At 49.3% G+C, this 142,489-nt stretch overlaps 3 protein-coding genes across 8 annotated transcripts; 1 reads left to right on the top strand and 2 right to left on the bottom strand.

Moving 5' to 3' along the window:
- Nucleotides 1-7,396: 7,396 nt before the first annotated feature.
- On the bottom strand, nucleotides 7,397-23,499 carry MIS18A (MIS18 kinetochore protein A). Of its 4 annotated transcripts, XR_008685294.2 has the most exons (6): nucleotides 23,137-23,499; nucleotides 20,319-20,385; nucleotides 17,291-17,413; nucleotides 14,472-14,568; nucleotides 13,649-13,907; nucleotides 7,397-7,963 (listed from the first exon to the last, which is right to left on the bottom strand). XR_008685294.2 is itself a non-coding variant. In XM_055421378.2 (5 exons), the coding sequence occupies exons 1-5, from the start codon at nucleotides 23,474-23,476 to the stop codon at nucleotides 13,827-13,829; spliced, it is 708 nt and encodes a 235-aa protein (XP_055277353.1). In that variant the 5' UTR covers nucleotides 23,477-23,499; the 3' UTR covers nucleotides 11,047-13,826. The 4 variants fall into 4 exon arrangements, 3 of the variants coding, with proteins under 3 accessions (XP_088691980.1, XP_055277353.1, XP_088691976.1); XM_055421378.2 differs by lacking the exon at nucleotides 7,397-7,963 and having other exon boundaries at nucleotides 11,047-13,907; XM_088835854.1 differs by lacking the exons at nucleotides 13,649-13,907; nucleotides 14,472-14,568.
- A 19,442-nt stretch (nucleotides 23,500-42,941) lies between these two features.
- Nucleotides 42,942-61,555, top strand: MRAP (melanocortin 2 receptor accessory protein). The gene is made up of 3 exons (XM_055417579.2): nucleotides 42,942-43,382; nucleotides 58,166-58,265; nucleotides 61,000-61,555. The coding sequence occupies exons 1-3, from the start codon at nucleotides 43,277-43,279 to the stop codon at nucleotides 61,349-61,351; spliced, it is 558 nt and encodes a 185-aa protein (XP_055273554.2). The 5' UTR covers nucleotides 42,942-43,276; the 3' UTR covers nucleotides 61,352-61,555.
- A 2,851-nt stretch (nucleotides 61,556-64,406) lies between these two features.
- URB1 (URB1 ribosome biogenesis factor) lies at nucleotides 64,407-141,895 on the bottom strand. 3 transcript variants are annotated; one of them, XM_088835839.1, is made up of 40 exons: nucleotides 141,661-141,895; nucleotides 139,242-139,381; nucleotides 138,172-138,323; nucleotides 137,140-137,272; nucleotides 127,423-127,519; nucleotides 125,610-125,695; nucleotides 123,917-124,042; nucleotides 121,062-121,186; nucleotides 116,500-116,695; nucleotides 114,593-114,730; nucleotides 111,696-111,869; nucleotides 110,867-110,996; nucleotides 110,085-110,201; nucleotides 108,667-108,779; nucleotides 106,766-106,885; nucleotides 105,144-105,260; nucleotides 104,334-104,472; nucleotides 103,363-103,533; nucleotides 101,993-102,186; nucleotides 99,919-100,161; nucleotides 98,886-99,065; nucleotides 96,608-97,466; nucleotides 95,567-95,768; nucleotides 94,732-94,915; nucleotides 91,461-91,519; nucleotides 89,731-89,924; nucleotides 88,346-88,456; nucleotides 88,039-88,102; nucleotides 85,947-86,118; nucleotides 85,458-85,560; nucleotides 76,281-76,441; nucleotides 75,733-75,844; nucleotides 73,767-73,873; nucleotides 72,884-73,027; nucleotides 71,657-71,766; nucleotides 68,899-69,096; nucleotides 67,240-67,481; nucleotides 66,742-66,866; nucleotides 66,309-66,484; nucleotides 64,976-65,160 (listed from the first exon to the last, which is right to left on the bottom strand). In XM_088835839.1, exons 1-40 carry the CDS (start codon nucleotides 141,800-141,802, stop codon nucleotides 65,127-65,129), a joined length of 6,390 nt encoding a protein of 2,129 aa, XP_088691965.1. In that variant the 5' UTR covers nucleotides 141,803-141,895; the 3' UTR covers nucleotides 64,976-65,126. The 3 variants fall into 3 exon arrangements, with proteins under 3 accessions (XP_088691958.1, XP_088691960.1, XP_088691965.1); XM_088835832.1 differs by having other exon boundaries at nucleotides 64,407-65,160; nucleotides 66,309-66,866; XM_088835834.1 differs by having other exon boundaries at nucleotides 64,407-65,160; nucleotides 66,309-66,866; nucleotides 72,884-73,024.
- Between the last annotated feature and the right edge of the window lie 594 nt (nucleotides 141,896-142,489).

Below are 142,489 nucleotides of genomic sequence, written 5' to 3'. Positions count from 1 at the left end.
AAATAAAATACATAACCATTAAAAAAAAAGATTATTCCATCAGGAAACCTCATCTGAATAAAGAACAAACATATGTTTACACCTGAGCTAAGTATACTTAACACTATAAAAGGACTGCTGCTTTTTCAGCTTATCTTATCATTAGCTCACAATATGTGGCAAACTCAGTTTATTTCTTTGAGGATAGCAATAACCATTTTTCATAAGCTTATTGATGTCCACTTTGAGTGAATTTCTTTACGGAAAACAGGATTAATCATAAACACAAACTGTTTTCATGTTTATTGTGTTGGGATTTTCTCCCCCAGAAACCCTCTCAAAGGTAAACCATAATTACTATAGTCTTACTGGATTAAGTCACAAATCTGCTGACCGTGGTCACCCAAAGCAGTGCTCGCTTAGCGACAATCAAGACCTCCAAGCCTTTTCTGTTCGTTTCTGTTTGATTCCCTGTCACGTCTCCCTGAGTGGCTGTTCAAACCCGCCCGTGTTTCTCCATTTTTCTCCTCCACTCCCACTCGAACAGATCTCATCAGATGAACCAGAATCTTCACCACTTGAGCCTAGCAGTTTTCAAACTGCATTAGCTGAGGGGGTCTTTGTTCCAAAGCCTTCTTACCACACAGCACAAAAGGCAGGTGATATACACGCGGGCTTGTCTGGGAAGGTTTATGTCTGTCATCCTGACCCAGCGTTTAATTATTGAATCTCCCTTTCACCCTCTCATGTGCCTTGGTTTGGAAAATAAATGTTATAGTCTCATTAACAAGGTGGAAAACTTGAAGGTGGGAGCTTGAAGGTGTTCTGGTTGGGGACTGTTCTCTGCCCTTTTTTTTTTTCTTGGCCCATGCTAATCTTACTCTCATTTAAGGGTAAAATTTCTTTTTCCTGTGAGAATTCTGACTCTGTCCCTTCTTTATCATTGGAAGATCAGTGATTCTCAGAACTGTAGTCCGTGTATATTTTAAACATGCTTTTAATTGCCCATCCACAAGTAGTTCGATTCAAACCCTCATTTCAGAGCTAGAGAAAATAAATGTGAATACGACCTTTCCTTACAGCAACAAAACAAACACCAGGCTGGAACCAAAGTCCCTCATTCACAGATTGTTTCACCCCATGCTGGTTCTTTTCAGAGCGACGTCAGGACCAGACTCTCCCAGGTTTCCCCTCAGAGTGAAGACAGACAACAGCAGTTGCCTTGGAAACCCTGCCCGGTGAGCTGGCATCACGGGATTTTGCTCGCCTTACTCTGCGTCTGACATGCAACCCTGATTAATTTAAGTTCTGGCTGGCTAAAGGCTTTGCCAAGGGAACACAGTGATGGGGGAAAGTGAACAGGAGGACAAGCCAAAGTGAAATTACGGTAGCAGGACATATATTTTTTTTCATTGAAAGCAACTGAAGTAGTGACAAAAGAAACCAGTGATACGTTTTAATAACTAAAATTCTCGATCAAATGTTGGTGACCAGAGTTGTGGTTACATGTTCACGTGCCCATGTGTTAATTCTATTTAGGATTCTGTGAGCCGATTCGAGAATATCTTCAAGCCGTGCCACCTGCCAGCCACCGACAACTGTTACTTAAGCAGCAGCAGCCAATGTGGGCTGTACTTCCCTTTAGTCTCTTTTGTGGTCCTGGATCTCTAAATGGCAGGATGTCATCAATGTCCATCAGATTATAGATGCTTTGTACAATCCTATATCAGCTATTGACCCAATTTTCCATTTCGAGTCAATGTTTAATTAAAACAACACGACTTCTGATTGCTTTTACTAGATTAATTAAAGGAAGAAGTTTATAGATCATTCTTCTGCAGTGTAGATCAGGCTTCCCTGGTAGCTCAGTTGGTAGAGAATCTGCCTGCAATGTGGGAGACCCAGGATAAACCCCTGGGTTGGGAAGATTCCTCTGGAGAAGAAAATGGCAACCCACTCCAGTATTCTTGCCTACAGAATTCCATGGACAGAGGAGCCTGGTGGGCTATAGTCCATGGGGTCACAAAGAGTCAGGCACGACTGAGCAACCAACACTTTCACTATAGATCATTCTAGTACAGCCTCCTCATTATATAGATGAGGAAAACAAAGCTGAGAGATAGGAAGCCAAAGACGCAAACTGCTCTGTTAGATAGAGGCACAGCAGGACCCAGACTCCAAGGCTCCAGGCTTCCCAGACTGGTCCAACCCCACAGCACTATTCCTTGGCCTCAGTTACATTCCATTGAACAAAATAATTTAATGCACGAGTATTTTAAAAAAAAGAATTTCTGCTTCAGTAAATGAAATTCTGACATAAAATGGGATTATCTAAATTTAAGATTCTGGAAAATGTTTTAACCTGAATAAAATGCTTTTGATGCCTCCTGCTATAAAGAAATAACCGTTCTTGTCGTTTAGTTGCCAAGTCAGTCTAGTTCACTCATTCAGTCGTGTCCCACTCTTTGTGGCCCCATGGACTGCAGCGCACCAGGCCTCCCTGTCCATCACCAACTCCCAGAGTTTACTCAAACTCATGTCCATTGAGCCAGTGATGCCAAGTCGCTAAGTCAAGTCCGACTCTTTTCCACCCAATGGACTGTGGCCCGCCAGGCTCCTCTATCCATGGGATTTCCTAGGCAAGAGTACTGGAGTGGTTTCCACTTCCTCCTCCGGAGGCTCCTCCTGACCCAGGGATCAAATCCGCATTTCCTGCACTGCCAGGGGGAAGCTTTACCATCTGAGCCACCAGGCGGTAACAGTGCTCCTTAGTATTTCCCAAGGAACAAACGGCAGTGATCCAGGCAAGGATTCCGGGGAAGCCCTGTGAGTCAGACGCTCGAGCCAGGTGATGGGAAACGTGCTTCCTCGGGGGAGGCTGACGCCCCTCTTGGCAAGTTTGAAGGGAGCTGGCAAACGCCGCCTTAAGGACTGGAGGAGGGGACTTAGTAATGAACCTGAGTCCTGGAAACATCAGAAATGACTGCAAGAGAAAACATAATTCACTTCCCCGTGTAAAAATGTAAATCTCTTGGGGAAGGCTTGTGGGCATGTAGGTATAGACAATTTCAGAGTGAATGCTGAGTAACCCAAGCCCTTGGCACTGGTTGGGGGCAGGGGCTGGCGGGGAGAGACCTTGATCTTATTTTAATTAAAGAGCTTGGTTACAAGCGCGGAGACGGGACACTCCCCTCCGCGTCGAGGCGGAGCAGCCTATGTCTGCGAGGGGGCTTCGGCCGCAGCTCTTCTTGACTCCATGGTTGTGACCGGGCTGGATGCGGGAAGTATTTACACGGCGAAATGCGCCCCCTTGTGGTCTGATTAAGAAAAATCCAACTCAAAAGCAGGAGAGGAGTACTACTAACCTACCCACCTCACAAGTGTTAGAGGAGATGTTGAGAACACGACGGTGGTGTTCAGGGTCACTAATGGTGACCCTGATCGTAATCAAACAGACGAGCGCAGGAAAGGGGTGCTCACTAACCCCGCCCTCTAAGCAGCACATCTGCATTGTCAACGTGCGTGCAGATCACCGGGGTCTTGTTAAACTGAGAGCAGACCTGGCAGGACCTAGGAGGTAACGCCCATGCTGTGAGTGCCAGGGTCTGGTGGGAAGGCCCTGCCCTCGGGTGAGCCAGGGAGGTTCCATCAGAGCCCGGCACCGCAGGGCCCACAGGCACCCTGGGGAGCAACCCCAGGGGTTAAGGTTCCCCCCCTCCAAACACTAGGAACAACCACTTTCCTTCTGCTTCTTCAAGCTCAAAAGCCTCCCTCCTCAAGCTCTGAGAGATCCTTTCCTCCCCGCAAAACAGTTTCTTAAGAAGGCAAATCCACTGACACCTTCCTACTATCAAATACCTTCTTGTCAAAGGAAGCAGCAATCTCAGGCTGCCTGTGCTTCGTGGATTTCAACATTTTAAGAGTTGCGCTTTTCACAGCTTTCCTGATGGCTGGAAGCAGCAAGATGTTTCCGATGCCATTTATTTCCACATCCTCTTGCATAGTTGAGCATAGCTTATGTTTATCTGCTCGGCTTCCCCCCAACACCGACTGCACACGTGGCCCATTTGCATCTTGCTTCAAGTGGTCGAGTTAAATCCACATCCCACTCCCAATTCCAAGAATTCATTGTATTTGGTTAGAAAGAAAAAAATTGATGCAAAGTATTTTTAACTTGATGTAGGAGGAGGAAAATGCAATAGATAAGACAGTAGAATGATCACAGGTAATTACACATGTAAATGAGTTGAGTTTGGTAATTCTCCCTTGAATTCTTATTTACACTGGTTAACATTGAATTCTAACCCTACCCCACCACTGCATTTTGGGATAGTTTCTTTTTTAGTCTTATATGTCAATTCTGAAATATTAAAAGCAATTGAGAATGCTTGGGTATAAATTTTTCTCTAGCTTAGACGTTTTTCACGCTTTTCCATTTATCATCGTAATTATGCAAGGTTCAGTTCAGTTCAATTCAGTTGCTCAGTCCTGTCCGACTCTCCACGACCCCATGAATCACAGCACGCCAGGCCTCCCTGTCCATCACCAACTCCCGGAGTTCACTCAAACTCATGTCCACAGAGTCGGTGATGCCATCCAGCCATCTCATTCTCTGTCGTCCCCTTCTCCTCCCGCCCCCAACCTTTCCTAGCATCAGAGTCTTTTCCAGTGAGTCAACTTGTTGACGCTGATTGCAGCCATGAGATTAAAAGACGCTTACTCCTTGAAAGGAAAGTTATGACCAACCTTGATAGTATATTAAAAAGCAGAGACATTACTTTGCCAACAAAGGTCCGTCTAGTCAAGGCTATGGTTTTTCCTGTGGTCATGTACGGATGTGAGAGTTGGACTGTGAAGAAAGCTGATCGCCGAAGAACTGATGCTTTTGAACTGTGGTGCTGGAGAAGACTCTTGAGTCCCTTGTACTGCAAGGAGATCCAACCAATCCATTCTAAAGATCAATCCTGGGTGTTCATTGGAAGGACTTATGCAAGGTAGACAAGGTTAAAATGACAGACTAAAATTCTGTCCTTATTTGACAAGTATTAATTACCTCCAGCATATAAGGTCTCACAACATGTTGGGTCTTTGGCGGGGGGGGGGGGGGGGGGGGCGGGGGGGACACTCTAGTTTTGCAGGAAAGGTTCCTACAAAAATTATTACATGAAATGAGGCAAGAACATCCTGAAGTAATTTAGGAATGATGACGTGGAAGCAGTTACCTCTGGCTGAGAAATCAGCAAGGTCTTCCTGGAAGAAGTGGCATTTGAGCAGGCCCTTGAAAGGCAGTTCAGTTCAGTTCAGTTCAGTTGCTCAGTCGTGTCCGACTCTCTGCGACCCCATGAATCACAGCACGCCAGGCCTCCCTGTCCATCACCAACTCCCGGAGTTCACTCAAACTCATGTCCAGAGTCGGTGATGCCATCCAGCCATCTCATTCTCTGTCGTCCCCGCCTCCTCCCGCCCCCAACCCTTCCCAGCATCAGAGTCTTTTCCAGTGAGTCAACTCGTCGCATGAGGTGGCCAAAGTACTGCAGTTTCAGCTTTAGCATCAGTCCTTCCAATGAACACCCAGGACCGATCTCCCTTAGAATGGAATGGTTGGATCTCCTTGCGGTACAAGGGACTCTCGAGTCTTCTCCAACACCACAGTTCAAAAGCATCAATTCTTCGGCGATCAGCTTTCTTCACAGTCCAACTCTCACATCCATACATGACCACGGGAAAAACCATAGCCTTGACTAGACGAACCTTTGTTGGCAAGAACTGTATATATAGAAAAGGCCTGGGGTGAGATACAGAGTGTTGACAAAAGCTCAGAGTCCTGGGTAGGAAACGTGGGAACTACAGCTGGGAAGTCACATCTGGGGCCAGATCAGGGGACGTGGAGTCTCAGGTTGAGAGCTGTGTTCCGCTTGTGTTTGGGGGAAATGCGGAACAGAAGATTCATTTTACAATGGTGTGTTCTTTGGCTCGAGGAGTAAGAATTAAAGTAGGAAGACCAACTGAGCAATAACTCGGGCAAGAAATCAGGAAGCCTGAACAAGGATAAATGGGCAGGGAGGAGAAAAGAAGAGGCTTTGGGAAGGAAGACAGGGGATCTGACGATTGGTAGCGGGGCAAAGAACGGCGTTTCGCGGCCAGGACACAAGAAGGACAATGTCACTGAGAACTCAGGAGGCACAGGCAGGGGACAGGGGTGTGCAGGGGGGCCTTGAGAGGAAACCATCCGCATCCATTAGAGGGGACACTCGGCATGCACCTAGAGGACATAAGCGGGGGCCACAGGGCTGCAGGTGGTCGGGAATTCAGAACTGGGTGTGTCTGGGGAGACGGCTTAGGGCCGCGGAAGTCAGAGACCCAGCGCTGGTCACTGAAGTCATGGCAGTCTGGGAAACAACCGAGGGAGGCGGGAAAGAAACAAGGTCACGGGCAGAAGGAGGGGAGGCGGGAGGAAGGAGAGCCGCCAGGAAGGGCAGCAGGGAGGAGGGTCAGATGCCATTAAGGATGTAGGCTTGGTTTTTGGTCTGACAAAAACATACACACACACACACACACACACCCAAATAAAGACATAATGAAGCCCAATACCCACTCAATGCACATATTCCTTGGTGGCTCAGCTGGTAAATAATCTGCTTGCAATGCGGGAGACCGTGGTTCAGCCCCTCAGTTGCGAAGATCCCTGGAGGAGGGCATGGCAACCCACTCCAGCCTTCTTGCCTGGAGAATCCCATGGACAGAGGAGCCTGGTGGGCTACAGCCCAGAGTCGCAAAGTGATGGTCGAGACTGAGCAACTAACACACACAGTAACCACGGTTCAAAGGTGATCAGTAATCAAGCTATGCCCACGTGCCCTCTTGCTGTATAGTTACCTTACTGAAATATTTTACAGCAAATCCCTCATGGCACCGCACCCCTGCCTCTTTCATCAACTGAAAAGAGAACTTTAAAGGGGAGCACAGTTTTAAATTATTGGAAGCCTTAGGGGTTTCAGACAGACAGTGACACTTCGATGGAACTCCTCGGTGGCCTTCAAGAGCAGATTCAATAACGGCCAGAGTGGAAGACCACAGCGGGTGGAGTGGATACGGTTCCAGGTAGGTCAGGTCCAGGGATGACCTGATCAGCAAGAAGAGACCTAAGCATGCGCGCAGGGTGAGACTCAGGAATCCAGAGGATGAACAAAGGTTGAGGCTGTGGGGAAACAGCTGCGTGATGCAGCAGCATTCACTCACTCCATTGACTTGTCAAATGAGCACTTACCATGAGTCTGCATTCCTGCAGGACAAGGTGAAAGATGGTAAGACTGCTGCCTTCATGGAGCTCACACTCCAATGGAGACAGCCATTAAACACACAAGGGTAAAACACATTCATTGTAGTAAGTGCAGGAAAGTAGAATGGCACACGGGAGGTGGCTGCAAGGCAGACTCAGAATTACCTGGAGAGCTGAGAGCTTCAAACAGGTCAGCCAGCAGCTCTGGGCTGAGGAGGGAAGAGGCTGGGAGATACGGAAGCCAGAGGATCTCAAAGCAGGGATGAAGAAAGGGAAGGGAACTCATGTCAAGGGGGCTCAATCAACTTTAATTATAGAAAAAAAAATTTAAAAATTCGGGGTGGGGAGCTCGTGACTTTTTAAAAACGTATTTATTTGGCTGCACTGAGCAGCATCTGGGATCTAGTTCCGCGGCCAGGGATCAAACCTGTGTCCCCTGCATTGGAAGTGCGGAGTCCTAATCACTGGACCACCAAGCAAGTCCGGAGAAGCTCAACTCCTCAACATCTCTGGACACTAGAACTTTTTAGTACCACAGCTTCCTTTCACGTGTTTTTCTGCTAAGAAGCAAGGAAGCACCCCCTCAAATGCACTCAGTGTAGAGAGGAGGCAGCAGTGCGCAGAAGGAAAACCCTTGGCTCCATTCACCAGCTGAGCAGGACTTCAGGCAATCCATTTAACTTCCGCGAGTCTCAGCTTCTGCATCTATAAAAGGGGAAGAAGGCTTTCCATGAGAGATCGTTTTCTGAGGATGGAGTGAGACAAGCTAGGTGGAGCTCTGAGCATAGCAAATGATTACACAGTAAATGAGTATTCGACGCTAAGAACGAAAAGGTTACCCAGCCCCAGTGAGGCCAATGTGCCCGTCAAAAGTAAGCTTCTGTCCCCTTCAGGGAATACCGTTTGATGGCTTCATAAGATTTCTCTTCAAAATTATAATATTCTTGCATTTGCTTTGGAAAATGTTATTCAATCAGACACACATCTTGTAGTTGTTCAGTCGCTGAGTCGTGTCTGACTCTTTGCAACCCCATGAACCGCAGCCCACCAGGCTCCTCTGTCCATGGGATTCTCCAGGCAAGAATACTGGAGTGGGTTGCCATGCCCTTCTCCAGGGGATCTTCCTGACCCAGGGATCAAACCCTCATCTCCTGCATTGGCAGGTGGGTTCTTTACAGCCGAGCCACCAGGGAATCCCATTTACTTTTCCGCAATTTCTATGATTCTCAAGTCTTCAAAACTACAAGCTTGCAGCTCCCGAGACAGGAAGGTGAAAGTGTTAAAAAGAAAACTAAATTATCCTCAAGTCTTCCAAGTCGGCGCCTGGATTCTCATTTCCCTCCTTTATTTCTGACTTCCTTTCAGCTTACATGAGTTATAAGGTTGAAAGGACCCTTGAGAGATTCCTTTGTCCATCTCTCTGCCATAAAATTAAATAGAAGATCTAGAAACCATGGTAGTAATTGTTTAGGGGGAAAAAGTTACAGACTTAATTTAATTCTGTCAAGCTCGCAGAGGTCAGCAGGAGCTAATTCTGAATGAAATGAGGCCAGTTCTCTTCGAAATCACATTTGGGCCAATGAAACTCCAGACTCCAATACATCACATCCTCAGATCCCCTCACTTCACGCTGCCTCCCAGATTATTATAACAAGATTTTAGACAAGTGCAAACACTCCAAAGAGACTAGTTATGTAGATAGGCCTTGACTGAATTTGGACCATCGTGAACAGAGGCCTGGGTAATAAAACATCCTATAGATGGGGCCTGGCGTGCTGTGATTCACGGGGTCGCAAAGAGTCGGTCACAACTGAGCGACTTAACTGAACTGATAGACGGAACTTTGCTCTCACTAAACAAAATTAACCATTTGTATCCAGAACATGTCTGGGCTAAAGAGTAAATGTTGTCCCTCAGTTCAAAAGTGATTGCAGATGAACTTTCTCTGCTTGTTCACAGGCAACCAACCATCCAGTTATTTATCTTAATTCAGGAAGAACAAAAAAAGATGTAACAGTCACTATTTATATGTAATATTAAGTCGCTTAAAGTATTTTGCTTTTTTCCTCAGAAGAGGTGAAGGCCTTAACAGTCCAATCACTAAAGCCCAAAAGATAGTGTTTCATTTGATATTTATTAGATGAAAAGATCTCAGGACTTGATCTTCTGAGTGTTGAATACAGAAGTCAATTTCTCTTCTCAAACTGTAAGTCAACCAGTAGAGAGGGAGATTCAAAATATACAGTAATATTCCGGGAAAGCAGCTCTCTGGAAGTTATCCTGCCTTTTAGCAACTGCAGATTTCTCTGGTATAAATACTCCTACATGCACGCTAAGTCACTTCAGTATTGTCTGAGTCTTTGTGACCCCACGGACTGTGGCCTGCCAGGCTCCTCTCTCCGTGGGCTTCTCCAGGCAGTACTGGAGTGGGTGGCCATTTCCTTCTCCAGGGTATCTTCCCCACCCAGGGACTGAACCCACATCTCCAACTCTCTTCCATTGGCAGGAGGGTTCTTTACAATTAGCGCCACCTGGCTGCATGGAACCAAAACCAGTCAGGGGCCTGGATTTATCTGGGTTTGCTGTCTACACCACCAATGCTCTACTCTCCTCTGGCAGTGCAGACCTGAGTCAAGACTAAGAAGTCAGGATCTTGGAGCGAAAGTCCCCATGACGGTGTGTGTTTTGATTTCATCGCTAATTCTCAAAGGCTAAATTTTAGGGATCTTGTCACATCTGGTCCTGCTCATTCCCAATACTTGGAACGTTCCTCTTGCTTGCGTCTGTGCTCCTAATCCTGGCCAATTTGAAGTTACCAAGGATTGAACAGCCAGTTCACAAATTCCTGAAATTTTAACCATTGGCTGTCTGCTCAGGAGCACAATTGCACCCTGCAGTTAGACAAAGAAGCGGCTGGTTGAAGACTTCTTTCATGCCCTCTCTCCTATTTGAAAAGCAAACTAAGTTGTTAAGCCACTAAAAAGTAAAAATTTCATACCAAAGGATCACATTTAAAACAAGATTGAAAACAGATGCTTCATCTTAGGTAGTCATTAAAAATCGAGGTACAAAAGAACGTTTAATGATGCAGAAATGTTTACGAAATATTTTTAGTAAAAACAGTATGTCCAGAACAATTCTAAATCTGTATATAAAATGACAACAGGAATATAACTCCAGAAAGTAGTTGTGAGATTGTGTGTGGGTTTTATGTTGTTCTTTGTGCTATGTTTTACTTTTCAAATTTTCTACAGTGTTCATGTATTTGTAATTAGAGAATGAACTTAATCCAGTGTCACTGTATTTAAATATGGTGTTTCAGATTTTTTTTTCTTTTGGATTAGTTGCTCAGTTGTGTCTAACTCTTTCTGATCCCATGGACTGTAACCTGCCAGGCTCCTCTGTCCGTGGACTTCTCCAGGCAAGAATACTGGAGTGGGTAGACATTCCCTTCTCCAGGGGATCCTCCCGACCCAGGGATCAAACTTAGATCTCCTACACTGCAGGCAGATTCTTTGCCTTTGAGCCACTAGGACATCCAAACAATCCGACTACAAGTCAGACTGACGAGAAGACTGAATCAGATCAAATTAAACTAGGCTACACCTTTGTCATTTATTTTTGTGATGCTTTACTGTTTTCAAAGTACCACCATAAGCACTAATTTTTCTGTGATGCAAGAAAAGCAGGTTATCATAGCTCATTCTACAGATAAGAAAAGAGGCTCAAAATGGGTAAAAGATTTGCCCAAGGTCACAACGCTAATAGAGCAGTTGAAGGCGGGGGGGGGGGGGGGGGGGGGCTCTGGCCGGGGGTTGACTACCCCCAAAGCTCATCACGTTGCTCATCACAGCTCCTCTCAAGTAGCTTCTACTGAACACCTAGACCCAACTCTGCAAGGAGGCAGTCTCATTTTGCCATTTTTAATGCCCGAAGCCTGACTAGAATCACCCAGGTAGGACATACTCCGTCCAGACATCGATCCTACACAAGCAATACCCATCACAGCCTCATAAGCTTGGAAACTTGTGAACGTAACAGGAGAGCTTGCTGAGAACAGCAGAACCCACTCTCTGGGGTGAAAACCATGTACAGTGTTCTCTGTGCATGCATTTGCAACAGTCTGTAAATACGTCCTGATACTAGTTCCCAGAGGCTCTCCCTAAAGAACTGGGGAGAACCCTTTCACAGGGACTGGCTCAAGAAACAAATTCTGGTGAGATCCTATCTGAAGCCTCTCTGTTGGGGTCCTGTGCAATTCAGCTTGGAATGTCCGTTTCTTGCTCCAGGATCCTTACTCCTGTTCATGGGCAGTGATAACCAAAAACAAGAGCACATAGTCACAAGGCGTAGAAACCAGTCCTGATTGTCCATTTTAGTATGTGGCTACGTAGGGCAAGTCAAACAAACAAGCGCACACCAATGAGCCATCAGGCAAAGCCTAAAAAGTCACTAAGCCTGGAGTCACTAGGCTTCAGGGACACGGGTGGTTTCAGCAGAGGCTGACCCAGAACGTGAGGACGGGCCCTCTCCTCCAAAGTGCCACAGGGCAGCCTGCAGAGGACGAAGCTATCCCACGTGGACCCGCTGAGTAAGCAGCGTGGGCGTCTCAGAGCTCTCTTCCCCATGGTGACAGTAAGCCCACCCTTGCAGCAACATCACAGAGGCCAAAGACATGGACTGTGCCTTATGCAGAGACACGACTGTTTCCGGGGATTTGCTTTCAGACGCTTCAACAAAGACTGTGTGATAAATGTGTGTGAGCTCTCCACCTGCATGGTTTAAGCTAACTTTGTCCGAAGGACCCTCACTGGAAATAAAACTCCAAGCACGGAGAGTGTACAGGGAAATGCTAATCAAAGGCCGAAACTGCCACAAAGGCACTTGGGCTGTTTATTTCCTGAACCACAAGAGAGACTTGGTTAGCACTGCTGGATATCAGAAATTACTTTGCATTGGTGAACTGAGTCATTTTCAAGGTATATGGATTGGCTAGAAATTGTAGCCCAGGATGAACAGGGTAAAAGGAATTAAGGAGCCAAACTGGAATGGCCCTGAAAGTGACTGGAGAACTCTGTCACCCGTGCGACTAGAAAGTCAGCTGGATCTCTCCGTTAAAATAACTCTCCCATCTGTTCTAAATGAACTTTCACGCAAGTGCCACCAAAACACCTACAATGACAGACCCTAGGGGCCTCATCAAGCTCACTGAGGCAGGGTGACTGTTGCCAGCAGGTGTTGAGAAGAGACCTAGACAGCTCACCAACTTCAAATGACCAGAGGCTGCGGACGATCTCTCAAAAAGAACTTAGTAATTGTGAATGATCAATGACCAAGTCAATGTGACTTAGGACCTTTTCCCATGACAACTTGAGGTAGTCTCAGAAATAATTAGGGAGGTTCTGAGCAGAAATGGAGTTAAGTTACTCAAATATGCTAAGTACTAATGTTAGGTGGCCTCATTTATACTCAGAGTGGAGGCTGGGGAAATTTGGGGTTACCTTTAGAGTCCTGAGCAGGACCCCTTACACTGCCATGCCCAGTAAATGTGTGGTATTTATGACAGCAGGATTTCTGAGCTCAAACAACTGTTTCATAAAAATCAATTGTAAAGCACTTTGCTTTAATCTTTATTTTCTCCCTCATTATAAAACTAACAAGTTCTTACTAGAAATGTTACATTATGAAAACTGAAAATTCTCCCAGAATCCCACCCTTGGGAATGATTACTACTCTCTTTGGTAACTATGCTGCCAGATTATGGGGCATACGGTAGTAAATAAGGGCTTCCCTGATGGCTCAGCAGGTAAAGAATACCCCTGCAATGCAGGAGTCACAGGTTCGATTCCTGGAGAAGGAAACGGCAACCCACTCCAGCAATCTTGCCTGTAAAACCCCATGGACAGAGTAGCCTGGAGGGCTACAAGGAGTCCAACACGACTGAGCGACTAAGCAAGCACACAGGAGTAAATAAACAGGACCAAACGGAATCCAACCACCAACAGAATACATGCTAATCTACTCCTGTGCAAGGTTTCAGAGTTTTGACAAATAATTCAACTGACCAGTTTCTCCAGAAAGCTGTATTCATTAGTTTTCAAAGAAGATTCAACCACACAGTGGACGGAAAAACCACTAAGATTTTCTAAGCACTCAATATTAAACAGTTCTCAAACTATTAAAAGTGAAATATAGATAAAAAGTAGGAAATTAAAATAACAAATCTGGTACAGAGAATAAAGTTAAAAAATAGGAATAAAAAATAACGAATTTGGTACAGAGGAAAAAACCATTCAAAAAATTATAGCAGTTTGTTATCAAAACAACGCTTAAATTCCAGCAATTATCATGACTTTAAAACTGCAGTTTAGGAAGCAATCACCTCTTTACCATGAAACACAGCCAGAAAAGTTCTACAGTTCTTCTCATGTGACCAGCTGATCAGTATAAGAGGATACAATGTTTCCAGTTCTTTCAGTTCTGAGTGAAGTAAATTATAACAGAATTGCTACATATGAAAGAACTCTCCACCAGCAGAGGATTGCAGAATGTGGGCCTTGGAACCAATTCAGCTTTTATAACTGGTAAAGGACAGTTTTGATTCCACCTCCCAAAGCTTAGTTTGCAAGGCTTTCAAAACATCTTCCATCTATCGAATGGAAAAAAGAATAGAAAAAAATACATATGATTAAAATCATACATGGTTAAATGATTTAAATGTTGATCATTAATAATTCTGCTATGTCATACATTATACATATCTGTGTTTATTTAATGGAATTCTGTTTAAATAAGACACAAGCCTATTAATAGTAGTTCTCAACCTGTGACCCATAGCTCTTACATTATTCACCACTATCTTGCCTGTGACAGGATGTTAACATTCAAAAACAAGGCTGTTTTCACCATGAAAATCAAATCAAATCAAATATTGAATTAAAGATATATTTCTATTTTAATAGTTTTAGAATACATACTGCTTTGATTTAGCGTGGAATGTCTTTATAATTTTTTCCATAAAGTTTTGGCTTAATTTGTAGTTTGGTTCCCAGTAAATCAACTTTACTAACAACTGAAATAAAATAAGCACTCTCTCACCATGAATGCTAAGATCAAAAGAGAAGACACAATTAAGGATCATTCGTGGAGCAGCACTTGGTCACTGACTGGAAGTTGTTTATACGAAGACACAAACAGTGCAAAACAAAATTACCTGCTTTAGAGATTTTTCTATTTCAACTCTACTTTCAAGATTAAAAAGCTCTTTGTCTTCTGACACAATTTGCTTTTCAGACGACCCTAAAACATAACTGAAGTATAGTACAGTACAAAGTTAAAATATGAGAAGGGAGTAAATATAAAGTTTATATCGATAGCTTTAAAACTCAAAGTATACTGAAGTATGTATTAGTACCGAGTAAACACATAAAACAATTACTTTTGTTAATAGCAACCTACAGAGGAAGTGGAACTACATGAAATCATGTTTTTCTCCATAACAGCTTTGTCCAAGAGCTCTACATATTTCTCAATGCTACAAATATTTCGTTACTGGAAATAAAACTGGCTCTTTAGTAAGCTGCGTGGTACAACAGTAACATTTTGAAGTTTTAAAAGATCCTGAAGAAGTCACTGTTTTACATAACTTTTCAAGAACATGAGCATTTTCAAGTTTTGACTTTTAGTATGTAACCTGTAGCGTCAATTGTTGATTAGCGAGATGTCGGCAACTCCAGCAGCTTTTCTATAACTCACGTGTTGCCCACTTTCTGAGGTAAAGACATGCTACAATTTGAAAATGCCACTGGCCTGGCAATGGAAGAAAACAAGCCCAGTTCTGGCAACCAAATAAATCTAAACAGTAGAGAAGGTGATGTTATTTCTCCAAAACAATCAAACCAAAAAAACCTTCATTCGTTTGCATTTCTTTAGAAGTCTTTCATCACATGTAACAACTTCAGTATGTCACTTCTGTTAAATATAAACAGTCTTCTGTTGGAAACCCAAGATTAATTGATTAAATTTCTAAAAAATGTCATTGAAGGAAAAATTACAGAAGGCAGTTAATATCTTGTTTAGAAAACAAAAATGAGATGGAGGAAAATTAAATGGCACTGATTAATTTATAATGCTGTAAATAAACATTACAGAAGGCATCCATTTCTAAAACACACCTGGTTCCCTGTCATTTAAATTCTGTCCTATGAGGTAACTTTTCCTTAAATTCAACTGTTGTGGAAAGAACAGCTTTGATACTAGGATCCTCTATGCAGAAATCTTCCACATATTTTCTTTTATAGAGATATGGATCGCTTTTAAAGTTCCATACTAACCATACTGGTTTAAGATTTCATGTAGTTTATACTTGTACTCTCCCCCACATAATTTTCACAAATCTTGCTAAAATGCCCTTGGAGGTTATGGGAGCAGTAGTTTGGGCATGCGTCTTCTATTTACATATTAAAACCAAAGCAGGCCTGATCTCTCTCCAGGTGGGCCTGCATGCTTTACATCAAAGAGCAGTACTTGCTACATTCTTCTCCTGTGCTAAAGGCTGGAAAAAGTTTGCAGATTTCACAATTTTGATCCAAACTTGTCTAGTTTCAAAGATGGTGGTAAAACTGGAGTAATCAAAAAATAATTAAATGAAAAATTATGATTAAAAGAACACTATTCTAAATTTTTTTAAAGAGAAAATCTAAGAAATTCAACAGAGTGACAACATACTTCAAGTAATGAAAGTGTAGGCACTTTCTTTTCTTCTTAAATTGTTCTTCTTTCTTGATATTTAAGGTTTCCTAGGCATCTCTGGTAGGCTGCAGTCCATGGGGTCCCTAAGGGTCGGACATGACTGAGCGACTTCACTTTCACACATTGGGGAAGGAAATGGCAACCCACTCCAGTGTTCTTGCCTGGAGAATCCCAGGGAAGGGGGAGCCTGGTGGGCTTCCATCTATGGGATCACACAGAGTTGGACACAACTGAAGTGACTTAGCAGCAGCAGCAGCAGGCATCTCTAAGAAAACCTCTCTAACTGGTGGCTCAGCGGTAAGAAACCACCCACCAATGCAGGAGATATGGGTTTGATCCCTGGGTCAGGAAGATCCCCTGGAGAAGGAAATAGCAACCCACTCCAGTATTCTTGCTTGGAGAATCCCATGGACAAAAGAGCCTGGTAGGCTACAGTCTATGGGGTAACAAAGAGTCGGAAACGACTGAGCTACTAAGCAACAACAACCTCTAAAGTCGTGAATTACATCTTTTCCAGGATAAGTGAAAAGACATTGGGGTCAATTAATTTTGTTTCCAATTTTAAAAGGTTAATGAACTAAAGGGTCATTAAGATATATGTCATCAGACCCTAATTCATCTTGTCTCCAAACACCTTTTAGAAGTCTTGAAAACTGAGGGTACTTCCTTGTATCTCTCAAAACAGCAGACAGTTATTTACAATCCTCTAGGAAAATGGCAACCCACTCCAGAGTTCTTGCCTGGAGAATCCCAGGGACGGGGGAGCCTGGTGGGCTTCCGTCTATGGGGTCACACAGAGTCGGACACGACTGAAGTGACTTAGCAGCAGCAGCAGCAGGAAATAACTAGACTTTGCATTTCTACTTTTCCAGAACATCAAAGGGACTTCTTTCCCGACCATTTCTGAAATTCCTATTTCTTCAAGTTATTCTACTAGACTAAAAGCTAGAGGGAAAAATAAAATGGACAAAATATATTGATACACACAACTGCTTTAAAAAAATCCTATTAAACTAAATTTAATTAAGAAAAATAGCAAATTTTTACTCTGAAAAATGTTCTCACAGTGCTTTCTTCTACAATTTAGCATGACAGACTTTTCCAACAGCAAATAAATTAGGTCCAAACAACAAAAAATCACTTGCTTTAGGGTCATAAATTATTATTTAACAGTATTTTTTAACCAAACAATGTTTAGTCCCCAAGTTTTCATACCAATTTGTCTGCAAACAACTTTCTGAGAATTCAGTTATGAGCTATTCATTTATGCCTCAAACATACCTTTCAATGGCTTCAACACTGAGGCAGAACAAGTCCCTCTTGTAGTCTAGATCCTTGGGTGTGCACCTGTACAGGTAGCCGAGGTTGAGCGAACATCCTGTGCAGTACAAAGTCTCCAGGATGCTGCAACAGAAAACATCACCCTTTAGAAACTGGTTACCACAAAAATCCCATTGTTGAGATCCATAAACACCTAAACGTTTAAGTTGCTAGAGTATGTTTTCCTGACCCTACTAGGTCCTATGTATAAAAAGGAAGAAAAAATGATAGTAAGATGCTTGCATCTGAAATGTAGCCAAGTCACCTCCAGGTCACACTGCCTTCAGTATCTAGTGACAGACGGCATGCACACAAGTGACAAAGCAGAGTACGCTGGATTTCCTTGGTGGCACAGTGGATAAGAATCCATCTGCCAATGCAGGGGACAACGGTTCGATCCCTGGCCCAGGAAGACTCAACACGCCATGCAGCAACTAAGCCTGCGCACCACAACTACTGAAGCCCGAGCTCCTAGGGCCCGCGCTCCACAACGAGCCACCGCAAGGAGAGGCTCAAACACCGCCAGCTAGAGAGCAGCCCCTGCTCACCAGGACCAGAGAAAGCCCGTGCACAGCAATGAAGACGGAGCACAGACAAAAATAAACGAAAATTCAGAAAAACAAAAAGGAAGAAGAGAATATACTAAGAAGATGGTGCTTTTCTAGAACGTAAATGCCTCAATCTGGTATTAAAAATTAACTAAAATTCTGAAATAAGGCAAAAAGATTGTACATGTTCTTTAAATGTTACACTGTCCACCAAGGATCATTAATGCTCTGGGGCCGGGATAGGCAAATTTTTTTCTGTGATGAGTCAGAGAACAAATATTTTAGGCTTGCCATGCGGAGTCTACTACAACTACTTGTCTCTACCACTGTAACATGGAAGCCACCACAGATAATACATAACTGAATGAGCTGTGTCCCAATAAAAACATATTTACAAAAACAGGCTCTTGGCCCATGAGCCATAGTTTGGCATAAAGGATGGGGTTCAGGTGATACAAGCAAGCAGAACTCAGCAACACTGGTTCAGAGCAAGAGTCAATTCCCTTTTCAGTTCTCTAGAAATCTTGATTATGAAGAATAGAAAAGTCTCAGCCTGGTGCTAGAAGGTCTTTATTGTGTATCTCACAGCTGCAATCTTTTAACTGTAAGAGGACAGACCTCAGGCTCAGAACCAGCCAGCCAGGGGTATCTCAGCTAGAATTTAATAACATTTGTTTCCACTGTAATTATGGTCACAGTTACAGCAATTGATACATTCACGGCAGTCATACAGATTCCTTTTAAAATAAACTTAAATAAAAACTCAATGTAATGAAAAATATCTAGTACGCAACAGCAAAGCTGTAAGCTGACATCAGAATGACTGGAATTGGTAAGTAGAGGACACTCTGCAGGAAGCAAAGGGATAGCAAAGCACCATCATTAGCTCCTGCGAATATCCCATGTCCTTGGTGAGGCTGTAAACCTCCCCAGGCCTCATTTTCTTCATCAATAAAGTGAAAAATGATCCAAGGCTGGGTTTTCCAAATTGTTATCACCAGCATGCCAGCGGTACAATTTCTGTTACATTCGCATGCCACCTGCCATAATATGACTTTAAATTCTCCTTAAAGAGAGTAATTTTTAAAGTGAAAATATACTTTATTTGAATAGGACACTCTAACATTACTAAAAATGAAAAACTAATGTTTTAAAATACAAAAACATAGGGACTTCCCTGGTGGTCCAGTGGCTGGGACTCTGAGCTCCCCGAGGCAGGGGGCCCAGGTTTGATCCCTGGGGATCAGGGAACTAGATCCCACATGCCACAACTAAGAGTTTGCACACTAAAGAGTCCACAACCAAAGGTCAAAGATCCCAAGTGCCACCATGAAGACCGTGTGCAGCCAAGTAGATAAATATTAAAATAAATAAAAAATAATAAAATTTTAATATATGATTATTAACTTCTATTGAATTGTTTGTGTACCACTTATTCATATGCATCAGTAAGACAACTTTCGGGCAACAATTCTCCAAAGCAGAGCTTCCCATTCAGTTTGCTGAGGATGCTGCTTGCAGCAGACGGTGGCAGGTAGAGCAGGACGCTGACCCCTTCAACACTTGAGGAGATAAAACAGGGCCTGGGACAGCTGGAGCCCCTGTGCCACCATGTATGCAGCCTTGTCTGTTCGCCTCAATGGGCCCTCCATGTCTGTATGTGCAACATTATCATTATCTATGGGTGCCACAGCGTGAAAGTGGGGCGCATTTATCTAAAGCATTCTTTGGCTCAGAGATTCCACGATGAAGATACTTTCTTTTTCTGTTTTTATTTTCAATGTCCTTCAGGACCAAGCCAAACACCCAAAATGGAAGTGTTGGAACGGGCCTTGAGAAGTTTAGAAACTCTTCCATCTTAAATCTAAAGGCACCCACTGTCACTCAGGAAACCACCTGCCAATGCAGGAGATGTAAGAGACGTGGGCCCGACCCCTGGGTCAGGAAGACCCCCTGGAGGAGGACACAGCAGCCCACAGCAGTACTCTTGCCTGGAGAATCCCATGGACAGAGGACCCCGGCAGGCCACAGTCCACAGGGCTGCAAAGAGTCAGACACGACCGAGGTGACTAAGCAGGCACAATGACTGATTTTATATTGATCACCATGAAAAAGGGCTTCCCCGGTGGCCAAGACTGTAAAGAATCCACCTGAAATGCGGGAGACCTGGGTTCGATTCCTGGGTTGGGAAGATCCTCTGAAGGAGGGCATGGCAACCCACTCTAGTCCTGTTGCCTGGAGAATCCCCACAGAATCCTCCTCCAGAGGAGCCTGGAGGGCTATAGTCCATGGGGTTGCAAAGAGTCAGACACGACTGAGCAACTAAGCACACACACACACCGTGAAAAAAGTTTTATCCCAAATTTTACTGCTGATGATTTAAAGATTTTTATTTAAAAAAATAAAAACATACATACTCATACAGATATAGCTTTACTCACCAACCATTTTCATTTTTACGTTTGGATAGTATCTGCTCCTCATTCACAGAAACATTACAGGTAACACCTGGAAAGAAGTAACAACAGCGTTTAATATGGTTTGATATAATACACGTGCAGGTATTTAGAGACCTTCTAATTCAACTTTAATATCAGAACTCAGAAAGCCACAAAAAAAATAAAGGCCCCAAAGTCACTCTCTCACACACACACAGTGGTTTAAAACTACGTGTATAGGGTCTTCCGGAAAAACACAGCAAAATAAGAGTTATTTCCTTCCCTTCCCAGAAAACACTGAAATTAACAAAATGAATAAAATTAGGAAGAAAAAATTCAATTGATGGTAAAACTTAAAACAATCAGGGAAGAAAAACTTCAACTGACGGTGAAACTTGGAACAATCAGAACCTCAAATCACAGACTATCAAGTATACCTGCCAAACAGTAAAACAGGGATTAACACAAAGAAGAGGGTAAAAGTCTGTGCCTACATCTCCAAGTCTCAAACACAGAGCTCATTTCCCTAAAAGTAGCAGAGAGGGTCCACAGGAACCCAGCCCCAAATCTTTTAGACCACAACTTGAACAGGGGTCACAGCTGAACCCTAGAAGCAACCGGAAACATTCCCAGAGCATCCAAATTCAGGACACATTAAAGGTGGAGGGACATGAAGAAAGGACATCAGAACAGACTCTTGAGTTAACCTCCCCTACAGTCTACCTTGACTCAGTAAACTCCACTCCTATTTGCCCATCGCTCAGATCAGAAATCGGTGTCACCCTACATTTATCATCTCCTTACCCTGCTCCCCTTCAGACACTCCTCTGAGAAGTCCCGTCCGTTCTACCTCATGACCCTCACTCCAGCCCCACAGCACCACCTCCTCTCCCTGAGCAGCTGTACTAGCCCCTGACTGACCTCCCCACTTCCATGCTTATTCTTCTCTTCAGTGCATCCTCCAAAGAAAAACCTGAGTCCTATCACTCTCCAGTTGAAACACCACATTCACTAGAACAGACTCTCGTTTTCATTAGTAGAATAAAGAGTAAGATTCTCAGTTATAACAGCCTACAAAGGCCCTCGTACTGTAGCAAAATCTCAACCCAAATACATACATGTGGTTCTAAAGCAGCAACCCTGGGAAAAAACCTAGACCTCTATCAACAGGGGCAGACTGGGAGGATGAACAGCATCTCCATTAAGAATGTCACTTAAGTGGCACTTCCTATTTTTTCTGAGCACAGGACACACACTAACTCGCTTAGTCCTCCTAATTACTGCATGTAAGTATTATCCTCAAGTCTACAACAGAGAAAACTGAAGCACAGAGACACTATGTAGCTTGCCCCAAGACACAGCTAGTAAGTGGATGACCAGGATTCAAACCCAAGCAATTGAGGGCCATCACCTTCTTTGGTGAGGTGCAAGAGGCAGCTGCTAAAACTGTGAATTATGCCTATATACACTAATATGGAAAAATACTCAGAATATAGGTGTAGAATAAAAAGGTAAGAATGCTTAACAGTACAAACATTATCCCAGGGGTGTTTTTGAAAATTTATATGTTTAGACAATTCAAAAAAATGTACGTTTAAACATGCTCATATATGCATAGAGTATCTGGAAGCATGAATGAGAATAAAGCATGTTGAACTCTGGGCCTTGACAGTGTCAGGATCAGGGGATAAGATTTGGGGACAAGTCCTTTTTACTTTCACACCCTTCTGCGTTGTTTGCTTTTAATAGGCGTGAAGAATTAATCTCAATGAATTACTATGGGAAATGTATGTTCTTAGGCTTATGTTTAACAACCGAAAAGGATTCAGCAATTATTAAGTGCATCCTTAAGGAAAACAGACTTCAAAAATTTCAGGTAACAGGTGGACACTGCTCTCCTTTCTTCACAATACATCCCAGGAAGGAAAACCTTTCACAAATGTCAATAAATCGGTGATGAATTTCTGCCATTAAAAATATTTACAGAATTCAAATAGAACAGAAATTTAATCTTGAAAACCACAAGTCCAAAAAGAACAGTCATTTTTACATTAACTAAGAAAACCACTCAGTGGTAACTTAGAAAACTTACTAATTCAGAAAACTTACTCAGTGGTCGCTCAGTGAACCACTTCCCTAAATAAGTACCATGAAAACAACAAAACAAAGAAACGTTGGGGAAACATACAGGTAGAATCAGTATTAAAAGCTAGAACTCTGACCTTCTTCACCCTTTTACCACATCCTCCTTCCTCTCCAATTTTGTGAGTGTTGTTAGGGCTTTTATTGCAAATCTTCAATCTTTATAATAGCATTATGATTAGTCAACTCTGAAGTTGTAACACTTTAGACTAAAGGCGTCCGCTGATACAACTATTAGGATCTGAGAAATCAATCCTGACATCCCCTGCAGGAAGCAGGCCGCTGAAAAGCTTAATTTCCTAAATAAAGTTAACGATATTACCTACCGATTAACAGAGCCCACTAATTTCTATGAGGAATAACACAGAGCAGCTACACCTTAAATGCTTACAACCTGGTTGGCTGACTTCTTTTTTTTCCCCCTAAGTCATGTTCACGACGTTAATTCATCCATTGCTCTTCTGGGATGGGGGACCCCAGAAAAGGACTTCCACGCGTAAGCCCCAGATGCAGGGATGACTCTCCTCCTGCCGCTTTTCTGGATTTTTCTCAGGCTTTTCTGCTTTTAAAGACCCCGAGTTGCTCCCAAACACCCCCGCCTCTTCCGGGGCCGCCCAGGTGCCGCCCACCAGGGAAGCAGGCACCCTTAGTCCTAAGTCCCGCCCCACCCCGCACTGACTGCGCAGCAAGATGCAGTTGGCGTCTTCCTGGCTCGCCACCCAGCTCAGCGAGTCCCCGAGCGGCCGCCGGCAGCGCGAGCACAGAAACACCAGCGGCCTGTCCTCCTCCGCCGGCTCCGCAGCCTCCTCGCGCGGCGTCCTTTCAGGGCAGGCCACCGACGCGTCTCCGCTCACGGAGCTCCACATGCTCGCCCACTTCTGCAGCAGCTGGTGGCGACTCGAGTCTTCCGAGAGCCGCTTGCCTAGCAGAGAGGAGTCGCCCCACTTGGCCTTGTGGCCACATGTACAGCTAGTAGCGGAACATCCTTCACAAGAACGCGGGTACCAAGCGCCCGCCATTAGCTACAAATCGCCCGCGCCGCGGAGCATCACGGGAGGAAAACACCCTCCTCTGCGCGTGCGCGGGGCGGGGCGAGGCGAGGCGGTGGAGGACCAGAAGGGCGGGGCCTGGGGAGGCGGGGTCGGAGGGCAGCCTGATAGCGCGCATGCTAGCAGTGGAGGTAGGGACTAGCTACGGTGTCCAGGCACCTGGGTCGGGTTTTCACCTTCAAGAAATTGAAAGGCTATAGAAGATCTGCTCGCTGGACTACCTGGGAAGGAGAGTTCAGCCTCTTGCAAAGGAGGTTAGGGGCGTGTTTGAGAAAGTTATGCCCACCAAACTAAATTACAAAACCCTTAGAGCGACCTTCTCCTCCCACCTTCAATCTTTCCCAGCATCAGGGTCTTTTCAAATGAGTCAGTTCTCATCAGGTGGCCAAAGGATTGGAGTTTCAGCTTCAACATCAGTCCTTCAAATGAATATTCAGGACTGATTTCTTTTAGAATGGACTGGTTGGATCTCCTTGCAGTCCAAGGGACTCTGAAGAGTCTTCTCTAACACCACAGTTCAAAAGTATCAATTCTTCGGCGCTTCCCCTTACGCGAAGGGGACGTCAGAGGATAAGATGGTTGGATGGCATCACTGACTCAGTGGACATGAGTTTGAGCAAACTTTGGGAGTTGGTGGTGGACAGGGAGGCCTGACAGGCCTGGAGAATTCCCTGGAGAGAGGAGCCTGGTGGGCTACAGCCCATGGGGTCGCAAAGAGTCAGACACGACTGAGCAACTGAACTAGAGCGACCTTGGCAATGGTTGCTAAAGACTATGCTGCCCATACACCCCCAGAGATGGGGGAGCTGGGGCATAGCCCTCCTTTCGAAGGCCTTCTTCCCTCCCGAGAGGATACAGCCCTTCACATTTAGTGTGTTTAAAAGTCACCTGAAAGAAAGTGAAAGCGTTAGTTGCTCAGTCGTGGTCGACTGTTTGTAACTCCATGGACTGTAGCCCACCAGGCTCCTCTGTCCAGGGAATTCTCCAGGCAAGAATACTGGAGTGGGTTGCAATTCGCTTCTCCAGGGGATCTTCCTGACCCAGGGATTGAACCCAGGTCTCTTGCATCTTTAACAGATGCAGATTCTGCCTCCTGCAGATTCTTTAACATCTGAGCAAAGAATCACCTGGGAGCTGGTTAAAACACAGACTTTTGAGTCACACCGTTTACTGAAAAAAGAGCACAACTGAAAAGTTGAGGATATGTTTTATTTGGCGAACTTAGTGAGGACTTAAGCCAAGGAGGTAGCCGCTCAGATAGTTGCGAGGGACTGTACTGAAGAGGTAAGGGAGGAGCCAGGATATCTGGGAGATTTTGGAGGAAAACAAAACAGGTAGTTGGACCATCAACAGTTAAGTTGAAGGAGGAAACAGACAAAGCTGGACTCCATCCTTGGTCAGGCTGCGAACATTAGGCTACATGCATGGTCACCCTCCCAATGGACTCTGAACTTTGTGCCCGGTGACTATAGAAATGGCATACCAATGGAAAATCAGACCCCCAGGATAAGAGAGCCTCATGACTAGATCTTGGACTCTCCATGGCCTAAAAGAATATGCTAATTATCTCTGTAACAGAACAAAGTGGTAAATTCCATTATGTTTATCGGGATATGACCACAGGCCTATTGATAAATATCCACTGTTTATCTAGTCTTGTGACACATGAATCATGGGTTAACTATGATCGTATCTCTCTTTTACCTTGTCCAGACTAGTTTCAAGGAATTTGGGGAGGTGGGTTTGAGCAAGCACACTTAGGATATATAAGGTTTTCACAAAAACTAGTTGGGGTCCTTGGCTAAGAGGAGACTCTGCCTTGGGCCCGCCAGTATAATAAACTGCACTCCACTATCTGCATTGTCCTTCTGAGTTTGTTTCCCAGAACACATGGCTACAACAACGTAAAGAAAACCATGGCTTCTCAGGTGGCTCTAGTGGTAAAGAACCTGCTTGCCCGTGTAGTAGATGTAAGAGACACAGATTCAATCCCTGGGTGGGGAAGATCCTCTGGAGGAGGGCATGGCAACACACTCCAGTATTCTTGCCTACAGAATCCCATGGACAGAAGAGCCTGGCAGCCTACAGCCCATAGGATGGCAAAGAGTCTGACACGACTGAAGTGATTTATTTAGCTCACGCGCAGACATCTCAAGTTAATGAGTTTACTGCTTTTTCAGTGGACTCATTGAAATCAGGGAGGCCATTGATGGCTTGATGGTCAAAACATCCTTTGTTTCCTGATGCTGGCAGGCAGCATTCTTTGCTCACACCACCTTCACAGACTCTTAATCAGTAGGTGAGGATGGGCTGAGGATTTGCTTAACAAGCTCCTGGGCGATGCAGATGCTGCCAGTAGAGGTGCCTGCCCTTTTGCAGGGGTTTAGTTTGTCTGCCTGATTTCCTGGACGTGGAGAAAGCAGGGGTTGCTGGGGAAGCACCCCAATGCTTGTTTCTTTTGTGGATTGTTATTGCTCTAACATACCCTGGAAAGGGCCCCAGATCACTCAGACTAGCACTGCAAGGACAGGCTAGAGAGGCAGTGTGGACAGCAGCGGTAATGCTGAAAAGCATGGAAGTGCCTCTGCTGTCTGGATCTGGGCCCTGGCGGCCCCATGCATTGAACAAGCCTCCCTTGTGGGTGGTTAGCCTTCCTCTGCTGCCCCAGGAAGCCGGCCTCTGACCTTAAAGCACAACAGATTAGGACAGGAAAGCCTGGTGGGGAATGGTCCTGCATCATGGACAACCCTGAAGCACATCTGGGAGGAAAGGTACCCCCAAGGCCCTGGTCTGCTCTGAGAACTCTTTGGGTGTGCCCGAAGTCACTGCCCACTTTGCATGGTCAGATCAACTACTTTCCAAAAAAAACTGACTTCCAATTTTATTGCCTCTGAGCAATAGCAGTAAGGCAAAAGCTTTGGAGTCAAAAGCCTTGAGCTGACCTACCCTTCCTGGAGGTATAATTGTGTAGGAAACCGGAAGGTTACTTGCCTTCCCTGAGTTTAATTCTTCGTGGATTAAGTGAGTTGGGTTGTTATGGGCATCATGATATAACATGCATGAAAATATGTTAGCAGACTGTGCCTTCATTAGACTCCAAGTAGAAGAAAATGCTTCGAATACTTTAAGTTTTTATCTCACCCATAGAATGAGTTGCCTTACCCCCTCTGCTGCTTCTGTGGAGGCAGGCCTGACTCCCCGGGACTGCTGTTTTCAAATTTGATATCTCTGGTACAAGTACATGGGTAGTAACCTTGGAGTTCAAAGAGTAATCTCTGATTCAGACTTTGAGTTCCTATTCAGTTCAGTTCAGTTCAATCTCTCAGTCATGTCCGACTCTGCGACCCCATGGACTGCAGCATGCCAGGCTTCCATGTCCATCACCAGCTCCCGGAGTCCGCCCAAACCCATGTCCATTGCGTCGGTGATGCCATCCAACCATCTCATCCTCTGTTGTCCCCTTCTCCTCCTGCCTTCAATCTTTCCCAGCATCAGGGTCTTTTCCAGTGAGTCAGTTTTTCCCATCAGGTGGCCAAATTATTGGAGCTTTAGCTTCAGCATCAGTCCTTCCAATGAATATTCAGAACTGATTTCCTTTAGGATGGACTAGTTTGACCTCCTTGCAGTCCAAGGGATTCTCAAGAGTTTTCTCCAAACCACAGTTCAAAAGCATCCATTCTTCTGCACTCAGCTTTCTTTATAGTCCAACTCTCACATCCATACATGACCACTGGAAAAACCATAGCTTTGACTAGACGGACCTTTATTGGCGAAGTATTACCTCTGCTTTTTAATGTGCTGTCTAGGTTTGTCATAGCTTTTCTTCCAAGGGGCAAGTGTCTTTTAATTTCATGGCTGCAGTTCCTATTAGCAACACTAAATACTGTGGTGGGATATCCCAGTAAAGAAGGAATGCCGAGCAGGGCTGCCTGATGACTTTGACGGGTCCTAGGAACTTGTCTACCTTGTTCTTTGTCCTAGGGACACCAGTCCATGTGTCTTGCTGGACCCATGCCTCCATTTAAATTTTCCAAAACTTTTAAAAAGTAAATAACAATAATAATATTTTACAACTGTATTGCTATAAAAATACACATATAAATATATTAAAAAAAATTTTTTGACCTAAAAGTTTAAAACATTTTTGTGGGGCATTAAAAATATAATGGACCATGTCTAGTGGCAAAGTCATCCCAAAGCAAAGTGTTAGTCGCTCAGTCTTGTCCAACTCTTTGCAACCCCATTGACTATAGCCCACTCTAGGCTCCTCTGTCCATGGGATTCACCAGCAGAAACACTGGAGTGGATAGCCATCCCTTCTCCAGGGAAAAGCAGAATGAATGCCTCGTGACTTTAAAGTCATGAGTATGTTTGTATTATGAATATAAAATATTTAGATACCCACAAAAATCATATTTTATGCAGGGACCAAAGAGATACTTGAGTAGGATGACCTTGGGACAAAAGAGTTGCTTGAGTGAAATGACCTTGGACTGGGTGGTTGTAGTTGCTTCCCACCCTTCTCTTAGTCACACAACTAGGACATGTGGGTAAGGCTGAGTCTAAGACTCATCACCTCCACTACCTTCATCACCAACTCCAGGAATGGGACCCCAGAGGTTTAACCCAATCAGGATGACCCATCTCTCTCCCATAGAGATTGAGCTGGGACGGCTTCTACCCTAGGCTTAAGCCAATCAGCACATCGAACCCCCCACCCCCCGCGGGTGGTAGGATTGACTTGGGATAAGAACCTAGCCTATGTAGTCAAATTTCGTCCAATCAGAGTGAATCTCAAGACTTGTTCAGTGGTTGAGGGAAGAGAGATCCTTTTTGTTCCCTGGATATGAACAAGGAAGCACACACCAGGGCTGCAGAGCAGCCACCTTAGAACTACTGAGATGGACAGAACTGAGAGAATTACAGAGAAACAGAGCACCTGATTTCTGGACTTTTTTGATTATGCAAACCAATAAATTCTCTTACTATGGAAGCCAATTTGAACTGTTTTGTTTTGTTTCTTTTTATTAGCAGTTCAAAACTTACATTCCCAGGTGGCTCAGTGCTAAAGAATCTGCCTGCAATGCAGGAAACCCAGGTTCAATCCCTGGGTCTGGAAGCTCCCCTGGAGAAGGGAATGGCAACCCCCTCCAGTCTTCTTGCTTGGAGAGTCGCCATGGACAGAGGAGCTTGGCGGGTTACAGTCCATGGGATTGCAAAAGAGTTGGATACAACTTAGCGACTAAACAACAAGAGCATGTGCAACAGTCTGTTACAGTAAGTTAAAACTGAGCCTCCAAGATGAGGTAAAGATGACCTGCCCGAGTGTGTGACCAATTGCTTCTCTCACCCCACACCCCACCGCCACCCCACACTCCAGAGGCATCTTCAGAGAGGCTATTGGAGAACTAATTCCCTCCTTCCCTTAAACCTCCTCCTGCATCCGGGGAATATCAGAGACTGGAGAAAGTGGTAACAAGCGTGACTCCATGGGTGTTTCTTTGGAGACTGGCTGGGTTGTGAGTTCCAGTCCTCTCCCCCAACAGAGGTGGTGGAGGGTATCTGTTTCAGTTGGTTGAGAGAAGACTTCAGGGAACTGTTCCCAGAGCCTGTGGGTCCCCTGGGGGGTTTGCAGACGCAGTGGTCGGCAGGACGCTCCAGCCTTTGAGCTGTTTGAAGGAGCACAGCAAAGTGAGCCAGCTCACTAGACATGAACATTACCGACGGGAGGGTCACCCAGAATTTCAGTGCTGCCCAGAATATAACCTGAAAGGCTGAGAGGAGGCCCCTGGAGAACCAGACTGAGGGCCGCGCCAGCCGGAGGGGACACCTGCCCAGCCACAGGCTGTGCAGCTGGGGACCAGGGTGCTGGCAGCCGCGAGGGGCCAGGAGAGAAGATGGGCTCTAACCATGCCGGGCCAGACAGTGCAGAACCCGGTTACAACAGAATCAGTTCAGGTGAGACTGGTCTGTCCTCTCTGTCCCCCATTTCAGTCTAGGAATGGAGTCAACAGGCTGCGGACGAGGGGTAAGAGAGAGGCGCTGGTCCCGTGCCCTCCCCAACTAGAGGCAGGACCCCCTGCACATCCCCCTTTGGGGGAGGAGGGTGACTCTCATCCGAAGTGAAGATTGCAGCGCTGGTTAGTATCTTGGACTGAATACGGTCCGTTCAGCATTGAGATTCTGTTTTCAGCTAAGGTTGGCCGCAAAATTGTCTACTCCCTAAGGGAGCAGCACTCAAATTCCAAAAATATGGGGAGGGTTTCTTTATAAAGGGTCAGCTAACAAAGATGGAGCGTGCACACAGGAGAAAACCTCCAGAGGCAGAAGGAACCCAGGTTAATAGCCTCGGAACGGACACCACATCTCCCTCAACCCACAAGGATGCAGGAGAGGAAACAGAGTTGGGAAAAACAGACCACCTTGAGAGGGTCACCCATTCATCAGGGGAGGCGGCCAGTTGAGCTGGCCTCCCAGGGAGGGAGGCTGCAATTTAAACTCCTTGACCACATTCTCCTTCCCTCCAGTCCCCTGCTGGAGCTCCCCATTGCCCAGGTCCAGCTGGAACAGAGAAAGGGCAAAGCATATTGAGGTGATCCATCCACATCAGGGTGGAGAGTGGATCTTGAGGGACAAAGGGAAAGAAGCCCACCCACAGACCACCTTTGTCCCTACCTAGGGGCTTGGGAGGGCCATCCTCACCAAATATGTTCTAAGGGCATAGTAGGAAGCAAAATTCAGAATAAGGTTCTATCCTTGTGTGTGTGTGGTGGGCGGGAGGGCAGCTAAGTTCCCCAGTTCCCTGGCCAGGGATTGAACCCATGCCCCCTGTATTGGGAGCATGGAGTCCTAACCACTGGACCATCAGGGAAGTTCCAGTAAGGTTTTCTCTTGATTCTATCCTTGAGTCCACCTCTCTCCACATACCAGTTACTTGGGACTATCTGATTCAACCCTCATTTCTGGCTGAGTTCAAAAGTCTTGGTGTAATTAACAGAAAAAAATACTAGTCTAATTGAATATCTATGGCTCACACTAGGAAAGAGAGAGAGACAAATCATGACTCAGGGAAAGAAGGGACAGGAAAAATGGGAGAAGAAATGCATGAGACCCTGATAGTCCCCCCCTGCCGCCGCTTTTTTTTCTCCTCCTCCTACCTAGACCCTGATAGTTTTGATGGAAAAAATTTATGACTCTAGCAATTGGGAAAATCAGAAATTAATGGCATCCACTTACAATCAAGGACTAGATGTTAATTGCGTGCACTTCTTTACACTCAGAGTGACAACAAGGAGTGATTACAGGTCCTTGGAGTCACCCAGCTGGCCCCTTTAGTATATAGAGAGCTGGTTGCAGCTGCATTTCAAGGGTGTTTGGTCCAACTGCTATCGGTAGAGAGACGTCTGGGAGCCAAATGTCACTTGCATTGCCCTCCCTGACCAGCTGGCACTGAGAGAAAGCCATACTCCGCACTCAGCCCCCAGGGACCTTCTGCCACAATCAGAGCCTCCTTAGGGAGATAAAATACGCCGTGGGAAAAGGGTGGATAGATATTTATATCTGTGTTCCGGGGGTGAAACAGTAACTGCAGGGATATGTTGCACCTTCTAAAAAGTCCTCAGAGGCAACACATTCTTTAAATAGTTCTGTTTCCCTCTCCTAGTTAATATGTGGAATCACGATTTCCCGGTCTTTAACAGAGATGTTTCATTCTCATGCAAGTTAAAAAAGAATAAGGAGACGGACTTGTGATTTTTCAGCAAAAGCATGTGTTTGAGCTGGAAAAGAACCACAGAGATGCTTCATCTGCACGTCTTACTCTGCAAATAGATGAGCTGAGATTCAGTTTGGATCAGAAGTCACGGCTCAGGTTAGTGGAAGAGATTGGCCGACATCAGGCTATTGCACGTCCAGCATTGTTCCCCTTTTCTTGAGAAAGCTGTTTCCCCTCCCCCTCTCCAACAGTGTGGCTGCAGTGGGGCTCCCCATCTTGAAGTTCTCACCCCATTCCTGACCTGTCCCAGAGGTGGGCTCATCAGTCTTAGCCACCACCTTCCTGGCCACAGAGACTGGTTCGAGGTGAGCCAGGCGTCCGAAGGAGAGCCTGTCCAAGTCCACCCCAGGAATGTTTCAGGTCAAAGCTTGGGAGAAAATCTGCCCACCCCTTCCTCTTGAATCATGAACCCAGAACTGTCATCAGTCAGGTATCCAGCCCTGTGGAATAGCCTGCAAGACTCTGATCCTCAAGGAGAAGCAAGACGTGAGGCAGAGATCGAGAGGGACAGCAGGACCTCAGTCACCCCTGTTCCCAGTTCTGCGACACCCCTCTCAACGTGCTCCCAGTAACCCCGCTGGTGTTTAAGCTAGTTAGAATCAGATGTCTGTCACTAACTCCCAAGGGTCCAAAAGCACAGATTGCAATCTAGAACCTCAGTTTCTTGCTCCTAAATACAGTGGTCATACCACTACACCAAATTGTTGAAATATAACACCATACATTTGATAAAGTCTACCCACTCTAGTATTCTGGCCTGGAGAATTCCATGGACTGTACAGTCCCCGGAGTCGCAAAGAGTCAGACACAATTGAGTGACTTTCACTTTCTTTTCCCTTTTCACATTTGATAATGCCTTGAGGCATTTAAACTGTAATCTCTCAAGGGAGCTAACTCTGGAGAATGACAAAATAAAGGAAGAATATATTTCCAGTATACAATTCTAAAGTCAGTCTCTGGCTTTATTTCCAAGCACTCCTTTATTTCCCCCAGTTCTTTTCATCACTTTTGTGTGTGTGGATAGCCAGAGGAAGATCTTGGGGAATAGTTTTTATTATAAACTGCATCAAGCATCCCAAGCATCTAAACGCAACACAGACGGATCCAAAAGTGAAGACTGTTGCTCCTGGATCTGGAGTAACACGGCAGGGTCCTGAAGGGTCTCAGTACGGCCTATGTCTCTTTCAAGAGACTTGAGGCGATGTTGCATCTATGGTAGAAGGACTGGAGGGCAACGTTAAAGAAAATTCACATTGAAGAAAATATAGCAAAATAACAGAAATATAAAAAGTGAGGGAAAAATAAGAGGCATAAGCAATCAATGCAAGAGACCCAAAGGCGGTCCAAACAGACAGGAAAGACAAAATAAAGGAGAACAAATAACCAAAGGAACAGGGGACGTGACAACCCACTCCAGTACTCTTGCCAGGAGAATCCCATTGAGAGGAGCCTGGTGGGCTACAGTCCATAGGGTCACAAACAGTTGACCACGACCGAAACGACTTAACACACACTCACACACAATAATACAATTTCTCACCTAAACATATGACTGTTTAGATGGAAAGGATATACCAACTGCCCAGCCAAAGAACGAAATAATCTCACACTATGAATTAGCATTGTAAAATATCCGAACTTCAACCTTCAGAAAAGATTCCAAAGTTTCAAAGAAAAGAAAAAGGTGCAAGAATCAGAATGTCTTTAGACTCCTCATCAACAACTCAATTTCAGAAGCTAGAAAAGTTTAAAATTTAGAGGGCAAGTAATTTTCAGGCTGGAATCACTTATCCACTAGAATCTTGTCCATGTATAGTGGACATTTTTAGACATAACTGAACTTTTATTGACCATCTGGTGATGTCCATGTGTAGAGACTCCTCTTGTGTTGTTGGAAGAGGGTGCTTGCTATGACCAGTGCGTTCTCCTGGCAAAACTCTATTAGCCTTTGCCCTGCTTCATTCTGTGCTCCAAGGCCAAATTTGCCTGCTACTCCAGGTGTTTCTTGACTTCCTACTTTCACATTCCGGTCCCCTATAATGAAAAGGACATCTTTTTTGGGTGTTAGTTCTAAAAGATCTTGTAGGTCTTCATAGAACCGTTCAACTTTGGCTTCTTCAGCATTACTGGTTGGGGCATAGGCTTGGATTACTGTAATACTGAATGGTTTGCCTTGGAAACGAACAGAAATCATTCTGTCATTTTTGAGATTGCATCCAAGTACAGCATTTCAGACTCTTTTGTTGACCATGATGGCTATTCCATTTCTTCTAAGGGATTCCTGCCCACAGTAGTAGATATAATGGTCATCTGAGTTAAATTCACCCATTCCAGTCCATTTTAGTTCACTGATTCCTAGAATGTCTGCATTCACTCTTACCATCTCCTGTTTGACCACTTCCAATTTGCCTTGATTCATGGACCTAACATTCCAGGTTCCTATGCAATATTGCTCTTTACAGCACCGGACCTTGCTTCTATCACCGGTCACATCCACAACTGGGTATTGTTTTTGCTTTGGCTCCATCCCTTCATTCTTTCTGGAGTTATTTCTCCACTGATCTCCAGTAGCATATTGGGCACCTACCAACCTGGGGAGCCTTTGACTGTGTGGATCACAATAAATTGTGGAAAATTCTGAAAGAGATGGGAATACCAGACCACCTGACCTGCCTCTTGAGAAACCTGTATGCAAGTCAGGAAGCAATAGTCAGAACTGGACATGGAACAACAGACTGGTTCCAAATAGGAAAAGGAGTACGTCAAGGCTGTATATTGTCACCCTGCTTATTTAACTTATATGCAGAGTACATCATGAGAAACGCTGGGCTGGAAGAAGCACAAGCTGGAATCAAGATTGCCGGGAGAAATATCAATAACCTCAGATACGCAGATGACACCACCCTTATGGCAGAAAGTGAAAAGGAACTAAAAAGCCTCTTGATGAAAGTGAAAGAGGAGCGTGAAAAAGTTGGCTTGAAGCTCAACTTTCAGAAAACAAAGATCATGGCATCTGGTCCCATCACTGCATGGGAAATAGATGGGGAAACAGTGGAAACAGTGTCAGACTTTATTTTTTTGGGCTCCAAAATGACTGTGGATGCTGTTTGCAGCCATGAAATTAAAAGATGCTTACTCCTTGGAAGGAAAGTTATGACCAATCTAGATAGTATATTAAAAAGCAGAGACATTACTTTGCCAACAAAGGTCCATCTAGTCAAGGCTATGGTTTTTCCAGTGGTCATATATGGATGTGAGAGTTGGACTGTGAAGAAAGCTGATCGCTGAAGAATTGATGCTTTAGAACTGTGGTGTTGGAGAAGACTCTTGAGAGTCCCTTGGACTGCAAGGAGATCCAACCAGTCCATTCTAGAGGAGATCAATCCTGGGTGTTCATTGGAAGAACTGATGCTGAAGCTAAAACTCCAATACTTTGGCAACCTCATGCGAAGAGTTGACTCACTGGAAAAGACTCTGATGCTGGGAGGGATTGGGGGCAGGAGGAGACGGGGACAACAGAGAATGAGATGGCTGGATGGCATCACCGACTTGATGGAGGTGAGTTTGAGTGAACTCCGGGAGTTGGTGATGGACAGGGAGGCCTGGCGTGCTGCGATTCATGGGGTCGCTCAGACATGACTGAGCGACTGAACTGAACTTTTATTATCTTTTAATAATTTTTATTTACTTATTTTCTATTTTTGGCTGCACTGGATCTTCATTACTTTGCACGGGCTTTCTCTAGTTTCTACGAGTGTGAGCTACTCTTCTTTGCAGTGTGTGGTCTTCTTGCTGAAATGGGTTCTCTTATCGTGGAGCAGAAGCTCTGGAGTGAGCAGGCTTCGGTAGCTGCGGCTCGCAGTCTCTGGAGTGTGGACTCAGGAGTGGTGGCACAGGGTTTAGTTTCTCCATGGCACATGGGATCTTCTGGACCAGGGATGGAACCCAAGTCCCCTGCATTGGCAGGTGGATTCTTATCCACTGCACCACCAGGCAAGCCCAACTGAACTTTTAAAATGTATCTTGAGCATATCTTTTCTTATTCAAATATGTGCCGCAACAAGGAATGTGGCATGCATAGTCACAGTTAAAGAGAAGCAAATATTTAATATTTTTAATATATTCTCTACCACACTCATTTTTGGACTGCACTGAAAACAAATAGCTCAGCTATCAGATTGATAAAATTCAAAAGTTTGACACCATAATCTGTTGCCCAGACTATTGTGCAGGAAAGCAGATAGTTTCCTACCCAGTAAGAATACAGACTGTTATAAGCTCTGTAGAAAGGAATTTGTCTACAAATATACCTTATTTTGTAATATTTTATTTTGGAATCATGTAAATATAATAATAAATATTACATAATCATTAAACAAAATAAATATTTTTAAAGTGATCTCTACATATTGAAATATCTAATATATTTAATGGTGGCATAACTTCATAGGTAGAACTATTTTAAGTAACTTTAAAACATGAAGTTGAGGGAATTCCCTGATGACCCAGTGGTCAGGACTTGGCACTTGAATGCTGGGGTCCCTGGCTTAATCTCTGTTTGGGGAATTGAAATCCTGAAAGCCACTCAGTATGACCTAAATAAATAAATAAATTTGACGATATATATTTTGTTGGAGATACTCTAAGGACAAAAAAAAAAAAATCCCAAAACAAGAAGCAAAAACAAATAAAACAAAAAATCCCTGCCTCATCACAAAAGAACTTAAATTATTTTCAGCAATCATGTTCTTGTTGATATTGATATTATTATTCTGAGGGCTTCCCTTATAGTTTAGTTGGTCAAGAGTCTGCCTGCAATGCAATTCCTGGATCAGGAAGATTCCCTGGAGAAGGAAATGGCAACCCATTCCAGTCTTCTTGCCTGGAGAATCCCATGGACAGAGGAGCTTGGCGGGCTACAGTCCATGGAGTCGCAAGAGTCGGACACGACTGAGTGACTAAGCACACATTATTCTGAGACTGTGTATGCATTGTATATTGAGTAAGTATTACTTGGGGAGAATAGGATTTTAAAGTTTTGGGAAAAAGAGATGCAGCTGCGGAAGTTAAGCTTAAGGAAAGCCTCTGTGGTGATGATTTTGATTTTAAAATTATCAGTATGAGAAAAGGGCTTCCCAGGTGGCACTAGTGGTAAAGAACCCACCTGCCAATGCAGGAGCCATAAGAAATGCAAGTTTGATCCCTGGGTTGGGAAGATCCCCTGGAGGAGGGCATGGCAACTCACTTGAGTATTCTTTCCTGGAGAAGCCCATGGACAGGGGAACCTGGCAGGCTATGGTCCATACGGTCACAAAGAGTCGGACACAACTAAAGTGACTTCGCACATATGAGAAAAAGGGGGGAAAATTTAAAATAGAAAAAAAAGTATCAGTATGAACTCATGATTTTTTTTCTTTTAAAGAGTAAATATTTCCCAGCTCTCTAGGTTGAATAGGCCTGAACACTGTAACCAGCTCAGAAGCAATGAGCGCCTTTAACATCCAGATCATGATAATTGAATATTTCCCACTAAAAACCAGTCGTCCTTGGAGAAACGGCTGAATCTTCCATCTGAGACGAGAAATCTACAAAATGAGCTGGGAACATCTTGTCTTCCAGAAAGCAAAAATGCGGTAAAAACCCAAACAAAGCAAATTCCTAATGTAACCAACATGAGGAGGCCCTCACTCTCCAAATATGAGATAAACTGCATAGGTAAAGACAATAGCTGTAATGGATGGGACACACAAGAAGTTTTAATTGCACAAGCTCAAAACAAACAAGCGAAAAAATCCTCTCACTGTTCACGGCTGAAAGATGCTAGAAAGCCTAACTATTATTTTGAAAACTGGCAAAAAGAAGAAGTAAATCAAACATTTATCCCATCTTGATATGAACTGTGTCTGAGGTAACCAGATAGTTCATAAACAAAGATATTTTTCCTTTTTTGGTTTGTTTATTTAGAAGGATGGTAGCTAATAAATGAAAAAGAAATGATGGAATAAGGAAATCATGATTTTTATTTTTCAGAGGGCATAGGTTTGATCCCTGGTTGGGAAACTAAAATCCTGTAAGCCTTGTGGGCAAAAAAAAAAAAAAATCATCATTTTTACGATTTTTAATGGATCTTCCCTGGTGGCTCAGATGGTAAAGCATCTGCCTACAATGCAGGAGACCTGGTTCAATCGCTGGGTCGCAAAGATCTCTTGGAGAGAAAATGCCACTCACTCCAGTATTCTTGCCAGGAAAATCCCATGGACGGAGGAACTTGGTGGGCCACAGTCCATGGGGTTGCAAAGAGTCGGACACGACTGAGCGACTTCACTTTCACTTTTCCATGGATCTCAACAATGAATATCACTGGTTGATAATATTGCACAGAGAAGACACAACCAGACATTATGTGTCTCCTGACGGTAGGACACCACACCACTGATGAGGTATTCTTGTCAATAAAAAATTGAACCTAAATCTGATCCAGCCTCTAGGTCTAACTTCACTTTCCAGGAAATACAGGGAATGGGGAACATGACTAACACAACGTGGGCTCTAACTGGCAGACTCTTCAGAGTCGATAACTCTTTTCCCCAACAAAGAAATTCAAAATTAAAAAAAAAAGGAGGAGGAAGACGGAGCCTACCAATTTAACAAGACTTGAGAGGCATTTCAGCCAACTGCAACGCATGCAACTCATTTCCTCCTGATTTGAACAAAAGAAATTATGAGGCAAACTGGAAAAATTATAGTATTGACTGGATGTTTGATGCAATTAACTATTTTTAGGTGGGATAACAGTACCACAGTTTTACTTTTAAAAAATGTTTTCCTTTAGAGATATGTACTGAAATATTTACAGATAAAATGATGTATTAAAATTTGCTACACAATAGTCCAGAATGAGGTGAGTGAATGGTGCTACAGATGCTAAGTTACTTAGGACCTGATGGTTGTTGAAGTTGTGATGATTCCATGGAGTTTTAAAATACTATTCTTGGTGCTTTTGCAAAAGTTTGAAATTGCCTATGATAAAAAAAATTTTAAGTCGTGAAAAATTTTAATTTTCTCTGTTATATACCCATGTTTGTTCAATATTAAAAAGTAACTTTTTACCAAAAATCTTTGACAACAACAGATATCCCAGAGAGAGGCACTGTGTTTAAGGATTTGTAAACCCACAACACTGTTTGCTCCATGTGGCAGGCTGAATAATATTCCCCACCTCCAAATAGCGACATCTAATCCCTGGAACCCGTGAATATGACTTCATACGGCAAAAGAGACTTTGTAGATATAACTGAGCTGTGGATTCTGGATGGAGAGATTTCCTGGATTGTCTGGGTGGTCAAAATATCGTGGGCACCTTCCTAGGTAGGAAGAGAGAGAGTTGATGCCGAAAAAGAAGGTGAAGTGACAACGGAATCAAGAGGAGAAAGGTCTGATGGAGGCACGTGTCAAGGAGTGAGGACAGGGCTCCTCGGGCGGTCCAGAGGCTACGTTTCCACACGCCCAGTGCAGGGGCCAGGTCTGACCCCACACGCCGCACCCGAGAGTTAGGCACGCCACAGGGCGCTGCGACTAAGCGTTGGCGCAGCCAAATAAACAGATTTAAAATTTTTTTTTTAAAGGAAAGAGGACAGCCTCCAGAAGCTGCAAAAGGCAAGGACACAGATTGCTCCATAGGGTTACCAGAAGGAAACTATCGGGGACCAGCCTCGATATGACCCAGGGTATCCTCGGGATGAACGGCGTCGGCGTCAGCGAGAGAGAGACAGGGGCTGATGATTCCTTGGTTTACGCTGGAAGCCAATAAAACCCCAGCACGGGGTTTGCTCTGTTTACGTAGGCCGCAGGCGCCCTCTCGAATCACTGGAGGCACCCCACCAGGGCACCCCCTCGAGTGGGTCTTAGAAGCCCAGGCAGATAAGTAAACTCAGAGGGCCCAGCGCTCCAAGGATCTCAACCAGAAAAAGGAGAATAGAGAAAAGGATTGAAAAAGAGAAAGAACGACACGGGGAGACCAAGCTTCAGTGGCAAGGCCCAAAACTTTATTTTCCAGTGTTGCTTTTATACCCTAAGTTATGCGCATAAGAAACAGAGAAAGGGAGGTATAGAGTCACGCCAAAATCGCGTGGGGTCAGCAGTCTTGACCCTTATCAGGATCAGGGCTTATTTTTGTGTGTCTTGTGATAAAAGTTTTAGGTGGTTTACATCCTCTTCTGGCCAGGGGGCCTGCTAACAGTTTATGGCCCTCTCTCCTAACAATAGGTTAGTTAGCAAGTAAAAGGCTTATATTCTTTTAAGGTGACTTTCCTAGAGTCAGGTGCTAGACACATAACAAAGTTACATTCCTATAAGGCACCGGTGTAGTGAGCTACAAGAAAGGAATTTATTAACTTAAGATCTGATGTGGTTAAATCAAAGGCTACTACTTATATTCTCTATATGTGATTAATATATTTCCAAGGATACAATGGATAGAGGAAACTTTGCAGCAAGCATTGATTCAACAATGAAATCTTTTTTAGTACTACTCTAATGATTTTAACTTCTTCAACAGATTCCTGTATTTTAGAATATTAGGCTTTCTGTCCTTGCATGGCTGGGAGGCTATAAACAGTCACACTCATAGTTGTAAGAGCCCGGACAAACTTGTCATGCAAGTTAGAAAGCTATCAGAGGGGCTTGGATTGGAACACTCCTATTAAGCCGAGGAGAACTTTTAAACTACAGCTCTGAATTAATGTTTTCAGAGAAAGGTGGTTGGGGGTAAGCCCCTGTAAGTATTAGAGGACTTGGTAAGAGGCATAAGATAGTAAAGCAGTCAGACTCCAGTTTTCTTTGGGGTAGATGCTCAGGTAAGTCCAGGGTTCCTCGAGCCCTGATTAGCCTTTGCCCGTCAGGCCTCTTCCCCAATTGACCTTTGCCATGGGTAGGATTTCCCTCGCTGGCTCCCGGCAGGAAACAGTCTTGGCCACATCTTGATTTTAGCCCCAGAACTCATTTTGAATTTCTGACTTCCAGGAGTGTAAGATAATTGCTATTATTGTTCAGTTGCTAAGTCATGCCTGACTCTGGTACCACATGGACTGCAGCACGCCAGGCCCCTCTGTCCTTCACCATCTCCTGGAATTTGTTCAAACTCATGTCCATCGAGTCGGTGATGCCATCCAACCATCTCATCCTCTGTCGTCCCCTTCTCCTCCCGCCTTCAATCTCTGCCAGCATCAGGGTCTTTTCTAATGAGTTGGCTCTTCGCATTAGGTGGCCAAAGTATTGGAGTTTCAGCCTCAGCATCAGTCCTTCCAATGAATATTCAGGACTGATTTCCTTTACGATGGACTGGTTGGATCTCCTTGCAGTCCAAGGGACTCTCAACAGTCTTCTCCAGCACCACAGTACAGCCCCAGAACTCATTTTGAATTTCTGACTTCCAGGACTGTGAGATAGTAAATCTGTGCTATTTTAAGCCACTAAGTCTGTGGCAATTTGTCATGGCAACCGTATAACATGACTGAATACCAGTCTGCAAGTTCCAGGTGTCCTGGGCAGAGCATGAAGGCTGTCCTACCTGGCTGTTATCCCCTGAAGAAGGCTTCCAGCCCCTGAGCAGAGTATTGTGAGACTTGCAGGAAACACAGGGCAGAGTAGCCAGCTCAGGCGCTGCTCAGCCAGGGTTTCCTCTCCCCTTTCTTCCCTTTACCGTCTCCCTTGAACTCAGTCTTCGGCTGCAAGGCCAGCTAACAAGTGTGCGCATCTCCTGTAAAAGAAAACACGGAAGGGGAAACAACTTCGCCTTCGAGTGTTGGTTCATAAATTAAAGTGAGAGGAAAAGCAAGGCCAACTGTCAAGGTCTTGGAGGCCTTTGTTAATATGAAACGTCATTGTTATCTCAGAGAGCTGACCTTGATGGCAGTATTAGTTCTTACTTATGTCAAAGGGGGAAACACATTTTAAATCTGTGTTCCTAGCAGGGAAATTCCATGGGGTTTTTAAAAGTCAAGATTATTACCAGAGCAATCAATGAATTCATTTGAACAATCGGTGTTTTGTCTGAAGTGAAAATTTCAAGCTGATGAAATTACAGTCTGTTCAATTGGAACATGTATCAGGGAAGGGAGGGAGGGAGGGAAGGAGCGGGGAGAGAGCAGGGAAGGAGGGAGGGCTGATGCTGCTATGCGTCAAGGTGATCGCATCACCAGAAGCCCAGATATCTCATTAAACAGTGTCTCTGGGTGTGTCTGTGAGAGCTTTTCATGTTGATGCCAAAAACCAACACAATATTGTAAAGCAATTATCCTTTAATTCAGTTCAGTTCAGTGCAGTCGCTCAGTTGTGTCTGACTCTTTGTGACCCCATGAACAGCAACACACCAGGCCTCCCTGTCCATCACCAGCTCCCGGAGTCCGCCCAAACCCATGTCCATTGCGTCGGTAATGCCATCCAACCATCTCATCCTCTGTTGTCCCCTTCTCCTCCTGCCTTCAATCTTTCCCAGCATCAGGGTCTTTTCCAATGAGCCAGTTCTTCCCATCAGGTGGCCAAAGTATTGGAGTTCCAGCTTTAGCATCAGTCCTTCCAATGAACACCCAGGACTGATCTCCTTTAGGATGGACTGGTTGGATCTCCTTGCAGTCCAAGGGACTCTCAAGAGTCTTCTCCAGCACCACAGTTCAAAAGCATCCATTCTTCTGCACTCAGCTTTCTTTATAGTCCAACTCTCACATCCATACATGACCACGGGAAAAACCGTAGCTTTGACTAGACGGACCTTTGTGGGTGGCCTGAATTCATCTGGGCTCACTGTCTACACTATCAATGCCCAGCTTTCCTCTGGCAGTGCAGACCTGAGTCCAGAAGACTAGAAAGTCAGGATCTTGGAGGGAAAGTCCCCGTGATGCTGTGTGTTTTGACTTTATCACTAATTCTCAAAAGCTAAATTTTAGGGAGCTTCTCACATTTAGTCCTGCTCATTTCCAGTACTTGGAATGCTCCTCTTGCTTGTATCTCTGCTCTTAGAAAAGTGAGTGTACAGCCTGGAGTCAGGCTCTGACCAGATGAATCCTTGTCACGTTTGTCATCAGCCAAGGACTGGTGAACCCTGGGGCCCTGTTTCCCAAGAACACAATCCGTGCGGGTTCCTGACCTGGAAAACAACCTCCTCAGTCTGAACAGAGGCAGCTGACTGCTTGGTTCTTGGGAGCGCACATGAAAGCTGGGACGTGCACTCGGTTGGAGCAGGGTGTTCTTTGGGTTTAATGAAGTGGTGATGTGTCCATGAGAGAGGTCGCAAGTTCAAGGCTGACCTCACGCAGGTTCCACCCTCAGATAAGGAATCTAGGTTCCCTGGTGGCTCAGAGGTTAAAGCGTCTGCCTCCAATGCGGGAGACCCGGGTTCGATCCCTGGGTCGGGAAGATCCCCTGGAGAAGGAAACGGTAACCCACTCCAGTATTCTTGCCTGGAGAATCCCATGGACGGAGAAGCCTGGTAGGCTACAGTCCACGGGGTCGCAAAGAGTCGGACACGACTGAGCGACGGAACTGAACTGAACTAACAGCACCAAGAGGGGCCTTAATGCAAGTCAAGCCTGGCAGTACCAGGCTCTTGATTTGGTTCGATCAATTATTTAGGGCCCAAAGTAGTTGTCCTTTCTAGTCCTAGTCCACACCTTGTCTTTCGAAGGTTCTGGGGGGAATCTGTTTTCTTGTCCGGATGCTGATGGCCAACCAGCACTTGCACAGGGACCTCAGGCTCCTGCCTCGTAGCTGTTTGTTTTGGAGCTGCGTCAAGCTAGGCAGGATGGATTGCTCTACTTGAACTCTAAAGATGTCAGGCACACCCCCCGGCCTTCCTCCCAGCCCCACGGCTCTGATAAGTGAGCAGGCCTTGAGCCCAGAGACCCACAGACATACTTGGATGATTTTACACAAATCAGCAGGGCCATCTCCTGAGCAAGCTCGGAGCAGCTCCGGAAGGGCCACCAGCCAGCGACGCAGGCATGGCCAACAAAACTAACACCTCTGCCCCATACTACAGCTACGAATACTACCTGGACTACTTGGACCTCATGCCCGTGGATGAGAAGAAGCTGAGAGCCAACAAACGTGAGTCCTGAACTGGGGAAGCCAGTCGATCGGAGGCCGGGGGTTGGCGCAAATGACTTTTCTTCATTCACCTATGAATCCCAACAGATATCATGGGAAAGCCAGAATGGGAATCTGAACTCATAGACAGAAGGGAATGGAGGGTGTATCTATTATCTTCTGTAATAAGTTGGAAACTAGCCTCCTGAGAAACTAAGACACTTTGGGAGCAGACTACACTGGTAAGACAGATTTCTCGATAGTTATATTTAACTCTAGGGGTCCAATAAGCTAGATGAGTTTCTTCAAACCGTAGATTTTGAGTTTTCTGTTGTCTCCATGTAGATGTGGGAGAGAGCTACCGTGTTCACTTCTAAGATGTGTGACTTACTAATTCTTATTAAAAATACCGAGCGGTGCTTCATCTTCATGGTCTCAGGAAGGACCACCAGACAAGTTAACACCCTTTTCCTCATCTTAACCTGCCCAGTCTTTATCTCTGAAGTAACTCGGTAGTTTGTCAATACCCTTCTCTGATTATTCCAGGTACTCAGACCAGATAACAAGTCAGATGAGGAAATGAGCATAAAAAGCAAAACAAGGACAAAGTTCCAGGAACCCACCCTTTCTGCCTGTCCTGAAGTCCCTCAGGTTTCAGGGACTTCGCTGCAATCACACACTATGTCAAAAATAAATGCAGTCCTTAGAAAGAACACAATGCTTCCCATATGAAAAGAAACATAGTCGGTTACAAACCAGCTCAAAACTGAAATTCATTTGGGTGGTATTATTTTAAAAAAGGAGGCAGATCCCTGGCAGGGTCCTTGGGGAAAGTCCTATAGAATGTCTGGTTAGGAAGTGTTCTGTTTCCTGTGTCATATCCACCTTCCAGAAGTGAAGGACTTCTGTTTTATGTTTGCTGAGGACTTCCTGTATTCCTGACACTATAGCAAAACTTTTGTGGGAGCAATAGATTTGGTATGTTTTCTGAGACAAGCTATATACCCATGAAATGAAAATGCAGTTTTTTCACAAGCAACTCACGAAATGGAAGACAGAGAGTAATAGGGAGAAAGTGGCAGATTTGAAATAAAAGCCCACTCACAGATATTACCAAAAGTTCAGAACTTCAAGATCCATGCTGACCTGGACAACATGTACATGTGCATTCAGGAGGGACTTTTTATTATTTTATTTTATTTACTTTTAAAATGTTTATTAGCTTTATTTTCATTTCTTTTTTTTAAATTTATTTTATTGGAGGCAAATTACCTTACATAATATATTGGTTGGTTTTCCATACATTGACACGAATCCGCCCCGGGTGTACATGTGTTCCCTTTCTTGAACCCCCCTCCCACCTCCCTCTTCCCATATCCTCCCTCCAGGTCATCCTCGTGCACCAGCCCCAAGCATCCTGTATCATGCGTCGAACCTGGACTGGTGATTCATTTCACATATGATAATATACATGCTACAATGCCGTTCTCCCCAATCATCCCACCTTCACCCTCTCCCACAGAGTCCCAAAGACTGTTCTATATACCTATGTCTCTTTTGCAGTCTCGTAAAATGGCAACTCACTCCAGTGTTCTTGCCTGGAGAATCCCAGGGATGGGGGAGCCTGGTGGGCTGCCATCTATGGGGTCGCACAGAGTCGGACACGACTGAAGTGACTTAGCAGCATACAGGGTTAAGGTTACCATCTTTCTAAATTCCATATATATGCGTTAGTATACTGTATTGGTGTTTTTCTTTCTGGCTTACTTCACTCTGTATAATTGGCTCCAATTTCACCCACCTCATTAGAACTGATTCAAATGCATTCTTTTTAATGGCTGAAAAATACTCCATTGTGTATATGTACCAAAGCTTTCTTATCCATTCATCTGCAGATGGACATCTAGGTTGCTTCCGTGTCCTGGCTATTATAAACAGTGCTGCGATGAACATTGGAGTACATGTGTCTCTTTCAATTCTGGTTTCCTCGGTGTGTATTCCCAGGAGTGCGATTGCTGGATCATATGGCAGTTCTATTTCCAGTTTTTTGAGGAATCTCCACACTGTTCTCCATAGTGGCTGTACTAGTTTGCATTCCCACCAACAGTGTAAGAGGGTTCCCTTCTCTCCACACCCTCTCCAGCATTTATTGCATGTAGACTTTTGGATAGCAGTCATTCTGACTGGTGTGAAATGGTATCTCATTGTGGTTTTGATTTGCATTTCTCTGATTATGAGGGATGTTGAGCTTTTTTTCATGTGTTTGTTAGCCATCTTTATGTCTTCTTTGGAGAAATGTCTGTTTAGTTCTTTGGCCCATTTTTTGATTGGGTCACTTATTTTTCTAGAATTGAGCTGCAGGAGCTGCTTGTGTATTTTGAAGATTAATCCTTTATTAGTTGCTTCATTTGCTATTATTTTCTCCCATTCTGAAGGCTGTCTTTTCACCTCACTTATAGTTTCCTTTGCTGTGCAGAAGCTTTTGATTTTAATTAGGTCCCATTTGTTTATTTTTGCTTTTATTTCCAATATTCTGGGAGGTGGGTCTTGGAGGATCCTGCTGTGATTTATGTCGGAGTGTTTTGCCTACGTTCTCCTCTAGGAGTTAGGACTTTTTAAAATGAACACAAATTAAATAAAATTCTAGCTCAGCTTCTGACAGCTCAATCATCACCTGGGCTGTAAAGTTGATCCCGGCTGCTTTGTGTTGGGGGGTTGTTTGTAACTTTAGGAGCTTAGAACACATGATCCCAATCTCTGCCCCTGCCTGTTACCACAGACAACTCACACTTCTGGGGAAAAGGGCTGGTATTCATTAAATTGTGTGTGAGGTTTGAGATGTTCTTTTTTTTGCACTTTGAACTAGAGTCGGACATTTACGACCTGGGAGCTAGATATGCGGTCAGATAAGTTCTTCCTCAAATTCCCAAACCCAGTAACAATTATTTCAGTAAGGAATCTTGCCAGAGAGACTAGTCACTGTCCCCACCCTGGACAACCTAGATGTTGAGGGCTTTGGACACTCACAGGGAGAGGCCAGGCTCTGTGTCCCTGTGAAAAGTAAGTATCGGTTAGTATTTTTATAGAAAGTATTCAAGTTATACATCTTAGGGGACTGGCTAAATAACTCTCCCATATCTGCATACAGACTATAGGAAACATGATATCTACAATTTGAAGAAACCCACCCAGCTTACTGGAACTCCAAACAAATACATTAAACTCTATTAAGAAATACATTTTAAGGGAAATCCCTGGTGGTCCAATGGTTGGAACTGGGTGCTTTCACTGCCCGGGGTCCAGGGTTCAATTCCTGGTCAGGGATATAATAAGATCCCACAAGATATGTGGTATGGCCAAAAATAAATAAACAAACAAACAAAGTTTTAACGCTCATTTATTAAGAAAAAAGGAAATCCATCTTAAAAGAACATTCTGTCTCAAAAGTATCTTAGAAAGATACAGTGTATCTTAGAAAGACACACTGTCACAAAAGTGTCTTAGAAAGTTAATTCTAAATTTATCACAAAGGCAGCCAAGTACCATTTTATACCCAAGTCCTAGATATCAGGAATCTTTGATATCCACAGAGAGAGGTGCTTTTTCTGGGCTCCTTTATTCCTGTTTGTGTCTCACATATCCCAGGCTTCATGTCCTATCTGATTTTAATTTCTATTGTCTCTGGGAAAGAAATTTGGGGCTAGGCAAAACTGCCTCCCCCACTGGGGTGTTTGCACCTTGAATAGGTTAATTGTCCTGTTTTTGTTGTTGTTTTTTTCTGGGTGACCAGCCATGGGCCAGTGACTCTATTGAGTCTAGGTACATGGACTCTAAGCCTGTTGGCTGTAATTCTCATCTGAACTCTGCCACATACTAGCTCTGTGTCTTGGGCAAGTAAGCTAGTGAGGCCAGGCCAGATTCAGGAGGAGGGAATTAGATGGGTTCTAGTGCAAGAAGAGTGAAAAATTGGAGGCAGAGGACTTCCCTGGAGGTCCAGTGGTTCAGACCTTGTGCTCCCAGGGCAGGGGGCAGGGGTTCACTCCCTGGGGAACTCAGATCCTGCATGCCTTGTGGCATAGCCAAATATAAGCAAAACAAAAAATTGGAGGCAGTCTTTTCAGGTCACCATAAACAAGAAAAATATGGCAGATGGCAAGATGTGCTCCAAAGAAAAGTCAAATGGGCAAGGTGGCTAGGAGAGCGGGGACCCAAGGGTGGAGGAAGGCCGGTGAAGGCCTCACCTGTGGCCTATGAAGAGGTGAGAGATTAAGTCTTGACGATGTCTTGGGAAGGAACCTTTTAGGAACACCAAGGGCAAAGGCTCTGAAGCAGAGGAGTGCCTAGTATATTCCAGGAATGACAAAGAGACTGCAGCGACTATTCCTTATATTTGGGGGAGCTACTTTTGAAAACTAAGTTTTTCTCTTAAAATGGAAACCACTTTATTATTTCATAAGTCAACACAACATATCCATCAACAGGGGAAAAAAAATAGAAATACGAGCTGCTGCTGCTGCTGCTGCTAAGTTGCTTCAGTTGTGTCCGACTCTGTGCGACCCCATAGACGGCAGCCCACCAGGATCCCCCGTCCCTGGGATTCTCCAAGCAAGAACACTGGAGTGGGTTGCCATTTCCTTCTCCAATGCATGAAAGTGAAAAGAAAGTGAAGTCGCTCAGTCGTGTCCAACTCTTCTATCAGGCTCCTCTGTCCATGGGATTTTCCAGGCAAGAGTACTGGAGTGGGTTGTCATTGCCTTCTCCGAGAAATACGAGCAATTGATATGAAAAGACAGTAACAGAAGAAGCTCAAAGGGCCAAGGAACAGGAGAAAATGCTCAGTGTCATCAGGGAAATGCACTGGGAAAGAACAAATAGGTACCACTTCACAACCACTCAATCAGTGAGAGCTAAATGGCTGATATATGAAGAATTAGGGTAGGAAGGATAGAAATTAATACTGTTAAATGCAGCTGATGGGATGAAACTTGAGTTCACCATTTGGGAGAGCAGCTTGGCAAGAACCAAAAAATGTTACAGATGTTCACAAGGCATCACACAGAATCCCCTTCCTGGGTGTCCGCCTAGGGAAGTGCTTATATGTGTCCACCAGAATGCATGTATTTCAGTGTTCACTGCAGCACTGTCTGAGAGTCAGAAAGTGGAAATGGCCTAATATCCATCAACAGGAGACGGGATAAAGGAATGACGGCTGTGTTGCTACAGGCATGCTTAGTCACTCAGTCAAGTCCGACTCTTGTGACCCTGTGTACTATAGCCTGCCAGGTTCCTCTGTCCACGGGATTTTTCAGGCAAAAATACTGGAGTGGGTTCCCATTTCCTCCTCCAGGGGATCTTCCCAACCAAGGGATTGAACCTGAGTCTCCTGTGTCTCCTGCAGGAGACCTTCTTTTCATTGTTCTCTATTTAATCTTTTGAATAATTTATTTTATACTTAATAGCTTAGAGAGCCATTTTATGGGAACATTTTATTACACAAGAAAGGAAATGTAATGTTTACACATACGATTCATTCATCCCAATATTTCAATCAGCAAGGTCAATTAGCAGGCAGATGCTTTACCTGAATATGTTATCACACCATGTTTAAAAATATATATAAAATATATTTTTATTTCTTTGTTTCCAGTTTTTTATTCATCTTATTTCTTTTACTTTTTTTTTTTTGGCCTCATCATGCAACATGTGGGATCTTAGTTCCCCAAGTAGGGATTGAACCCGGGCCCCCTGCTGTGGAAGCTTGGAGTCCCAACCATTGGACCACCTTGCAAGATGTTAAAATACCTTTTCTAAAGTTGGATATGCTCCTCAGTAGATGACTTCACTCTGCCTCTCAGTGGAGGACAGAGGAGGCTGGCAGGCTGCAGCCCCTGGGGTTGCACAGAGTCAGCTGAACAATAGCAACTACTCAGAAGAATATCGGTGTTAACATTTTGGTGCCTCGCCAACTAGGGTGGTTCTGTGTCCGTATCCTCATATGCACACAGGCATGCACACTCATGCGTTCAAGCACACACACAAACACGCCCATACAGCCACATGCAATTGGACTCCTGTTCTGTGTGCTGTTTGTAACAGCTCCTGCCTGGAGCTGCTGAGGGGAAACAGAACTAGAGCAGGACAGAGAACAGTTCCATTCCTGTATATAAAAGAGGTGCTTCCCGGAGGTGTTTTGGGAAGAGGAATAGAGAAGGAGCTCCAGACCCCCCAGGGGCCAGGTTCTTGCAGGCCAGCCTCGGAGGATCCCCATAAGCTGTGGGAAGTCATGTAAAACAGTAAGCAGGGAAGATAGAAAGTCCAATTTGCTTGCTAAAAATATGGCTCTGGTGGATATATATACGTGAGGGTCGGTAGGGTGATGGTCACGTGTGGGCAGGAAACGGCCATGCGCTGAGGCTGGAGGCATAAAGTTGAAAAGGTCCTTGGGACTCCCCTGGCGGTCCAGTGACCAAGACTACACGCTCTGAGTTTGATCCCTGGTCGGGGACTAGGTCCCAAATGCCACAATTGAGACCTGGTGCACCCAAATAAATACATATTTTTAAAAATAAATAGATATTTTTTTAAGAAAAGATAAGCTCTCTACCCTTCAGCGTTGACAGTCAAGGCAGGAGCAGTTGCATACGTGAATAAGAATGCCCTGGTATTAAAGAATACCATATGGAAATAGACGTATGTGGGGCTCATAGGAGCTGATAACTTAATGTCCCCCAGCTGGACAGTCACAGATCCTGGACCTCAGTTCCAGCTCCCACGCCTCAGGACTCTTCCCAGGACACTTGTCATGATTAGGGGGCAGGTTCTCATCAGGATGTGGGATCCACCAGAGCAGAAAGGTTTGTCCACCTGTTTGTCTGTCTCTCTCCCCACAGTTCAGAATAATGCCAAGCACACAGTAGGCGCACACATCTGGTGAAGATTTCTTCTTGGCTTGTCCATGGCCACCGTCCTGTCATATGCTCACAGGGCTCTTCCTTGGTGTAAACGAAGAAAGAGGGAGTGTGGTTTCTTTCTCTCTTTTATAAAGGCACCAATCCCATCATGAGGGCCCCACCCTCATGAGCTCTTCTAAACCTAATTAGCTCTCAAGGCCCCACCTGCAAATACTATCACCCTGGGGATTAGGGCTTCCACATGTCGGGGGTGGTAGGGACTCGAGCATTCAGTCTATGGTGGCACCTTTGTCTTGGCCATCAGCTGAAGCAGATACAGACAATTCACCGTACACATTCTGTTTCCTAGATATATTTCAAATAAGATCTGGATGTATATGCTATTTTGTACCCTGCTCTTATTGACCTCACTATCTTTTGTTTCCCCATGTTGTGAAACATTATGTCACAAAAACTTTGTAAGTAGCTGCCTGGTGTTCTAGAAATTGGTGTCTTTGAATATGTAGAACGCTTCCAGGATTTTGGTCTTATAAGCAGTGGCCCCAGGGAGAGGACTTCTTCCACTGCTGTGTGTTAAGCAAAGATGTCTTGCCTACTTTTGTCCACAGTACTTGAATTCAAATAAGTTTATTTAAAAAAAGATAAAAAGAAAAATCTAGGAACTTCCCTTGTGGTCCCGGGGTTGAGACTCTGCCTGCCAAAGCAAAGGACACAGGTTTGATCCCTGGTCCGGGAAGATCCCACATGCCCTGGGGCAACTACGCCCGTGTGCCACAACTACTGAGCCTCTGCTCTGCAACAAGAGAAGCCACTGCAATGCCTGAGTATCCCAACTAGAGTAGCCCCTTGCTTGCCGCAACTAGAGAAATCCCACACCCAGCAGCGAAGACCCAGCGCAGACATAAATAAATACATTTAAAAGAGCCTAAAAATGCAAAACCAGAAATCTCCCTCATCTAAAGTCGGTGCTCCCATATCACTGTATCGCTTTTGTCTCTTGTGATGATCAGGCTGTCTCCCGGATGCTCTGTTACCTGGCTTTGAAGGTAGAGGAAGGTCAGTGCAAGTCCAGGTGAGCTTGGACAGAGGTCAGCCACAGAAAGCAGGTGGCCTCCGTTGCTGACAAACGCAGCTTTCTCTCCTTGCCAGTTTCTCTGGGTTGGATCTCCACCCCAGTCAAACAGATCACAAACCATCACGCCCAGGTTTGTGCACGTGAAAGACAGAAAGATGCCAGGAATGCTTCAGGGGGAGACAGAGAGGCAAAGCCCTCCCTCAGACCGCGCCACTGGAAGATCACCTGGGGCAGTGGGGTGACACGGTGAAGGCCAGACTGGGCTCGACTTATGTCAAGTAGAGAAAAAGACAAAAAAAGAAGAAGAAAATACCCGAGTTCATGTGTTAACCTAACAAGCAGAAACGATTTTAAGATTTTTATATTCATGCCCAGACGGTGGAATTTATTCCATCATGGTTGGACGGATAATTGGAAAGATCTCGGGAGGCAGACACATTTTTATGAGCCTTCAATGCTGAGTTGAAGGCTGTGGGTTGCCCTTCCTCAGGGAAGCCTTGAAATCTGGTGTGTGATTCTGTTACAGGGACTTCACAAAGACTGTCACCCCCGTGATTTTCAGACACGGCTTCTGTTTCATGGAAATGTTAAGAATCTCCCCAATACTGTCAAAAAGGTGGAAAACAGAAATCTATCTCCTGAGACCCTGCCTGAACAAACTGATTCCACATTTGATTCTGTTCCCTTTTCAGAGGCTAAGTTCTGGAGGAAAAAAAAGACAATCTCATATTCCCATCTTACAGTGACAATACAGATAATGTTAATACGATGAGTCTCCAAATACTGGTTGAATGCTCCCTTACAGGGAGTATCGAGGCGGATTGATTTCCGTTGGATAGTGCCTAGCCTTACTGCTGTATTATTTACCTCTTAGGTCAGTATGTCTTCTTCCTTTAATTACCAGTTAGAAAGAATATGTCATAGCCCACACCGACTTCTGCTGAGGCACTGCCTCTGGCAACTTCAATAATAAGGCAGTCTGTTCATCTGTTTCTCCAACAGCTGGGAGAAGAAGAACAAAAACACATCGCTAACGAATCTCTTCTGAACAATCACTAACCAATTTCTTCTGAACACAGTGACTAGACTTTAGTGTGAAGACTGAATGAAGGATATATTTATAGATAAATATAGATAAATCTCTTCTGATCAGAGTGATCAAGTTCAGGTTGTTGTTGCTGTTCAGTCACTCAGTCGTGTCCAACTCTTTGCGACCGCATGGACTTCAGCATGCCAGGTTTCCCTGTCCTTCACTATTTCCCAGAGTCTGCTCAAACTCACGTCCATTGAGTCGATGATGCTATTCATCTCTCTCAGTCACAGCAAACAAGGCAGGTCATAACTTTTTCTTTTCTTTTTTTGGTTGTGCTGGGTCTTCGTTGTGGCACTTAGTTGCAGCATGCAGCTGGGCTTCTCTTGTTGAGGATTACGGGCTCTAGAGCGCCAGGCTCTAGTTTCAGTGGGCTTAGTTGCCCTGCAAGTATGTGGGATCTTAGCTCCCCAACCAGGGATCCAGTGCACATCCCTTGCATTGAAAGGTCGATCCTTAACCACTGGACCACCAGGGAAGTCCCACAACTTTTATTATGATGTCTAAGCCTTCTGCAGATGGTCAGTCCCATGGGTATGATGTAAGCAGAGAAAGTGATTTTTAAACAAAGATTGAGAATATAATCTTGGAACAAATTTCCCATCAAGCTAGCCTCATGTGGAGCTGCCGTACTTGAGTGAGTCAGTCATTCCTCAAAACCTGCTTGGGACTCCTTCTTTGGAACTGACTTTGGTGGCCCTGACACTTTCCATGAAATGTCCACAGTGATACATTATGTACTTCTTTGGAAGGTAGATTTGCATCTGGGAAACAGTTTAGAATCACCCATGAACGAATCAGGTGAATGAAATTAAGTGATTGGTACCATGTGGGTATTGAAAACAAGATATGATCTCATAAAGTAGCAAAAGTGGTGTGTGTGTGTGTGTGTGTGTGTGTGTGAGTGTATCCTTGAAGGTAATTCCAAAAGAAGAATTTATGAATGTTTGATACACATAGGTCTTTTAGAAAATTTACATGACTCTGCAGTAGAGAGGGCTTCCCTTGTGGCTCAGTCAGTAGAGAATCCGCCTGCACTGTAGGAGACCTGGGTTCAATCCCTGGGTCGGGAAGATGCCCTGGAGAAGGAAATGGGAACCCACTCCAGTGTTCTTGCCTGGAGAATTCCATGGACAGAGGAGCCCGGCAGGCTCCAGTCCATGGGTCGCAAGAGTCAGACATGACTTAGCGACCAAACCACCACCACAGTAGAGACAGGATGATTATTTTGAAGGTCAGCATTTATTTGGAACTGTCAGTTTTGGTATGTTCATTTAAGAACTCATTTATTGATTTTTGTCCAGATTCAATGGAGAAAATTGGTTACATTAATGGAGTACCAGATAAAACAGACTTTGATTTCTCTCTCATGTAAAAATTTGCAGGGCAGGGTGGTAGATCAGTTCCATGAAGTCTTCAAGGACTGGCTTTGTTTCAGCTCACACCTCTGCCATCCCTGGGATGTGTCCTCACCATCATGTTCCAATCCTGGCTATAGCCATCACATCCATGTTCTGGGCAGCAAAATGGAGTAAGGGAATACAAAGGGACGCATGTGTTAGAAATCTAGCCATCTCTGCAGGACTCCTAGTCCTGCAAATGCTCCATTCACAGCTCATTGGCCAGAACCTTGTCACATGACCATACTAACTGAAAGGGAGGCTGGGAAATATAGTCTTTATCTCAGGCAGCCATGTGCCTAGCTACAGGAGGGGTTCTATTACTATGGAAGCATGAAGGATTGACAAGAACAATTACCTTTACTCGTAGCTTATGTTTTAGGGCACTTGAAGGAAGCAGCAATATCACTTGCCACAAAACTCTCTTAACAGAAATAATGATTTTAATTCTATGTACAGATCATTTCACAACTATTGAATGAGGAAATCCTGCATGGGCATTGCATATGCATATTATTTTATTTAATTTGCATAACAGCCTATATAGCACACGATATTATCCCCATTTAACCGATGAGGAAACAGATTTAGAGATGAAAAAATCTCAGATTGCTTGAGATCACAAAGCTAGGAAATAGTCAAGTCAGAATTTGAACTCAAAGTTGACCTCCTCCAAGGTCTAGGCTCTTAACCCCATTATTATCCCCCAGGAAGGGAAAAATCTTGCTGTTAACTTTCTCCTGGGACTCTAGAGAAGAGGGAAGGGAAGGGGAGTTTTCCATGACTGAACCAGTTTAATTGTCAAGCCAGTCTGGTTCTCCTTGTTGTAAAGACAAGCTCACGGTTGTTTAAACATTTCCAACCCTGGAGAATGACAGCTCTTGCCCTTGTAACAAAATGTTCTTTCCAAGCACTTAGGCTGACCCTTCAGGAGGAAGAGGAAAAAACCCTATTTTCTTGGCTGCTTTTTTCAAAAGCACATGATGAAAGAGAACGCCGTGCAGGAAACGGCTGGTGTCTGCTGTTCGCTCTTTTGGTCTGACAAAATTAAAATTTCACTTCTCTGAAGACTCTGTGTTCTGGAAGAGGTATCATCTCATTTCCTGCTCAGCATCTAGAGATAATGACCAAGGGCTAGGACGGACAGAGTGAGCCTGGTAGAGGGGAAAGGGCATCTCAACTGCTCAATTTTTGATGCTGTTTTCTTCGAGGCGCTGATGGAACTTATCTAGGTACCAAAGTCCTCAAATCCTGCGTTGTGTTTTTTTTTTTTTAATGAAAGAAAAAGAGCGTTAGTGTCTGCAGAAATCCAAAACTCCCTTAAACAACAGAACTCCCAAACCAAATTTTCTGAGAACATATATATACTCTTATACTTTGAGGGTTAGACAATAAATTGTGACTCTTTAGGACAGAGTTGAATTAAAGCAGGTTCTGGGGAATAATACACAGTGAACAGGCAAGGAATACTTGGAAAGTCAGAGGCTTCTTTTGATTGACATATACACACTGCTGCTGCTGCTATACATAAAATAGAAAACTAATAAGGATCTATTGTATAGCACAGGGAAATCTACTCAATACTCTGTAATGGCCTATACAGGAAAAGAATTTAAGAAAGAGTGTATATCATGTCTGACTCTTTGCGACCCCATGGACTGTAGCCCGCTTGGCTCCTCTGTCCTTGGAATTCTCCAGGCCAGAATACTGGAGTGCGTAGCCGTTCCTTTCTCCAAGGGATCTTCCCAACCCAGGGATGGAACCCAGGTCTCCTGCAGTGCAGGCGGATTCTTTACCACTGAGCCATCATATGTATGTATGTATCTAAGTGTGTATATATATATATAGAGAGAGAGGGCGAGAGAGGGATGATTCACTCTGCTGCGCACCTGAAATGAACACATTTGGCTAAGTTAGGAGTATGCATTCTTTGGTTTTTATAGCTTTTTTGCTTTCTGGAAGACAAGATGTTTCCGGCTCATTTTATAGATTTCTTATCCCAGATCGTGGATTTTTAAAAACTAAAAAAAAAGAAGTTTAGTACAGACAGCAGCAACCTCATTTCCTGTTTCCCAGGAGCCCGTGCATCCCCTTTAACAGTGAGATGCTGCAGGGCAGGCCAGCCATTTCTCAGGTCAGGGACAGAAAGCAGAGAGGCTGTGAGTCAGCCTGGGGGGCTCTGCTGTCCTTTCCTCTCTGCAATCTGAGTGCCAACTTACTGGTACATTTCAAGGTGGTGGAGTCCATGAGGCCTCTTGCCAACACTGCCTCTTCTTGTTACCTGTTTTCGACACGTTTAGGATTTAAAATCAACCCTTATAAGGTTTCAATTTCTCCCTCCAGCTGTCTTGGGTCATGGAGGGCAGAGGTGATAATTTTACTCAATAGCTACTATTTACCCCACACAACTCTGATCCTTCATCCGGTCAGTTATTTGTTCATTTACTTGTCCATTTATTAGCACTGTTTAACCTGAATACACCGCAGAAATCTCTTTTGTTTGAATAGAACCCAACAGAAAGCAGGGCAGGATGAGTGCTGGTGGCGTAGCGGGAGTGTCGAGAAGGATGCTGCTGGACAGATGCAGAACCTAGAGGGGGTCAGCAACTTCTGGTGGGCGAGGTTGGCCTCCTCGGGATCCTTAACAGCCCCCAGCAAAGCCTGACTTGCATAGGCGCTTACTACATGCCTGTTGATTACCATCCTTCAGTGGCTTCCTTGGGTCATACACATAGGTGCCTAGCATATCCCAGTCTGGGGCATCTTGTCCTGGGGGCAAGAGTGTGTCTGGGATAAGATACTTGCAGACACTAATTATGAACCCAGTATGCTTCCCTGGTGGCTCAATGGTAAAGAATCTGCCCGCAATGCAGGAGATATGGGCTTGATCCCTGGGTCAGGAAGATCCCCTGAAGAAGGAAATGGCAACCCACTCCAATATTCTTAACTGGGAAATCCCATGGACAGAGGAGCCTTGTGGGCTGCAGTCCATGGGGTCACACAGAGTTGGACGCAACTTAACTACTAAAACAGCAATAACTCTGTGCCCAGAGCCATAGAAACAAACAAGAGAAACAAAGACATTCCTACAGTTCCCTAGCAACTTGCTGAGTGTTTTGACCCGGAGCCCTGGATAAAGGTACCTCCCAAACTGCCAGGTTCCACCAGGTTCTCCCAGGGACCAGAAGAGGCTGAGCATCCTTCCTGTTTTTCCTGTATGTTTTCACATCCAGCCACTGATGCAGCCAGAGTGGTGGCTGCAATGGTGCTTTTTCCTCCTGCCACAGCTCCCCAGCTGGCCCTGTGCCCCCAAAAGAGAGGGACCATCTCTTTTCAGCTCCAGCAGCCTGGCCGGGGCAGCCTTGGGTAACATCTCCACAGCCTGGCCCTTCCCGGAGCAGGTTAGCAGCATTGTCTGGTGCATATCATTTTTCTGAGTCTCTGATCTTGGGGTCTTTGAAGCGGTTCCCAACTGGGCTGATCTCAGAAGGCTCCTGGTAGGGGCTGCAGTCCTCACAGGAGAGGGGAGGCTGTCCTGCCACATGAAGTTGCTCACAGCACTTTCTTCTCCTTCCTGGGAGGAAGGAAGAAGGGAAAAGCCACTCTCTGAGCAACAGAAGCAGCCAAAAAATCAAGTCCAGGGTCGGGGGTGGTGGTGGCGAGGGAACCCAGTTTCATTTGCTGGTTTTCCCTCAGTCATCTCCCGAAACTGATCCAGTGACTGGTAGCTCTGGGAAAAAGCCAGGTCCCTGCTGCCGCTTTCCTTCCCAAGGTTATCATTATTATTTAATTGTTATTATTATTTTGGCTGTGCTGGGTCTTCACTGTGGCGCAATGCTCTCTACTTCTGGAGCAGGCTTGCAGCACGTGGGATCTTAGTTTCCTGACCAGGGATTGTACCCATGTAACCTGCATTGGGTGTTGCTAGTGGTGAAGAACTGCCCGCCAAGGCAGGAGATGTATGAAACGCGGGTTCGATCCCTGGGTTGGGAAGATCCCCTGGAGGAGGGCATGGCACCCCACTCCAGCATCCTTGCCTGGAGAATCCCCACGGACAAAGCAGCCAGAAGGGCTGCAGTCCATGGGGTCACACAGAGTCAGACACGACTGAAGCAACTCAGCACACGGGCAGGCACACGGTGCACTGGAAGGCAGATTCTTAACCACTGGGCCACCAGGGAAGTCCCTCAAGGTGATTATCGACGGGAAAAGCTTCTCACTGGCCGCTTACTGAGAAGGCTCTCTCCCAGAGTCCCAGTTCCGCAGCACATGGTGACCGTGGGGCACGTGAGATCACACTGACGTCGACATGTATGTCCCCCCAACAGATTCGATCGTCATCGCCTTCTGGGTGAGCCTGGCAGCTTTCGTGGTTTTTCTCTTCCTCATCCTTCTCTACATGTCCTGGTCAGGCTCTCCACAGACGAGGTAAGGACGGGGGTGTGTGGCTAAACAGGGGGCCACTATGTCTGAGGTAGAATACTCTTTGGCTATGAAAAGGAATGAAGCCTTTTAATTCACACCACCTGGATAAACCTCAGAAACATTGTGCAACATGAAAAAAGCCCGACACGAAAGGCCACACACTGTGTGACTCTGTGGATGTGAAATGTGGCAGAGGAGACAAACACATAGAGACAGAAGGTTTAGTGGTTGCCCAGGGCTGAGGAGAAGCAAAGGAAGGTGACTGCTCAGGGGTAGGGGTTTCTTTCAACAATCGTAGTAAAGGTCTCACTACTCAGGGAACATACTAAAGACGGCTGGATTTTACATTTTAGCTTGGTTGTGTATAGAACATACCTCTGTTAAGCTGCTGCAGATAATGAAGCCAAGTTGACCCTTGGCCAGTCAGGTCACCAGTTCACCAGGAAAGCGAAGGCCCTCATCTACGGCCACCTTCTGTTGTCAGATGCCTACTGTGTACCTCCGTGGTTCAATGGAGGCAATCCACACGTTCCAAGCAGTAATTAGAGCCGAGCTCATTAGACGTTCACTCTCCCGTGTTCATGCAGTTGGCCTCCCACACTCAATTTTCCTCTGGCTTAACCCATCCAAGACAGCCACAGCTGTCCTAAGAACGAGTCTCCCTGCCATAGCTGATGGGACCAGGGATGGGCAACTAACCTAGAGAGGGTGACTGAGGGCTAGCCATGGCCCTTGGAAATGTGTGGCCTGGCAGGATAATAGCTGGGTTCGGGAGGCACTGACGCGTCCAGAGGAAGACCCATGGGGCGGGGAGGGGCGGAGGGCTGGGCCTCTATTAGGGACCAAGTCGTGGGGAGTGGGAACCAGGAGTCCGCACAGGAAGCTGGGGGCAGGGAGAGGTGAGCAGAGCTGTTCTGAGAGGAAGGGAAGAGGAGCCTCCAAGCCTCTGAGAACCAGAGGGCAGCCCCTGTGCCTGCGGGTGGGGTGGGCTCACGACCAGGCCCCTGAGGATCTGAAGATGCATAGGCTTGCCTATGGGGCAGGGGGGTGGTCCTATTTCTTCTAGCCCCTACCCCACCCACCCCGTCCACAGCGTCTCACCCACCAGGTCATTCAGGGCCCCTCGGCCACATGTCGGAGGCAGGGACCAGATTTGGAGCAGCGAGGAAACCTAGTCCTTTAGTTCTCAGAGCTCACATTGAAGCTAAGCAGGTTCTCACCCTCAAGAGACATCCTGATGGACCAAACGAGGAAATCGCCTCTGTCTTCTAATCTTCTGAGGTGACCTGGAGCCAACCCTGTGCTGAGGTCCAGTGGGCACATGGGGGTCTCTCCCATCTCCTGAGCTACGATTTGACAACAGGGCAAAACGGGGATGCTGTTTCCCCCTGCCCCCCCGCCCCCCTGCCCGGCCACGTGGATCGCTAAACAAAACACTCTCCAGGGACTTCGTGACAGACAAGGAATGCTCCTGTTGTAGCCATGCGTCCCCGGAAACAAACTCACTCAGAAGGACAACGCAGACAGTGGAGTGCAGTTTATCACACAAGGCAGTCTCCTCTTAGCCGAGGACCCTGACCAGCATTTGTGAAAACCTTATACACCCTAAGTGTACATGCCCAATCCACCTCCCCAAATTCCCTGGAACTAGTCTGAATGAAGGAAAAGAAAGAAAAAATCAAAGTTAACCCGTGATTCATATGCCTTAAGCCTAGATAGTTAACAGTGGACAACTATCAATAGGCCTGTCCTCACACCCCAATAAGCACAATAGAATGTATGATTCTATTCGGTACACAGATGATTAGGGTATTCTTTTAGGCCACGGAGAGCCCTGGGGCTGTTCCTTCCATGGGCCTTGTTTCCCAGCTGGCAAGTCCTTTCCATAGATACTGGGCATATAGCTCAAAGTCCACAGTCAGGCCCAAGACGGGAGTCCCGCTTTCAAGATGGAACCTGTTCTGTTTCCTCCTTCACTCAGGGAGGGCTAATGGGTCCTAAGTTAGATTTGGGAAAGAGAATACTGAGTTGCTTCCCAAAGAGGCATTCTTCCCATGCTGAAACAAAACAAAAAACATTTAACAGAAAAGGTTGTGCCAGCACCGTCTGAGTCCCTCTGGAAGGCGGGCCTGCTTCCCTGCGCCCCTTCCTGCGCCTCTTCACTCACGCTACAGTTGTAACCGCATGTGGCCTCGTCCTCTAGCTGAGACACCTATCGATTCTCGGTCTCTCAGCCTGATGCTGAGGCGGTTGTCACTGTCATCCCATTTCACTGATGAGACCGGAGGCAGGCGGACGTGCCCACTGCCACGGCACCTCAAGGGCAGGAGGGTCCATCCAGGGAGAGCGCGTCTCTGGCTGAGACATGAGTTGGCTTGAAGCACGGAGCGAGACGAGCTGCACTCAGCCACGTGGGTGGACGCAAGGTCGACCAGATCCCCCTCCGTCCCCCCGCCCCCCCAGCTGTGGATGGACACACCGGGTCAGAGGGAAGGCCCCGAGGTCAAGGTCACCATGGAGCACTTCCTCGTCTCTTCTATTTCTCCACCGTGGTGCCCTCAGTGAGCCAAGCTGACCCCCATCCCACCCCCGGCCTGCTCCCCTGGCAGAGGGGCTCTGGCCTGGGGAGCACCTGCTCCTTAGGCTTTGGCCAGGCAGGAGGGTGCAGCAGGAGGTCCCCAGGAAGGACTCTTCCCTTGGTGGATTAGACATCTTCTCCCATCTGCTCTGTTCGCAGGAACAACGCCACCCAGTGGCCCCCAACATGTCCCTGGAGTCTTGGCCTCAACCTCCAGCTCTGCATCTGGAGGCAGCCCCAGCACCCCAGGGCCCCCCAGGGGGACCCTGCAGCCTCCACTGAGCTCGGTCGAGGAACCAGGCGCCGGGACATCCCAGCCTGTCCAGCAGCTGCAACAGCAGAGCCCCTCCACCTTGGCTCCCCCAGGACCACCCTGCTCTCCTCTGGGAACCGGCCCTCGGTGGGGACCCACAGGGTCCCAGCTGACGTCAGCAACACGCCCAGTGAGCCTCCCCTGCAGACAGAACCTCTTGATGGGAGAACCAACACTCCAAACCCACGCGCACTCTGAAAACCTATTTACATGGCGGGACAGGCAAGTGGGTCAACAGTGACTCCACCAGGAGGCACGTGTATGCATTTATCCCGGGCTGGCAGCCAGGCCCAGCCAAGTGAGGGAAGGAGGCACAGATACCGCTTTTTATTTAGTGTGCTCACTGCTTATGCCTGCGCTAAGGACAGAAAAATAAAGTACATATGAATGAAGATGAAAATATATTCACTAGTCTTCACTATGTCACCTTTCAGTTTCAGCTACTACTTCTGCAATATTCTTTTTATAATTGACTCTCAGTCCACATGGCTGATCTGTACCTTTTTTAGGGCACCCATGAAGGGCCTGCCAGGTTCCCCTCCACCCCCCACAGCGCCCGCCTGGCCAGGCTCGCTGACTGTGGTCAAGGGACCCAAGCCACACCTTCCATGCAGCCGGGTCCAGCAGGGATGGCCTGAGCCCAAGTGGCAGGAGGGTCCTGTGCTGTGTGTGACTTCATGTGACCTGAGACCCCCGAAGGACCTAGTTCTCTAGGGCCTGAGTTTCCACCAGTCAAATTGTCCGGAGCCAGCATCACACCATGAAGCCCACAAACCCCACCCCACCCCATCCCACATGACTGAAAAATAATTCTGCCAGCTGAGGGCCAGGCTTGGCCTGCCAGACCCAGGGGCAGTGGGTTAGAAGGGCATATGGGGGAAGGGACACTGATGGGCTCCAGAGATGCACAAAGGGAGAAAGGACCACATGGCCTTTCCAACTTGAATCTAACATAGCACTCTGGCTTCAGGGTATTCTAAGAACACCACTGTGGGTATTGTGCAGGGGAAGGAACAGGAGAAGTGAACACTCCTTGCCTTCCAGATGATCAGCCCAACTTGTAGGAAGGGGATAAATGCAGAGCATTACTGCTGTCTTGGTAAGAACCTTCAGTCAGTCAGTTAGTTCACTCGTTCAGTCATGTCCAACTATTTGTGACCCCATGAACCGCAGCACGCCAGGCCCCCCTGTCCATCACCAACTCCCGGAGTTCACTCAAACTCATGTCCATTGAGTCGGTGATGCCATCCAGCCATCTCATCCTCTGTCATCCCCTTCTCCTGCCCTCAATCTTTCCCAGCATCAGGATCTTTTCCAATGAGTCAGCTCTTCGCATGAGGTGGCCAAGGTATCGGAGTTTCAGCTTCAAATCAGTCCTTCCAATGAACACCCAGGATCGATCTCCTTTAGGATGGACTGGTTGGATCTCCTTGCAGTCCAAGGGACTCTCAAGAGTCTTCTCCAGCACCACAGTTCAAAAGCATCAATTCTTTGGCGATCAGCTTTCTTCACAGTCCAACTCTCACATCCATACATGACCACAGGAAAAACAATAGCCTTCACTAGATGGACCTTTGTTGACAAAGTAATGTCTCTGCTTTTCAATATGCTGTCTAGGTTGGTCATAACTTTCCTTCCAAGGAGTGCCTTTTAATTTCATGGCTGCAATCACCATCTGCAGTGATTTTGGAGCCCAGAAAAATAAAGTCAGCCACCGTTTCCACTGTTTCCCCATCTATTTCCCATGAAGTGATGGGACTGGATGTCATTATCTGTTTTTCTGAATGTTGAGCTTTAAGACAACTTTTTCACTCTCCTCTTTCACTTTCATCAAGAGGCTCTTTAGTTCTTCATTTTCTGCCATAAGGGTGGTGTCATCAGCAAATCTAAGGTTATTGATATTTCTCCCGGCAATCTTGATTCCAGCTTGTGCTTCCTCCAGCCCAGCGTTTCTCATGATGTACTCTGAAATAAGTTAAATAAGCAGGGTGACAATATACAGCCTTGACGCAGTCCTTTTCCTATTTGGAACCAGTCTGTTGTTCCATGTCCAGTTCTAACTGTTGCTTCCTGACCTGTATACAGGTCTCTCAAGGGGCAGGTCAGATGGTCTGGTATTCCCATCTCTTTCATAATTTTCCACAGTTTATTGTGATCCATACAATCAAAGGCTTTGGCATAGTCAAAAGCAGATATAGATGTTTTTCTGGAACTCTCTTGCTTTTTCCATGATCCAGCGGATGCTGGCAATTTGACCTCTGGTTCCTCTGCCTTTTCTAAAACCAGCTTGAACATCTGGAAGTTCACGGTTCACGTATTGCTGAAGCCTGGCTTGGAGAATTTTGAGCATGACTTAACTAGCGTGTGAGATGAGTGCAACGGTGCAGTAGTTTGAGCATTCTTTGGCATTGCCTTTCTTTGGAATTGGAATGAATACTGACCTTTTCCAGTCCCATGGCCACTGTTGAGTTTTCCAAATTTGCTGGCATATTGAGTGCAGCACTTTCACAGCATCATCTTTCAGGATTTGAAATAGCTCAGCTGGAATTCCATCACTGCCCCTAGCTTTGTTCGTAGTGATGCTCCCTAAGGCCCACTTGACTTCACATTCCAGGATGTCTGGCTCTAGGTGAGTTTTCACACCATCGTGATTATCTTGGTGGTGAAGATCTTTTTTGTACAGTTCTTCTGTGTATTCTTGCCACCTCTTCTTACTATCTTCTGCTTCTGTTAGGTAAGAACCTTAAGTCATTATAAAAAAAAAAACAGCAAAGAGTCTAAACAACACCGGAGGGAAACAAAGGTATAAATGCTTAAGCTGGAACCAAGCCATTCCCAGTGCTATACACGTCATATGGTTAGTTGCTCAGTTGTGTTCGACTCTTTGCGACCCCATAGACTATAGCCCACTGGGCTCCTCTGTCTGTGGCGATTCTCCAGGCAAGAATACTAGAGTGGGTTGCCGTGACCTCCTTCAGGGAATAAATGCCGTAAGGGTAATAAACAGCCACCTACCCGGTGATGGACTGGGAATGTTGTGTGCCGATGTGGCACGAGGGTATGTGCAGAGCTTCAAATGAACAGGACTGAATTTTACCTGGCATGAAATTCATGAAATTTCATATTCAATGTTTGTCAGCTACAATACCAATTTATATAGGAATCTTAAGTCAAATCCTGACCTCTAAAATGCAAGTTTCTGTAGAATAAAAATAGTCTGTGATTCAGTCAATAAAAACGAAACACCAAACCTTACAAAAATAGACATTTATTAACAAGTTATAAAATTCAAAGTCCTTGCTTTCAAACGGAGTTTTTAAAAATATAAGGCTTTCTTTTGCAAGCAGAAGTCAAAATAGTTTTATACTTTTAATTTCATGGCTGCAATCACCATCTGTGATTTAAAGTAAAATAACTTTAAACACAATACTGGAAGGGTTTATTTATTCAAAAAGTTACACCAAGCTTTGCTGTGACTTCTTATGAAGAGGAAACTTGAAACATCTCTCTTCATGCTCCTGTGTCTCCTATACTTTTAGACATTTCAAGTTTAGTGTTACCTCAGTTTGAGGTATTTCTCTGAGAAACAATGAGCCCCTCAGAGGAAGGATCTTCCCTGACTAGGGCTTGTGGGCCCAGGGCCGCCCAGGCCCACTGTAACCCTGGCCTCTCTGCTTCTTATGTGTCAGTCACCTAAAGGAAGCCAACATTTCCTATCAGAACAGCGGGTCGACACGCACAGCCTGCGTCTCACAGGCCTTCCATGGAAACCCCCGACTCAACCCGACTCCTGGAACTTGGAGCCAGAGGTGCCAGCCGCAGGGGTCAGGGGTCGGGGACCGTGGCTGCAATGTCCCTGCAGAGCCGGACGATGGCCTCCTCCTCGCCCCCTCCCGAGTCCTCTGCGGCGTCGAGGACCATCCGGACGTGGCTCAGGAGGGTGTCTGGCCGCTGGGCCCCCAGCCAGATGTCCTTAATGTACAGAGACACCAGGAACGCGGCGGTGGCTGAGAAAGGGACAACGAGGCTGTTAGGAGCAAGTCGGCCAGCTGGGAACGAGCCGCCCACCCCACGCACGGTGACCCGGGGCTCGCTCGGCCCCAGGTGGCAGCCTGCGGTGAGCGTGCAGATTCGTTAGTCCTGCCTGTACTTAACTGCTGGGTTCACCTTTCCTGTTCGTTTTAACACTGCTCTTTCCTCACGTGATGACGGTGTGGTGAATGTAAGCCTCTTCCTTGATGCTGACCCACCCAGGCCAAGAACCACAACTGAAGTTTGCGAGGGGTGGCCTGCGGGCCCTGGGTACAGGCGAGAAGGATTGCAGGCCAGGGGAGACAGCAGGGCCCACCTGCGACCTGGTGAGCTCACCTGCTGGGCTGTGGCCCCGCCCAGTCCCCACCCCCCTCCACCCCACCCTGAAGGGCCTACCCTCCTGGACAGCGGAGGAGCGCCCTGCACATGCGCACAGCCTCCCGGCTGTCCTCCTACCGTCTTTGCCATTGCCTCATCCATGCAGGCACACCTTTATCCTGTGCTAGGTCGCTCAGTAGTGTCCGACTCTTTGCAACCCCATGGACTGTCACCCCCGGGGCTCCTCTGTCTGTAGGGATTCCCCAGGCGAGAATGCTGGGGCGGGTTGCCCTGCCCACCTCCAGGGGATGCTCCCCACTCAGGGATTGAACCTGCATCTCTCACGTCGCCAGCACTGGCAGGCAGGGTCTTCACCGCTAACACCGCTGGGGAAGCCCCCACACCTTTATCAAGCACCCACTAAACGCCACGCAGATGGACTACAACTTCGGTGCCTGTATGAGCACGTGCGTGTGCTTGTGACCACGAGGTGCAACCTAATTCTCTGCGTGAATGGTAACAGCAGAGAGTTACAAAGCCACGCAGCGTCCCCAGGGGTACACAAGGCCATTGGAGGGCTTCTCCACTGTTTCCCCATCGATCAAGGTCTCACCTGAAGGCAGAGGCGGGGCCTCCCTTTCCCCCACAACACTCAGGACCCAGGAACTGACTCTCTGTGCTCCACAGACCCGTGCTGAGGACCATCCTCCCCCAAGGCTTCACTGACAGTGCCCTTAGGCTGTGAGAATGGGAAGTGCTCTTGGCCCCAAGCCCACCCCGCGCGGTCTGCAGCCCCCCACGTTACCTCGTGTTTCTGCATCCTCCTTGGCGTCCAGGGAGGAGAGGTGGATGGCCTCGAGCACCGGCTGGAGGGGGCTCCCTGCGGCGCCCCGGGCCACCACCAGTTGCAGCAGGACGGTGTTGAAGAGGCCGGCCAAGCGGTCCTCCGGCCCCGCAGGCTCCGTGGCGTTGCAGAACCGACTGTACAGATGGAACAGGCCGCTCATCACTGCGCCGTCGCGGAGGAGCTCAGCCACCACCGCTGGTCGTGGCAGGACGTGGCTCTTGAGCCAGCCAAGGAAACCCGCTGCGTCCGCCCGGCCAAGCGGGCTCCCGGCTGCGGAGCGCAGCACCCAGCCGGCCACCAGGGAGGCGACAGCACCCACGGGGCCCGGGTCTTCGCCGGGGAACTCGGGCCCCCAGTGGGTCAGGATGGACCTCAGGAGGCCCCTGCACACCTCCAGGGTGGACGCCGGCAGCTCGGAGTTGGCCGCCTCCTCCGCCTCGCCGGGTCTCCGCTTCCGGGCCCGCGGGCCTTTGGCTCGGGCTGGCGCGACAGGCTTGTTCTTCTCCTTGAGCATCTCTGTTACCCGCACACAGAGAGGAAAAGAGAAAAGGCACGAGACTGCTGTTTCCCCCTTCTCTGTCCCCACAGAGATGCAGAGGGTGGGGCATCCATGCAGGGGAGGGCACAGCTCAGAGCTGGGTTCCCACAAGATGCACGCGGCCTGGAGCTCGGGCAGGGCTCAGTGTTTCCCTATGTCGTCATCACCGCTATTGTAACAGCTGAGCACCCGGGAGCGGCAGAGCCAGGGCCCCATCTCCCTTGCGCGATATGAAGAGGCACAGGCCCTGTCTCTAAGCCGGCAGCTGTGGACATGCTGCTAGGAGGTGGGGAGGGCAGCAAGCACTCCTGGGAGTGAGAGATGAGACAGAACCACGCGGCCGACACTCACTCAGCAGCTCCCGGACTTGGCACTTCTCCGCGGCGGCCCTCAGGTCCTCCTGGAGCCGGACGTCTCTCTCCACGAGGCTCCACTTGTGCAGGAGCACGAGGACATCCCGGGTGGACAGCACCGTGGCATTCACGGTCAGACGGTTCATGGCCTTGAAGGTCTGCAGCACTGTGGCCCGGTACCTCAGGACCGAGTCAAGTGCCCCGAAGAAGCCAGTCAGCTGGGTGGAAGCCAAGGTGGGCCTGTGGGGGTAGTCCATTACCCCAGGCTGGGCGAGAGCCGCCTCTTCGCCTGCAGCCCAGGACCTGGGCAGCGGGGCAGCAGACAAGCCACAGACCCAAGGTGCTGACAGTCCACCCACAGCTCAGGCAGCCTTTTCCAACAGACCAGGGCATGGAGCCCAGCACCTCCCTAGGGGAGGTAGACAGGGGACCAGGGTCCGACCTCCACCCTGGAGGCACAGAAAGTTCTCTGGAAACTGGAAGAGGGTCAGGGTGCCAGCTGCCCCGCTAACAACTCCAGGACCACTGGATCCTCTCCAACTCAGGAACTAAAGGCCAAGAAAAGCCCTAGGATAGCACAACCGATGGCCAAGCCTGAAAGAGGCCACTGAAGGACATATATTCCTCCAAATTCTAAGGAATTTAAAATTCAAAACTGTCTGCTCTAACCATTTTCACATTTATTGATACAATTGTTATTCTGAATTACAACCAGTTCTCAGAGACCAATGTGTCTTTGGTGGTGGTTTGGTCTCAAGGTCGTGTCCGATTCTTTGTGACCCCCATGGACTGTAGCCTGCCAGGCTCCTCTGTCCATGGAATTTCCCAGGAAAGAATGCTAGAGTGGGCTGCCACGCATCTTTGGACAACTCCAAAATAAAGACCCTGATGCTGTGAAAGATTGAAGGCAGGACAAGAGGATGAGATGGTCGGATGGCATCACTGACTCAACAGACATGAGTTTGAGTAAACTCTGGGAGTTGGTGATGGACAGGGAGGCCTGGCTTGCTGCAGTCCATGGGGTCGCAAAGAGTCAGACACGACTGAGAGACTGAACTGAACTGAAAATAAGAAACATGGCTACCCAGCATGGATTCAACAGCTGATTTCAGAACAACAAACGAAATGCCCTATTCTTTATCAAGGTTTTCACTCTGAGACGACAATCCATTCGCTATCCATCATCTGGTTTCAATCAGCACACTTCTGTTCCCATATCAGAAATGAGGACATGGTGTATTTTCTCTAACACAGTAGAATCTGACAAGCACTGAATTCTCCTGAGGAAACCAAGCATGTAATTCCAAGGGGTTTTTCCAGGAAATTCTTGGCTGAAAGGGAGCCTGTGCAGGCTAATACAGGTAGAGGTGAGTTTGGGAATAGCTTAACTTTCTTAGGTTTAAAATCACAGAAAACATGCTCATCATTTTGAGTGCTTGAATCCAAATATCCAGGTAGATGGTTTGCCTGCTAAAAATGATCTGGCATGACAGGCTGCAGGTTTTCTGAGTGTGTTAAGTACTCATGGTCTGGAAAAGAACCTCAAAAGCCTAACTGTTAAAGAGGAGCAGGGGAAATGCGTGTCCTGACATCCACAAGGACCACAGCCCCGGCCCAGAGCCCGCCTGTGGATCCGGGACCAAGGGGCGGGGTTCACCTCAGGTGCTTCGTGAGCACAAGGAGAACGTAGAAGAATTCGTCCACCAGGTGCAGCGCCAGCAGCTTCGGGGGCTCCTGGGCCCCAGACTTGCAGGGAGGCTGTGCCCCGGCCTCCACTTCTCTGGTGCCCAGTGTGGTCACCCACAGCGTGTGCAGCAGGGAGATGAGGCTGGAGAGCAGCTCGGTCTCCAGAAACCTGAAGCCAAACATGGGGAGAGTCAGCTCTCTGTCACACCCTCTCCTGGAGGGGTGGGTGGGAACCAGGGCGGAGACAGTGATGGTGGTGGCCACCCCAAGGGGCCGGCTTCTCCCCTAGCCCCCAACCCTTTTATGTGTTCTCTCAGCCACTGCAGCCCCCGACAGGCACAGCACCTAAGGAAAGACAGGGTGTCTGCTACAAAACACAGCTCCATCCCAGGGCGAGGCCACAACCCTCTTTTCTCATCAGAAACTTTCTGGTGAAAGAAACTTTCTCACCAACCCTCTTTCTCCCCTCAGTCCCATCTAAGACATACTCCAGAGCCTCTGTGGCACGGAAGGGAAAGCCTCCCTGCCCATGAGAACAACCCACTCTAAAGAACAGAGGTAACAGCCAGGAGCAGACAATCAGCCAGTGCGGCCTTCAGAGAGAAAACACTACTTTCTTTAGGAGAAAAAATTTTACATTCTTTTAAAAAATGCACAAAAGAAGAAAGAAAAAAAAAAAGGGGGGGAGGGGGCAAAGAGCCTGGATATTCCCAGAATTATTATCACAGACACCTGTCTGAAGGAAAGATTCCCACCATTAAGGGGCTGTCTGCTGAGACAAGAGTCTTCCTCTTTTCACACAGCCTCGAAGGTAATCAAAACGCATCACGTTACGGACTGAACTGTGTGCCCTTCCTCCCCGCCCCACCATTTACAGGTTGAAGCCCCACCATTCACAGGTTGAAGCCCCACCATTCACAGGTTGAAGCCCCACCATTCACAGATAGAAGCCCCAACCCCTGCTGTGACTGTATTTGGAGGTGAGGCCTTTGGGAGATCATTAGGTTTAGATGAGGTAGTGAGGATGGAGCTCTATGACTGGATTAGCACCCTGTAAGAAGCTTAGGAGGGATTCGGGGCAGGAGGAGAAGGGGACAACAGAGAATGAGATGGCTGGATGGCATCACCGACTCGATGGACATGAGTTTGAGTGAACTCCGGGAGTTGGTGATGAACAGGGAGGCCTAGCGTGCTGTAATTCATGGGGTCGCGGAGAGTCAGACACGACTGAGCGACTGAACTGAACTGAAGAAGCTTGTGGCTCGGCTGGTAAAGAATTCGCCTGCGATGCAGGAGACCTGGGTTGGGAAGATTCTCTGGAAAAGGGAAAGGCTACCCACTCCAGTATTCTGGCCTTGAGAATTAATGAACTGTGTTGGTGATGGACAGGGAGGCCTGGCGTGCTGTGATTCATGGGGTCGCGGAGAGTCGGACACGACTGAGCGACTGAACTGAACTGAACTGATAGTCCATTGGGTCACAAAGAGTCGGACAGGGCTGCGCGACTTTCACTGTCACGCAGAAGAAGCAGAAGAGACCAGAGCGCTCTCGTTCTCTCTCCCTGCCAGGACACGGTCGGCAGTGCGGACACCGGGAAGAGCGCTCCCACCAAGGCCGACCACGCCGGCCCTCGGGAGGTGAGAAAACGAATCCGTGTCGTTTGAGCTACCCAGTGACAGCAGCCCTAGCCACAAGACAAGATACCCACGCCAGCCCTTGATGTGGCTCCGGTACGGGCCCTTAGCAGGGCACCTCGACACTGGGTGAGAGTGGAGTGCTGAACCCACATCACCGCATGAGCAAGCGCTCCTGAAACCCGAGGCTCCCCGTTTCTGCCTCAGGGAGGGCAGCGGCCTCGAAACCTCGGAGAGAACCCCACTCCCCGAGAGCAGCCTGGGCCGCACAGGAGAGACAGAAAAGTGGTGTAGAGGACGCTGTTTTGGGGAACACGGATTCTCCTGGACTCTCCCAGCTGACACTGGAGCTGCAGGAGCTACCATGATCTCATGGTCTCCCCTCACTACCCTTTGCATGATGCCCAGCACGCATACATGCATTCTGCTATACCCGCCCCGTGCCCAGCGTGCATGCGGTGCCCCACCCCGCCCCACCCCTGCCCCGATGCCCAGTGCGCATGCACTTTCCCCCCCTCCATGCCCAGCGCGCATGCGGTGCCCCACCCCGCCCCACCCCACGCCCCGATGCCCAGTGCGCATGCACTTTCCCCCCCGCCTCCATGCCCAGCGCGCATGCGGTGCCCCACCCCGCCCCACGCCCCGATGCCCAGTGCGCATGCACTTCCCCCCCTCCATGCCCAGCGCGCATGCGGTGCCCCGCCCCGCCCCACCCCACGCCCCGATGCCCAGTGCGCATGCACTTCCCCCCATGCCCAGCATGCATGCGTGCTCTCCCCCACGCCCAGCATGCATGTGCTCGCTCTTCCTAATGCCCATGCACTCCCCTGCCCCACCCCATGGCCAGCACGCATGCGCGCTCTCCCCCAATGCCCAGTGTGCACGTGGCCCCCCCCGCCCCATGCCCAGCACACTTTCGTGCTCTCCCCCTCGCCCCAAGCGCATGCGCTCCCCCAACCCCATTCCCCAGCACGCATGCGTGCTCTACCCCACGCCCAGCACGCATGAGCACTGCCCCCGCGCCATGCCCAGTGTGCATGCGCTCCTCCGCCCCACTCCCGCCCAACCTGTCTTCCCAGGACACAAGGTGCTTACTTGCTCTCCAGGATGTTTAGGACCCACGTCAGGAGGCTGTAGTCTCGCAGCATCTCATAGGCAGACCTGGCATCCCGGGCGGCATTCTGCAGAATCTCCAGAATCCAGTTCTGTCAACCCCAAGCAAAAAGTCATTGGTCTTCCGTGGGAATAACCTGACTTATCCAAACCAGGGAAGGCCTTAAAAAAACAGAACGGTGTGTCCCCACTACACAGGCGGTCGCTGCACGTGACATCTGCCAGGTCTGTGAGAATGGTGGCCGTGGGGGACCACCCGCCCCACCGTAACAGCCAGAGGACACAGACGGCTGCAGGGAGAGCGCCAGCCTGGGGACACCCACCCGCTAATCCATCACACGGGGAGACGTGGCGCAGAAACCACACGGCCCCGTATCCCGGCAGCCTGAGCCGGGACAGTGAAGACTCATTGCTAGTCCAGCCATGAACTGCTGGCGGCTCATTTCATCGTCTCCATTTTACCATGTGGAGAGGACAGCGAGATGGGACTCTCGCTGGAACTGTTAACGGGGTGCTTCCCCCCCCACACGTACTTTTTATTGGCAAACCACATGGCATATGGGAATCTTAGTTCCTTGACCAGGGATTGAACCCATGCCCCCTGCAGTGGAAGCAGGAAGTCCTAACCACTGGAGCACCACGGAAGTCCCTAATTGGGTGCATTAGAGTTCTCACATGCCATAAAAACTAGAAATCTACCGTACTCAAATTCTGCTTATACAGACTCACTCCTCTTTACCCACATTTTAGGTGATGCCAGAGACAGACACTGATCAAGCGAGAAACTCATCAAAGGCCCCACAGGCCTTTCCTAGTTAACGTTTCACTCCACACGATTTCTTGCTCCAGAGACAGAACTCACGTGCGGACTCCCTGTCAGCTGTGAGGCAGGCGGTTTCAAAGCCCGACTCCTTTCCCAGCCAAGGTCCAACGACCTGCAGTTTCTGTGTGTTATGTGACACGCTGGCGGCTCACGCGTGTCTGGAAGCACCTCAGTCGTGTGTGGGGTGACGTGTTTCAGAGCTCTCGGCCGCCCAGAGCCTCCTGGTTCCTCACTACCTGCCTCCCTCCCCGCCGGCCCTGGACCCAGGTCGGGGCCGGGAAGCTAATGTTGAAGCAGGCAGTCAGGTGAGGGTCCAGGGGGCGGGCCTTGCAGGTGGTGGAACCCCGAGCGAAGGCCCCCCAGCCCTCAGCCCCTGGGGCACCTACCTGGGCCACCTCGTCACACAGCGGGCTGCTGAAGAAGGACAGGACGATGTGGAGGACGCCCCGCCTGGCGCACAGCTCGAAGCAGTGCTTGTCCCGCATTCCCTGGCAGAGGAGCCCCAACACCCACTCCCGCTCCGTCTTCTGCTGTAAAGCCCCGCAAACAAGAGACCGTCATTAAATACGTGAAGGCTCTTTTCTTTCTCTTCCAGCACCACTATTTTCAAGGGGTGGTGAAGACTGCAGCATGGTAGCCCCCGATCCTCCGTTTCTGGGTCTGTTATTAAAAACCCTCCCTCTCTCCTCTGATTCCATTTGTCTGGGTTAGGAATAAAGGTCAGGTCACATTTACATGCTCAACTGTGCTCAGTATAGCGTTAGTTGCTCAGTTGTGTCCGACTCTTTGCGACCCCATGGACTGTAGCCCACCAGACTCCTCTGTCCATGGGATTGTCCAGGCAAGAATACTAGAGTGGATTGCCATTCCCTTCTCCAGAGGCTCTTCCCGACCCAGGGATCGAACCCTGGTCTCCTGCACTGCAGGAGAACTCTACCATTTGAGCCACAGGGAAGACCTCAACTGTGCTCATGTATTCCGTAAAAGCACATCAACAGTCAACCCTGTGATTCGCCCAGAGAATAACCGTGAGGAGGCTGTGACTCGAGGCCTCTGGAGTCTGTGAGGTCTGAGAGGTCACCCGAGAATCACAGTGTGGACTGGGAAGAGTTTTCACAGGCAGGCCTGCCTGCCCCCCACCCGACCCCCACACTCCATCCCAGCCTGTGCTCTGCAGCCGACAAGTCTCCACAGGGACGCACTGGTGCGGTGGCTGAGCATCCCACTCAGGAGACTGGGGGCCCCGCGGACCTCAGGGCAGGGTGCTACCTCAAAGTCCGAGCTGTAGAAGAACTGGTAGAAGCCTGGAACTTTGCTCATGTTCAGGTACTCGTGGGACAGCAGGAACCTGTTGATCTTCATGTACATATGCTCCTCTGTGAACCCAAGCAGACTGTCACTCAAAGGGAAAGTGAAGTCACTCGGTCATGTCTGACTCTTTGCGACCCCATGGACTGTAAGCCCACCAGGCTCCTCTGTCCATGGGATTTTCCAGGCAAGAACCCACTGGAGTGGGTTGCCATTTCCTTCTCCAGGGGATCTTTCCAACCCAGGGATCGAACCCAGGTCTCCTGCATTGTAGGGAGACGCTTTACCATCTGAGCCACCAGGGAAGCCCGACTGTCACTCAGGATGGTGCCAAAAGGACACCCCATGACAGGTGGAGTCGGGGAGTGGGGTCCTGCGGGGGCGGGGATCAGACAGAAATCCGTGCCCCCACGGGCCTTTCTAATTCTCATCCAGCTGATCAGTTCTCAAGAATTAAAATGCAGTAAGACACCTTAGGTGTACATGGCTCAGGAACCACTTGGGGATGTCCAATCCTTTGCTGATGCCACTCCCTCCGAGGCATCAGCCTAAGCTTCAGTCAGCTGGTGGGCAGAGTGCGGCTGCCACATGGAAGACAGCACAGGGCGAATACCAGCTCATCAGCCCCCCACTGAGGGAGCTTCCACAGCAAAGGAGCTTCCACAGCAACAGGGGCTCAGACCTGCCCTGGGTCACTTGGCTCTGGGGTGCGATAGGGCTGACACCTCCTCCCCTGGTCTCACCCTTGGACCATCGCCTCCTATTTATCCAAAGCACCTGCAGCCTCACAGTCCATCCAAGACCGCTTCCCTGAGCCCTGGCACCAACATGAGGTCTGATGTGGGACAGCTCACCTTGGGGGGCACAGACTGGATGGGAGGCCAAGACTATTCCTCGTGACCTCGGCTAGGATATTTTCTCTGAAGAGCCTGTTTCTTTAGAGTCTAAATGGCTAATTATGTTCTTCCCTCCCATAATTTCTAAGATTAAAAAAAAAAGGTAATAAAAATGATACAGGAGCAGATGAAAATCTGATCTGAATTCCAACAGCAACTTGACGGCAGACTAATTGCCAGGCCTTGGACAAACTATCTGGGATCCTGGGTGGCGCTAGTGGTAAAGAACCCACCTGCCGATGCAGGAGACCTAAGAGATGTGGGTTCTATCCCTGGGTCAGGAAGATGCCCTGGAGGAGGAAATGGAAACCCACTCCAGTATTCTTGCCTGGAGAATCCCATGGTCAGAGGAGCCTGGCGGGCTACAGTCCATAGGGTCGCAAAGGGACAGACATGACTGAAGCGACTTAGCAGGCGTGCACAGACAAGCTACTTAACCTTGGGGTTAACCTTCAGCTGGAAAGGTTGTTTCCTCGTCTGAAAACAATCACGTTACCTGCAGGGCCCTGTGGTCCCTAACGGCATCAACATTCTGTAACTTTTCACTAGTGACAAAAAGAAAAGGTCCCATGATAGACTGACTCGTGCTCAGACCACCCCGACAGTGGGCGGCTGTGAGGACCAAGCGGAGCCATGTTCTGCACCCTGGTGATGCGGGCACAGGGACCCACAGGCCGCTTGTTGTCTCACCGGTGAGCTACACTGACACCTGAGCTCAGAGCATGGCTGCCAGCACCGCTGGGGCCTCTGTGTCAGGCCCCCTCCAGGTGCGCACAGGCACATCTGTGACTCCCTCAACAGGCCCTCTGGTGGAGCTGTGATGTGCCTTCACTGCAGCTTTACGCGCCTGCAGGCAGATAGGAACACACACTTGTCCCCCACCACACTCACACACACTCTCCTGCACCGTGCACTTATGACCCTCACACACACGCTGTGAATCGGTTATGCTAGTGGGCTTAATACCACCAAGTGGGCTCGCTCAGCCTCAGAATTTCCACCTCGCCCTGACCTGATTCTAGCAGTGGTACCTGGCTTCAAAATCTGCAAGGCTGCCTTGGCAATGAAGAGAGTCAGGGTGAAGGTGAGTCTCATGTTCTTGGTTCGGATCCCGTTCCGGACCACGTCCAACAGGTACAGTACCTTAAAAGCAGGAAAAAGGGTGGGGTCGGGGGTAGAATTTGCAGAACAGCTGTGACCAGCCTTCTCTCGTGCAGCCTAATCCATGGCTTTGCAGGGTGGCCCGCTCCTCACATCCAGGGGCTCACACCGCCCCCCTCCCCACCACCACCTCAGGGCACAGCTTCTGAGGCTCTGTGTATGCTGGGTGACAGCTGCTGTAACCTGAGTTCAGATCAAGGAACCAGTCGACAGAAATGAGAACTGCTCTGCCCTCCATGACACAGGAAGAGTTCTTTTAAGGGGAGACCTCTCTCTACCACCCAGGGCTGAGGACCCAAGATGACTTCTGGCACCATCCCCTGCCCCGCCAGGAGGAGACAAGACTTCGGTTCTGTATCAGAGTCTCTGGGCAACGCCTCAGGAAATCTTCCCACCAGGCCCCCTCAGGCCTGCTCACCTGGGGCTGCTCCCGGAAGCGCGCCCCCTCCAGCTGCGAGTAGTAGGCCGCCAGCACTGCGTAGGCCGCAGCGCGCATCTGTGGGTCGTAGCTGCTGAGGGCCGCGACAGTCAGGCCCAGAGCATTTGAATCCACGAATTTTCTACAATCCACCACAAATTCTGAGGGAGATAAAACACAGTGTTAACTACACACACACACAATGATTCCATGACACGCGTGCAACACGGAGAGTTCCATTTCCTTTTGCATTTTACCATCATCAGCAACATGTGTGCATGCCAGACACAGAAATGCAAGTTCCCCCCACCCCGCTCCCTCAGGTTCTGCTGTGGCTGTCTAAAAGACTGTCTCCCTCCTGTGGCAACAATCACATGTCTTCAGTCTCTGAGACACTTGTAAATCCCAACGAGCACTCCTTCATCACTTCTCACAAATACCTGAGAAGTCAGAGAACATCAGAGATGTTCAGAGGTGTCAGAGGTGACATCAGGACCCACCACTGAGGTCCCAGCATGAAGAAGCCTGAGGGGACATAACTGGGAGGGGGCGGGTAGGGGGAAGGGACTCAGCAGGAAAAGCCAGCGTAGTCAGTCGGATGAGTGATCTTGGAATGTACTATCAATAAAAGATAAACCAAAAAATATATATATACCACTGATAATATTTTCTACAAGTCAAACTCTTTTTTCTTTTCTCTCACCAAAGTTTAAGACTAAAAAGATAATGTCCACAATTTAAACAAAAAAAAAGGCTAAAAATAAATCAAGAAGAATGATAATAGCTACTTTTCCTTAGTCCAAACAGTATACAGATATACAACGGTCCTTAAACGGGTAGCTATCCAAAAGTGTAGGAACCACAAGGTGGAGGGCCTGTGGACATTCCTGCAGTCTCTGCCTTGGGGGACAGGGCTGAGAGGGGCTCAGTCACGCCAGCGACAGGGGCCCGCGCATCACGCGAGCTCTCTTCCTCCTCAGAAGCAGCAGGAGCTCCTGGAAGCTGCTTACACGCGGGTCCTCTCCCCTTTCTCAGCTCTCACACCATATCGCAGAAGGACCAGCACTTCCACTTCCAGCCAGGAGAGAGACTGGAAAGAGACTCATCTGTCCAACTGAGAAAACAACTGTAGGCATGAACTAGGGATTTTCAAGACACTGGACGTGGCGCAACAGAGGACAGTGATGCCTGAGACGGGAGACCAGGTGACCCTCCGATCGTTCCAGCTCACACCTGGAGAGTTCCCAGGCCATGCATGGGGGCAAACCGAGGCAGAGCCCGGGCAGCTCGGAGTTGAGGACACAGAGCTGGGGGGAGGAGGCCTAGTGGCCAGAGTTCACGAGGCCGAGCCCGAGCCCAAGAGAAGAGCGCTCCACTGAGAGGGCGCCCGTCAGCAAGAGCACGTGAGCAAGCCACCCCAGGCTGGGGGAGAACCACCCAGGGGGTGAGCAGAGCCAGCCCCAGGCTCCCACCTGCCAGGGCCAAGTCCCCACAGCACCCAGGAACAGGGCAGAGGGCTCAGGGCATGTCACCTCACTTGTGCAGCAAAGGTCCTTCCAGACTAAAGGTTGCTCTGGTCCCACTCTACAGAGCTTATATATAAGCAACACTGGAAAGGATCAAACCATTTCTAAGAAAATTGAATGTGTACTAGAACAAAGCTGAACAACATCACAAGAATACCCAGCCCCAAAGAAGGTAAAACTCACAGTGCCTGGCTTCCAATAAAAATTGCCAGACAGTCAAACAAGCAGGAACATGGCCCATTATGAAAAGAAGAACTTATATTTGGAAATGACTTGTAATTGACACAGATAACAGAATTAGTAGACAGACATTTATAAAGTTAGCAGCACTGAATCCTACATGCTCGGGAAACTAGAGGATGGACTCCCTGGTGGTTCAGTGGTAAAGACTCTGCCTGTCAATGCAGGAGGTGCAGGTTTAATCCCTGGTCTGGGAAAATCCCACCTGCCTTGGAGCAGCTAAGTCTGTGGGCCACAGCGATGGAGCCTGTGCTCTGGAGCCCGGGGCCACAACTACCGAGCCTGCACGCCACAACTACCCAGCACAGCTAAAAATAAACAAGTAAATAAAAAGAGGCTAGAGGAGAGACCTGGAAGATAAGAAAATCCTAATCAAGCTTCTAGAGATGAAAATTTTAAATTTCTGAAATGAAAAATGCACTGGATGAACTGCTGACAATGTAAACTGTGCAGTCACTAAGAAGAACAGAATGGAGGTTTCTTTAAAAAATTAAAACTAGAGCTAACATATGATTCAGTAATCCCACCCCTGGGCAATATCTGGAGACAGCCTTAATCGGAAAAGATACATGCACCCCAATGTTCACTGCAGCACTACTCACAGTAACTAAGACATGGAAGCACCTAAACGCCCATCAACAGAGGAACGCATAAAGAAGATGCGGGGCATTTATACAACGGAATATTACTCAGCCGTAAAAAACAAAATGCCACTTGCAGCAACATGGAGACAAACTTAGAGATTATCATACTAACTGAAGTAAGCCCAAGAGAGAGAGAGAAAAAACATGATGTTGCCTATATGTGGAATCTTTAAAAAAAAATGAACTTCTTTATGGTAACCAAAGGACCAGGGAGGAGAAATAAATTAGGAGTATGGAATTAACATACATGCACTACTATGTAAGAGGGAAAAAAGGCCTACCTTATAGCCCAAAGAACTATGCTCAATATTTTATAATAACCTATAAGGGAAAAGAATAGATACATTTTTGTATAACTGAATCATTTTGAGGTATACCTGAAGCTAACAGAACATTGTAAATTAACTATACTTCAACAAAACAAACAAAAAAAGAAAAATGTAGTAGAGATCAGAAGATTAGACACTGCAGAAAAAAAGATCTGTGAACTTGAAGACACAACAGAATTTAACCAAACTGAAACACAGGGAAACACAGAGAGAAAAAAGAATTCTAAAAACATGAGCATCTGTGGGACAATTTCAAGCAGGCTAATACATGTGGAAGTGGAGTCCCTGAAAATGAAGAAATAATGGCCAAAACTATTCCAAATTTGAAAAACTACAAACCTACAGGGCCAAGACAGTCACTGAACACCCCAAACACACGCACACACAAATAAAATTATACCCAAGTTTATCATAATCAAAATGCTTGAAACCAGTGATTAAAAAATCTTAAAAGTGGTCGCAAAACACAGAGAGGAGCAAAGATAAGAATGGCAGCAGATTTCCTGTTAGAAACAATGCAATCTAGAATCAAGGAGTCAACGTCTTTAACATACAATAAAAAAAAAAACTTCCGACCTAGAACTTCATACCCCATGAAAATCTTTCAGAAGTTAAGACATTTTAAAAGCTCAAAGAATGGATCACCAACAGCCATGAACTTCAAGAATTCTTAAAAGAAGTGTTTTGGGAAGAAGGAAAATGATAGAAGACGGAAATCTGGATCTACAGAAAAGAATGAAGAGAACAAGAAATGATGACCATGGGGTAAACATAGAATCTTTAGATCCCTCTGAAAGGTAACTGACAGTGTGAGACAGGAAAAACCACATACTGTGCGATCTTTAACATACGGACGGGACACTTATGAAACTCACAGCATGAAAGCTAGGAGGGGAGACAGATACTATTGAAAGGTGCTTCTACTATCCATGAAGTGGTATAATGTCACTTGAAGGTAAACCACAATAAAGGGAATATGTATAAACCCTAAAGCAACCAACACACACACGTACATACACTCACAAGCACACAAACGAATTACTAAAAGTCAATAAATAAAGTGGAATCAGATCAATAATCAACATTAAATGGTATATACATCCCAATTAAAAAGCATTACTTCATGGCAAATAGATGGGGAAGAAAATGGAAACAGTGACAGACTATTTCTTGGGCTCCGAAATCACTGTGAATGGTGACTCAGCCAGGAAATTAAAAGACGTGACTGAGGCTGCATAACAGTGACACGGTCAGGCAGGACGAGAAGACGAAGCCCAGTGTCCGCTGTCTGTAAGAAACCACGTTTAATCTCAAGACGCAGACTCTAAGTAAAAGGATGCAGCGGCGGCCGTTTTGAAATGTACAGAAACATCAAATCATCATGTTACGCACCAGGAACTAATAATGCTGTAGGTCAACTGTAGTTGAAAAACAACAAACAAACCGACCCAGCGGAAAAGAGATCATATTGGTATCCCCCAGACGCAAGGGACCGGAGGAGGGAAAAGTAAGAAGAAGTCAAAACATACAGACTCCCAATTATAAAATAAGTGAGAACTAGGATTATGATGTACAGCACAATACATGTAATTAGTGCTATCGTGTGCTACATGCGAAAGTCGCCAAGAGTGCAAATGCTGACCATTCAGCACAAGGAAGACAGCTTTTAACATTCCTTTAATTTTACTGTATATGAGTTGTTAGATAACCACTCAACTGACTGCCATAATCATTTCATGATGTGTGTTAAGTCAAATCACTATATTGAATATCTTAAATTTATACAGTGCTGATGTCAATTATATCTCAGTAAAACTCGAAGGAAAAAAAAAGTAAAAGGAAAAAGAAATAATTAGAAGACTCTTCTGCTCTTAACAGCTTACAGACTAAATTTTGTCATTTCTAACAAGTGACTACTTCTGATGGGAGGGGGGAAAATTTCCAAAAACTTTACAAAGCATCAAACTGAGGGATAAAATTATACTATTTTGGGGAACATGAGATATATTTAAGATACACCTACATACCTATTGATACATAATAAAAACACATAAATAGAGTAAGTTGGGGAAAGCGAACATTCTAAACATTTAATATTACACTCACTAAAAATAGCCAGTATTTAGCAGTAATCACGGACACTTCAAAGACAAGGATTTTCCACATGTCCATGAAGAAAAGTCAATTTCATGTTCCATGGGATCTGCTATTCTCTGTAAGTCTTGGCTTTGTAAAACATATGGAAAAGAGCTGCCCCTTGAGAGTTGAAAATATAAAAGGTGATCAAAAAACAGTTAGAAATACCAGTCGTTTTGTTTAAGAACCTCAATAATAGCAATTTCCTCTCGTGACAACAAATTTGTCCTGACTCAACCAGGACAATTATCAAGGATTAAAATGCAAAGCAGTCCACATTTTAAGGGGTTCAGGGGCAGCGCAGCGGTGCTGTCAGAGCCTCAGGAGCTTTCCTCACAGCTTCTCTCGCACCATCTCCTAGCTGTGGCCTGGCCAGGAAGGCACGTCCCAGTGAGGGTCCACCAAGGCCACATCCAGGGCCCTAAAGGGAACCGCACAGAGGCCTCCCTGTTCTGTGAAACAGTGACTGAAGGGCTCGGTCTGGTTCTCCTGAGGACAAGCATCTGCTGTACGAGCATTTGTCACTGCCATTGCTAACAGCCTTGGCTGGCCCTGCTTCTCAGCCAAGGACTCAAAGGAGAGAAGCAGCAAGGTTAAGGAAACAGGTTCCCATTTTCAGCAAAGGGTTGACACGCAACGCTGAGACTGGTTCTCTCAAGCCTGGCCACCATACCAAAAGCCAGTCACACACCCAATTTAGGATTACAAAACGTTCGGCAACACCTGGACCCCAGTGCCACCTCGGGAAACAAAAACATGCGTGAAAAGCTTCTGCCACACACGTCATGGATGAACCTCATAAATACAACGTGGATAAATGGAGCTTCTAGAAAAGAGAGTGTTTAATGTCATTTAGATAAACTGCAAACATAGGACACTGGCCCCTACTGAGGGGGAAGGGGTACTGGCCAGCAAGGGGCCTGGGGGCTGTTGACTATGTTCTGTTCCTTGATCTGACTGGTGGTTTTCCCCCAACTCATACACACATAATACGACCTGTATGGGTTTCTATATATCACACTTCAACAAAAGTTTACTTAGAACATTGCTCATGCTCACTTATCCACCAGGGCAAAAGTAAATGGAATAATAACTTAAAGAAAAAACCAATATGAACAAAAGATTCATGACTTAATTCAACCACAATAAGCCTTTGGCCATATAAACGCTGTTCACAGACTTGTTTTATTCAACTTGTCCCTTTACTGCTAGTTTTCCCCTCCTGATGAATTCGTATGCTTCCCTTTATCAGATGATGAAAATTTGTTTAAAATATCCTGCTTCCATTTTGTTGCTGTTGCTGTTCTGGATCATAAGCAAGCAGCCCAGAGCAAAATTTAATGACCTAGTTTTTCCTGGTGTGCTTGTTGTGCATGTCTATTTGCCTGTCTATTTCTACATGTTTTAAAATATTCTACTTTAATGTGAGCGATTGTAATGTAACCAGTATTTTACGCTAGCGCAAATCCCTTCTGGTAGACATGATCTGCAAATGTTATAACAATAAAATGTAAAACGGGCTGTATTTCCCTAACTTGAAAGAGCATTTACTAGCTACCTCTCTTCACAAAAGGCCTTTCAGATCCTGTCCTTCCCCTACCCTCCTTTGCCCCAAAAGGGCAATATTCAAGATCCTGAGAACAGTCCTGATTTTACTATTTCTCTATTAAAGTGTTTTCCAAGCCTCTGCCTTATTGCCTCCTAAACACTCTACTGAAAGGCAGGGCAACAGACTAAATGACTTGCAGTAATTCACTGAAGTTGCATCATATTTTTAGACTGTGGAAAATCTATTTTCATATTTGATGAGAAACAGACTTAGCCGGCAGAGCCAAGGCATGGGGGAATCAAGAAGCATAGCAGACGTGGCTTCACCAGGCGCTGGTAATGGTCACCGCTGGCCATCGCCATCACCTGACACTCGCACTTGCTCTCTTGCAAAGAAGATTCGGCTCAGCCACAGAACCCAGTGTCCAAGGCAGGGGGTTTGCTCTGAGAACACAGCCCTCTCATTCTTCTGTCAGGAACTGAAGGGCAGTGGTGGAGGATCAGCAAATCTGGTCACAAGGAGCAACATTTGAGTATAAAAAGATGTCAGGTTTAGAGAATTCCCCAGTGGTCCAGTGGTTATAGACTCAGAGCTTTCACTGCGTGGGCCCAGGCTTCAAACAATAGGCAGGGAACTAAGATCCCACAAGCTGCATGGCCGGGGGAAAAAAAGATCAAATTTAAAAAAGGAGAACACAAGAGTGATCAGTGAGGAATGGTCTCCCAGGGCACCTAGTCTACGCGGCCATGGCAACCAGGAGGTCGATGTCAGGGACCCTCTCAGGCAGGTCCCCACGATGGGGACCAGTCCCCTGACTGGTCCCCACGATGCACCAGAGGGGGCCTAACACAGCAGAATGAATGAGGCTCCCGCCTGGGGCCACGCAAGGAGTGGTAACGACCACTCCTGCCGTCCCAGCCAGGAAGTGCCAGTGCAGGGGAGCTGGGACTGCCCTGGCTGGTGGTCACTGGGAGAGGGGATGAGGAGGAGAGATGGTGGAGTGACAAACAGGGGGCTGGATCAGAGCATCCCCAGGCAAACAAATGCTGCTGGACCTACACTCCACACCTTATACAAAAATTACCTCAAAAGAGGCCAGACTTAAATGCAAAGGCTACAACGATGAAACTTTCAGAAATAAACGTGGAGAAGTTCTTTGGGATGGAGGGATGGGCAAAGAGTTCTTAAGACTTGACACCAAAAGCTTGACCCATAAAAGGGAAAACTGATAAACTGGACTTCATCAAAACTGAAAACTTCTGCTCTTTGAAGAAGGGTGTTACGAAGGTGACAAGATAAGCTTACACACTGGGAGAAAATATTTGCAAACCACATATCAAATGAAGGACTCATATCTACCATATATAAAGAACCCTCAAAACCCAACAGTAAAAACAAATAAAACCCACCAGAATAAATGGGTAAAGGACATGAAGTGACATTTCACCAAAAAGGATTATAGCTAGTTATGACCAACCTAGATAAGTCTATTAAAAAGCAGAGACATTACTTTGCCAACAAAGGTTCGTCTAGTCAAGGCTATGGTTTTTCCAGTGGTCATGTATGGATGTGAGAGTTGGACTGTGAAGAAAGCTGAGCGCCGAAGAATTGATGCTTTTGAACTGCGGTGCTGGAGAAGACTCTTGAGAGTCCCTTGGACGGCAAGGAGATCCAACCAGTCCATTCTAAAGGAGATCAATCCTGGGTGTTCATTGGAAGGACTGATGCTAAAGCTGAAACTCCAATACTTTGGCCACCTCATGCGACGAGTTGACTCACTGGAAAAGATTCTGATGCTGGGAAGGATTGGGGGCGGGAGGAGAAAGGGACGACAGAGAATGAGATGGCTGGATGGCATCACCGACTCGATGGACATGAGTTTGAGTGAACTCCGGGAGTTGGTGATGGACAGGGAGGCCTGGCGTGCTGTGATTCATGGGGTCGCAAAGAGTCGGACACGACTGAGCAACTGAACTGAGCTGAACTGAAGTCACAAGATGTTCAACATCATCAGCTATTAGGAAAATGCAAATACATACAACACTGAGATAGCATTATGCACCGATTGTTGACAAAATGCCCCACACCAGCAGACCCGACCAGCCTGGGGATCAGACCCCGGTCTTCACCAGTGTGTACCTGTACATGTTTCTGTTCTTCCTTTCTCCCCGGCCCATTCACCTGAGAAGATTCCCACCCTCAGGGTAGCAGACACAAAATGCCATTTCAAAAATATACTTAAACCAAGAGAAAGCCAACCTTAGCAGGCTCTCACTCATTGTCAAAGACAAAATCTCTCATTTCAGTGAGAACTCAGAAAATGCTCTTGCCATTATAATTAGGAAAACATCAAAGACACACCCAGATTTTTAACTGCTACTTTGCTGAAAATTACTGGAAGGACAAGGTGAGAAGGCAGTTGAAGATCCTTCAAGAATTATTTTCAAGATTAAGGTCCTAATCTGGTAATTATGCGGGATTCCCAGGTGGCACAAAGTAAAGAATTTGCCGGCCAATGAGGGAGACACAGGAGACGCAGGTTCAATCCCTGGATCAGGAAGATGCCCTGGAGGAGGAAATGGCAACCCACTCTAGTCTTCTTGGCTGGGGAATCCCATGGACAGAGGAGCCTGGTGGGTTACAGTCGACGGGGTTGCCAAGAATCAGACACGACTGAGCGACTAAGCACACAGGCACTGGTAATTATGGTGAAGATTATGACCCCTCCACCCACGCTGGAAGACTGCGGTTACCTGGCCTGGTCAGCTCACTGAAGAGATGGAGGAGGAAGCAGGGGTCGTAAAGGTCACCGAGATCCACCGTGCTCCTGTCTTTAAATATTGGCTCCTGTGCATCCTGAAACAGCCCGGGACAGACAGAGACGTGCAGGTCAGCCTCACAAACACGATACCACGTGGGTGTTTGCCCACGATCACCTAGAGTTCAAATTATTCTGAACATTCAAGTGCACTAAAAAAAATGTTTCTATATGAAAAACAAACAGGGCTTGTGCATGAAATGATACCTTTGATATTTTCTTTGTGGAAAGAAGTTACAAAGGAAGTTAAGTGTGGCCAGTGCTGACAACTGATGAAGCTGGCTGATGGGTATATGGGTTCTGACCCTATACATTTGCAAATGGTTACAGTTTTACTTATAAAAAGTGAACAAATCACAAGCAAAACAGCGCTCATATTTCACACAGTTAAAGCCAGACGGCTCTGCCCCGGAGCCCCCCACACCTCAGGGGGCAGCAGCCTCCGGTTCTGGGGGAAGTGGAGGATGGTCTTCATCATGCGGTCGCGATCCAGCAGGCGGAGGATGTCCCCGACGCTCGGCTGCTGCCATAGTGATTTGCCCAGGCTCCGGCACGTCTTCTGATGCTCCACGGCCGCTGGGCCCCACAGCAGCACCCTAGAGCCGGCAGTCACAGAGGTGATGATGGTGGAGACCACTGTAGGCAGCTCTGTTGGGCAGCTGACATGCCAGGTGTAAGGTGTTCTATCCCCATCATAACATAGGGGGAGGTGGGGGTGATGGAGAGGCTGACGACAATAAGGGTGGGGGTGACACAGTTGGGGATGACGGAGGCCAACGCTTGTGGAGGGTCCACGATGTGCCAGGCCCTAGTCTAAGTCTGTGTATTAATCCACTTAATCTGCACACAAGTCCCATAGGTGAAAGTCGCTCAGTCGTGTCCAACTCTGTGCGACCCCATGGACTATACAGTCCATTGAATTCTCCAGGCCAGAATACCGGAGTGGGTAGCCGTTCCCTTCTCCAGAGGATCTTCCCAACTCAGGGATCAAACCAGGTCTCCTGCATTGCAGGTGGATTCTTTACTAGCTGAGCCAAAAGGGAAGTCCAAGAATATTGGAGTGGGTAGCCTATCCCTTCTCCAGTGGATCTTTCCCACCCAGGAATCGAACCTGGGTCTCCTGCCTTGCAAGCAGATTCTTTACCAACTGAGCTATGAGGGAGGCCCAAGAATCCCATGAGGTAGGTACTATTATCATCCATACTGGGGGAAAAGAGACACAGAGAAGATCTGGGAAGTTGGTCAGCTGGTCCCCTGCCCAGCTGATAAGTGGCAGAGCAGGAATTCAAACCTGGAGAGTCCGAGCTGGACATAGCGGCAGAATCCTGGAAGTTTGATGATGCTCTACTTATATAAACCCGTCCCCATTCCCACATAGCCGTAAGCAGACCAGGTGCGCCCACACAGCCTGTGAGCATCCCCACCTCTAGGGTCCCCATCTCCACTTTTCACACCACTGATTGCGATGGAAACTGCCCAGTGAGGTCACCTTGCCTTCTTCCTGGAAAGCGACTGAACCCATTTGCACCCCAGGGCACCCTTGTGGACTTTGTGACCCAAGAGGGGTTTTCTGAAGCCGAGGGGTGGATGGGTGGGCAGCTTGCTTGTAACCGTGAGTGAAACCGCTCCTGTTTTCTCTCCTCTCCCTCACGTACCCAGGGGCTATTTATTCCAGAAAGAATACAACTGATATAGCACCAACTGCAAGGCCAGCAAGAGGGTGAGGCCGTGGGGTGGGGGGAGGGAGAGAGAGTGTTTATTCACGACCTGGGTGCTCTGAGGATGCAGAAAAGGGTTGTTTCTTTTTACTGTTTGTTGTCTTTTGGGGGGGGGGATGGGCAGTAGGGGTGGTTAATACATCTTTAATCTTCAAAAACAAAAGTATTCTACAAGGGAAGTATTTTTTCCCTTTCCCTGCAGAGTTCTCCTGAACTATTTTTCTTGGCCCAGTCAGTTAACTTCCTGTCTCAGTACACAGAGCTCTTCCTTTGTACTGGGCAGAGGCTGGGGTGCTGGTCTCACACTAAGGAGACAAGAAACCAGGGCCGCGAAAGAGGACCTGCTCAGACGCTGCCTACGAACAGCTGAGCCCCGGGCCCTGGGGAGCTGGGCTCAAAGCTGTGCTGGCCGAGGAGCAAGCAGCCCCTGGGAACCCGGGAGAGACAGACAGAGAGGCCGACAGACAGACAGACACAGGGAAAGAGTGACAGAAAGGAGACAGAGCCCGCACACGTGCGCACACGGACGGGGAGAGAGCAATGAACACCCAGCCAGCACGCCCCGCTCCTTCCCCACACCCATGCCCAAGGCCACCCACCTAAGGGCTGGCAGAGGCCACGGCTGACCCGCAGGGGGGCGGGGGCGTCCGCGCGGCCGAGGGCAGAGCAGGCCCGCCGGCGCTGCAGTGCGAGTGGAGGGCCCCCGCCCGCGTTCACCCCCGAGGCCGGCCTGGGTGTGCAGCGCCCTGTGCAGGGCCTTCGGGGTCTGCTGCTTGAAATCGCCAGCGCGGCACCCACCTGAAGCTGACGAGGCTGTGGTTGTTCTGTTCGTAGGCCCGGAGGAGAAGTAAGATCTTCTGGTCTGAAGGCAGCTGAGGGTCAGTTTAGAAAGCCTCCTGGTGGCTCCCCTCAAGGCCCCCCATATACTTCTGGCCACAGTGGTTGGTTCCCATACCCCGGAGCCACACCCCCTGGTCCCCACATTCCTGGGTCCCAACCCCCGATCCCCAAACTCTCCTGAGTCACAGCACCCTGTCCCACACCCCCCGGTCCCACTCCTGGTCCCCACTCTCTCCTGGGTCCCACAGCCCGTCCCCAAACTCACCCAGGATGCTAAGTGAGGCACCATAGGCCCCAAGGAGCACCGCGAAGTGGCTGCTCGCACAGACAGAGGGGCACAGCCGCACCAGCACCGCCATCAGGTCCACCAGCGCTTCTGGAAGAAAACACCACCGAGCTGCCCAGCAGTGCAGGGCTGAGCAGGCGCAGAGTCCCAGCAGAGGAGGAAGTGTTTCTGGGAACATAAATGCTTGAGATACCCTTCTCTGGACAACACTGGGCTGAGAACTGCACCTGGTCCTTCTCTACGTTTTCGTTTTTTTTTTTTTTAATAAAAGCACCCTGACAACCATCTCTCTCCCTGGGTCTTTGGTACCAGCCTCTCCTCAGTCTCCTCCTAAACTTTGAGCCAACAGATTTAAAAACCTAAACCTTTTTCTCCATGATCATGTTACCGAAATCTCTACTATTTCTACTCTTGCTGGAAAAGGGGGAGAGCCTTTTTACTTTTTTCTACTGACTATATTAGGAACTTGGGTAATGGTTCTCTCCAATTCAGCATTTTATTATAGTTGACTCTGCAGCGCTCTCTCACACTTTGGAGATGTCAACTTGTCTCTAAACAGCAGGATATGACTTCAGGAGGGCAGAACCCTTCAGACTTCTGCTGTCTCCCACAGCCGTCACCATGCAAAGTAGGCGCTCAGTGAGCTGGAGAGGAAGCAGCCAAAGCCGGGGCTCTAAGAGGCCCCAGTGGGGACCCAGCAATGGAGACCTTGGAGCGCTTCGCCCCTGGTCAACGTTTCAGTCACCACATTAAGATATCTCACACAGCTGAACAATTTCTCCCAGGTCAGACACCCCCTCCTAACTTTCCGTAACTCCCAGGTTTTAACACTTGCTCATGATATGGCAGAAGACCTTAAACCTGACTCCTGTAAGCCAGAATAGGCTCTAAAAAGAGGTGTACGCTTGCTATGTGACCTGAAGTCAGAGGAAACGCTTCTAGAGCTTGAATCTGACGGAAACGAAATGTTCAGATTATTGTTGTTTAGTTGCTCAGTCGTGTCTGACTCTTTGCGACCTCATGGCCTGTAGCCCACCAGGCTCCTCTGTCCACGGGACTCTCCAGGCATGAACACTGGAGTGGGGTGCCAGTCCCTCCTCCAGGGGGTCTTCCTCCTGCATCGGCAGGCGGATCCGTCACCACTGAGCCACTGGGGAAGCCTTCCATGGGCTCTTCCAGGTCCAGGGACAGAACTCGCATCTCCTGCATTGGCAGGTGGATCTTTTATCACTGAGCCACCCGGGAAGCCCACGGGAAATGTTCAGCTACTGCTTCCTCAGCTCTGAGAACACGTGGGCGCTAAGCTCCAGTGCACAGCTAGCTTGATGGATTGTGTCTGGAGCGGGGAGCGGGTGGGGAGGCACCTCTCCCGGGTCTGTCTGTGGGCTCCTCCTCCGCGGCCCTCAGCAGGGTGGGAAGGAACAGGGAGTGCTGGGTGAGCATCATGTGGATCACTGGGAGCTGTGTGAGCTGCGAGCGCGCGGGGCTTTCCGGGAGGTACAAGAGCTGCACGGCGGCACCCAGGGCTTCCAAAAATGCGCGGTCCTGATACCGAAACCTAGGGTGCAAGAACGGAAGGGGAGCCACAAACAGGAAGAAAACCTATTATTCCTCAGCATTTTATTAAGGAGATCATCCCGCGTGCCTCAGAGGTGAGAATTCCAGAGCGCACAGTCATTCACCCCTACCCCGACTACCCATCGGACACCGAGCCGGCGCGCATCACAGGGAGCGCTTCTGAAAGCAATGGCAGGATGGAGCTTGCTTCCCTTCTCGACGGTGCAAACTCCCAGTGAACTTCCTGCTTAGCTGCAATGCCAGGAGGCAGCCTGAATAAAGCTGACCCTCAGCCCACCCGCCAGGGCAGCCTCCTTCCTTCCTTCCAGCTCTCAAAACACCCCTCTGATGGCTCAGAAGTTCTCATCTTAAATCCCTTCAGAACCAATGAAGGAAATGACAGCATCTTGCTCTGGGAAAGAAGGTTTCAGCCATACGTGAATATTGTTAAGAAGCACTGGGCACTCCGTGAGCACTCTAGAAACACAAAGTAACCAAAGACTCAAAGAAATGTCGCCAGGTCACGAAGGCAAGCCTCGGTTACCATTAACCTCTGACCTGCCTTCACTTATTTTCTTCTTAGTGTTTTTCCGTTTCAGGTGGATGGATATAATTAGGGAAATGAAAATTAGAGCCACAGTGAGACACTGTTTCATGACTACCTGAGTGCCAAAAAGAAAGTCTGACCGCACGAACTGCTGGTGAGGATGTGAGGACAACATGAACTTCTACTCCATGTTATGACAGCAAGAAAGTCTTGGGGAACAAATGGACAAATCTAGTAAAACTGAAGCTGTGCCCACACTAAGAGCCAGTGAGTGCTCCCCTGCCCAGAAAAATCTGGCATCGGGCACACGGAGACATGAGACACTCACTGTCAGGACGCGAGGGAGGCGGGAAGGAGAGAGGGGCGGCTCCGTCCATCAGCAAGCGACCAGCTAAATGAGCGGGGCACAGTCTGAAGACAGAATGACCCCGGGCAGTGGGAAGGAATGACCAGGACCATCTCCATGTACCGAAGAGGGTCTCAACAAGGGTCACCCAAAAACTTCTGAGTGCACCAAAGGGACGGTAAATTGATAGATCTGTGCACAATGTCAAACACAAAAAATACTGGGGTTTATTGTCTAGAGGTACACTGACATGCAAAGAAGTGTTAAAAACACACACAGAGCCATGACAAAGTCAACCTCAGAGGAACGACACTTGGACGAGGGAGGGAAGAGAGTCCATGTGGACAGACAGAGAAAACTGTCAGTCTTTATTAAGTCTGGGTGCTACTATATTACTCTCTCCACACCTCTGGCTTTTACAAAAATACTTCGTTGTTTAAAGGCCGCTTCTCTCATCCTTGTTAGAAGCACATGCGTAACACGCAGCAGGTCATTTCCCTCCCCAGCACTGCTGTCTCGTCTGCCCAAAACGAGGGCAGCACCAGCTCCACCACCTCCTTTCTGCAATAACAGCTCCGACCCCACCCCCAGCAAGGACATTCACTGCCTTACTGAGCTGCACCAAGAAAACAAATTCCACTTACTTGAGTCCGGTCTTCACAAATTTCTGCCAATCACCAGGGTCAACTTCATTAAGTGAATTCTAGGAATAAAGTAAGTGAGAAATATGTGTAGAACATCTGAATTAACTTAAAATAGAGGACATGGGATTTAAACTATAGCCCTTCAGTAAATATAGAATATGTTTACCGAAGCAATTCACAAGAGCAAGCAGTCCTTTCTTCTTTGATTTTTTAAAAATTGTTATTTCCACTAGTACTTCTATCATTTTATTAGATACCTATGGTCACCAGTGACCGAAAAGAAATTCCTGAACAGTCCTGTAACTTCCCTGTTGTCCACCACTCCGAACAGCACTGATTGATTCGCAACACACACGCAAGTGCAGCCACATATGACTGCTTAAACACAAGAGCGAACATCCACCCAGGGCAAGACCACTGCGCACTAACAGGCCCATCAGAGGCCCACAGTCCCTGCCGTGGAGACAGTCTCCAAACACGCTCTGCTATGTCACACCACAAGAGTGGCTGCTCTGGGGGGGAGGGGACAGACCAGGAAAAAGCACCAGAGAGCTTTCTGGAATGATGAAAACCTGGGGAGGACTCTGGGGCATAGGGGTGTGTACTTGCCAACGGTAAACTACACACTTACGATCTTACATTGCACACGATGGAAGTCACACTTCGATTACAAGCAAAGGTCTATGGGGATGCTGTTGATAGTGGGGTGGCTGTGCATGTGTGGGGCTGGGGGCACCTAGGAACTCTGTACTTCCTGCTCAATGGTGCTGTGAACCTAAATCTGCTCTAAAAAATTTTAGTCTGCTAAAAAGGAGGAGTGGGGGACAGCAAAGTGGGGGAGGGAGGGAGGCGTGCCCCGAGAACACAAATCTCTACACAGCACAGCCCCGCACCCCCGCCTCCCCAGCACAGCTCCTTCCAGGTCTCGGGGTGCTCCTCCTCGCCCCGAGTTCTGCTGTGCTGGGTTCTTATGTGCCGTAAGTTCAGTCCTGTAACACAACGCGGTAAGTCTGAAACGCAGGTTATAAACGCCAATACTTTGGCCACCTGATGCGAAGAGCTGACTCATTGGAAAAGACCCTGATGCTGGGAAAGATTGAGGGTGGGAGAAGGGGACGACAGAGGATGAGATACTTGGATGGCATCACCAACTCAGTGGACACGAGTTTGAGTAAACTCCGGGAGTTGGAGATAGACAGGAAGGCCTGGCGTGCTGCAGTCCATGAGGTCACAAAGAGTCGGACACGACTGAGGTGAATTCAAAGTTCTTTAACAGAACTGCTCAGGCACTGCAGCTTGATCTACAACCTATGAACATATTTATCACACTTAAAACCTTCCAGCTGGGGCTCTTCTCCTGAGGATTCCCTTTTAAGTCTTGGGTTCAGTGGTGACACACAAGTCAAAGGCTCTACTTTTAATACAACTTTACACCATTCAGTTCAGTCACTCAGTCGTGTCCGATTCTCTGCGACCCCATGCCAGGCCTCCCTGTCCATCACCTACTCCCGGAGTTCACCCAAACTCATGTCCATTGAGTCGGTGATGCCATCCAACCATCTCATCCTCTGTCATCCCCTTCTCCTCTTGCCCTCAATCTTTCCCAGCATCAGGGCCTTTTCCAATGAGTCAGTTCTTCACATCAGGTGGCCAAAGTATTTGAGCTTCAGCTTCAGCCTCAGTCCTTCTAGTGAATACTCAGGACTGATTTCCCTTAGGATTGACTAGTTGGATTTCCTTGCAGTCCAAGGGACTCTCAAGAATCTTATACAATGCTACAGTTCAAAAGCATCAATTCTTTGGTGCTCAGCTTTCTTCACAGTCCAACTCTCACATCCATACATGACCACTGAAATAACCATAGCTTTGACTAGACGGACCTTTGTTTACACCATGGGTTGAGGAAAAACTCACACACTAGCCTTCGGGATGTTAATTATTTCTGTGCAAAAATGTAACACTAAAAATGACAGAGTGAAGGCCTGAAACAGCTAAATAGTTCCAAATTTTATGAAAACTCTAAGCTCACTGAACCCAAAGCACTGAAAACCTGAAGAAAATGACACTAAGGCACATCGTCATCAAATTGTTTAAGAGATATAAGAGAAAAAAAATCCTCGAAGAAGCTGGGGGGGAAAGTTGTCATGTACAGCGAAACAGAGACAATAAGGAAAGATCTTTGGGCTTCCCTGATAGTCCAGTGGATAAGAATCCGCCTGCCCCTGCAGGGATCACGGGTTCGATCCCTGGTCTGGGGAGATACACGTGCTGCAAGGCCTGTGCACCGCAGCGACTGAGGCTGCAAGTCGAGACTTCTGAGCCCTCGTGCCCTCGAGCCCACGCTCTGCAACAAGAAAAGCCACTGCAGCAAGAAGCTTGTGACCCGCGACTAAAGAGCGACCCCCACTCACTGCCACTACAGAAAAAAACCTGTGCGCAGCAACAAAGATCCAGTGCAGCCAATAAATAATTAATTTTTTTAAATGAGAGGCTTCTTGTCAGAAATAAAGCACACCAGAAGACAGTAAAGCAATGCCTTCAAAATGCCTGAAGAAAATAAAAAACTGTTAACCTGGAACCTTGTACCCAGGGAGACTCTTCCTAACTCATTCTGAGGCCACTATTGCGCTGGGTCGCTCGGTTGTGTCTGACTCTTTGTGACCCCATGGACTGCAGCCCACTAGGCTCCTTTGTCCATGGGATTCTCCAGGCAAGAATACTGGAGTGGGTTGCCATGCCCTCCTCCAGGGGCTCTTCCCACCCCAGGGATTGAACCCAAGTCTCTCACATTGCAGGCCGCTATTGTCTGATCTCAAAGCCAGACAAGGATGTTACAAGAAAATAAAATTTTAAGCTTATACCCTTATGGACAGATATACAAAAATTCTTAATAAAATATCACCAAGTCAAATCCAAGAGTACATAAAAATGGTAATATGTCATGACTCAGTAGGTTTAACCTAGGAATGCAAAGTTGGTTTAATGTTCAAAAATCAATTAATATAATTCATCTTATTAACAGTCTACCACAAAACCAGATAACCATCTCAGGAGGTGCAACAAAAAAGCGTTTTGACAAATCTCTACATCCATTTCTGACAAAAGATGGCTCATCATTTCAGAGTTTGCCCTCTACCTGCCTTTCGCCTCTAAGACATGGCCCCTCTTATTCCCTGCTAGGTTGAACTCATGCCCCCAGCTTAAATGTATCTGTAAACCTCAGTTTGTCTATCTCCCTCCTTCCCTTATGAATCTAACCAGAGGCACCTACCAACAGTTCGTTTAACCTCAGTAGCATTTGCTTCTCCTGATCCTGGGTACCATCCTCCTGCTGGCCACCACTGAAGGAAGCAATTAGCCACTGTATACAGGCCTTCAGTAGAGTCTTTTTCCAGGCTTGCAGCTCTTCTGCCGACCCTTCCAGGGCGGCTGAGACGGCGTCAGCCACGACCCAGCTGCAGCAGGAGACAAAAGTCCAGGGTTCGAGGCTTTCGGTATAATCCAACATCACAATGGGCCACAAACACCCTGAGTCCTGGTCCCTACAACTCCCCAAACTCAGAAATCAGAGGCTTCGCCTGCCCTTTACTCAAATTTCAAAGATGTACCAGAACTTTATGACGAGGAGAAACACTATGAACACACCAGAGAAAGGATATACTGTCCAGACTCTGTCTAATCAAGCTACCTCAACCTCAACACTATTGACATTCAGGGCCAGATAATTCTTTCTTTGGGGGGAAGGGCCTGTCCTATGCATTACAAGATATATAGCTGTACCCTTGGCCTCTATCCTCTGGAAGCCAGAAGCTAGACTCTCCAGTCCCATATCGTGACAATAAAAAAATGTGAGACAATGCCAACTGTCCCCTGGAGTGGGCAAAATCACCCCTGACTGAGGACCACGGCTCTAAGGGACTCAGAACAATCCACTTATGGACATGGACTCGCTCCCGCCAGGATGCTGTTAAGATGGGTTCTCAGAGGAACTGCCTCCTCACTGGCTGACACAACCGCAGGGCAGCAACTTTCACAGTTTCTTAAGCACTACAGGGAAGGGGAAGCTGGGACGGGAAGGGCCATCAGATAGGTCTGAGCTTTCATACCTTGAGTGACTGGCTAGAGTCTGCAGCAAGCTGGGCAAGCAGTCCATGAGGGAACGCAGGTCCCTGGCTCTGGCAAACGGGACCAGTTGGGCCAGGATCTGCTGCAGCAGCCCGGACTCTGGGGGCCCGTCAGTGCTGAGAAGCCTGGTCTGCAGTGGCATCCACAGGGCCTTCCACAAGACAGGAATGACAGTGGAGGAAGCTGGGGAGGAGATGAACAGGAGAGGGGGTTCGGATGCCATGGAGCACCAGAGCCAACTTGGTGCTTTAGGAACCCTGTGACCTGGGTGAGGTTGCACTGGTGGCTCAAGGTGGGATCCCGGCGAGTTTTGATGCCATGGAAATTGACAAATGCTACACATCAGTCTCCCCTGAGAGCTGGATGTTAAAACATTCAGCAGCACGCCACTGGCCACCTGTCAACACTCAACCCTCGCAAGGACCGTTCAGCCCTGTGGGCCCCAGCTCAGAGGTCATGATGAGACGGTGAGCACTCAAGTGCTGAACTCACGCAGGAACAGGAGATGGGCAGGGAGAACCACAGGCCGTACGAGTGGAGGGCCTCTTACTTTGTAAGAACATATTTTTGTCATCGATGACATCAAGCCATGCAGCACAGAGGCAGAGCAGTGAGCTAAATGCCATTCACACATACTGGTAAAAAGGAATTAAACTGGGGTGATCAGAAAGTGCCTTGAATCTGAGACCCAGTGGGGGAAGAGAGAGAGCTGGGTGCGGCTGAATGGCTCCGTTCAGCAAGCTCAACCAACGTGCTGGACAATGGGGAAAGGGGCAAAGGACCCTCACCCGAGTGATCCCCTCTTCCCCTAGCGAGACCCAGATGGAGCTGCTCCTTCCTCGGCCCCCAGTGGCCACAGCTACTGCCCCAGCCTCCTCTGGGTAACTTGGAGTAGACTCGGGAGCTGAGGCAGACACCAGTGGTGAAAGAGAGCTAAATCGAACCCTGGAACGTGAGGCTCCAGGGCTTAAGGGTGGACACACAGGGCCCTCCCAGCTGCCCCCAGCCACCCCTTCCCATACCTTCTGCAGGGCGTGTGAAGCGCCCCTGCGTCCTGCCCTGCAGGTACACGTGGACGATGGGGAGGAAGTCATCCGGGGCCTCCCGCAGGCGGAGTCCGGAGCCGGCCTGCCGGCACCAGTGCTCGAAGCGCAGCTGGTGGGGCCAGCTGTGCTGCAGGAGCAGGGCCGCCGTGGCCAGGGCCGCCGACGTCCGCCGCGCCAGGCAGTCATCGAGCAGGGCCAGCCCGACCGCAGGGACCAGCGCCGGCTCTCTCTGCAGAGCCCCGAGGAGCACGGCGTCCAGCTCGGCCACGGCCAGCGCGGGCAGCAGAGCCGCCAGGCCCCGCACATGCTCGGAGGCCCAGAGGAGCTCCCCACTCCGCGGCTGCTCCTGGGCACGGCCGCTCAGCAGCTGGACCAGGGTCCTCCCGAGGGCAGTCAGCGGTCGCTCATTCCGGGGGTGCTGGGTGGGTCGCTGGGCCGCCAGGCGGGCATCGGGCAGACTCAGCAGGGCCAGGGTGACCTCCCGGAGCGGGGCGTCCTCCATGTAGGGGTGAAGCCCCCGCAGGGCCTCGAGCGGAGGGAGGAGGGTCTTCGGCGTCGGTGTGGCCGAGCCGGCCCTCGGGCTGCGCAGCTCGCGGAGGACGCTCTGGGTGACAGCCTCCGTGTACCTGGCCAGCAGGCCCAGCTGACCGAGGCTCCGCAGGGCCGGGGCACTGGCCACCAGCAGCGGAAGGATCCCCGAGCTGAGGCTGGCCGCCAGGAGCTTCACAAGGACTGGGCTGAGGGCATGCGGCGGGAGGGCCTGCCGCTCCAGGGCCAGGAACCAGCCCTCCAGTGTGGGGTGTCTGAGGACGGCCACCAGCACCTCCTCCAGCGTCTGGAACAGAGCCACAGGGCAGAGGCGTCAGCCACCGCCCTGCCAGCGGCTGCCCTCGAGCCGGACAGACAGCGGAGGGCACCTTTCCTCAGCTACCCCTGGCCTCAAGCTCAAGCTCCCCTGCCCTTCTTGGGGGGTGCCCACAGCACCCCAACCCAGACCCACTCAGAGCTGTGACCCCACTGGAACGCACCTCCTCCCGGATGAGACCAAGGGGCCTGGATTGTAACTCAGTTGGCGCCCCTCTGCCTGAGACCAGCAGGAATCTGATGAATGGAGGCTGAATGAACTAACTGTGCAGAGAAACTGCTCTCCAGGGTCACTCAGGCAGGCTGGGGCCACGCGGAGATGCCGACACGCGATTACAATCCGTCGTCTTCTGGTCTCTCCCTAGCAGCCCTGCCCTCGTAAGTAAATCTGGGCGAGGCGCGTGGGTACCACCTGACCACAGGGGCAGGGTGGCCCCCACTGAGAAGAGACTCTCTGGCTGAGGGAGCTGGGCAGGGCTTACACGGGCCAGAACTGAAGGTGAGCCTGCGTCCAGTCTCAGAAGGAGACCAGGCCCTCAGGGAACGAACTCTGGCCCCGAGACCAGTGGAAACCACTGAGCAGAGAGCAGCCGCGCACGCTTTGCTGCATCAGAGAGGGGGCTGATTCAGCCGTGCGCACACGGTTCCCAGACAAGGAGGCCGCCCAGCCCCTGGGGACAGAAATCTATTTTTCTCTTTATTTACTCTTCAGGGAATGGAAGAGGAGCCTATGAATTTGCCAACTGAGCTTTCCCAAGTGAAAACAGAAAGCCACAGATCAGGAGTGCTGTGCCTGACGACTGGCAAACAGGTGGTCCTGCACCAACACCCCACCCCCGCCCCGCCCCCAAAGCCCCCTTGGAGACCAGAGCAAGGGAGCCTGACATTTGATTATGAAATGAGGAACACGCCTGCTTCCTGAACCCCACATAACATCTCAAACGACAAAGGATGAGAAAGACTTGGTCGGGCCTTAGATAAGCAGCTGAAAGCTGAGCCACCAAGAGAAGGAGGCTCACTTTTCTCAGGCAGAGTGGTCGCTGGAAGTGTTCACGATGGAGGGCCGCACCCCTGCCCAGCCTTTACTCAATACAGGCCGCAACCCTTTACAAGGAAAAGATGCAGGCTGAGTTGTCAGTCTGCTCGGGGTGCACAGTGGGAAGGAACAGTGTTCGTAGAAGGGGAGTGTGAGCACCCAAAGTGAACGAGCTTCCCTCGGGATGGGGGTGGGGGTGCGGGTGGTGTTTAGTGTCTCCTCTAGTGGCCTCTGCTCTTCCCTGCTTCCCTGCAGTGAACAGGTACTAGCTTCCAACCAGAATGGAGGGAAAACCAGTGTCCATAACCTCCCAGGAGAAAGGCCAACAGGAAGGGGGAAGAAGGGTGGCCGTACCTTGTCGCTGGCCAGCTCCAGCGAGGCCACGGACTCCATGTCCACAAAGAGGTCGGACTCGGCCTGGGCGGCCTGGCACTTTTGCTGGTTCTGGGCGTCCAGCTGCTGGCAGTGGATGACCAGGCGCCGGAGGAGATCCAGGAGGAGCTGCAGCAGGGGCGGCCCCGCACTCCGGCCCAGCTGTGAGGAAGCCACACGACCCTCAGGCCTGGAAGGGTCAACACTCACCGCCAGGTGCCCCGGGGCAGAGCGGGCGACGCTGCCAGAAACCAGGATCAAAGAGGGACAAGGGGCTCAAAGGCCAACACCAGCAACACTGAAGTCATGTCTCAGTAAGACATGCGTGCTGAGTCGCTTCACTTGTGCCCACCTCTTTGCGGCCCTCTGGACTGTGGCCCGCCAGGCTCCTCTGTCCACGGGACTCTCCAGGCAAGAGTACCAGAGTGGGTTGCCATTTCCTCCTCCAGGGGATCTCTTCCCGACCCAGGGACCGAACCTGCGTCTCCTGCACTGGCAGGTGGTTCCTGACCACTAGCGCCACCTGAGAAGCCGTCTTAATTAAGACGTGTTCTCCTAAATCTTGATGATACACTGAGGTTTGTTTTGTCCAAGATGAAGGGGAAAGGCCCCCCTCAAAACCTAAACTAAAACTTTGGTAAGCCACCTCAGGGACTGAGCCACCAAATTTAAACTCATGAAGGAAGATGGGAGGCCTGGCCATGATGCTGACCTGGTCGGCCGTGGGCAGGGTCCCATCCTGACCGATCGCTGCCTGGGTGACCAAGTTCAGCTATGCTGGGCTCCCCATCTGGGATCTAGACCTCTGCTCCAGGGAGAATGGAGAAGGGTGCCTGAATTACAGGCCTGCCCAGGGCCCTGCGCACTGGCCACCACCCTCCCCATGTGCAGAATAAGCAGGGTGACAGCAGGGCCCTGGGATGCTCCAATCCACACTACCACTCAGTTCGGACCCGATCGGCAGAAGCCACACTCGCTGTGGGCGGTGATGCGGGGGACCAGGGGCAGCGCTGACCTGGGCGAAGTTCTCCACAGCACTCCTGATGTACAGCAGCAGGTGTTTGGCGGTGCGCAGGGCCTGGTGCACGGGGAGGCGCAGGAGGGCAGCCCGCAGCTGCGCCTGAACCCCCTCGTCCAGGAGCGGGAGCCCGCCCGGGCCCTGGCCTTGGTCCTGACTGGCGTAGGCCGTCTGCAGCAGGGAGGAGAAGGACGGGGCTGCGGGGCCCGGCGGGGCAGGGCTGCCCGAAGTCTGCAGCGGCTGGAGGGTAGCAGAGGCAAGATGGGAAGACGGATCAGCCCAGAGGGCCAAGGGCACGGAGTGTGGCGACAAGGACGGGTGACGCGCACGACAGGGGGGCGCTTCACAGAAAGTCACCCACTGATGCTGAAAACCACACGAGCCCGTCCAGTCCAACGCGCTCGGCCATACGTGTTTTACCCTAGTGTGCGTTCACGTGAGGGCGCCGGGTCGGGGAGGTTATTCACACGCCCCGGAGAACCGGAGCCGCCCGGGACAAAGATAGGACTTCACTCGAGTGGGAGTGACTGTGATCGATCCCTGCAGACTGGGAAGTCCTGCCCCGGGAAGGGGCAGCTCAGTGAGCTGCAGACCTTTCGAAGGCCTCCCCCAGGAGGATGGGATGACAGGGGCTGCACGGAAGACAGATTCCTGCAACTAGCCTGTCTCAAAGGGGTTCATCTCTTCTAACTTCATTCCCAACTGCCATCTTTATTCATCCCACGTGGCTTGTACTGTTATACCTCCAAACACTCCGCTTCCTAAGGCCAACACAACTAGGCTACGTGAGCCCTGAAACTCAGCGGGGCTGGAGGTGGGGCCAGCAGCAGCCATCAACCGGGAACCTGCTAGAGATGCAGACTCCTGGGCCGCACAGACCTGCTGAACAGACTCGCCCAGTGACTGAGTATCTGGGGATCCGGACGTACCCTCGTGGGTGGGAACGGCCTGTGCCCAAGCTCTACAGGGTGGACGCCGACCCTGGGAGCACCATGGCACAGACCGACTGCTGATCCACAGGAGCTGCTGTGAGGCTCTGACCAGCTCCTGACCACGGCCTGGCAGGCGGGAAGGCGGGGACGGCCGTGATGGGCCTGGGCTCTGGCACCCGGCTGCCTGGCGAGACCCTGAGTCCGCCACTGACTGGTGGTGGAGTCGCTCTGCACCTCCGTTTCCCCATGTGTGCGACAAGGGCAGGAAGTCCTGACCTTCTCTGAGTTGTGAGGGTTAAGTGGCGGAAAAGACACATGCTGCCCTTAGGGGGAGGCTCTGACAAACAGCCAACACGCCATCAACATGAGCTACTGCTACCAAGTCCATGAGGCAAGGAGTCCTGGGCTGCCTGCTTTTTTAAGCGCAGCCACAACTAAATGAAAACACAAAAATGCACACGCCAAGTGACCTTCCTGCCCCACTCAGCAATCCCCAGGCCTCTGCATTAGAGCCAGACCTGCAGCACCCCTTTTAACAACTTACTGACCACCAACATATTAATTCTTCTTTCACTGCCCGAATGTTATTGAGTGGAGTTATCTCAATGTTCACTTACATAACAAATGGCCAGCCACACCTGTTAACTTCTGCAAAAAGCTCCTAGTCAACAATGTGCTAAGAACACAGTCCTCACCAAGAGAAAATGGGTTTCCTTCTTTCCCTTTTTGCTTTTCCAATTTTAGCAGAATGTAGCTGGCTGGCGGCCTTCAGGGGCCAGGTCTGACTGCTGGGCACGCCTGGTCTAGGCGGTGCTGCGGTGCCTGGACGAGGGCCACAAGGCCAGCGTGTATAGACCGTGTAGAAAGGGAGAAGAAGGGAGCCTCTCCCCCGAGTCATGCAGCCAGTGGGGATTTCAATTCTGCCCCATCAGTGAGCCCCTTTGAATCTTGACATGTCAGCGGACCACCACTGCACTTCCTCTTCTAACCAAGGAAAATGAGAAGGTGAAGAAAGTTCACCCCGTGAGCTGAGAAAAGCTACGCAGCTGGGGTACAGGCTGCTGCGGCCCATGGGCAGGAGCCTCCGGGGTTTCCCAGGGAAAGGAAGGCCAGGTTTCCGCAGGGTCACCGTGGCTTACCAGGGCCTCACGGGCTGCCTCTGGGATCCAGAGGCTGTAGTATCTGTTGAACCAGGACAGCTGGCGGCGGCAAGGCAGGCTCGGAGGCTTCAACTGGTCATAAGACTGAAGCAGAAGACACAGGGCCAGCGGCTCTCTCTGGGTGTGGAGCAGGTCTGTAAGAACCCCGGTCAGATACTCCACGATGCTCTCTCCTGCGTGGGAGGAAGGAGTTTGCTGGGACCATCAGTCACCCCAACTCCCGCACGAACTCGAGACCCGGAAAGATTCATCCTGACTCTAAGGGATCACACGACCGCAATGGAAGGCAGAGGCTACCACTGCAGACCACACCAGACTTTTACTTAAACATACAGCACACAGTCAGACTGCAGGTGCGGACGCCCAGAAGTGGGAGACCCAGGCCCGGAAGAGGTGAGGCCAAGGCCTCCGGGATCTGCTTGATGCAAACCAAGCCGTGTCCTCTCTTCCTCAGCACACGGCCTCCCTGTAGTCAGCGGGGACCCCACAGACGGCTTAGCCGCTTCCGGGACTGGCCAGAGCACCCTGCGGGACTGTCCCCTCTCCCTTCCCTGTCTACAGGCATTCTGGGTGCTGTATGTTGAGACAGCAGATAATAAGATGGGAGCAGCCGTGACCTCCTTGACGACAACCACCCAGGAAAGCACCTGACCTGTCCTGGACAAGGTCAAGCAAGAGACCCTTAGTCCCTGAGCCACTGATGCCTTGGGATGTAACTGTTACTGCAGCAAATCCCGAACAACGCTGACTAAATGACACCACTGTGATCGGTGAGTTCTTCCTTTGGTCTGTATTTCCTGGACATCCAGGAAAGATGAAGGACTTGTCTGTTAGTTGATCAGTCGTGTCTGACTCTTTGTGATCCCATGGACTATAGCCCTCCAGAATCCTCTGTCCATGGGATTCTCCAGGCAAGAATACTGAAGTGGGTTTCCATGCCCTTCTCCAAGGGATTCTCCCGACCCAGGGATGGAACCCAGGTCTCCAGCACTGGCAGGCGGGTTCTTTACCATCTGGACCACCAGGGAAGCGCTCAGCATCAAGATAATCATGAATAAAGACCAAAGAGAAAACACTGGTGTGACAGCAGGTGTCTGCAGCCACACAAACACACAGTTTCAGGCTCATCTGTCAGACGACCCATTTCCCCGACAGCCGAGTCGGCCTCCAGACCCCTATTCCTACACATTGAGCTCCACCAGCTGTGCAGCTGCCACTTTGGTGGGTCTGAACCCTTGCTGCCTTGGGTGTGCAGCAATTATTTCCAGACCCCCTGGAAGCCTACCTCCTACCCTCCAGAGACCCAGCTGGCCTGATGCACCCAGAATACCCTGACCACGCACAGGTACCTGCTTCGCTTTCTGTCCCAAGGAGCAACTTATTCCTGGCCTCCAGGGCGGCGGGGACCACAGCACTGAACGGGAACGTGAGAAGGATCATGTCTTCATTCAGGACGAAGCCAACCTCCTCATCCAAGCCTTCGCTGCCCTCCACCAGCACATCCACCATGTCGAGGACATCTGGAGATGGAAACGGGAGCCGGGGAACCAGGCCCAGGTAAAGAGGCACTGACGGTTTCTACGGCAGGAAGCCCCCAGGGAGGGCACGAAAGAGAACACTTGCACAAAGAGGAACAAAGAAAAGCTAAACTTCTCTTGGGGGAAAATGCTTAATGTAATGTTTGATTCTAAACAGATATGGTATTGTCTGTAAAAATCTTCATTATCTCTGCCAGACAAAACGCAGGATTATCCACTCAGGTGATAATGGGTTGACGTTTCCTCAGGTGACACTGAGAAAAGCCCACAAACGTCAACCCGGATAGTCAGGGAAAGAAGCCAAAATCTGAGAAGCAACAAGAGTGTAAAAAGGCTAACACACAGACAAGGGCCAGAGGGTCTGGAGTCAGACTCTGACTTTGCTGCGCATTCGCTGTGTGAGGCTGAGCAGGCCGCTTAGGCTCTCTGCGCCTGAACAGCCTTGTCCAGACCTGCAATGAGGGAAACCTGCCTGCTCTGGAGCTGCTTACGAGGTCATGTTACAAGTCAGGGTCTGTAAAGCGCTCAGAACAGCACCTGACACAATGTAAACACTGCGCAAACGAAAATAACGCAGCGGGTAAGCCCCTGGACGCGTCTCCAGCTACAGAAACAAACAAGGGGGTTCCCAACTCCAGAGAGGGCTGACCTCTGACACAAAGGAAGCAGGGGACATCTGCCCTCTGCACGAGGCTTCAGAGGGCCATTCTGCCGTCTGTCTCTAACAGGCCGCCGTGGCTGCCTCTTCAGAAGCCCTAGGAGCACTGGGGAATGGCACCTACCGTCAATGTGGGAGACGGGAATGCTGGCGTCATCGGCGTCCTGCCGCGTCCCGGAGGCCTGCAGGGCGCTGGCTTCCTGGACGAAGTCAGACGCCTTGTCCGTGTACGAATACGGATTCGCCACCAACGTCAGCAGGACCTGAGCATTGAAGAGTCAAGTGGGAAGTGTGCAGACAGCCACAGGGGGGATGGAAAGTGCCACAGGTGAGATAAAGGGAAGAGCAAGAAGCTGAACAGGCCTTAGTAAGAGCAATACTCTTGCTGCCAAGTTTTTAAAATACACTTTCTGTTGTAGAACTTTAAAAAAATCTTCTTTTCACACTAGACTGTTGCTTTTAATACTGCTTTCAGTATACCACTGTGGGCTTCCCTGGTGGCTCAGATGGTAAAGAGTCTGCCTGCAATGCGGGAGACCTGGGTGTAAGCCCTGGGTTGGGAAGATACCCTGGAGAAGGAAATGGCAACCGACTGCAGTATCCTTGCCTGGAAAATCCTGTGGATGGAGGAGCCTGGCGGGCTACTGTTCAAGGGGTCGCAGAGTCAGACACGACTGAGCGACTTAACTTTCACTTTAGTGTACCACTAATCCCTCCTGTGAAAACGAATGCCCCAAGGGAAGTTAAATAGCACTCGGTGATATATTCCCATTTTACAGATGCTAAAACTAAGTAGTTTCTCATGTCTCAGCAAGAATAAGGAAGTGAGCCAGGAAGAAAGGCCTCTTAATTGCCTAAGAAACGCCTTAAATACACTAAGGATCACTGAGTACATCATCCTGAACGCTCCTCTACACGGGAAATAGGTGCTCACACGTTCCAAAAACTGAATCACGGCCTCCTTCTTCTCCTCCGCCGTGTCATCCAAGTGCTCCAGCCACAGTTCCAGCTCTGGCCAGGTGTGCTCAAACACACCAGTGTCCCGCAGGATCTGTTGGGAGGCAGACAGCGGGGGTAAGTCAGGGCAGAACCCCACTTTCTGAGGTCTCGGTCTCCTCTTGCCCCCCGGGGAGTGCACACGGGGCTGAAGTTCCATCCGCCTCTCCTCCGGAAGCTCCAGCTTGGAACAGCACTCCCCTCTGCCAGCGACAAGACGTGGCTCTGGGCTCCATCACGGAGAACGCAGCCCCTCGTCTTGTTGCTTGTTCCTTCCCTTCGACTTCTAAAACACCCAGCTGCCACCGGCAAGTCTGACTTTCAACCTGGACTTGATCCTCAGCCTGTGCGAGATTCCTCAAGACAGAGCCAGCCAGCCACGCCATCTCAGCGTGGGCCCTCAAGACCCAGGCCTGGGCTGGAAGCACCGCCGTTTCTAAGGAGGGGAGAATGTGTTTCGAGGCAGGACTTGGTGAAGCGACAGCCCCATGTGGTCGAATGACAGGACTCGGGGTCTCGGGAGCGCGAGCCCCGCACTGAGGGAGAGCCTGGCAGGCCCCTCCGCCCACATGCAGGGAGCGGTCGTGAGATCACACACCTGCACAGGCATGCAGAAGCCAGAGGTCAAGGCCCAGACATTCACGTCCTCCGGGCAGCTCATGTGAGGTCCCAGTGCCAGCGAGACAACCGGCACTTCTATGAAAGGTGAAGTCTTTGTGCCCTAAACTTTTCTCTAGTGGTTCAGATAGTTAATCAATCTGCCTGCAATGCAGGAGACCTGGGTTCGATCCCTGGGTTGGGAATGGCAACCCACTCCAGTATTCCTGCCTGGAGAATCCCCTGGACAGAGGAGCCTGGCGGGCCCAAGTCCACGGGGTCACAGAGAGTTGGACATGACTGAGCGACTAACCTACCGGACACGATGAATGCGATTTTGTAGCAATGCCCCCCCCGCCACCCAACCCCTGCCAGAGCAGAACCAAAGAACTGGATTTCCTAACGCTGCAGTAAAGACCTAAAGCAGTTTTGGAAAACAAGGTCAAGTTAAAGAAAGAAGAGACACCAACAAACTCATCTCCTTCCTCTAACTTTGGTGACACTTGGGCTGTGGTGATGGCCTAAGTGAAAAGGCTGAAGCTCTGGAGAGGGCTGAGTCTGGAGATGAAGGCCGGGGCATTGCCTACTAAACTGGTCCCCAGAGGGCAGGGAATCTAATGTTTACTGAGCCCAGACTGTGCCGAGCATGGCCTACTGCTTGATCACATGTCATTTCTTCTGCAATTCTACTTTTGTTACTCCCATTTGCCACGAGAAAGCTAAGTTCCGAGAGGTTAAGCAATAAGTCCAGTGCCACCATGAAGGGGCAGAACCAGGAATCAAAGTGCTGGCTTTCCCCATTTCACCAGGCTGCCTCTTGGGACACAACCAGGTGAAGGCAGAATAAATTACAGCTGTCATAAAACCCTCTCTCCTTAAATTATATCGGTCCTAATACATTCTTAATTTAGCAAAGACTGTGAAATGCATCCAGAGCTAGGAACTGGTACAGAAAAGGCTCACCTTCACAATCAGAAGTTTGGTTGATGACTTGAGCTGTGAATGGCCACTGGTCACAAACATTTTCATCAGTAAGTAAAACACTGATCGCTTGCCTCCAATGATTTCTGCATCTGGGCCTTCCTGGAGTTTGAATGACAGAAAGTTATAAACATAACAGAGGTCACTGCTGCTGAGTGTACAGATACTACAGGCCCAGGCTTCTCTCCAGCCTCTCGCCTCATCTCAACCATGCCTTGGCAAGCCTGCTGGGACGTCAGACACGCAGAACCTCCGAGGTCAGCAGGCTCAGCCCCCTAGCCCCCGACAGCAGCGGCAGTAACAACAGAGTCACAGTAGGAAGCAGAGGCCCTTCGGGAGCTTCACAGACGCTGACCCGCTTTATCCCCCAACAAGCCTGAGCTGGGGGTGACTGCCACCCATTTGCACAGTGCGGACGCTGAGACGCAGGAGGCTAACGGGCAGTTTTAAGGACTGAGGTGGGACTCAAGCCCGGGAGCCCGGGAGTAGATGCAGCTCCGGCCAGAGGCCGGCGGGGAACCACACCACCCGGGGCTACCTGACTCCACCTAATGCTGCACTCGCTGCATCTCAGCAAGATACCGGTGCTGATGCAACTGGTCCCTTTACACACGATTCAGACTCTCAGAGGCGTCTGGGCTTTGAGCACAAGGAGCTCCAGACCCCGCCCAGACTCTGTGTCTTTCCGGAGAGTTCCTGAACTGCTGATCTGAGCCCGAGGAGCTGGCATTCACAAAGCCCAGCAGACCCTTATTAAAAGCAAAAACTGAAGCACAGCCTATAAACTACTATGTTAATACCAGCTCTTTCAAGATAAGAGGCCTCTCTGCTCACTTTCCAACTAAATCAGCGAGATCTCAATGGTCCGGGTCAGCTGGGATGATAAACGCGTCGTCTCTCTGCGGTCCTGGCACTGACTTCACCGGGTTGAGAGCAGGCTCTGGGCCATACCCCCTGGGTCCCGTCCTGGATCCCCCAGGACCCTAAAAGTCTCCTAAGCACTCTGAGCTCCAGCTGCCTCTGTCTGGGAGTGGTGGTAGATGAGACAATACATAGAACCCTCGTGCCAAGCCTGGCACGGAGTTCTGAATAAGAACTGTTCTCAGCTGTGACACTGGTGAGCCTCAGAGAGGACTTAGGGGAACACAGAGCCCCCAGTACCACAGCGTTCTGCACCTCCCAGGAAGTTTCACCTCCAGTCATGCCAACGTGCATTTCCACACTAACGCTTCCTTACAAGAGCTCATGAAGACCTGAGTCATTAAAACAAGTCATCTGAGCTGCTAAGATACACCCTTATTGACAGCGCTTAATCTGACCTGGTCATTTTCCCTCCCTGAACAGGGTGACATAGCGTCCTGTATTTAAGTACAGGGATAAACGTCTCGTGCATCCTGAGCTCCCTTCACTGGTCAACATTATGTTCTCCAGGAAGGCCTAGGAGATACTATCACAGACGCAGGGGACAGCATCTTTTCTCCGCCAGCCTCAGCCTCTCCTGGCTCGGTGTCTATCTCCAGCTCTGTCCTGAGTCAATAAGGATGAAGGCAAAAGAGAAGAAATGTACTTTGTTTCTTTCCAAAAAGGTTTTAAAAGGACCAGAAAAATGTAAAACTCCTGTTAGAAAAACACAAAAACTTGCAGTATGCAGCAACGATGCCTTTTCAGTAAGGACAGCTAAGCACGTTCGTTTGCAGAGTAAAGAGACTCCTGGCTCACAAATCCAGACCAGGCCTCTGTGCCGAGGTTTCACTCTAAGAGGAGAACCACGGATGTCCTCCTCTGGAACTGGATGTCCGGGTTCTGATCCAGCTAGAAATTCCCAGACAGCCGCCCAGCCTGCAGGGGAACTAAGGCTGCAGGGTGGGCTCTTGGCCTCTTACCTGGGCCTTTAACCACAGAAACTTGCTGGCAGGCAGCTCCAGGGCCACCTTGAGAATGTGGTGCTGCAGAAGCGGGGGCACCTCCTCCCGTAGGCCCTCCTCTGAGATGACCCCTGCAGGTGGACAAGAGGAAAACAGACAAGAAGTCAGGGGGAGGGGGAGGCCTGGCTACTGATGCCTTGGCCACGAGGATTGGACGAGGAACTGTTGGTGGAAACAGGCGGAAGGGCATGCGGCCTGGCCCACCCTGTGCCCATTCTCCTGCCCACACGCCTCAAATCCCCCTGACCTGCGGTCACCCCAAACCTTCCACTCAAGAGCTGGGATGCCGCAGGGCCCAGGAAGCCCTTCCCTGCGCTCGGCCACACTGACCACCCCTGACAGCTGGCAGCCCCCCAGCACGTGGCCCTCCATACAGTCTCCTGTCAGTGTGACCCCTGGTGGGGGACACGGGCCCTGCTCCCGGGACAGCGAGCCTTTTATCACAGCCTGTGGCCACCAGTACCCGAGGCATCATTTCTGGGTTAACCCTTTACTTGGGGGGGGACGTGGTGAGTAAACATCCAGTGGCCACGTTCTAGCAAATCTCATCTTCTCACGGCAAGAGAACTTTCTGCCTTCAAACCATCAAAAACTTAACTTAGCTTTTTGAATAGGACTATTTCAATAGCTTAGATAAATTCCAAGACTAATTACATGTGCAAGTCTTCCTCCATCGGCCCAGTCATGAAGAATCAGTTTTAGTAGACAAACTTTTCCATCAAGGAAACTTGGTCGAACAAGCATGATGTTACTCTACAAGATGTGGTTAGAAGCTGAGTCAAATCTGAGTAACTATGTCAGAAGCATGTGTGCACAAACGGGACCTCCTTCTCAGGGGCTCTCATTTCCGCACCCCTCTTACTTTGAATAGAAGATTTAGGATCAACATCCCATAATCTCATCTATATGGCTTCCCAGGTGGCACTAGTGGTAAACAACCCACTTGCCAATGCAGGAGACATAAGAGACGTGGGTTCGATCCCTGGGCTGGGGAGATCCCCTGGAGGAGGCCATGGTAACCCACTCCAGTGTTCTTGCCTAAAGAATCCCATGGACAGAGGAGCCTGGCGGGCTACAGCCCATGGGGTTGCAAAGAGTCGGACACAACTGAAGCGACTGAGCACGCAATCTCATCTACGGATCACCCCTGGCAGACAGCTCAGCCTGGCTGGCTTCTCCCTTCTCTCTCCTGCTGCTGTTAAGTGTCCATCCGATATTTCTGTAAAGAAGCCGGCACTGATGCGGATGCAAACAACCAGGTCAGTGGATCACACAAGCCGGCCAAACCGCCCACCAGGCTTCCAAGTCCTCTCCCCTGGGGACCCGGTTTACCGGGCAGGCCCAGCGGAGGGCACCTGCCATCGCTCAGGACGCACCTTTCAGGAGCTTGCTGAAGTCAAAGTTGTACTGCATGACCACGTGCGGGACCACCTTCTGGTAGAGGCAGATGACCTGGAGCAGCACAGCTTTCAGAAGAATGGTTTCTGCATCATCTGAATCAGAATTAAACAGTGTGAATCAGGAAACACCCTCGTTCTCTGTCCTCGATCAGTAAGCAATCCCATCACAGTCAACTGCACGCGGAACACCGAGGCTGCAGACAGAGGTCCGCGGAGCGGAGGGAGTCAACGTGGTAAGGAAGTCAAATTGCTCAAAAAGGCTGGGTCTAAACCCTCACTTCACCGCTGTGACTCTGGCTCTGTGCTTCAGGGTCCTCGTTTGAACAAGGGGGACACACAGCAGGGCCTACCCCCCCACAGAGCCGAGAGAAGGTTAAACACAACAGAGACACAAGACACAAACCACCACGCCTCGCCAATGCCAAGGTCTGAGGCAACGCATCTTACCACCCGGGGGTTATGTTCTACCTGCAGAACAAAAGAGTGTCCTATGCCTGCCTCCACCCTCCACCCACCGAAAGGCCAGAGAGCACAGCATCTATCGTGCAAGAGTTGAGAGAGAGGGGCATGGTGCTGGCATAACGCTTGGGTACATTTCTAACAGATGTTAAAACTCAAAGTACGATGCCAGGCTCCTCCTCCTCACTAAGCCAAAAAGGACACAGGATTCCTTCAGAGTCAGAGAGGCCTTCACAAGCTCCTTGGGAGAGGAGGCTCCCAGTCTGCCTGGGCCAGCAGTGTCTGCAAACAGCCCTCACCGCTCTCGGGAGCCACGCAGGGAGTAGCGGTCCTGCTGGCCTTTTTCTTTCCTTTCTCGTCATCCTGTTCTGAATCCTGCTTCCCAAGAGACTGCCAGACCCAGATGATGGCATTCAGGTCTGGTAAAATCTGAAAGGAAATAAACAAACAAAAAATCAGTCACATTGAGAGGAAGAGAAACAGACTGATCCCACTGATGATGAGAAGCAAAGAACAGGGGAGAGGGGCCAGCACACACAAGTGTGTAAGAGAGAGACCCTGGCCTCTGGGAGCTCTGTTTTGGGGTGTAAGTCCCCGAACTGAGCCTGGTAAGGGTCTGGTGAACACACAAGTGCACGCTCAATCACTCAGTTTGTGTCTGACTCTTTGCGACCCCACAGACTGTCGTCCGCCAGGCTCCTCCATCCATCGGATGAAAACACAAGTATTGATCATTAAAAGACACCCCTAAAGACTCACTCACCAGAGCCAGACGATGGTAACTAAGCAATTCACCCTTAGGACCGGCTGGGGGCACCCTGCCCAGCAAGCCCGTGGATGGCTCTTCTGGGCCGTCAGCCAGGCCACGGATGCCCAGCCTCCCTGCTCATCAGACCAAGCCCGAGGAGGAGGGAGCAGGCTGCCCATCACTGCGGCCCCAGACTGGCTTGTGTGCAGCAGCAGGGAGGGGAGCGAAGCAGTGCCACGGCTCCTGAGGAGACCAGAGGTCCCAGGAGCGCCCCCCCCGCCACTTCCCTTCACTGCCCCCCACCCTCTGCACACCCGAGCGCATCTCTCCCAGCTGCTGTGCCACCTGGAAGGAGAGGCCATGCCTGGCTCTCGGCCTACCTTGCTCAGAGCTTCTCTGAAGAGCCGCACGAAGTCTTCCATCATGGCGGATGTGTAGACACCCGACTCCCGCCAGGCCTCTTTATTCAGGCAGTGCTCGATGGTCTTTACGGCTCTCTTCAAAATGACGGCAACGAGGGACAAAGCTGTGTGCTTCACGGATACGCTGTCCAACTGGGAAGAAAACAAAGAGTTGAGTCCACAAACGTCTTCAGATGGCCCTGGTGGGTCCAGAGCACCTGGGCCTTTCCTGGGGGCTCGCTGGCCTCTGCCCACTTGACCTCCTGCAGACCTGACCTCAGCAGATGCCGGGAGGCTGGTTACTAAAGGAGAGGAGTCTGATGGTTATTCCTAATTTTTACTCCACTGTCTGTTTTTGGTAAGTCTTCTCTGACAACCGCCGGGCTCACACGGATAATTGGCATCAACGCAGCCGAGGCCCCACCAGGACCCGACCAGCCCCTGGAAAAGCACTTCTCATCAGATGCACAGATGATAAGCAAAGGTACCAGGCACCTGGGTCTAAACAGCCTCCTCTAAGCTCGCCGCAGCCCCCACCCCAGGCCTCCCACATCCGGCCTCTCTGCTTGGATTCGGATGGCAGCCAGGAGGACCTTCAGCACCCTTACTCGCTGCGGAGACTAAGGTTCAAGAGCCTGTGCCATCACCACCAAGGCGGAAGGCGAGGCCGCTGGTGATGGCGGTGTGCCCCTGGGCCAGCAGGAGTGAGGACATCTCCTGGGCACTGGGGAGACACGTTCTATCGCAGGCCCAGGCCAGCCCACTGCCATCAGCCCCAGGGGACCCCCAAGGACAGAGAAGCCCAGGGAGCACCCGCTCAGATACTGTAGCTTAAGAGTCAAGTAGAATTAACAAGGTTTTCTGATGGACCTTCAGTCTAATAACACCCCAGGCCCCCAGAATTCCAATCAGCTGGTTTCTCATTTTATACGGACATTGTAAACTCAAGAAGGGCTACATTAAATGCTCTGAACCAATAACCACTCCCATCCCGGCATCATTTCAAAGGCAGGACCGAAACGAGTGCTCAATGTGTATATCCGCCGACTTGGAGCACGAAGCTTGGCCAATAGCCTGAGGCCTTATCTCCAAACAGCCTTCTAATTTCCCATTTGTAAAACAAGCTCACTCTTTTCTTTCTGGTTCTAAAATCTATGCTATTAAAATTTTATAAATAAAATTATAATTAATAGAAGGAAAATGTCATTCGACAACCCACACACAGATTCCTAACTCCACCCTGGAGACACATCTGTCACTGGTGTCACTCATGTGACAGCTGGGAAAGGGCCACGGCCGGGGAGACAGAGCCTCAGCTTCCCCTTCGCTGGCCCTGGGCCTGCACAGGAGGACGGTGGTCTCGGGAGGAGAAGAGGATGTGTCCTCTACCCCAGCCCGAGGCCGCCCCATGCGGGGCATGAACACCCCCAGGGGTACAACTCCTCTGTCCTGGGAGTGAGACAGCCTTTGACATCCCAGGCCGCCGGGGACAGACCGGGGTCGGCTCAAAGCGGAGAGGAAATGCAGCCAGCCATCACATTCCACCCACAAGAGGCAGCATCAGACATCCCCCTCTGAACGTGACTTTCTTGCAAGTCTCTTGGGATAAACTATTTTGTGCCTCACAATGCAGATGGGCAAGCTAGCTGGGTCCTAACTCTGGTTCTTGGATTTGGCCAGCAGAGCAAACAAGCCATCCTGCCAGGTCCCACCCAGGCCTCTTCTGTCCACTCCGTAGGCCTTACCGCTCACTCTCAGCACCATCCCTGGATGGGAGCAAAAAACACTCTTATCCCACAGTACAACCCAAGGAGTTGGGGCCACTTTACAGCAAATGTCCCGTGGACACTGGGTCCAACCCACACTCTGCAACCCACCGCGGCGGACCCTGGTCTTCTGTGCTCACACCCCAACCAGCCTGCCTGAAACACGGGGACTCCACCCACTCCGAGGAAGCCTCAAGCCCTGAACCGCTCTGAACACCTGGCCTCTGCCAGGTGGGTCTTGAAGCAACCCGAGTTTATGAGGGGCTGGCAGGACCCAGAACCCATGTGTGCATGTGTGTGTGTTAATTTGCTTCAGTCATGTCTGACTGTGTGCGACCCTATGGACCATACCCAGCCTGGCTCCTCTGTCCTTGGGGATTCTTCAGGCATGATACTGGAGTGGGTTGCCATGCCCTCCTCCAGAAGATCTTCTCGACCCAGGGATTGAACCTGAGTCTACTTATGGTCTCCAAAATTAGCAGGCAGGTTCTTTACCACTAGTGCCACCTGGGAAGCCCAGGATCCATGTGTTAGCAACTCATGGCAGGTGTGGCTACGGCCATGATTCTACAGTGACCAAGGCATGGGTCCCTCACAATGTGGCTTCTGCTGGAACTTGGGACACAGAATCTAAGGATCAAGTTTTTCCACGAACACGTCCTCCCCAAACTCCTGCAATAGCTGGTCCTCAAAGTCAATGTTCCCCAGGAAAGTTAGCACTATTCATTTAAAGCTCAGAAGCAAGGATTTGCTAGGCAAATGTCAGGCCCACTCTGTCCAAAGATCCTCAAATAATGAGACTTCAATGCGTGACACTGGGCTGCAACTGAGCACACGTCCCCTCCTCTGATTCCACCCCCTGCTTCCCCCGCCCCCGCATCAACAAAGGCCCAGAGCCACACAGGATCCTGCAGCCCTAGCTTAGTGCTAGAGAAAGGCAGGTATGTGCCTTGGGCCCCAGGGCCCCGTCCCCAGGTGAGGGGACACATGGAAAACCTCGGAAGCGCTGACAAAAGACGACCCAATACACGTAGGCCAGTATTCTCAGCAGAGTGGCCGGCATGGCCAGGGGGCTGAGCGGGAGGGTCGGGAGGCAGCGTCCCTACTCACGTTCAGTGCCTGCGTGAACATGATCTTGTTGCACACTAGGGGCACGGTGGTCACCATCACCATGGCCAGGAGCCGAGGCAGCGGGATGAACTCTCGGGTCTGAAACGCCCGGGAGATGTCCGGCTGGGCAGCGTAGATCTGGGAAAGGGACGACAGAGAAGTTGACTTTCAAACCTGAGTCTAACGGGAGGCGCCCAAGAGTGAAGCCGCTCTGGGGGAAACAACGACAGTACCAAAGGTCCAAGGCTCGCCACAAGGAACAGGGTCTGGGATATCAACCCCCAATTCCACTGGGTAGAGACCAGGCAGGTGATAAGACTATTACTGGGGGCAGTGACCATCAAAGCAGAGTTTGACTGCTGGTCTGGGGAGCCTGTTAAAACCTCTGACGGCAAACAAGTCACAATGGGACGACTTACTCCCCAGTTAAGGGACTTGGCAAATTATGTTGGCTTTTTAGCACTTCCTGACAACCCTTTGCGGCAGGGATATTTTATATCAAGATAAAACATATTTACAGATGACAACACTGGACCTCAATGAGGGGAGGTTCCCTCGGACTACAAGGCTAGAGGCAGACTCTAGCCTTGAGACTAGGGAGTCCTAGAGACTGCAGGACTACCATCCAATCCTGCAATGGTCATGCACCTGCCCCTCCCCGTCCCACCCCAGAGAGCGGCCAGGGCAGCTCCCAACAGGGGTGGTGGCCATGGTGATACCATCACCAAAGTTGGGGGCAGAGTGCCTCCTTGTCCCCAACACACGGGGAGACCGCACACACAGGCGCTCAAGAAAAATAAGGGACTAAGCTTGTTTTGCAGATAACCCATTGCCCGAGTCAAGGCGCAGGAAAATAATGCCAGGTGTGCTACCACCACGTGCTCAGTCACTCAGTCGTGTCCGACTCTGCAACCCCATAAACTATAGCCCGCCAGGCTCCTCTGTCCATGGGATTCTCCAGGCAAGAATACTGGAGTGGGTTGCCATTTCCTTCTCCAGGGGATCTTCCCAACCCCGGGATCAAACCTGAGTTTCCTGGGTCTCCTGCATTGGCAGGTGGGTTCTTTACCCACTGAGCCTCCGGGGAGCCCCACGTTACCATGAGGCAGACCACGAGGCTGAGAGAAGGGCGACGGTGAATGGAAGGACCTGTGGCAGGCACTTCCACTGGTGAACGAGGGGAGGCTGACACCCATGATCAGATGGAGATTCATTCACATCCACGAGACAGGCCACCAAGACACAGCTCATTTCAAGTTCTTCTAAGAGCTTGAAATAGCAATCTTTAAATAGACGTGCTCCTTGGCTTGCATTTCACGGTCAGGCATTTTGCTAATTCTAGCCCAACTGTGGCTAAACTCATCGAGATCACACTCGAAATCTGGATGAAGAAAATTAAATTGGCTTAACAGATTCAGCAGCATAAACCTCAGAATGCAGCCCAGTGAAAAGTAAAATGTCCTTAGAAGAAAAAGACACTGAATTTTAACATCATCTAGGACTGATGCTGAAGCTTAACGCTCCAATACTTTGGCCACCTGATGCGAAGAGCCAACTCACTGGAAAAGACCCCGATGCTGGGAAGGATTGAGGGCAAGAGGAAAAGGGGAACAACAGAGGATGAGATGGTTGGATGGCATCACGGACTCAATGGACATGAGTTTGAGCAAACTCGGGGAGATAGTGAAGGACAGGGAAGCCTGGTGTGCTGCAGTCCATGGGGTCGCAGAGTCAGACACAACTGAGCAACAGAACAACAACAAAAATATGCCGGAAGAACGGCTGAAAGAAGTTTCTCATCCTGCAGTTTATCAGGATGTCAGCCAGCCTCCCATCCTCTCCATCCCAACTTCTCACACTTCACTCATGACCCCACAAGGCAGACTTCGAAATGCAGTGGTCATCACCTTGTTTAGCAGTCTGATATTATTTGACCAAGTGGACTTCACCCTTGGCAGAAAGGAAAACGTCACTTCCTTGAAGTACTTGTTCAGTAGGTCCGGGCACACTTTCAGAATATTCACCACCAGTTCAGCGACCAGCTCGTCGTCCGCTGCGGTTTTCAAACCCAGCAGGAAGTGCAGGAGAGTCAGGTTTCCTCCTCTGTCACAGAAAGACAGAAGAGAGAGGGGTGAGTAGGGGGTTTTCACAACATACTGAGCACTCAGGATGACAGGACAGGTCCTCAGAACCCGCGAGTAAACACAGCGTTTTACGATGTGATGCAGTGATGGGCAAATTTCACTTCTGGTCAGTTTTCCTCACAGCATAGAGTGAGATGGTCTCATGGTCCGTGGGGTTCCTGCTCTCCACCAAAGGGCCTGAACTTCACTCCTCTACTTCTTCAGCCTGCAGGATGTCCCCCACCAGGGATCAAATCCATGCCCCCTATGTTGGAAGCACAGAGTCTTAACCACTGGACCACCATGGAATTCTCACTCCCCTAATTTTGAATAGCTAAAAAAAAGTCTCTCCTTTGTCCTGTTTCCCACCTCTCCTTCCCTCCCTCAAGTTCAACTGACTTTCAAAGAAAAGGAAGAAACCCTTTCTCTCTGAACCCACAGCATAAAAGCAATTTTAAAATTTCCTTTTGCGATTTTACTGGCCTCTTTCCTCCAACTACAGGCTTTCTTGATAGTTCAGATGGTAAAGAATCCACCTGCAATGCAGGAGATCCCGGTTCAATCCTGGGTTGGGAAGATGCCCTGGAGAAGGGATAGGCTACTCATTCCAGTATTCTTGGGCTTCCCTTATGGGTCAGCTGGTAAAGGATCAGCCTGCAATGCGGAAGACCTGGGTTCAATCCCTGGGTTAGGAAGATCCCCTGGAGAAGGGAAAGGCTACCCACTCCAGTATTCTGGCCTGGAGAATTCCACGGACTGGATAGTCCATGCAGTCACAAAGAGTCAGCCACTACTGAGTGACCTTCTCTTTCATTTCCTCCAACTACACATGAAAAAGCACATATACGAAGACACATGTGCACATTAAGTAAAAAATACAGAGGCATGCATTTTCCTTTAAAAAGATGACATGGGGCATCCCTGGTGGTTCAGTGGTAAAGAATCCGTCGGCCAATGCAGGGGACATGGGTTCGATCCCTGGTCTGGGAAGTTCCCAAGTGCCATGGAGCAACTAAGCCCATGTACCACAACTGCAGAGCCTGCGCGCCCTAGAGCCCATGCTCCGCAGAAGAGAGGCCACTGCGATGCGAAGCCCTCACTCCGCAACTAGAGAAAGCCTGTGTACAGCAACAAAGACTCAGCACAGCCAAAAATACAATCAATCAATCAATAAAATTACAAACAAAAATAAAGTTTTAAAAATAAAAAGATGACACTTTTTCCCCATGAAGTGCTCATGAAATGCCACAGTCCAAAGTGCCATAAAATTATTTCTAGAACGCAGCCAGGTGGCACAGAGTCCTTCTACAGGTCTTCTGCTTCCTCTGTTTCTAGCTTATTTCAAATTCCTACACCCTCACTTAGCAGCCAAAAGAAGCTAGTATGGGGTGGCAGAATCTATTGTATGAAAACAGTTGAAACTTGTCTTAAAGTGGGCAGTTTTCAAAGATATGCTACTGCTGCTGCTGCTAAGTCACTTCAGTCGTGTCCGACTCTGTGTGACCCCATAGACGGAAGCCCACCAGGCTCCCCCGTCCCTGGGATTCTCCAGGCAAGAACACTGGAGTGGGTTGCCATTTCCTTCTCCAATGTGTGAAAGGGAAAATGAAGTCACTCAGTTGTGTCCGACCCTTAGCGACCCCATGGACTGCAGCCTACCAGGCTCCTCCGTCCATGGGATTTTCTAGGCAAGAGTACTGGAGTGGCTTGCCATTGCCTTCTCCCTAAGATTATAAAAATAGGAAAACTTACAGACTTAAAACCTGCACAAACCTGGGCACCTAGCCCAGGATCTATGCAGTTAAATGGGTTTTATCTCCAGAAATATTTTTGTATCAAGTTTGTCCCTGGAAGTCATAATATCCAGGAAAAAACTCAAAATTGGCCTCACTGGCGTGTCATGTTGATGGCTTGTGGGACCATCGGTTTTGGAGCCCCTTAAAAACTCACCAAAACTAAAATGCAATATGATACTTTATAGATAATAAAGATTTTTCAAAATTTGAATTAAAGAGTAATTTTGATCAGAAAGCTATCCTTTAAAAAGCTTAACATCCTTAGTAGCAAAATTTCATGAGCAAAACACACTTTGTGCTTTCAAATGCACAGAATGTTAAATTTGCAAAGCATGCCAAAAACATGGCACACACACACAATTTTAATCAACAATGTAATAAAATGAACAACATTTACAGAATTTGCAGTATGTGCTAGATACTGGTCTAAGCAGTTACCACACGCTCTCTGAGGTGGACGCTAATTATATCTCTCTCTTTTTTATTTTTTAAACAGATGAGGCAATATTGGCAAAGAAGAGCAACAACCTGCTGAGGTCTCTGAGGCACTCCAGAAACTTTTCTCTGAACTTCCACAGCAAGGCTCAGCAAGCTCTGGCCCGCCACCTGCCTTTGTCAATAAAGCTTTATTGGAACACGGTTACACCCACTTGTTAATTTGTGTCGTGGCTGCTTGGGTACCACAATGGCAGGGTTGAGTGGCCACAGCAGGGGCAGCATAGCACACTGAGCCTGACATACTTAACTACCTGGACCTTTACAGGAAAAGTTGGCCAACCCTGGCCTATGCTAAATGCCTCCCTATGTGCACTGTCCTAGGCTCTGGAGATTCAAAACAGACTAGCCAGGACCTCTTTGGTGGTCCAGCGGTTAAGAATCGACCTGTCAACGCAGGGGACGTGGGTTCGATCCCTGGTCCAGGAAGGTCCCACATGCCGTGGAGCAACTGAGTCCGTGCACCACAGCTACCGAGGTTCTCGTACTTGAGCCCAAACTCTTCTACAACAAGAAGCCCACACACCACAGCCTGAGACAGCCCTCATGCAGCAACCCAGACCCAGCACAGCCGAACAGGAAACAGAAACAGAAACAGATTGGCCTCTGTCCTCACCAATTCTTGCCTATCAGATAATGAATGAGCAAACAAACATGGAAAGTGGTGATAAGTCGCCATCAGAAGCAAGAGCCAGGCAAAAGGACAGCGAGAGTGGAAGGCCTATCTTCGTGAACAGTTGCCAGGGAAGGCCTCTCTGACGTGGTGACATCTGCATGGAGACCAGCAGGACACAAGGGAGCTTGACGACCACTGGGAAGCCAGGCATTCCAATTTTCTCAAAGCTTGCCATTAACACCCTACAAACAAAACGCCTTCCCCTCTCCTAAGCACAAGTATTTGCCTTTGGCCCATGGCTGAAAAATTTTACATAAACCACTGCTTATTTAAACAGACCCACGACCACAAGTTGATTCAATATGCTCATGGAATGATCATCTACTTTATGGGTCTCCTTCACAGGAAAAAGGCATTTTTCAGCATGCTTATATTAGACTATAAAAATCTGCTCTTACATCTCAGCAAGAAAACAAGTTTTCTCTCACTGATGACAGAAAAGCTACAGTATCACCAAAACAAAGTTAAAAGATTTAGAAATGACATGGCAAGTAAATACATAATAACTACAGAATCTAAACAAGTTCAAAGCCACAAACAGGGAGAAAAATTCTCACTAGGTTAATCCCATTATGAGGGAATCAGTCATTGCCTGACTGGTGGAAACCAAAGCAAACCAATTCTATTCTTCTAATAAAATGTCAAGGAGATAAAACTAAGGGTCACCCATGATGACCAGAAAACATGTCCAATATTTTTACCATCAAATGGGAAAAAAGCAGATTGACGAATGATATATCTAACAGTAGGGCATTTTGGTTTAAAAATTAACACAGATGTGTATTATAGGTTTTTGTCTCTAAATAGAATATCCAAAAGAACATAATTGAAACCATTAGCTGTGGACTTCATGTTTCCTTACTCATGAAATGCTGTCATAATGGTGTGATATGAAATAAAAGGCAAGAAAACTTTGAAAGCCTGACTCACTAGCAGCCGGCTCTGGGGAGAGGGGGATTGTGTGGCCGTTAAGAGTGTGCACTGGGAACCAAGAACTCCCAGGTTCCAACCTGAGCTCCGCCACTTACAGGGTGAGTGACCTGACCTCTGTGGGCCCCTTTCCCTCATCTGCAAAACTGGGGTAACAACGGTAGCCACCAAGCACTGCGGGGAGGCCCCCGGGAGGGCCCCTTATCTCCGGATTTATTCTCAGACTCATCTGGTGCACTGTCCCCAAGTGGACTCCGCCCTGAGTGCCCGCAACGAACAGGAACCGTCTGAGTCCTGTTCCAAGTTCATCCCAAAATGAGTCAGGTAACATCTAAAATGCTAGTTCTAAGCCCTTACACTTCCATCACTTGATAGATCCCCACGGGAAGTCATGGATGTGATGGCCTCTGAGAACTCACACTCAGGATGCACACAGGCTCCAGCCTTACCTGCCGAAGGTACCAAGAGATGCGTCGTAAAAATTAATCCCATGCTTGAGTGAACAGCATAGATCCATCAGGAAGTTATGAACAAGCTCCCGCACCATGGTCTTCCCTGCGTCTTCAGCAGAAGTCTATGAGAGTTTCAAAGACACTCAATGACCATCCAAGCTTCACAAGCCTTACTAACAACTACAGGGTAAAAACTGGACAATAGCACATGCCTCATATTAATAGCAACTCAGAAAACATTTTAAATTAAACACTTGGTAGAACTGTGGTGCTAGAGAAGACTCTTGAGAGTCCCTCGTACAGCAAGGAGATCAAACCAGTCAATCCTAAAGGAAATCAACGCTGAATATTCATTGGAAGGACTGATGTTCAAGCTCCAATACTTTAGCCACCTGATGCGAAGAGCCGACTCACTGAAAAGACCCTGATGCTGGGAAAGACTGAAGGCAAAAGAAGAAGGGGACGACAGAGGATGAGATGGTTGGATGGCATCACTGACTCAATGGACATGAATCTGAGCAAACTCCGGGAGATAGTGGAGGACAGAGGAACCTGGCATGCTGTGGTCCATGAGGTCACAAAGAGTCGGACATGAGTTAGCGACTGAACAACAGCAATGATAACTCAAAAACAAAACTGCACAAAAAAGAGAAATACCAATCAAAACTTAGAAGTGCTCTGATATGTGGGATCTGAACAAGATAAATAAAACAATAATAATTTTTTAAAAAACCTCACAGAGAGCAGACTGATAGCTGTCAGATATGGGGGTCGAGGGACTGGGGAGAATGGGTCAACTGTGGGTTTTTTGTTTGTTTGTTAGTTTTTCAGTTTAAATAAACTGAATTAAAATTTTCCTTTTTAAAGTTGAACAAACAGGGTGCTGCTGGAAAGACGAGAAACTACACATAACTTGAGACTTTCTGTCGTCTCTGACTCCGAGCACTTTACAGTAGCTCTTAGTGCAGCCCCCTGAGCCTGGCCGGGGAGACAGGATTGCATCCTTTCGATGAAGGAGCAAGCTGTGGATGAGACGCTGAGGTCAGCACCGAGACGGGAAGTACAGAGCAGGTCAGTCTTGGGACCCCTAGTAGCAAAGGCTCTCTGTTTACAGCACAGGCTTTATTTTTCCTAAGTTTGTTCTTGCTTTTGCATTGTGATACTGTGGCAGAAGACAGAAACGTTTGGTTGTTGCCCTGTTCCTGGCACAGAGCTCCTAAAACCCTTGCAATTTTCTGAGTGATGGGGGCGAGCAGAACGTCTCACATGGAGATCCTGAATCCCTCAGAATCTCCTAGGCAACAGGAACATCTTTCATTCTAACAAGGCAAATCTTAACCGGCCCCAGGAGAGGTTCAGGATGGAGTCTGGACACCAGACTACCAGTAACGAGAGCATTGCTTAACGCCCCGATTCTCCGTGTCCTCGCCGATGCAACAGAACCACTCAGGACTGCCCGGTGGTCCTGCGGTTAGGACTCTGCACTGTCACTGCCGGGGTGCAGGTTCAATCCCTGGTCAGGGAATGGAGACCCCATAAACCACACAGTGCAGCCAGAAAGCAAAAACAAAACTCTGGAGAGGGGCAAGTTTAAACCTCATTTTCAAACAAGCTTCTGAATGACTTAGTTTCTCTTGCTCTTTTGAATAAAATTCCACAATTGGGAGTGTTCTTATGAAGCCCCCGGGGCTTCCTGGTTATGGAACATACAAAATACGTGCAGAACAAGGACACAGGCAAGTCATGGAGATACAAAGGAGGACAACAGTGGGCTCTGGAGAGGTTAACTACTGTAGAGTTAACAGGAAGTCTGAGCCTTCACTACTCTGGCCAAGTCCATGTTCAGAAACACCCTGAGAAAAATCAAAATAAGGAGAATCCAAAGGTACGGGGGCCTTAGGTCCTCATGAGAGGGACTCTTCTTACCTAGTACTTGTTGCTTCCCAGGGGGTGCTAGTGGTAAAGAACCCACCTGCCAACGCAGGAGAGGCAAGGGATGGGGGTTTGATTCCTGGGTCAGGAAGACCTCCTGGAGTAGGAAATAGCAACCAACTCCAGTATTCTTGCCTGGGAAATGCAATGGGGAGAGGAGCCTGACAGGCTGCAGTCCTCGGGGCCGTGAAGAGGCGGACACGCTGAGGGACTGAGCACACACACAGAGCAGACTGTCCCTGTCAGCAGGTGAGGAAGCTGATGCCCCCCAGATTCCAGGGCCCTAAAGCAGAAGCAACAGGCCTTGAAACGCTGATGACTGGAGATATGTGAAAAGAACAGATGGGAGAGGAGAGGCGAGCACGGGGGAGAGAGCGGGGACCCACCCTCTAAGTCTACCACGCGAGCACTGCAGGGAAAATGAAGATGCCCTGCAGCTAAAAGCAATAATGGCTTGCTCATTAAAGAAAAAGACAAAAAATACCTCGGAGATTAGAAAAAAATGCTACTCTAATTAAAAGAGTCATATTGTATCTAGGTAGATAATTAACATAACCACAGGCCAAAAGAAACAGATCAAACTGGGGGACTTATTCTTTAAGGCAGGTGGATGCATAGATCATGTTTTTGTGTGTGCAGGCACGCTCAGTTGTGTCGGATTCTTTGTGATCCCAGCGACTGTAGCCTGTCAGGCCTCTCTGTCCATGGGATTTCCCAGGCAAGTATACTGGAGTGGACGGCCATTTCCTCCTCCAGATCTTCCCAACCCAGGGATTGAACCCGTGTCTCCTGAGTCTCCTGGATTGCAGGCAGATTCTATACCACTTGAGCCATCAAGGTAACATGGATAGATGCTTCAGTCTCCCAGCTCTGGGTATCCCATGATAACAGTGACGCCAAGCGAACCCCAGAGACTGTACCTTGATGCTGTCCAGGCTCACGTCGACAATCCCCTTCCAGCTGTAGAGAGATGCTATGTGGTTCAGCACTTGCCCAGTGAAGAAACGCACCTTCTGGGTTTTTGTGATATTTTTATTGTGAACTACCTGCAAACAATAGAACAAATGGCTTTCAAGGATGCTGATTTTTAAAACATGTTGGATTTCATCATCATAAAAATAATATAGACTTGTGGCAGAACACTTAGCCAGAAAAAGAAAAAATGTAAAGAGGAAAACAAAATTCATCAATATTGTCACCTCCCTAGGATACCAACAGCTTACATTTTGGTATATTTCCTTTCAGCCTCTGCCCCTCCCCACAACATACACAAAATATATACACGTGTATATATTAAGTATATTGGGTTTTTATTGGGGTTTGGGTTTTTTCTTTGAGATTATATATAGCTTTGTACCTGCTTTATTTATGTAGCATGAACTGTCTCCACATCATTAAAAATTCCTTTAGAACATCATTTTGGAGGCCTGATCATAATTCTATCCTAAGAGTGACCGTAACTCATGTACCCATTCCCCAGGTGGGTACAATCAGGCTGTTTCCATAAGCAGCATCCTTGCACAGAGCCTGCACTGCATCCGTGCCTATGCACTTGGAATGGTGCACAAGTTCTCAGCTCCTCCCAACCTAGCCCTCAGCCTGGATCTCTGAGGGCTTCTGATTATTTCAAATCCATTCCCCAGGTGATCCTGAGGCGAATCCCCAAACCCCCGCCTCCAGGTCGAAACACATTTTCAAGACCTCTGACATACACACTGCCAGACCTGCTGTCTTCCAGAGGGATCGTAACACTTCCTCTAGGGAAGCACCTGATTCTTTGCTGGCACTGAGTATCAGGTCTGAAAAGTCAAGGCCAACTTGGTAGGTGAAAAAACCTATAATCTCATGACTTGATCTTCTTTGAATCCAGGAAATTTTTCAACCTCAGTACTACTGACATCTGGGGACAAATTACCATTGTGAGAGGCTGCCTCCTGCACTACAGGACACTGAGCAGCCTATAGTGGTTGCTCAACCTTGGTCTCTGCTCACCAGATGCCAGTCACATTTCTTTGGTTATAACAACCAAAACTTGCCAGATGGCCCGTGGGGGAGAGAACTGTGCCCAAGTTGAGAAGCACTAAATGCTATGTGCTCACAAGCCCTTTTCACATGGGCTGCCAGCTCATAGCCTTTGGAAAACTTTTTTTATTTTGGGAGGGTCACAGAGTTTTTCTCATGGATCACGGAAGGGGCTTCTATGTCAAAGACAACGATCCTTTCAGCAAGTTTTCAGATTTCTCAAGATGCTTATACAAGGCAGAATATGGAAGATGACACAAAATAACATTTTGTGTTATTATGTAACACAACACAGCACGCTAGGTGTGTGCGTGAAGAAGGGCTGTCATTTGCAACTCGCAGGTGCCCCAGTGGCTTCCTGTGGAATGGGGGAGGGGGCGGGGGAAGCAGGTAGCAGTTTTTCTCCTCTTGTAAGAAATGGCAGCTGTAACCTTCAGGATCGCTCACCACTGCCAAGTTCTTACTTAAGAAACAGTTTCCCATCCAACCCACATAACAACCCGCACAACCTATGATGTCACAGCCCTAAAGTTCTGTCAAAAAAACACTGGAGCAAACACACAACAGGAATACTGATTACCAAACACGTACCTTTGTTTTCAGTGTGGACAACAAAATATTGATGGTGGAGATCCTATCTTCCTTGATGCCTGAGCTAAAAATGCAAGGAATAAATTCTGAAAGTAAAAAGTTTCAAAGCATTAGATTCAAAAATTCTTTGAGTTGGAACAGATGAGAGAGCATTACATCTTAAAACTGTTCTTAAAATGGTACAGCAAACAATATCATCGACCTGCCTTTTTTTCTTCAGGTTTTGTCTTTTTTAATTATACAAGTTCACGGTAGGAAAAACTATTTTTGTGACATAGGAAATAAATATCTAAAGGCAAAACAATGAGTGAACCATTAAAGTTCAACAGTTCTTTGGTTCTATTTTCCCTTTCTTTTCTCACATTAACTTCAGTAAAGTTAATACTAATGGTTTGAAAGAGCAGGTATGGTATGATTAGTTTTCCAAAGTTTCACTCATCGCTTAAACCAGTTCAGAGATGTCTCTAAAATGACAGTCGTCACTTTACTGACTGGCTGTAGAACTGGACTGATTTGTTTTCTCTCCCCAAGGACTCAGCCTTCCACAGCTTCATGCTCTGTCATTATTAACATACTGTGATTCTGGTAAAAAGCAACAAATGAATTACAGTTTCTCTTGCTCTACACATTCTTCATGAGCATATAATTTCTTCAAAGGCAAATTCATTATTCTTAAAAAAAAAAAAAAATCAGAAAATACCAGATAGAAACTTAAAATCAACCATAGCACTACTACCCAAAAGTTCACACTGGGTAATGTCTGGGTTCCCAGTTGACTGTTAACCTCTACTCAACTCCTTAATTACTCCCTTAGGATAAATGACTGGATGTGGAAAGGCTGGCCCAGCCCAGCTGCCCGACTGAAACTTTAACAGAAGCACATCCTTGCCCCTTTAGCAGTGCAGACGGAGGACACCAAAATCAGTGTCCTCCGCTTAATAAAAGCCAGACACTGATAAGATGTGGGGGAAGATTCTGAAAAAATGCCCGGCCCTGGAGGTAGAGGGCATTCCACGTGGGCTGGCAACAAGCAGGACCTGGGCACGACACCACGGCAAGGAGGTGTGTCCTCCACGGGGCTGCGGTCTGGGTGGCCACCCAGCCCCACCTGCTCGTGAGTGGTCTGGGCAGCCTGCCCTGGAGGGGACTCAGGTCTCCCACGCTGCAGGAGGTGGAGAAATGGTTGCAAGCTCCATGCTCCTCTCCTCCCACGAGTCTCAGGGCCCCAGCTGAGATGGCAGCCATTCCTCACCCGCAGACAGGGTTTGACCCCGGGGGTCTCACTGGACAACAACCTGCTGTGAGCTGCCATCCACGGTCTTGAGTAAAAAGCTGGTGGCCCTAACGGATGAAACCATGCCAAGCTTCGCTCTAGGGAGACCGGCACCAGCTGGAGTTCTCTGAAGCTCGGTTACTGATACCCTGCCCACACCAGGCATTAAAAAAAAACCGTAACTACTCAGAGAAGCCAGGGAGCCAAGGCTATGAATCCGCATTCTTCCTGGGGCTATAAAGCCTCCTTTGTTCGCATGCTGCAGTCCATGGGGTCGCAAAGACTCAGACACGACTGAGTGACTGAACTGAAGTTTGCGTTTCTCCTCCGTTAGGCTCACTCGGCACCCAGCTAGTGCAACAAGGACCCCACCATCTGCACTGACCAGCGGCTTTCAAGCCACCATGACCAAAGTCTCGCCGCACACACCCGTCACTCCCGTGTGCAAGGCAGCCACAGAGCGGCCGACCTTTGTGAACCCGCTAACCTCTCAGAACAATCACAGGGAGGCTGGGCCCCGAGACAGCGAGGCCCTCCTACCTTTCACCTCCAGCACTTGCGTGATTGTGCTGTCATCGCCGGCGATCAGAAAGGCAAGGGCGAACTGAATGTAGGCCAGCCGGACGTCATGTACTCCCTGGGGGTGAAGGAGATCGTGTCACACGGGTGTTCACTCGCGCACATACGCACACCCCAAGGAAGCAAGACATGAGGCTGCCCGCCACGTCCCACTCATCCTGTATCACAGGGTCCCCCAGGCTGGTACCGTCAGAGGGTCAACGTCTAGAACTACTGGCCATCTCTCTATGAAAACTGAGGGTTTTTCTTTTGCTCTTTCCCTCTCAAGCTGCTACTCTTCTTTCAAGCCCTCTCTAAATACCCAAACAGAGGTCTCCCCTTCCCCGCCTGTAAGACACACACGTCTTTAGTTCAGGGACCGCTCTGGCATACAGCAGAAGATGCTCGGCCCGTCTACGCACTGTCCGCTCTCACGTCATGAGATAATAGGCCTCTGTTTTCAAAAATCCAGAGATGATGAAAAGGCTGGTGCTGCTTTTGATGAGATACCCATGAGGCGATGTCTGGTTTTTATTACATATTAGACACTCACAGCAGACACACAGATGCGGCCACATTACACACATTACACATTACACATGCAGCATAGCCTTCCCAGGACTGCAGTCTGCACTGTCCCCTGGGTAGTCAGCTGGACCCAAGACAGCATCCCAAAGGCCATGACCAAAATGGCCAGCCCCTCAGGAGCGGGCACGAGGGGGCCAACTCACCAGTTTCCCCTCCCAGCAGCTTTAAGGCAAACCTGTGTCTCACATTCCTGTTTTACACACAAAGAACCCAGGGCATATGGTCACACAGGGCACATGTCAGCTGGACCTGCACAAGCACATGGGCTCAGAGCCTCCACTGCTCACCCGACAGCGTTTCCCGAGTTCAGTTACGACAAACTTACTTTAATTTGAAGACAAGAGGTACGTTAACATCATGGAGAACCATGGCCTTCAATGCCTGAAGAGACTGAGCAGTCTCCACCTTCTAGGGAGTCCATTCACTTAGTAGTGGCAGCGGTGATGGTGAGGAGGGTGAGGGGGGTGAGAGGGGTGAGGGGGGTGAGGGGGGTGAGGGGGGTGAGGAGGGTGAGGGTGGTGAGGAGGGTGAGGAGGGTGAGGGGGGTGAGAGGGGTGAGGGGGGTGAGGGGGGTGAGGGGGGTGAGGAGGGTGAGGGTGGTGAGGAGGGTGAGGAGGGTGAGGAGGGTGAGGGGGGTGAGGGGGGTGAGGGGGGTGAGGAGGGTGAGGAGGGTGAGGGGGATGAGGAGGGTGAGGGTGGTGAGGGTGATGAGAAGGGTGAGGAGGGTGAGGGTGGTGAGGGTGGTGAGGAGGGTGAGGGTGGTGAGGGTGGTGAGGAGGGTGAGGGGGGTGAGGGTGAGGAGGGTGAGGGTGGTGAGGGTGGTGAGGGTGGTGAGGAGGGTGAGGGGGGTGAGGGGGGTGAGGGGGGTGAGGAGGGTGAGGGGGGTGAGGAGGGTGAGGGGGATGAGGAGGGTGAGGGTGGTGAGGGTGATGAGAAGGGTGAGGAGGGTGAGAGTGGTGAGGGTGGTGAGGAGGGTGAGGGTGGTGAGGAGGGTGAGGGGGGTGAGGGGGGTGAGGGTGGTGAGGGTGGTGAGGAGGGTGAGGAGGGTGAGGGGGATGAGGAGGGTGAGGAGGGTGGTGAGGGTGATGAGAAGGGTGAGGAGGGTGAGAGTGGTGAGGGTGGTGAGGAGGGTGAGGGGGGTGAGGGTGATGAGGAGGGTGAGGGGGGTGAGGGGGGTGAGGGGGGTGAGGAGGGTGAGGGTGATGAGGAGGGTGAGGAGGGTGAGAGTGGTGAGGGTGGTGAGGAGGGTGAGGGGGGTGAGGGTGATGAGGAGGGTGAGGGGGGTGAGGGGGGTGAGGGTGATGAGGAGGGTGAGGGTGATGAGGAGGGTGAGGGGGGTGAGGGGGGTGAGGGGGGTGAGGAGGGTGAGGGTGATGAGGAGGGTGAGGAGGGTGAGAGTGGTGAGGGTGGTGAGGAGGGTGAGGGGGGTGAGGGTGATGAGGAGGGTGAGGGGGGTGAGGGGGGTGAGGGGGGTGAGGAGGGTGAGGGTGATGAGGAGGGTGAGGGGGGTGAGGGTGATGAGGAGGGTGAGGGGGGTGAGGGTGATGAGGAGGGTGAGGGGGGTGAGGGGGGTGAGGGGGGTGAGGGGGGTGAGGGGGGTGAGGAGGGTGAGGGTGATGAGGAGGGTGAGGAGGGTGAGAGTGGTGAGGGTGGTGAGGAGGGTGAGGGGGGTGAGGGTGATGAGGAGGGTGAGGGGGGTGAGGGGGGTGAGGGGGGTGAGGAGGGTGAGGGTGATGAGGAGGGTGAGGGGGGTGAGGGTGATGAGGAGGGTGAGGGGGGTGAGGGGGGTGAGGGGGGTGAGGGGGGTGAGGGTGGTGAGGAGGGTGAGGGGGTGAGGGTGGTGAGGAGGGTGAGGGTGGTGAGGGTGGTGAGGAGGGTGAGGAGGGTGAGGGGGATGAGGAGGGTGAGGGTGGTGAGGGTGATGAGAAGGGTGAGGAGGGTGAGAGTGGTGAGGGTGGTGAGGAGGGTGAGGGTGGTGAGGAGGGTGAGGAGGGTGAGGGGGATGAGGAGGGTGAGGAGGGTGGTGAGGGTGATGAGAAGGGTGAGGAGGGTGAGAGTGGTGAGGGTGGTGAGGAGGGTGAGGGGGGTGAGGGTGATGAGGAGGGTGAGGGGGGTGAGGGGGGTGAGGGGGGTGAGGAGGGTGAGGGTGGTGAGGGTGGTGAGGAGGGTGAGGGGGGTGAGGGTGATGAGGAGGGTGAGGGGGGTGAGGGGGGTGAGGGGGGTGAGGAGGGTGAGGGTGATGAGGAGGGTGAGGGGGGTGAGGGTGATGAGGAGGGTGAGGGGGGTGAGGGGGGTGAGGGGGGTGAGGGGGGTGAGGGTGGTGAGGAGGGTGAGGAGGGTGAGAGTGGTGAGGGTGGTGAGGAGGGTGAGGGGGGTGAGGGTGATGAGGAGGGTGAGGGGGGTGAGGGGGGTGAGGGGGGTGAGGAGGGTGAGGGTGATGAGGAGGGTGAGGGGGGTGAGGGTGATGAGGAGGGTGAGGGGGGTGAGGGGGGTGAGGGGGGTGAGGGGGGTGAGGGTGGTGAGGAGGGTGAGGGGGTGAGGGTGGTGAGGAGGGTGAGGGTGGTGAGGGTGGTGAGGAGGGTGAGGAGGGTGAGGGTGATGAGGAGGGTGAGGGGGGTGAGGGTGATGAGGAGGGTGAGGGGGGTGAGGGGGGTGAGGGGGGTGAGGGGGGTGAGGAGGGTGAGGGGGTGAGGGTGGTGAGGAGGGTGAGGGTGGTGAGGGTGGTGAGGAGGGTGAGGAGGGTGAGGGTGATGAGGAGGGTGAGGGGGGTGAGGGTGATGAGGAGGGTGAGGGGGGTGAGGGGGGTGAGGGGGGTGAGGGGGGTGAGGAGGGTGAGGGGGTGAGGGTGGTGAGGAGGGTGAGGGGGGTGAGGGTGATGAGGAGGGTGAGGGGGGTGAGGGGGGTGAGGGGGGTGAGGGGGGTGAGGGTGAGGAGGGTGAGGAGGGTGAGGGGGGTGAGGGGGGTGAGGGTGGTTTGGGGGTGAGGGGGGTGAGGGTGGTGAGGAGGGTGTTTTGGGGGTGAGGGGGGTGAGGGTGGTGAGGAGGGTGAGGGGGGTGAGGGGGGTGAGGAGGGTGAGGGTGGTGAGGGGGGTGAGGGGGGTGAGGGGGGTGAGGGTGGTTTGGGGGTGAGGGGGGTGAGGGGGGTGAGGAGGGTGAGGAGGGTGAGGAGGGTGAGGGGGGTGAGGGGGATGAGGGGGGTGAGGGTGATGAGGAGGGTGAGGGTGATGAGGAGGGTAAGGAGGGTGAGGGGGGTGAGGGTGGTGAGGGTGGAGAGGAGGGTGAGGAGGCTGAAGGGGGAGAGTAGGCTGAGTGGGTTGATGAGGGTGAGGAGGGGGAGGAGGGGTGTGGAGGGGGAGGAGGGGGAGGGGGCAGAGGAGGGAGAGGAGAGTGTTGGGGGTGGGGGGGTGAGGAGCGTGAGGAGGGGGAGGAGCGTGAGGAGGGGGAGGAGCGTGAGGAGGGGGAGGAGCGTGCGCGTGGCGCTGACCCGGATGACGTGTGGCTGCAGCTGTGGCGCTGGTGGCACTGAGGAGCTTGGTGTAAGTGCGCGAGACACCCAGCACACCTCTCTTAGAGATGGGGAAACTGAGGTTTTAAAAACCTCACTTAAGCTTTGTGTGTGTTACTCAGTCGCGTCTGACTCTCTGCGACCCCACGGACTGTAGCCCACCAAGCTCCTCTGTCCCTGGGACTCTCCAGGAAAACACTGGAGCGGGTTGCCATTCCCTTCTCCAGGGATCTTCCTGACCCAGGGATGGAACCTGGGTCTCCCGCACCGCGGGCGGACTCTTCACCAGCTGAGCCACCTCTCTCGAGGTTCAGTTCAGTTCAGTTGCTCAGTCCTGTCCGACTCTCTGCGACCCCATGAATCACAGCACGCCAGGCCTCCCTGTCCATCACCAACTCCCGGAGTTCACTCAAACTCATATCCACAGAGTCGGTGATGCCATCCAGCCATCTCATTCTCCGTCGTCCCCTTCTCCTCCCGCCCCCAACCTTTCCCAGCATCAGAGTCTTTTCCAGTGAGTCAGCTCGTCGCATGAGGTGGCCAAAGTATTGCAGTTTCAGCTTTAGCATCAGTCCCTCCAATGAACATCCAGGATTGATCTCCTGGAGAAGGAAATGGCAGCCCACTCCAGTGTTCTTGCCTGGAGAATCCCAGGGACAGCGGAGCCTGGTCGGCTGCCGTCCATGGGGTCGCACAGAGTCGGACACGACTGAAGCGACGCAGCAGCAGCAGCAGCAGCAGAATGGACTGGTTGGATCTCCTTGCAGTACAAGGGACTCTCAAGAGTCTTCTGCAACACCACAGTTCAAAAGCATCGATTCTTCGGCACTCAGCTTTCTTCACAGTCCAACTCTCACATCCATACATGACCACGGGAAAAACCATTGCCTTGACTAGCCGGACCTTGGTTGGCAAAGTAATGTCTCTGCTTTTTAATATACTATCAAGGTTACACAACTACTAAGTGAGAAGGTACTGGGCTGGGATGATAAGAAATACCCGCGCGCACACACCGCTTCCTGCTCGACCTCACGTCTGCCTGCAGAGAGGTTCCTCCTTCTCAGCGCTCCCCTGGCAGCTCCATGCCACTTTTTCTCAAGGTGCAAGGACCACACGTGGCACCGTTTGGGCCTCTGTGAGCGTGAAATTAACCGTCTTGTTTTACTGGCTGTTTCTTCTGGAGAAAGAACGTGCATTCAACCTGCTCTGTAGCATCCGAGTGCAGGCCTTGCAAGGTCCTCGCATTTACTGAGTTTATCTCCGTCCACAGCACAGCACACACTTCAGCAAGACCTTATGAGACCCGGGCTGCTTTATTCCAAATACGCTGAGAGCCCCAAGCTACCCTCTCGGTCTGTGGACCAACCTGTGGGCCTCTTCACAGTACGCGGTGTGGGCACCATGATCACGTCAAGTCCTGAAAAGAAGCTGCACTCTGACTCCATCAGCGTCAGCAGTGCTCTGGGCCTGCATTCACCACCTCTACATTAATACGACACCAGTGACACTCAAGGTGTCATAACCTCAGGCTGAGAGGACGCAGAGGTGACTCGGACACTGTCCCTGTCCTCAGTAACTGCTTCAAGTGACCACTGCTTCTCAGCCATCTGGATGCCTCACCGTTCAAACCAACCCATCACCTGATTCAAGCACAGTTCACTTATCCTGGTCTACACACGCCTTAAATTTCAAAAGAACCCTGGCAAAACGCTAAAACTTGCCTGGTAAAATGAAATTAGGTTTCATCCTTCTCCCATGAGTTGGAAAGGTTCCAGAAGTTTGGGGTTCTCTGTCCACTGAAGTCCTGGGAATCAGGGCTCTGGAGTACTGGTCCCGACCTGCCATTCTAGGTCTTTCTATCCCGTGTGAACACAGCAGAGACCCTCTCATGGGTGCTGCCAGCAATGGATTTTGAACTGAAACGGAAGTTCGTTCTCACCTGCTGGCATCCATATTTTATGTCCCAGAGAACCCCAAAGTTCAGATTCCTGACACAGTGGAAAATAAGACCCCCGAGACACAGCCTTGGCTGTTTGTTCTCCAGCAGCCACCGCCAGGCCTCGTCCCCCTGACCACAGCCCCTTGCTGCCCCCAGCCACCGCCCTGCGTCTCCAGCAAATTCCATCAAAGGCAAGAAGGCCACACACGCCTGCCCCTCATTCCTACACTCTGACTTCATGGGGCTATTATCCCAGGGAGAAAACATCCTGAACTCGACAGCGTGTTCTACAAAACACTGTCTGAAATAGACCAAAACATATTTGGTGAAACTGCTCTTTGGCACAGGACTTTTAACAATGCTTTCTTTGGATGAGAAAAAATATTCATAATCCTCTTTCTTCATGAGGCTTGAGTAACTCCCTCCAAATGTTAAAAACACTGAAAAAAAAATCTCCCTTAGCTTCTACAATAACTAAATGGTATTTTTAAAAAAAAAGTGGGAGAAAAGCAGAAAATACAAAGATCTGGAGAGACTTAAGAAAAGCACCAGCAGAACACCCCATGCAGCCCCTGTGTGGGTCCTGATGTGAACCACAGAGAGTACAGATGTTTCTGAGACAGTGGGGGAAAAGCTGAGACTGAACTGGGCATTAGATGATGGTGAGAAATTATTAACAGTGCTAAGTATGATGATGGCACCATGGTTTTGTTTTCTAAAATGTTGCTTTCTGTTCGAGATACTGAAATATTTATAGTCGAAATAATATGTGCGATGTGCTGTAACAGGGGCTTCCCAGGTGGCGCTAGTGGTAAGAAATGACCTGCCAATGCAAAAGCAAGAGAGCTGGTTCGATCCCTGGGTCGGGAAGATCCCCTGGAGGTAGACATGGCAACCAAATCTCATGGACTGTGGGACCTGGCGGGTTACAGTCAACAGGGCTGCAAAGAGTCAGACATGACTCTTTGTCTGATTGAAGCGACTTAGCCACCCCCCCACACACACACACATGTGCTGTACTGACCTAAGGATGACAGTGTCTGAAGTTGGATGACAGGGACATAGGAAGTCACTGTGCTGATGTCTATTTTTTAATGTTCCTGACATTTCCCATATGAAAAAAAAAATTTTTTTTACTGTCTAGAAACTGTTTCCTATAATATACGAAGTTTTGGACTTCCCTGGTGGTCCAGTGGCTAAGGCTCCACACTTCCAATGCAGAGGGTCCAGGCTTCCCAGGTGGGGCTAGTGGTAAAGAACCCCACCTGCCAGTGCAGGAGACGTGAGAGACGTGTGTTCGATTCCTGGGTGGGGAAGATCTCCCGCAGGCAGGCATGGCAACCCACTCCAGCATTCTTGCCTGGAGAATCCCACGGACAGAGGAGCCTGGCGGGCTACAGTCCATGGGGTCCCAAAGAGTTGGACAGGATGGAAGTGACTTAGCACAGCATGCACAAAGTATGTAAGATACTTGATACGGATGATTAAGCAAAGCAAAAACACTTTCATTTCTACAGTAACTCCCGTTTTCCAGATCAAGAGGTAAAATCACTTGTGGAGGCCCTGAGCTGAAGCAGCCGGATCCGGACAAGGATTGGGCTTTCCCATGCTGTGCGGTGGCGAGGGGCCTGTCCTCTGACATGCCCTTTAAGATGGAAGGGCTGGTTGAGGCCAAGACTGAGGGAGGGAAAGGGAAGGGATTCTGACAGGTAATTACTGCTAGGCTGAGGGCCAGGTCTGACCTCGGGGGCGAACAGCACACACCTCTTTGTCAGACACGCGTTCAGATGCCAGGAGCCGTCCCTCATTAAGTGGCACTTGGGACACACCGATTACTGTATATCCATGAAACACGAAGGCCTGGGAGATTTTCCTCAGAGAAAAACTTATTCGTTATTCCAGAAAACCTTCAACGCTGTTGTTGCTGTGATCCACCTTCAGTCGAGCAGAGAAACTCTCTATTTCCTAGGAAGAGCCTGAGAAGGTCACACCTGGCTGCAGAAATCACTTATTCTAACGTGGCTCCTCCACCCCGGCACACAGAGAGAGGCCTCTGTCACCTGGTGCCAATGCTAAGGAAGGGGTCATGGGGGACAGAGCCAGCAGTGAGGGTGTGTGTGTGTGTGTTAAGTCTCTTCAGTCGTGTCCGACACCATGGACTGTAACCCACCAGGCTCCTCCATCCATGGGGATTCTCCAGGCAAGAACACTGGAGTGGGCGATCTTCCCGACCCAGGGATCGAACCCACCTCTCCTGCACTGGCAGGCGGATCCTTTACCACTAGCGCCACATGGGAAGCTCAGCGGGGAGGGCAGACCCTGCAAAGGGGAAGGGGCACCTCGACCGTCCACAGCCGGCACAGGGGTTGGAAGGGTGCCCGTGCTCCGGCTCACGTTCTGAAACTCCTGCTTTTCCCTCAAGATCTTTTCAAACCCAAGGGAAACTTCTAGAGCTCCTAGAAAACCTTTCTTCTTTAGACAACTCTCACAACCAACCATTCACACTTCAATTCTCTTTGGCACAATCCAGCCCCTACTCATTGTTAAGACTTCTAACTGGGAGGCTGCTGCTACTGCTGCTAAGTCACTTCAGTCGTGTCCGACTCTGTGTGACCCCATAGACGGAAGCCCACCAGGCTCCCCCGTCCCTGGGATTCTCCAGGCAAGAACACTGGAGTGGGTTGCCATTTCCTTCTCCAATGTGTGAAAGTGAAAAGCGAAAGTGAAGTCACTCAGTCGTGTCCGACCCCTAGCGACCCCACGGACTGCAGCCTACCAGGCTCCTCCATCCATGGGATTTTCTAGGCAAGAGTACTGGAGTGGCTTGCCATTGCCTTCTCCACAGGAACATATTAAAAAGCCATAAATGTCAGGCTTCCCTGGTGGCTCTGTGGTAAAGAATCTGCCTACCAAATGCAGGGGACATGGGTTCAATCCTTGATCCAGGAAGATGCCCAGAGCAACTGAGCCTGTGCCACAAACTACTTAACCTGTGCTCTAGAGCCCGGGAGCCACAACCAGAGAGCCACAGCTACTGAAATCCGTGTACCTAGGGCCTGTGCTCCACAGGAGGAGACGCCACGGGAGGGGGAAGCCCGCACACCGCAGCTGGAGAGCAGCCCCTGCGTGCCACAACTAGAGAAAAGCGCGCAGAGCAACGAAGACCCAGCACAGTCGCAAAAGAAAGCAAATAATAATAATTAAAAAAAAAAAAAGCCATAAATGTCATTTCTGATGACCTCACTGGCAGGGCCTCTCAAGGGTTTTTCCACACAGTGGACGGAACAAGCATGGGAGGACCGCCGCAAGGACCAGCCCACGAGGCCCATGGAGATCACTGCCACTGCTCTAGGAAGACGCCCACCAGCTGCACCAGCCTCATGGACCAGAGAGGCCCCACCACGCTGAGCCCCAGAGCAGCTGGCCTCGAGACGTCCCTGTCACTCAGGCCCCATCAGGCGACCAGGTCCCCACCCCTGGCCAGGGTGAGGCCGCCCTTCCTCAAAGGCTCAAAGTGGCTGCCAAGGCACACACCTTTCACACGGAGGTCTCCCGCTCCACCTACGTGAGGACCGAGGCCAGAGAGAGGAGGACCAAGGAACCACCGCAGCCCCCCAGAAGGAAAGGAAACACTCGGGGCAGGGGGAAACACATGAGACACTCCTCACCTTTGGATCCCTCTTGGTCACCAGGGTGTACAAGGTCTTCTTATTCAAATCAAAATGGCTGCAGACGTCCCTGGCGGCCTCAGGACCCTGGGTCACCATGGCGGCCATCAGGTTCAGGCAGGCTCGAGCCATCCTGTTTAGGACAAGCAGGACCTGGTGTCATGACGGCAGGACCACAAAGGCCCCCTCGCCTCGAGCCAGCTGCAACCTGTCTGTGCGGTCTGCTGGCCCCACACCAGAAACCAGGAGGAAGGAAACACAGAGACATGCCCTTTAAGGAAAAAAAACCCTAACAAAACCTTCAAAGAAAGCTAAAAAACTGAGTCTGAGGACAATCCAAGAACACAAGACGAAGATAGAGAGAAGATGGCAATGTCTCTCTCCAGTAAATCATCACGGAGCTAGACCCCACCCGCCCAGCCAGTGCAGGCCAGGAGAAGACTTCTGCACAGGGGACATCTCTAGATGCAAGTGCCTGGCGGCCTTTCCACCCTGAGGCAGGTTACCCAGAATCCGCGGTGACTGAGCACCTACCACTTCCTATTTAAGTGCTGGGAAAACAGCAATTTACAAGACAGTCAAGGCCCCACCCTCATGCACCCTGCATCCCAGTGGAGGGAGACAGTGGGTCAGGAGACGGCTATGGATATTATGGCACATGTTCAGCTGTGGATGTCAGAGAGGGCCTCCCTGAGACGACACCTCTGCAAGACCGTGAAGGTGGACAGGGAGGGAGTCTGCAAGGACCAAGGAGACGAGCCGTTGGGGCTAAAAGGACAGGCAGCGTTAAGGAGGTCCGGGGTGTTCCCCAGACCACAGGGGGAGTGGCAGGGGGGGAGCAGAGGGACACAAAGCAGCAGAAGAGTCGGTGACAGTGAGGGGACAGTCAACAGGAGGAGGAGGGGCACTGCCACAGCCTCGGAAACAGCACAGCTCTGTGGGTGAGCGGAGGAAAGGTCAAGTGCCCTCGTGGAGAGCTGAACACTGACCAGGTTCAAGGCTAGTCCTGCCACGTACAGGCGGCCAACTTACCTGTAACCCGCTGCGTACAGGGACTCACAGATGAGCTTCATGTGGCTATTCATTAGCTTCTTCACGATGTTGGTCCCCACCATGTGAAGATGGGAAAGGTCACTGGCTGTCCGCAATAATATGGCCTCGAAAACTTGAAATACTAACAGCATCTGCAAAGACACAATCGAAGTACTTACAAATCACCTCCTTTTCTTTTCCTCCTCTACAGACATTTGTCTTAGCCACAGTCACCTGCAGGTTTAAATCTTTCAAACTGCCAGATCCCAAATCAAACACAGGGATCTGCCAGGCCCTGAGCTCTAGAATTAGTCTTGTTCCAGGAATCTAGCTAAACAGAGAACAGCTTGCTTACAATTAAACCAAATGAAATTAAAAGAGAAATTTCTAGTAATGATTCCGCCTCACTGCTTTGGGGATATTCATGTCTACAGCCTTACAGCAATAATCCTGACACAGGTTCAATCCAATCAACAGGTTCATAAACACCTCAAATTCTGAACCTCTTCAGAACCAGAAAAAAACAGACAACTCACTATACATCTGCACCTGGGACACAGTCTTTACCTATTTCCCTTCTGTTAAAGCAAACCATGTTTAGATGAGAATCTATGATCCTTCCTTCTGCTATTATTCACGAGTAACAAGTTAGCATTTTCCATTAAATGCTTTCAAAGGTTACAATGCAAAAATGGATGTATCTCTGCAGCCTAGGCATAGCGCATCATTTTCGGTAGAAAGCTGGCAGTATCTTGGAGATCTATATCACATTTCTCTTCATCAAGGTTAACAGAAAAGTTGTTGTTATTCAGTCACTCAGTCATGTCCAACTCTTTTGTGACCCCATGGACTGTAGCCCTCCAGGCTCTTCTGTCCATGGGTTTTCCAGGCTAGAATACTGGAGTGGGTTGCCATTTCTTTCTCCAGGAAATCTTCCCAACCCAGGTATCGAGCTGGGGTCTCCTGCGTGATGGGTGGACTCTTTACCACTGAGCCACCAGGGAAGCCCTAACAGAACAGTAGCACTAACTTTTCCTTCTCCCCATCAGGCCAGGTAAGGAAGAACATACTTCACTTTCAGGGCGCTTCTCCCCACTCAGGAGCTGGAAGATCTCGGCACACTCCACAGAAATTTTGATGTACCCCTCCACGACATCGTACACGTCTTCTCGGGGGAGCTTCTTAGCCACGGAAACAAATGCCTCCAGGGCTGAAATGAGAGTCACGATCAGATGTCAATAAGGACGATTTCTCCTTAGAAACGCTCCCAGGTGCTATGGTGACAGAGGGAGACTGCTGGCAGGAAACAGCCAGGCAACTGGAAGTGGCCGTGACAAGAAGGAACAGAGGAGCAGGGTGGAGACGGGAGATCCACAGAGAGGACATATCCTTTTCCCCATCACCAGGAAGTCACGGGGAGCATCTTTCAAAGGCACTGGTTGAGAGCAGAACCCTTCCTAATGCAGGAATCCTCCTGCTGGGTTACCATCCGATGCTCCTGAGCATCCTCTGGGTCTTTATCAATCTAACCCTGCTCTCCATCCCCAACCCCCATCAACATGAAGGAGGCATAATGGATAAAGAAAATGTGGTATATCTATACACAGAAATACACACAAAAGGGACTTCCAGTGGTTAAAACTTCGCCTTCCAATGCAGGGGGGCAGGTCTCAACCCCTGGTCAAGGAGCCAAGATCCCAGAGGCCTCCTGGCCAAAAAAACACAAAACATAAAACAGAAACAATATTTAACAAATTCAATAAAGACTTTAAAAAGGGTTCACATCAGGGACTACCCTGGTGGTCTATCGGTTAAGACTCTGTGGTTCCACTGCAGGAGGCATGGGTTCGATTCCTGGTTGGGGAAATAAGGTAGCACATGCTGTACAGTGCAGTCATACATAAATAAATGAGTGAACAAATAGATAACTAAAGCAAACTAAAGTTTTTAAAAACTGGTCCACATCAAAAAAACAAAAAACAAAGGAAAGAAATACACACAATGGGATATTATTCAGCCTTTAAAAAATAAGGACACTGGGGACTTTTCTGGTGGTCCAGGGGTTAAGACTCCAAGTTTCCACTGCAAGAGGAGCAGGTTCAATCCTAAGATCCCACACGCCACTCAGCGCAGCCAAAATTAAAAAAACTGAAAAAAGAAAGTAGGAAACTTTACCTTTTGCAACATTCTATATGAACCCTGAAGGTACTAAATAAAACAAGTTAGGGAAAGACAAATACTGTATGTTCTCACTTACACATTCAATCTAAAAATGGCAGGATCCATCTGACTCTTACCATTTCATCTGTACCCCAGCAAATAACAGCCCCTTGTAAATAATGAACAAGTGAATGAATGAAATGTATGTGCTTAGTCACTCAGTCATGTCCAACTCTGCGACCCTGTGGACTGTAGCCCGCCAGGCTCCTCTGTCCATGGGATTTTTCAGGCAAGAATACTGGAGTGGGTTGCCATTTTCTTCTCCAAAAACTAATGAACAAATGAATGAATGAAATGAATAATTCTGTGATAAAGCAGGTATCCTCTTCCTAGCACTAGTTAGCAGTTGCAGACATGAAACCTTAAAAAAAAAATTCTGTGGAAGACAAACTAGAAACTAGGCTATTCTGGCCATGAACTTAGTAATTTTTCACTTGAGAGAAACAGTTACTGTTTCATTTTGACACAATGCCAATGTTTCCACATATTAGCCTAATTCGATTATGTTTTGACCTCATAATCTAAATACTTTCTAACGGATTACAAGAAGGGTGATCACACTTTTGAAAAAGTGAAATTACGGAATCTACTTCGTATCAATCACTAATCTTGGTCAACTGACAAGCCTTGCGGTGGCTTCATGTGAGAGCTTATTACATGTTCTCGGGTCGGTGTGAGTGGTGGAGAATCAAAACTACGCAATACAGAGCTGACAGCCATGGCAGTAACTGCAAAACGGCTCACTGAACAGCCCCGAACTGACTCTTGCGATCCCATGAACTATAGCCCTCTGTCCATGGTATTTTCCATGGAGAATACTGGAGTGGGTTGCCATGCCCTTCTCCAGGGGATCTTCCCGACCCAGTAATCGAACCTGCGTCTCCTGCATTGCAGGCAGATTCTTTACCGATTGAGCTATGAGGGAAGCCCCCGACTCACAGTCAGGACTCCATAAATATTTGCTGTGGTGAATGAGGAGTACATTTACCCACTTTCCTAACAGTTGCAATAAAAAAAATTTTAGAGCTTGCTGACAGATGCTGCCCGGGCAGGGGAAGCATGTACTCGCAGGGAAACTGTCACCATCAAGCAAATCGTGGCCCTGGACTCCCCGGCACCCAGGTCTCGGTTTCCTGACTGCAAATCGAGAGGTTGGGCTCTGACCCTCGCTGCAGAAAGGAGCTGCTGCGTCTGCACACGGAGGCCCCACGCAGACAGAAGGCGGGAGATCGCCTCTCAAGCTCGCGCTCTCTTCCCCGCTGCACTCACCCGGCCCTGCGCCCTGCGGGTCCCTCAGCTGAGCCTTGAAGCGCACGCCCGTGAGCTCCTCGGTGCGGGCCCGCTTGGCTGCGCCCGCGGGGGCAGCCGCGCCATCCTTGCCGCCCGAGACCTTCCTCTTGGGGACCCCCATGGCCAAGACGGCGGGGGCGCGCCGGGATCCACGCACCCGGAGACCTGGCGGAAGCAAACGCGCGGGGGCCCAGTCAGCGTCTCGGGGCTCACACGTGGGCTGAACGGGGGCGGGGCTGGCGGAAGGGGCGGGGCCTCAGGAAAGGTCGGCGGAAGGGGCGGGGCCCGTGAGGACCGCGGTCCGGCGGAAATCCGGTAGTGGAGGTGAACGGTTCCGTCGTCCCGGGTTCTCCTGTGGTGCTAAGGCAGCAGCTGGGTCGCTGGAGGCTCGGGAGCGAGGCGACAGTCTCCGCAACATACTCCCCCTCCCCCGCTCAGCCGCGGCGTGGAGAGGGCCTCCGGCGGCCCTTCTCGAGGGTTCTTGGCAGGAAGAACCCCCAAAGCCTCCGCTCCCGAAGGGCGCGGGCCCAGACCGGTGGTCGCAGCACAGTCAGATCGTTCTTGCCCTGAGGGCGCTCTGCTGTGGCCTCTGGAACGTGATTAACACGCGGCGGGATTCGGTACTTTGCTTAAGGCGAAGCCCTGCGGGTGGGTCGGAAGGGTGGATGCCGCTGCCTAATAGATTGAAGGCGGGAGGAGAAGGGGACGGCAGAGGATGAAATGGTTGGATGGCATCACCGACTCAATGGACATGAGTTTAAGCAAGCTCCGGGAGATGGTGAGACAGGGAAGCCTGACGTGCCGCAGT

Source organism: Moschus berezovskii, chromosome 1 (genome assembly GCF_049115385.1).
Source record: "Moschus berezovskii isolate FMDL1 chromosome 1, NW_MosBer_1.0, whole genome shotgun sequence".
Taxonomy (NCBI): domain Eukaryota; kingdom Metazoa; phylum Chordata; class Mammalia; order Artiodactyla; family Moschidae; genus Moschus; species Moschus berezovskii.
Note: the sequence above shows the minus strand (reverse complement) of the source record. Positions and strands in the feature narration are given on the sequence as shown.

Coding starts and splice junctions, on each gene's coding strand:
- MRAP (XM_055417579.2), top strand. CDS start 43,277: ATGGCCAACAAAACTAACACCTCTGCCCCATACTACAGCTACGAATAC. Junction 43,383..58,165: donor GAAGCTGAGAGCCAACAAAC/GTGAGTCCTGAA, acceptor TCCCCCCAACAG/ATTCGATCGTCATCGCCTTC. Junction 58,266..60,999: donor TCAGGCTCTCCACAGACGAG/GTAAGGACGGGG, acceptor CTCTGTTCGCAG/GAACAACGCCACCCAGTGGC.
- MIS18A (XM_055421378.2), bottom strand. CDS start 23,476: ATGGCGGGCGCTTGGTACCCGCGTTCTTGTGAAGGATGTTCCGCTACT. Junction 14,569..17,290: donor AGTGTTGAAGCCATTGAAAG/GTATGTTTGAGG, acceptor ACTATACTTCAG/TTATGTTTTAGGGTCGTCTG. Junction 13,908..14,471: donor TAGAAAAATCTCTAAAGCAG/GTAATTTTGTTT, acceptor TCCATTCGATAG/ATGGAAGATGTTTTGAAAGC.
- URB1 (XM_088835832.1), bottom strand. CDS start 141,802: ATGGGGGTCCCCAAGAGGAAGGTCTCGGGCGGCAAGGATGGCGCGGCT. Junction 127,520..137,139: donor TGACCAAGAGGGATCCAAAG/GTGAGGAGTGTC, acceptor CTTCACCCCCAG/GGAGTACATGACGTCCGGCT. Junction 75,845..76,280: donor GCTTCCGGGAGCAGCCCCAG/GTGAGCAGGCCT, acceptor CCTGCTTTTAAG/GTACTGTACCTGTTGGACGT.